Below are 121,660 nucleotides of genomic sequence, written 5' to 3'. Positions count from 1 at the left end.
GGCGGGGCGCCAGGCTGGCTCAGTCCGCAGAGCATGCGACTCTTGATCTTGGGGTCGTGACTTCAAGCCCCACGTTGTGCATAGAGCTTACTTAAAAGAAAGAAAGAAAATAGGAGGCGCTCCTGCCTGGCTTGGGAGACTGCAGGGGGCGGGGAACTTGAAGAGAAGGGTAGTAAGTTAACATTTTGCATTTCTTTGCACACTGGGCAACAAAGACCTGCTCCTTCTAGTCTTGGTGCTAAAAATACCAAGCTTTCTTTGGACCGCTTGCTGAGATTTGTTACTAAGTTCTGTCCCGGGGAGATGGCTGAGAGCAGTCTTGAGGAAGGAGGCCGACTCCAGGGATGAATTGCAGGGGGGTGGTACTAGAAAGGCTGCCCTCCATGGTCTCCTCCCACCTCTCTGAAATGAGGCACAGGCAAGCTAGTGATTCTTAAAGTCATCCAAATGGAAGAGGGCTAGGTGGGCAACAGGAAAGTCACATCTCTCAAAACTGGGCCAGGGAACTAGGTAAACCACATTTTAGTACAAGCAAATCAACAGGTTGAGTCCTATTTAGGGAGGAGATCTTGCAACGGAGATGGTTCAGTCCATTCCAGGTTTTTTTATCAAGGGGGAGACAAGCCTGCTTGTGACATCCCAGGCAGCTCAGGGACATCTTTGGGGAATCTGTCCATTCAGTCACCTTTAAGCAGATAGTGAGTGCCTAATCGAGTACCTGTGCAGGCCCTATTTTGATGCTGAGGGTACAGCAGTAAAGAGACAGCTGAGGCCTCCTGCTCCATAAAGCTTACTTTTAGTGGGAAGGACAATTGCAAGTTGAGATAAATGCTGAAACAAAAGCAAGGAGCTGGGATAGAGAATAGGAGTAACTTTGTGTCCTTGAGGAAGAGTTGTTGAAGTCAAACGAGCGAGGGGACAGCCTGGGGAAAAGCCAGGCTGACACATTCCAGGTTGAGAGCAGTATGTACTGAGGCCCTGAAAAAGGTAAACTGTGGACAAAAGTAAGCTCTGGACATGTGAAGGAACGGACAGAAAACCATATGGCCAGAATAGCAAGCCTGGGAAGGAGGATAGGAAATCCTCCTTCCCAGGCTTGCTATTCTGGCCATATGGTTTTCTTTCTCCCCCAAGTCGGGAGGTGGGCAGGGCATGTGAGGCTGTGTCTAGGGATGGAGGCCTTTTATTAAACCATTGAAGGGTTTTATGCGGAAGACTAACACGGTCTGATTTACAGCTGCATGAAGAATACATTGGGTGGGTGGCAGGCAGAATAAAAGCGCGGAGACAATGAGACTGTTGTGGCAGCCCAGGCCAAAGATAATGGTGGTTTGGACCGAATTGTGGCCACACTAAGATGAGTAGTTGAGAGAAGCTATTTTGGACGTGGACTCAACAGGATACGTTGGTAGGACTGATGGGGGCCGGGGGCAGGGGAGGAAAGGGAGAAACCAAAGATGACTTTTAAGTTTATGGCTGGAGTAAGCCAGTGGACAGTGTCTCATTGATTTGGAGGTAGCCTGAAGGAAAGGACTACGGCTCAGGGAGAAGCATCAAGAATTCTGTTTTAGCCATGCTGGGTTTGAGATGCTGGTCAGAGATCAATTCACTGGTCAAGTCATTCAGAGGGAGGCCTGGGCCGGAGGTGGGGTTTGGGAGGCATCATCTTAAAGTGGATAAAGGCTGTGGGATCTGAGGAAATCACCTAGAGTGAACAGGTAGTTGCAGAAGAGAGGGTTCAAGAGGCACCCAGAAGAGTCGAAAGAGCCAGAGCAGGAAAGAAGACAAAGAGAGGCTGAGGAGGCCAGAGGAGAACCAGGAGACTGCTACAGCCCAGAGACGAAGAAAGGAAAGAGTTTCTAGAACAGACTGGTCAGCTATGTTAGACGATACTTAGAACTCAGATAAGATGAGGACAGGGAAGGATCCATTGACTCTGGCAACACAAAGGTTATTGGTAAATGTGATAAGGAGAGTGTTCATGGAATGGTGGGATGGGAGCCAAACCACTATCATGTTTGGGCAGCTTGTCTAACAGGGAACCAGAGACCTGGGAGGGGTCTCGAAACGGGTGTGGAATCACAGGAAGCTTTGGCAGAGATTGCTAATGACCCTAAGAGCCATTCTCCCCCTGGCTACGTGGCTCCACCGAAATAAAATCAAGTTTTTCGGACTCCTTTGCAGCTAGGTATGGTCACATGACTTAGTTCCGGCCCACAGTCAGTGAGTGGAGGCATCCCTATGCAACACCTGAGAACCGGCTTTAAAAGGAAGTCGTGCTCCCTCCTCAGCCCTTGTTCTTTCCTGCTCAGTGGAATATCTAAATATCCCGCTGGAGCTCAAGGAACCATGCCAGACTTTGGAGTGGAAGGCACGTGTTGAGGATGTTAGTGCAACAAGATAGAATAAATCTGGGTTCCTCATGTTTATGGAGCCACCCTATTTTCTCTGGAATACCTGCCTCTTGACTTTGTCTATCAAAGAAAGAAATTTCTGTCCTGCTTAATCCTGTGTTTCCGGATGCTTGTAGCCATGTCTGGTTTTAACTTTTATTAGAATACAGAGGGTTTTGTTGAAATGTAGAAGTTACCAGAGCACATTTACAGAGGGATAGGAGTGATCCAGGACAGAAGGCAGGCGCAAGGATTCTGAAGAAAGGGAGATGGGATGTGGGACTGATGGAGAGGACACCCCTGATGGAGGGATACCTCCACCATTACTGAGTGGGGGCTGGAGGCAGAGATGTTTCCAGTAAAGTTGGTATTGGAAAGATAGTCATTCACACTGATGACACCTGCCGAGTTCTGGACGGGAAGGAGGCGTGAGCTTAGAACGAGGAGAAGGGGAGGCCAAAGCTACCATTATGTACCACGGACTGGTGGGGGTCCTGCCAGCCCAAGCAGCCTCCGGGAGACTGCTCTCTTGTGGACCAGTTGGTCACACTGCAGCAGGGTATGTATGAAGAAGGTGAAGGACATGTCCACAGAGCCACCGTGGCCTCCACCAACCCCCACTGGGCCTCGCTTGACAGTTACGTATGCCATTCCCAGCTGCCATGTGAAACCCACCAAGCTTTACCTGACTCATTTTTATAGCAATATGGGTAGCTTCAGCGCATCAGGGATACTCAAACCAGAGCAGGCCCATTTTATCGTCCTTTTTTAAAAAATAAAAAGAAGGGGCGCCTGGGTGGCGCAGTCGGTTAAGCGTCCGACTTCAGCCAGGTCACGATCTCACGGTCCGGGAGTTCGAGCCCCGCGTCAGGCTCTGGGCTGATGGCTCAGAGCCTGGAGCCTGTTTCCGATTCTGTGTCTCCCTCTCTCTCTGCCCCTCCCCCGTTCATGTTCTGTCTCTGTCCCAAAAATAAATAAACGTTGAAAAAAAAAATTTTTTTTTAAAATAAAAAATAAAAAGAAAGGGGCGCCTGGGTGGCGCAGTCGGTTAAGCGTCCGACTTCAGCCAGGTCACGATCTCGCGGTCCGTGAGTTCGAGCCCCGCGTCGGGCTCTGGGCTGATGGCTCAGAGCCTGGAGCTTGTTTCAGATTCTGTGTCTCCCTCTCTCTCTGCCCCTCCCCCGTTCATGCTCTGTCTCTCTCTGTCCCAAAAATAAAAATAGACGTTGAAAAAAAAAATTCTAAAAAAAATAAATAAATAAAATAAAAAATAAAAAGAAGGGGCACTTGGGTGGTTCAGTCGGTTGAACGTCTGGCTTCAGCTCAGGTCTTGATCTCACGGTTCATGAGTTCGAGCCCCTCATCGGACTTTTCTGCTGTCAGCACAGAGCCCGCTTCGGATCCTCTGCCCCCTCTCTCTCTGCCCCTCCCCCACTTGCATTCTGCCGCTCAAAAATAAACATTTTTTAAAAATCTTTTAAAAAATAAAACAAAATAAAAAATAAAGAGATGGACAGCCCCAACTCGTAAAAGGACTGGCTGTATTGTAGCCAGCGACTTCGTTTCCAGGCCAATCCCTGCAGCTGTAATTACCAAGTATACAGCTGAATTATAGTGCAGACTGCAAGCCTGGGGTATGGATTATGGGAACAAAAACCAGTACGGGGCAAAGGGGGTGGTTAGAAAAAGAAGCTGAGAGTTTCTTCCCCTTTTCCTGGAGCTGTAGTTGGCTGTAAGTAAAATTTTCAATGGCAGAGCGTGGTCTCTATTGTCCTCTGATGTCTTCCTTACCCTTCTGTTTGGTCCAGTTCCGATTTCGATCCCAGTGCTATGTTTGCTCATCCTGGGCTCCACGCTGCCATACCTCTGTGTACGGGCCAAAGGGTGGGTAATAGGGAGGAAGGAGCTCGAATAGAAGAGGGACTCGGTGGGGCATCTGGATGGCTCAGTTGGTTAAAGGTCTGGCTTTGGCTCAGGTGATGAGCCACGGTTTGTTGGTTTGAGCCCCACGTCAGGCTCTGAGCTGACAGCCTGGAGCCTGCTTCAGATTCTGTGTCTTCCTCTCTCTCTCTGCCCCTCCCCTACGTAAGCTCACTCTCACACTCTCGCTCTTTCTCTCTCTCTCTCAAAAATAAATAAACATTTAAACATTTTTTAAAACTTTAAAAAAAGAAGGGCTTGGTGTTTGAGCTCTCCCTATTCTCAGCCTCTTGATGTTGAGCAAAATGCATCTCCAAACCTTAGATTTCTTTTTTGTAAAGTCAAGAGAATTGTAAAACCCACCTCATCAGCTTATAGTAAGAATCAAGTGAAATAATGTTTATAAAGCATCTGTAGGCTGTAAGGAACTCTGTTAGCTGAAAATGATGTGTTATTAAGGCCAGACTACTGAGAATCTTCACGTTAGCATGTTTTTGATGGAAAGAAGAAAATCCCACTCAAACTAGCTTAGGCGTAAGGAGGAGAGATTACTGGAAGGATACTCAGGTCGCTCACAGAATCAAAAACAGAACTTGAAACCAGAGTGACTCTGGAAACTGGAGGCTGATCCTGTGGGTTGTGCAGACTGGGAGCCCCTCCAACCCAGTCTGTTTCTCCTAGTGCTCAGTTTATATGTCTCCAACACGACTCTACACCTAGAGGTTGGTATGAACTAATCCCAAGAAACTTTAACTAGTCCAGTTCTGGTCATATGCCCACTCCTGGACCCATCAGTGTAGTGAAGGAGGGAAGATTCCATACTTGGACCAGGTCTGGGTCAAATGCACATCCCTGTGGTCCGTGAAGCAACATCTCTATGCCAAAGAAAAGATGGTGTGTGTGAGACGTACCTCACACAATGCCTGGCGGAGTTTTGTGTGGCTGGTATTCCTTAGGCCATAAGCAGTCCCCCCAGGTTTTATGCAGAATAGTAACATTGTTACATCTGAGTTTTAGGAGGGTCCCTCCGAAGGTAGGTGTTGGAAGAATGCATTGGAGAGAGCAAGATTGGAGCAAAGAACAGACAGGAAGGACACTATTACAGTGGTTCAGGAAGCTGACAATGTGGTAATGGGAAGAGGTGACCAGGTTGAAAGTACATGCAGGAGGTAGGACTGAGGGGTGACTGGATGGGAAGATGAGAAACAGACATCGTCTTCTGGCTTCATAGATAGGCATGCTGTTCACTGAGAAGGAATCTGGGTGACCCCGCGTGTGTGTGGTGACAGGTGACGACCTGGACGTCTTCCCTTGAAGTGTCCCAGGACGGAGGCAAGAGGTCCAATTTGCTGTTTAGGGTTTAGGAGAGACATCTAAGCAGAAGCTATAAATGTGGGCACTGTTTTGGGGTGTTTTTTAACACTTTTTTTTTATCGTTTATTTATTTTGAGAGAGAGAGAGAGAGAGCACACAAGCAGGAGAGGGGCAGAGAGAGAGAATCCCAAGCAGGCTTTGTGCCGTTAGTACAGAGCCCGATGCAGGGCTTGAACTCACGGACCACGGCTGATCTTATGACATGGGTCATGAGATCACGACCTGAGCTAAAAACCAAGAGCAGGACGCTCAACTGACTGAGCCACCCGGGCACCCTTGGGCACTGTTTTAATTAGAGCCTGTGTTCAGCTCCTATGACAGCAACCCAATTACATTGCTTTAACTGAGTGGGTTTTGTTGATGTTTGGTGCTGTACTTGTTGAAAAACGTAATGAAAAGTCTAAAGGTAAGCAGGGCGAGGCCGTTCAGAGTTCCACAGTGCCTTCAGGTCCCAGGTCCTCTCTGTAGGTCTGCTCTAGCTCGCCTTCCTGAGGAAGCCATCATCCGCAGCTTGTGGTCACACATTGGCTGTTCCAGCTCTACTCCCCACATGCATTCCAGACAGGCAGAAGTTACAGCACCTTGTTAGAAAAGCAAAACTTTCCCAGAAATCCCCACAGACCCCTGCTGATGTGATGGCTCCTTGACCGAGTCTGGTCACGTGGCAAGCCTTAGCTCCAAGGGAGGCGGAGAAATGTAATTTTTAAAAATTAGGTTCCCCAGCCTGTTTGAAAGAAAGGAGAGGAGAATGGGTAGTGACAAAGCAGCACAGGGATGGTGGCTAAAATGGAAATTATCCTGGGACTGGGAGATGAGAAGGGAAAAGACCAAGGCAGAATCCCCATGAACACAAACTTGGGAGAGATTAAGAGGAAGAGGACAGGGATCAAGGAGACTGAAAGAGCGGCTGGTGGGGTAAGAGCAGTGTCAGAAGGGTGGTGTGTGTATGGGGCGCCTGGGTGGCTCAGTCGGTTAAGTGCCAGACTTCAGCTCAGGTCATGATCTTACCATCTCAGAGTCTGAGCCCCACATCCAGCTCTGTGCCGACAGCTCAGAGCCTGGAGCCTGCTTCGGGTTCTGTGTCTCCCTCTCTCTCTGCCCCTCCCCTGCTTGCACTCTGTCTGTTTCTCTCAAAAATAAATAAACATTAAAAAATTAAAAAAAAAAAAACAAGAAGGGGTGGTGTGTGGAAGTCAAGGGAAACGAATGTTTCAGGAAGGAAGGAGGGATCCCCAGTTTCGAGTGGTTGGCCTGTCACCCAATGCCTGCTGTGTTGGTTCCAGAACAATCTATTTTAAAGAATCTGCAAACTTTCAAGGACCTCTTGCTTCTATTTGCATCTGCAGCCTCAGCCATGGGCCCCCTACCCTCCGATTGTGTCTCCTACAAGATTGTCGAGATTTGTGGTAGGAACTCACGTGTGAACATGAGGGTCTGACTTGTGTGGTGGAGCACACTTTAATGATTGAGGCTGAGGCCATGTTATCTGTGCTGGTGATTGGCTTTCTCACCTCGTTCATCCATCCATAAACTGAGGGTAGGAGGGAGGGGAAGGTTGTTCAGTAGATGACCTCCCAGTGCCCTTCCAGCCCTGCCTGTGTGCCACCCATACTGTAATTGCTTCAGATGGGAGAAGATAATTTTGCCAAAGAGGAAGTCCCCAGATGTGGCCAGATGAGACATCGGCGGGGGTCGGGGGTGGGGGGGGACAGATCCGAGAGGTTAAGACAAGGACCCGTAAGACTGCCTTGGCTCAACCCACAGCTCTGTCCCTGAAAGCATGGAAATAAGGGATAGACATAGAAGTGAAAGTCACCTGACGGTGTAGAAGCATTCCTTCTGGAATAATCTCATGTGAACTGGTCTTCATGAAGGTACGCATTTATAAAACGAATGTGCAAAGTAGTCTCAGGGAGTCACTTCAGCCTGTAAGTGGTCGAACCAGAACCATTGGCTTTATGTCCAATCTTCCACTCAAGACTGTTCCCCTGGAGAGTCATAAACATGGGGATTTGGGGGGGCTGTGCTCAGGCCCTGCCCACCCTGCTCCCCACAGAGGACAGGGAGAGAGAGGCACCCACACACACACACCTGCAGCAAAGCAGAGCATAGGTGGATGCAGCAGGCATCATGGGTGCCTCTCCTGGTCCCTCTCACAGCCCTGGTGGGCTTCTGCTGGTCCCATGGGAGACCCTTGCTGTCCCTGGGGAGTTTTGCTGGGCAGCTCCTGCTATGTGCGTACACTGCCATCTAGGGGCAGCCGGCTGAACTCAGTTTACCAAGCCACTGCTGTGTTGGGGGAGGAAAGGAGAGCTTTTCGGTCTGTGATGTCACCTTCCTCCCTGGAGCTTTCGTTCTCTTAGCTCTCCAATTTACCCACCCAGGAAAGACCATGTATTGCACTATTGCACACCCAACTCCTTGGAGTATCCTGATCTCCCCGCCCTATAAGTGTCGCGGCTCTCCCCAGACTCTACGCTAAGCTCCGCCCCCCCCCCCTTACCTCCCCAGGCTCTGTGAGGTCCTAGCCACTCCTGTGTCTTTAGACATCTTCTGTGCACTGGCCACACTTCATGTTTCTCATCAGTCTTGCTCTCTCTCCTGAGCTCCCACAGCAATCTAAAATGAAAATCTGATCCTGTCAGCTCTCTCCCCTAAACCATGAGAGGTTCTTTTCACTGAATGTTCTACAGAGGCTGGCCAGATCTGGTCATTGACCAGACCACATCTCAGACCACAGGCCAACCTCACGCTCATTGACCAGCCTGCCACCTCTAGTATAATGGTGGCCACACAGGCCACCCTTCAGGATCAGGTGTTGAAATCTGAGAGCTCAGGAAGGAATTGCCCCTGGCACAAGGAAGCTGCCTCACACGGGGATCTAGGACCCAAGGCTCTCCAAAGTCCCCTTGCCTCATTTCCGGACAACTGAGGAGTGACTCCAGCCCCTGCCTCCCCATGGGGTCCGTTGAGGCCTCCCTTGGAATGGCCTCACGGTTCGTTTTCTCCCGGCACCCCATCCTGCTTCCCCTCACTTTCTGCACACAAATCTCTGGATCCACTTTTGTGTCCTGTGTGCTTGGCCTCCACACATGCCATCACGTCAGCTCAGGAGATCTTCCGCCCATTCCCTTCACCTGTGTGAAGAACATGTGGGGGGGGGGGCGGGGGTGGGGGTGGGGGGAGGAGAAGGCCACTCGGGCCAGTCCCCTAGCCAGGTTCTTCAGGACAGGCCTGCGGGTGTATCCACATCACCGACTCCCAGAGCATCATTCCCACTCTGACACTGCTGTCCCACCTTGTTTCCACTGCTGCAGCTGCTTCTGGCCAGCTGGTCCCCAACTTGCTCAGGGCTCCTGCCCGGCTTTTGCCCTCTGCCTCCTCTGTGAGTCTTTGGTGTTTGCCCCCACATTCGGGTGCCCCGGCGCGTTGCTGATCGCTTGGCTCAGATGCCACCACCCACAACCTTCCTTGGGCAGAACTTTTGTGCCAGTCTTGTAGATATGCCTGGCCGGCCCGTGAGGTCCTGACTTAGAGTCTGGGACCCACCCCAGGTCCAGTCAGTGTGCCCAGGATGGACGGTTTGTGGCACAGAGATGTGGCGAGGCGCCTCCCTCGGGAGGGTAGCATGCCAGCTCTCTGAGATGCCCAGGAGAGGGCAGTGATGGGTGGCACACAGGATGTCTACTCCGTCTGCTGCTGGGAGTGCTGACTACAGATAATAAAGTAAAACAAATTTAGATCCGTGCATTAGCATTTTGTAACCAGTCTTAGTATGAGTATGCAGATCCGGTTTTTGTGACTGCTGTTATCCTTACTCGTTGATATTTAAAGGCAGTTGAAACATTTATGAGACTCTGAATCGTTAGAATTAGGAAGGGTATATAATTGATTACATGCAATGTTTAAGTGTTCGGGGAAATCTATCTTGTTGAAGTGATAAAAATTCAGCGTATTAATTGTAGGGAGAATACAGACATACCTCGGCTCGGGCTTTGCTCTGTGATGTTTTGTAGATGTCGCACTTTTTACAGACTGAAGGTTTGCATCAGCCCTGCACCGAGCAAGTCTGTCACTGCCATTTTCCGACAGTCTTTGTGCCCTCGGGTCTCTGTGTTACATTTGGTGATTCTCACAGTATTTCAGACTTTTCCATTATTATCCTATTTGTTATACGGATCTGTGATCAGCGATCTTCGATATCCCAACGTAATTGTGTGGGGCGCCACGAAGCAAGCCCATACACGACCACGAAATCAGTTGATACATGTTGTGTGGCTTCTAACTGCTCCACTGACTGGACGTCCCCCAGTCCCTCTCCCTCTCCTCAGGTCTCCCTGTTCCCTGAGACACAACAATACTGAAATTAGGCCAATTAATAACCCTACAGTGGCCCCTACCTGTTCAAATGAAAGGAAGGGTTTGTCGATGCAACAAATTGCTTTGTTGTCTTATTTTAAGAAATTGCCACAGGGGCACCTGGGTGGCTCAGTCAGTTAAGGGACTGACTTCGGCTCAGGTCATGATCTCACAGTTGGTGAGTTTGAGCCCTGCATCGGGCTCTGTCCTGAGAGTTCAGAGTCTGGAGCCTGCTTCGGATTCTGTCTCTGGCTCTCTCTGCTCCTCCCCTACTCTCTCTCTCTCTCTCTCTCTCTCTCTCTCAAATATAAATAAACATTAAAAAAAAAAAAGATTGGGGCAAAAAAAAAAAAAAAAAGAAAGAAATCGCCATCGCCCCGGGCTTCAGCAACCACCACCCTAATCAGCTGAGCCATTGAGCCATTAACACAGAGGCGGCCCTCAACCAGCAAGAAGATTACAACTAGCTGAAAGCTCAAATGATAATAGTTTTTTTTAAATAATTGTCTTAATTCTCTCTTTTTTTTTTTTTTTTTTTAATTTTTTTTTTCAACGTTTATTTATTTTTGGGACAGAGAGAGAGCATGAACGGGGGAGGGGCAGAGAGAGAGGGAGACACAGAATCGGAAACAGGCTCCAGGCTCTGAGCCATCAGCCCAGAGCCTGACGCGGGGCTCGAACTCCCGGACCGCGAGATCGTGACCTGGCTGAAGTCGGACGCTCAACCGACTGCGCCACCCAGGCGCCCCTAATTGTCTTAATTCTCAATAAAATGAGGATCTTTTCAATTCCATGCATTCTTTGTTTTTATGTTTATTTATTTATTTTGAGAGAGAGAGAGAGAGAGAGAGAGTGCAAGTCGAAGAGGGACAGAGAGAGAGGAGAGAGAGAGAATCCCAAGCAGACTCCACCCTGCCAGTGCAGAGCCCAACGTGGGGCTTGAACCCACAAAGCTGTGAGATCATGACCCGAACTGAAATGAAGAGTCAGAAGCTTAACTGACTGAGCCACCCAGGCACGCCATAAAGTATTTTTTGATTAAAGTACATACATTGTTTTTTTTAGACGTAATGTTATTACACCCTTAATAGACTTAAGTAATAGACTATAGTGTAAACGTAACTTTTATCTGGGAAACCAAAAAATTCTTTTGACTTGCTTTGTTGTGACGTTTTTACTGCAGTAGTATGGAACCAAACCCACAGCATCTCCGAGCTGAGCCTACATGTGAGCATTTAAAGAAACGCTGTTGCAATTTTCCTACATTGCACATTAGACAGGTGTAGAGTTAGACATGTTTCTCTTTATGCACAGAGCCCCTTGGGCATTAAAGAACGCCGCAGGGGGTGCTGGGACCCAGTCAAGGGAGCCAGACCTGCACTGTCTGTGCACCAGGGGATGGGAGGGTGTCTGTCCTGTGCTGTGCCACCTGGTCCAGCTGGGGCCAGTGGGAGGGGGTGGCCCCACGCACTTGGTGGAGGGGTTGACCACCCCTGCAGCCCTCACCCCATGCAAGCCTGAAGTTTGCTCCAATGTTCTCTTGAGTCATGAAGGCTGAGGGGGAGATGAGAGCCAGATAAAGGCAGCTGAGACCTGTGCCTGGCAGAAGGTTCAAAAGCTCCTTGCTTCAAAGGGCAAGTGGCCCCGCCTACCCTAGAAGCTGGCTGTGTCTCTGGGCCCAGCTCCCCAACCCCTCCAGTTCAAAGGGTGCTGGTCTCCTCCTCCTTCTGTGTAAGAGCAGCTCTGGGGAAGAGCTTGGCAGCAGAATTGGCCTTCTCTCCCCCAAGCAAGCCTAGCACCATCATAAGGAAGGCTTGATGCCAACTGGGTCTGCTCGTTCCAAAAGAGCAGCTCTCACACGTGTTTATCTGAATTTGCATTCCTCCCCAGGCCTCTGCCCATGCAAACCAGTGGGCTTCCCCTGCTCCTCAAACCATACGAATTCTGTACAGTTTGATGTGGCCCGAGTTTCACACCACATCTAGAACCCTCTCTGAGTGGGTGAGGGTGAGGGTGCAAAAACTTCTGGTCACTGAACCAGCTGTTGAGATTTACCAAGTACATAGGGTAGTGCTGTTTTGACTACTTTGTTTAAAATGTTTACATGCATTTACATGGAACAAATCAGCGTTTAAAGGGGATATTTTCCTGCCATCTGTATCCCCAACCACCAGTACCCTGTTCCTAGAGAAATACTCTTACCAGTTTTCCAAGTCTTTTCCTGTCAATATGTTATGGCAGATACTGCTAGTTAAACCCTCAAATCCATTACATTTTCTTTTTTTAGAGATAGAATCACCAATGTTTAACAGGGTATAAAGCCATCCATGAGAAAGGCTACATTTCCCAGCCACCCTTGTAGTTATGTGTGGCCCTAAGACCTGGCCAATGGGATATAAGCAAAAGTGATGTGCACCTCTCTCAGGTTATATCTTTTTTTTCTCTAAGTTTTATGTATTTAAGTAATCTCTGAACCCAACATGGGGCTCGAACTCATGACCCCAAGATTGAGATTTGCATGTTCTTCTGAATGAGCCAGCCAGGCGCCCCCTTCCAGATTATATCTTATTGGAAAGAAGTATGTTTAGCATTTGACAAAATTCAACATTCCTTCATGATAAAAACTCTCAACAAATTAGGTTTAGAAGGACTGTTCCTCAACGTAATAAAGGCCGTATATGACAAGCTTACAGCTAACGTCATACTCAATGGTGTAAAGTTAAAGGCCTTTCCTCTAAGATCAGGAACAAGACAAGGATGCCACTCTCACCATTTCTATTCAGCATAGTACTGGAAGCCCTAGCCATAGCAATTAGGTAAGAAAAAGAAATAAAACACATCCAAATCAGAAAGGAAGAAGTAAAATTATCTTTGCAGATGACGTGATATAAAAAAACATAAAGACTCCACCAAAAACTACAAGGACTAATGAATTTAGTAACACCGCAGATACAATATCATGCAGAAAAGGGAAAAAAAACCACTCAGATTATTAGAATCATGAATAAAATAAGAGCCATTATTATAAACTTTTCAGACATAAAAGGATGATAATAGAAAAAAGAAAGCAATCCCATTTATAGTGGCATCAAAAAACAATAAAATATTTAAGAATAAACTTAACCAAGGAGGCAAAAGACCTGTACACTGAAAACTATAAGACACTGATGAAAGATTGAAGACACAAGTAAATGGAAAGGTATCCCATGTTCTTATATTGGGAGAATAAATATTGTGAAAATGTCCATGCTACCCAAAGCGATCTACAGGTTCACTGAAATCCCTACCAAAACTCCAATGATGTTTTTCACAGATATAGATAAAACTATCCTAAAACGTGTATGAAACCACAAAAGACCCTGAATAGCCAAAGCCATCCTAAGGAAAAAGAACAAAGCTGGAGGCATCACACTTCTTGATTTCAAGCTATATTACAAAGATATAGTGATCAAAATAGGATAGTACTGACATGAAAAACAGGCATATAGACAAGTATAACAGAATGGAGAGCATATGACATGCTGATCTATTTGGGAGTTTTTTTTTAATAGATTTTTTTTTTTCTGTCAAATTGAGGAAGTTCCCTTCTATGACTATTTACTGAGGGTTTTTATCATGAGTGGGTTTTGGATTTTGTCGAGTGCCTTTTCTCTATCTATTGATATGATTATGTAACTTTTTTTCTTTAACCTGTTGTGATGGATTACATGAACTGATTTTTGAATGTTGAACCACCTTACATACCCAGGATAAATCCCACTTGTCTGTGGTGTATACTTCTTTGTATACATTGTTGGACTGAATTTGCTCATTTTTAAGCATTTTTGCATTTATGTTCATGAGAGATATTCATTTATCCTTTTCTTTTATTTATTTATTTATTTATTTATTTATTTATTTATTTAACGTTTATTTATTTTTGAGACAGAGAGAGACAGAGCATGAATGGGGGAGGGTCAGACAGAGAGGGAGACACAGAAACTGAAACAGGCTCCAGGCTCTGAGCGGTCAGCACAGAGCCTGACGCGGGGCTCGAACTCACGGACCGCGAGACCATGACCTGAGCCAAAGTCGGATGCTTAACCGACTGAGCCACCCAGGCGCCCCCATTTATCCTTTTCTTGTACTGTATTTATCTGGTTTTGGTATTAGGATAATGCTGGCCTCATAGAACGAGTTAGGAAGTATTCACTCTGTTTCTATCTTCTGAAAGAGATTTTAAAGTTAGTATATTTCTTTTTTTTTTTTTTTTAATATTTTTATTTATTTTTGAGACAGAGCATAAGCAGGGGAGGGGCAGAGAGAGAGAGAGACACAGAATCTGAGGCAGGCTCCAGGCTCCGAGCTGTCAGCACAGAGCCTGATGCGGGGCTTGAACTCACAGACCGTGAGATCATGACCTGAGCTGAAGTTGGACGCTCAACCGACTGAGCCACCCAGGCGCCCCAGTATATTTCTTCTTTAAATGTTTGGTAAAAATCACCAGTGAACCCATCTGAACCTTGTGTGTTTTAGAAGACTGTTAACTATCAAATCAGTTTCTGTAATAGACATAGGCCTATTTAAATGGTCTATTTTTTTCTCGTGTGTCTCTTATGGAAATTGTTCATTTTGTGTAGGTTATCACATTTGTAGGTACAGAGTTGTTCACAGTATTCCCTTATTATCCTCTTCACGTCTGAGGGGCCAGTATTGATGTCCAGTCTTTCATTTCTGATGTTACTAATTTGTGTCCTCTCTCTTTTCTTCTTAGTTAGCCTGACTAGAAGCTTCCCAGCTTTAGTGATCTTTTCAAAGAATCACCTTGTTGGTTTAGTTGATTTTCTCTATTCATTTTCTGTTTTCAATTTCCTGATTTACACTCTAATTTTCATTTCTTTTCTTCTGCTTACTTTGGATTTAATTTGTTCTTCTTTTTCTAGTTTCCTAAAATAGAAGCTTAGATTATTGATTTTAGATCTTTCTTCTTTTCTAATATATGCATTCAATGCTAGAAATTTCCTCTAATCACTGCCTTCACTGCATCCCACTAATTTTGCTCAGTTTTGTTTTCACTTTCACTTAACTAAAAATATTTTCATATTTCTCCTGAGATTTCTTCGTTGACCCATATGTTAATTAGAAAAGCACTGTTTAATCTCCAAACATTGTGGGATTTCCAGCTTTGTGTTGTTGATTTCTAGTTTAATTCCACTATGGTCTGAGGGCAGACATTGTATAATCTCTATTCTTTTAAATTTGTGAAGTTGTGTTTTATGCCCTTGGCTGTTTGCCTTGGTGACTGCTCTGTGTGAGCTGGGGGGGAATGCGTATTTGCTGCTGTTGGATGAAGCAGTCTATAGATGTCCATTGTATCCAGTTGATGGATCTCTGATAACTTTCCTTGCTCTGAGGTTGGCTCTGTCTGAAAGTAACACAGCTACTTTTGTTTTCTTTGGATTCATGTTAGCCTGGTATAGCTTTCTCCACCTATTTACTTTTAATGTATACATGTCTTTATATATAAAGTGGGTGTCTTGTAGATAACATATGGTTGGGTCTTGCCTTTTAATCCACTGTGACAATACCTGTTTAATTGTTTAATGTTTATTTATTTTTGAGAAAGACAGAGACAGAGAGCGAGCTGGGGAGGGGCAGAGAGAGAGGGAGACACAGAATCAGAAGCAGGTTCCAGGCTCTGAGCTGTCAGCACAGAGCCCAACGTGGAGCTCAAACCCACAAACTGTGAGATCATGACCTGAGCCAAAGTTGGACGCCCAACCAACCGAGCGACCCAGGCGCCCCTGTGACAATATCTTTTCTTGGCGTATTTTGACCATTGCATTTAAAGTGGCTATTGATATGGTTGGATTAGTATCTATTATATTTGTTGCCTTTTTTGTTATTGTTCTTATTTTTGTCTTCCACTTGTTTTTGTCTTTTGTGGTTTTAACTGAGCATTTTATGATTCCATTTTCTCTTTCTTAGTAGATGAGTTATCCTTCCTTTTTTACTTTTTTTTTTTTTATTTTTTTAACGTTTATTTATTTTTGAGACAGAGAAAGAGCATGAACGGGGGAGGGGCAGAGAGAGAGGGAGACACAGAATCAGAAGCAGGCTCCAGGCTCTGAGCCATCAGCCCAGAGCCCGACACGGGGCTCAAACTCACGGACTGCGAGATCGTGACCCGAGCCGAAGTCGGACGCCCAACCGACTGAGCCACCCAGGCGCCCCCCTTTTTTACTTTTTTTAATGATTGTCTTAGAGTTTGAAGTATACATTTGCAACTAATACAAGTCCGGTTTCAAATAATTCTTTACTACTTCATGAGCAGCGTGAGTTCCTTATAATAACAAAATAATCCTAATTCTTCCCTCCCATCTACTACATCATTGGGGTCATTCATTTTACTTATACATAAGCATATATAACTGAATGTAATGTTACCATTTTTTTGAACAAACCTATCTATTAGACCAATTAAGAATAAGAAAAATGTTTTTATTTTAACTTCACTTATTCCTTTGATGTTCTTCCTTTCTTCGTATAAATCTGAGTTTCTGATCTATATCATTTTCCTTCTCTCTAGAGCAGATATACTTGCGAAAAGTCCCTCAATTTATGTTTGTCTTAGAAAATCTTCATTTCTCCTTCATTTTTGAAGGATAATTCACAGGATCCAGAATTTTATGCTGGTGGTGGTTTTCTCCCCCCCAACACTTGAAAAACTATACTCCACTCTCTTGTTGCATGGTTTCTGAGGAGAAGTCAGGTGTAATTCTTATCTTTGGTCTTTGATAGGTAAGGTATTTTTCCTGTGATGTACCAAGATTTTTTTCTTTACTTTTCCCTTTCTGCAATTTTAATATGATATACCCAGGTGTAGGGTTTTTATTGTTGTTGTTTTGTTGTGTGTGGTTTATGTTTGTTTTTGTTTTCCATTTATCCTGCATGGTGTTCCCTGGGTTTCCTAGTTCTGTGGTTTGGTGCCTGACATTAATCTGGGGGAATTTCTCAGTCATTAGAGTTTCAAATATTTAGCTTGTTTCTTTCTTCTCCTTGTATTCGCATTATGCCTATGTTATACCTCATTTTTTGTGGTCACACAGTTCGTGGATCTTCTGTTCCATTATTTTCAGTCTCTTTTCTTTGCTTTTCAGTTTGGAAAGTTTCTCCTGAGGAATCTTCACGCTCAGAGGTTCTTTCCCCGGCTGTGTCCAGTCTCCCAGTGAGCTCATCAGAAGCAGTCTCCATTTCCATTACAATGTTTTTTCTCTCCAGTTTTCCTTTTTTATACTTTCCTAGAGTTTCTATTTCTCTGCTTCCATTGTCTGTCTGTTCTTGCATGCAGTCTACTTTATCCATTAGGGTCCTTAGCATATCAATCGTCGTCGTTTTAAATTCCCAATCTGATAATTCCAACATCCCTACCATATCTGAGTCTGATCCTGATGCTCATTTTGTCTCTTCAAACTTGGACTTTTCCCATTTAGCAGACCTTGTCATTCTTTCCTGATGGCTGGACATGATGTACTGGGTAAAAGGAATTGCTGTAACAGTCCTTTAGTAATATGGTGGTAGTAAAATTCAGTAATGTGTGTGTGTTGGCAGGGGACAGTGTTCTATAGTCCTATGATTAAGTATGATTCTTTTATTGAGCCTGTGCCTCTGGACTGTGGACTTCACAAGTGCTTCTTAGCACATCCCAACCCTCCCCGACCCCCGTAGGTGGCACAGGATGGCGACAGTGGGTCGCAGTGAGGCATTTCCCTTCTCCCACATGGAAACTTAGAGCCTGCTGGAGTTAGGTAAGGTAGTCCCTCCTTTTTGGCAGGAGATATGTTCCAAGACCCCTGGTGGATACCTGAAACCATGGATAATACTGAACTCTATATATACTGTGTTTTTTCCAACACATACATACTTATGATAAAGTCTAATTTATAAATTAGGCACTGTAAGAGATGAACAATAATGACTAATAACAAAATAGGATGATTATAACACCATACTGTAATAAAAATGCTGTGAATGTGGTCTCTTTCTTTCAAAATATCTTACTGCCCTGTACTCACCCTTCTGCTTGTGATGACGTAGGATGATAAAATACCTATGATGGGATGAAGTGAGGTCAGTGACGTAGCGTGAGGTTTTCTCTTGACTATCTGATGACATTTCAGGAGGATCATCCGCTCCTGGATTGTGGTTGACCATTGGTAAATGAAACTGCAGAAAGCAAAACCACAGATAAGGGGGACTACTGTATTTCTCTTCTCCTGTGTCAGTTAGGCTCTGATAAAACTGCATCAGGTTAGGCTCTGGCTAAATGGTTTTTTCCTCAGTAGTTTGTTGGTCTTTTTTTTTTTTAATTTTTTTTTGTAACGTTTATTTATTTTTGAGAGAGAGAGAGACAGAGCATGAATGGGGGAGGGTCAGAGAGAGAGGGAGACACAGAATCTGAAACAGGCTCCAGGGTCTGAGCCATCAGCACAGAGCCTGATGTGGGGCTTGAACTCACGAACCGTGAGATCATAACCTGAGCCGAAGTCGGACGCTTAACTGACTGAGCCACCCAGGCACCCCAGTTTGTTGGTCTTTTAACTTTGCTTACAGTTGTCATGCCACCCAAGGTCTATTATTTTTTTTTAATTTTTAAAAAAATATTTATTTTTGAGAGAGACAGAGTGTGAAATGGGGAAGAACAGAGAGAGAGAGGGAGACACAGAAGCCAAAGCAGGCTCTGAGATGTCAGCACAGAGCCTGACATGGGGTTCGAACTCATGAACCATGAGTTTGTGACCTGAGCCGAAGTCAGATGTTCAACCGACTGACCCACCCAGGTGCCCCAAGGTCTATTATTTTTGAGTGCCAGGCATTGTCCTAGCTGCTGAGGAAACCAGAGTGAATGAGACCAACATTTCTCTGCTTTCCTGGAATGTGCAATTCATTGATCCGATGGAGGATGGAATAACAATACAGAGATCTGGGCAGTGGGTTTGGTCCTGATGATGGAGCTCTAGGGCCTGTGGCTACCGAGTCTAGAATAGTCCCTACATGGTACAGTTGGAGAAACAGGCCCACAGAAGGAAGAGACCCGCCCAAGGTTTCGTGGCAAAGTAGTGGTCCAGCTCTGGAGGCTTACTTAGAGCCCTTTTCTGTCAGAAAGCTGCCCCTGACCAGTGTTGAGTCTTGTATTACAATCTCCCAAGAACTCTGGTTTCCTCCTATAAAGTGAGGTGTAGGATCAAGAATTTAACTGATTTGATCTGTGCTAACGAGCATTTGGAGTAGGAAGCAGAACCAGGACACCTTGCTGGATGAAGAGTGTGGGTAGAAGCATCGTGTGCTGGGGACAAAGCTCTGCAGACAGCTGTCCTACAGACACATCCAGAGAGGCCTTTCCAGGGACTTGGTCTCTCCCACTCCCATTCTAATTAGGGCTGGAGTACCCTGAGCGAGTACTTCCATAACGAGAAACGTTTCTCATCAAAGCTTTGGTTACTTTTTTTTTTTTTTAATTTTTTCTTAATGTTTATTTTGGAGAGAGAGAGAGAGAGAGAGAGAGAGAGAGAGAGAGAGTGTGTGTGAGTGGTGAAGAGGCAGAAAGAGAGGGAGACACGACACAGAATCCAAAGCAGGCGTCAGGCTCCCAGCTGTCAGCACACAGCCCAGCGCAGGGCTCGAACTCACAAACTGTGAGGTCATGACCTGAGCTGAAGTCAGACGCTCAACCGACTGAGCCACCCAGGCACCCCTAAACTTTTATAAAATAAAATAAAATAAAATAAAAAAATAAAATAAAATAAAATAAACCAGATACTCTGTCCAAGGCTTAGGCATAAAAAAAGAAATTCCTTGTGCTTCTCAGATTTCACAATTGTTGCTCAGTTTAAGGCAGTGGTTTTCCACCTTACCACCATAGCGGAATCCCCAGGGAGCTTAAAAAAAAAAAAAAGATGCCCTGGGTCCATCCCCAGAGATTCTGGTTTAACTGGCCAAGGATTGGTCCCGAGCAATAGGATTTTTTAAAGGGTAAAGCAACCAGATGGTGCTCAACCCTGACTGCACACTCTTTAATCATTCCATGTGTGTTTTCACACTTTACTACATATGTATGGAGCTCAAAACAATGCTGTTGAACATGTCTTAAAAATTTATGAAACTTGCATCCTTTTGAGTGTACCATTTGGAAGCCTGGTTTTCACCCTAGCGTTGTTTTGATGCATCCCGAGTTGATTTATACCTCTGGTTCATTCACTGTAACTGTTGTAGCACATGAAAGCCTTTCCTCTACCCCATCATTTTCTGTCCCCTCTACTGCAAAATTCACATGCAGTTAGTTGTTCAGGCCCCACATCGTGGAGTCATCTTTGACTGTCTCTTTCATCCCACATCCAGTTGTTCCCGAAATCCTCTTAGCTCTGCCTTCAAATATATCTGATGTGTGGCAATTTCTCACCCCTCTACGGCTACCACCTGGCTCTACCCACCATTATCTCGCCTGGATTTTTGTGATAGCATCCCAGTCTCCCCGGTGGAACCTTGGGTCTTCTGCAACCTATTGTCTCAAAGCAGTCAGGACAATATAAATCAGATCATGTTACTCCACTTCTCAAAACCCTCCAATGGATTCCCATCTCTCTTGGTAGAATTCACAAATTCTCATTGTGACCTGCCAGAACGGACGTGGCGTGCATTTCTATCATCTCTCCGCCTACCTCTCCTCACTTACTCGTGTTGCTCTAGCCACACCTGCTTTCTTATTGTCCCTTGAACATAACAATCTCATCCCCACTGCTGGGCCTTTGTATGTAGTTGCTGTTTCCTCTGCCTGGAATGTCCTTCCTCCAATATTCATAAGACTGTGAAAATTAATAAAAGGAAACCTAAGTAGAGTTAGCAGGCTAGAAGGAGGGGCGGACCGCTCAACATCAATTACAGGAAAAATGGTCAATTACAGACTCGCAACAGAATCCACAAGAGGAAAGAATCATCAATTTCAGTCCCCAACAGGAAAAGATGTATACTGCATCTCCTACAAGAAATTGACTACTTCTTGCAACTCAGCCAATGAGAAACATGGTCACTCTGAGCCCTTGCTTTTCTCCAGGGGACTTTACTTCAGAACAACCCCTCCTAACTTCCTCCTTCTTCTCCATAAAATAACATTCCTTTCTCCTGTTTGTTGGGCTTGCCTATGGCTTTGCCACCGCTTGTGTGTCATGAGTTGCAAGTCTCTACTATTCCCGAATAAATCCATTTTTGCTGATAAAAACTTATTTTAAAGGTTAACAAGGCCTACTTTCTTACTTCTCCCAGGTGTCTGCCCAGATGTCACTTTATGAAAGAGGCCCTTCTGGCCAGCTGTCCCCAGTACTGCACCCACCCCACCACTCCTTGCGCTCTTATTGAATTATGAGAAGAACTGACTCATACTTTCAAGGAGTTTGTTGGGTTGCCCTGGACCATCATTACATAACCCAGGTATACCAGGGATAAAGCATGACCTTGAAAGGATTCCACCACCCCCCCCCCCCAAATCCAAGGATCCCTCCCACGATCATCCTTTATGGTCATTGCTTTAAATACAGACTAACCTCAAAAGAGACCCTTCTCATTTAAACCTAGAAAAGGATTTGAGGGATCAAACCAGAACAAGACAGGGGCACCTGGGTGGCTCAGTCAGTTAAACATCCGATTTCAGCTCATGTCATGATCTCACAGTTCATAAGTTTGAACCCTGCATCGGGCTCTGTGCTGACGGCTTAGACCCTGGAGCCTGCTTCGGATTCTGTGTCTCCTTCTCTCTACCTCTCCCCTGCTTCCACTCTGTCTCTCTGTCTCAAAAATAAACATTAAAAAAAAAAAAATCACACAGAACAAGACAACTTATCCTTCCCCTCCCCTCCCAAACATAAACTCACAAATATATACCTGCCTGCTTGCCCCATGGGACATAAGCAAATGAAAATGGAGGGAAGGTAGCCAGGGCTGAGGAGTGCTGTTCAGTCTGGACTTTCTGATTCAATCTACGCACTACACACACAACCCCCTACAGCCTTTTCCTTGCAGCTCACCTTCCCTACCAGCCCCTCGAGCCCTCCATCACCCCAGGTATGCCTGGTTCTGGGAAAACAGGCACTGCTTTCCACGCGCCCCTCAACCCCCAGTGAAATAGTTTAATTTTAAAATAGTCATCCATGTAAAAAGAGCAGTGCTTTTGAGAAATCAGCGTATTGGGCAAGAAGACATTGAATCAGGTGAGCAAAACAGATCAGAAGCCTCCCTGTCCTCCCACACCTACTATATTCACCTTTCCTCTGGTTACATCTTGTTCAGGGGCTTGATCCTCCCTGAAATGACCTCTTTATCCAAATTTCCACCTTGTGTGTGGGGGGAGCCAGAACCTCCCACATCCACGGCCAAAGAGTCCCTGATCCTTGCCACCTGAAGTCTACTTTCCGAACTCATCAGAGATTATCAAGAGCAGCCTAGTTCTGGGAAGTTCTCCTAAAGGTGTGAGTGCCGGTCTTTCAAACTTGACACTGAGCTCTTTGGGGATGGTTCTCAACCTTGACTACCGTTTGGAATTGTAGCCGGATTCTCGCACAGAGAGTCGTGACACCGAGGCTTTTCTTTCCAGGAAGCAACTTTATTCCTGCCGGCACCACTCAGTTGGGTTCGTACCCAAAGAACTGAGCCCCAAACACCACGTGGCGTAGTTTTTTATATATATTTTCGACTTTGTCTCCCATATATGGTAATACACAAACATGTAGTCTGATTAAGTGGTCTCATGTTACAAGATCGTGAGGGATGTTGTCACTTATAGCCAGGTTGCCGTGAGTTTTTGTTTTCCTTTCCTTAGGGAGGGGACCCTACCACAGAATCATCCTGTACCTTTAAGAAATATTGTTGCCTGGGGGCGCCTGGGTGGCTTAGTCGGTTGGGCATCAGACTTCGGCTCAGGTCATGATCTCACAGCTTGTGAGTATGAGCCCCGCATCGGGCTCTATGCTGGCAGCCCGGAGCCCAGAGCCCGGTGCCCGGAACCTACTTTGGATTCTGTCTCCCATTCTCTCTCTGCCCCTCCCTTGCTCACGCTCTGTCCCCCTCCTTCAAAAATAAATAAACATTAAAAAAAACCAAAAAGAAATATTGTTGCCTGGGTCCTAGCACAGAGATTCTGATGTAATGGACCTGGGGGGTGTGAACAGGCATCAGACTTTTTTTAAACCTCCCCAAGTGGCTTTACTGTGTATCCATATTGAGAACTATCAGCTTTCTAGCTGGGTAGATTTGGATTCTCTTGGGTAGTTTCTTGGATTCTCTTGGGTAGTTTGATTATGGACTGTCAATTCCTTTTTAAATAATGGAAAGGGAACTTGCTAATTAACGCTTGCCAAAGGCTGCTGAAGCTTCAAAGCCCAAAGCCCTGGATATTAATAACCTTTGATTTGTAGGGATTTTTAGATTCTTGCTTCTCAGAGTGTGAGCCATGGACTCAGAGAACACCAAAACCATCAGGAGCTTGTTAGAAATGCAGAAACTCCAGGGGCACCTGGGTGGCGCACTCGGTTAAGCGTCCAATTCTTGATCTCAGCTCAGGTCATGATCTCATGGTTAGCGAGTTCAAGCCCCCCATCAGGCTCTGCACTGATGTGGCTGTGCCTGCTCTGGATTCTGTCTCTCCTTCTCGCTGACCCTCCCCAACTTGTGCGCGCATGCGCTCGCTCTGTCCCTCTCTCTCAAAATAAACTTTAAAAGAAAAAGAAAGAAATACAGGAACTCCAGCCTCAGCCCAGTCTTGAGAACTGTAAAATTTAGAGCACAAACGATTTTGTCCACCCGCCGCCCCCACTAGGAGACTTGAACAAACACTAGCGTAGTTTCTAGCAGCAGAAGACTGTTTCCCTGGGACAACCCAGCCCTCCCTTGAGTCCCTGCCTAGAAATGTTGAAGGCTGACAAAAGAATATACCATTTGTTTCAGCCAAACACCTGACCATAGCCCTCTGCCCTCCCTTTTCTTAAAACCTTCACTTAAAAAATTTACAACTGTAAATCCTTTCTCTGTCGCTTTGAGATGTCTGTGCATCTCCTGAAACCCAGGAGTGTCTGTTTCAAGGACCCGAGCGTCATCTCTTTGAAACATAACCATCAACACAGATAAGGCTCTGTCTCCCAGTCTCTGTGGGAGAGCAGAAGTCTAACTTGACGATAAGCTAGCCAGTCAGCAGACACAGATAGCCTAATCACATTGACCAATCCCCACCACCCACTTTCAGTAGCTTTCCACTTCTCTGACTCTGCTCAAGCCATTGTTTGTCTCCTGCCTCGCCCCCCGCCACTACATCCCCCTTTAAAATTCCAGTCTCGGGGTGCCTGGGTGGCTCAGTTGGTTAAGCATCTGACTGAGGCTCAGGTCACGATCTCGTGGATTGTGAGTTCGAGCCCCACGTCAGGCTCTGCACTGACAGCTCAGAGCCCAGAGCCTCCTTCAGATTCCGTGTCTCCCTCTCTCTTTGCCCCTCCCTTGCTTGTGCTCTCTCTCAAAAATAAATGTTAAAAAAAATTTTTTTTTAATAATAAAATAAAATAAAATTCCGGTCTCTGCTCCACCTCTGCACAGAGCCCAGTGGAGCTCAGTCCTACATGGAGGCCTCTCCCCTACTGCAGTGGCCACTGAATAAACCCGTCTTTCCTGCCTTTAACTAGCATCCGGCTTTTCTTTGTCTTCATTCTAACAAGACTCTTAGGTGATCTCCGTGTACATTAGAGTTGGAGAAGCATCGTTTTGCACACATCATCCCCTCAATGACTTCTAGGAACAGCCCTGAATGGCAGGCAGGAGACATGATGCCCACTGCACTAGTGAGGGGACCAAAGGTCAGAGCTCTTCTCAGTCACCAAGGTCAAGCAGAATGGGAGCCGACTTCGTGACTCAGTCATAAAGCTGCGCCGGTTCGAGAGAAGAGCACACTGTACAGGAACACCCGGCAGCGAACAGTTGGGTGAAGGAGTAAGGTTTGTCCTCGTGCACCCATCCCCGCCGTGTCCTTGCGGGTTCTACTCTTCTTCAGTTGCAAGAGAACTGTGTCGGAATCCTGTGTTTTCTAGACACCGGGGAATTCTCGTCTAAGTGACAGTCTATGGCTGGGGTCCCAGGGAGCACGGCTTCTGGGGGCTGAGTCACTATGCGGACCCTGGTCAAGTACTAAAGGTGTTATCTCGAAGTCTGCAGGAGCCCAGCCCTTTGCAGGCTGTGTGCACACCGTGCTGCCGCTGCTGCGTGAAGTCGGACCCAGGCACGGCCTCAGTCTCAAACCCACTACCTACTCTGCACTCACTGCTGATGCCCTTCTACTTCCCAGCCGCATCTCCGACCCTGTCTCCGTTCTTGCTCTCCTGGGTAACACTGACTCCCCTCCTCCTGGCCGGTCTGCTCCCTGGTCCCTTCTTCTCTGGATTCCCATCCCCACCTTCCTACTCCAGGGCAGACTTGGTGCCTTGAGCAGCCACCCAGGGCAGAGCCCCCCTCCGGGCTTTTGCTGACCTCATACTTACGTAACAAAGTAATGAATTAAATTATATTTCGGGGCGCCTGGGTGGCTCAGTCGGTTGAGTGTCCAACTTCAGCTCAGGTCATGATCTCACACTCCATGAGTTCCAGCCCCGCACCGGGCTCTGTGCTGACAGCTCGGAGCCTGGAGCCTGTTTCGGATTCTGTGTCTCCCTCTCTCTCTGCCCCTCCCCCGCTCATGCTCTGTCTCTCTCCGTCTCAAAAATAAATACAAACATTAAAAATAAAATAAAATAGGGGCGCCTGGGTGGCGCAGTCGGTTAAGCGTCCGACTTCAGCCAGGTCACGATCTCGCGGTCCGTGAGTTCGAGCCCCGCGTCGGGCTCTGGGCTGATGGCTCAGAGCCTGGAGCCTGTTTCCGATTCTGTGTCTCCCTCTCTCTCTCTGCCCCTCCCCCGTTCATGCTCCGTCTCTCTCTGTCTCAAAAATAAATAAACGTTAAAAAAAAAAAAAAATTAAAAAATTAAAAAAAAAAATAAATAAATAAAATAAAATTAATTAGATTTCATCCTCTCTGGCCCTTCTCCTCTTCATTCACCAAATTAGGCTGAAAGACTATCAGTAGGAAAGCAGCTACCAATTTGAAATACCAAAGTCATTCCCCGAAGGACAGCAAAATCACTAACACGAAGGATAGAATGAATTTCTCTGGTGGTCTGCAAACCTCTTAAGAGCACCAGAACTAGAGGAGCTCCCCCCCCCACCACCTTTACCCCCATATACATGGAGAATGCTGATTTTTCATGTTCCATGTACCATTTGGCACCAGTAATTTAAATTCAGCCATCATGACAGTGAATAATTTTATTGTTAGGTTTATCAGAAAGACTTATATTACAGGCAATTTCTGATAGGTAATTTTATTAGAGCCAGAGATGATCATTTCTTCTAGAAAAACAAACCTCTGAGGTTAGAACGGAAGACAATGAAAAACATAGATTTCACTTTATAATTTGCTTTTATCAAGCCACCCAGAGCACTTCAATTCCTTTATATGAGTATTACTTTAATGGCGTATAACAGGTCATTAATGGAGAACACACAAGCCCGAAGCCTTTATATCCTGAATCTTTCAATCAACTTTTCTTAGAATTTTGAAGACATGAAGATAAAAACCACTGTAAATAACAGCACTCACATGCCAGGTACATTTGTAAGGAGGGGCAGCAGTCACAGTAAGCCTCATATTTTCCAGGTTTCAGCTGAAGTAACTCTCACTGGTTTCTTGGATTTTTATCAATCCTGTTTGGGGGCTGTTTTGCCTTTTTGGGCCTAAACGGAGCACAATAGTAAGATACATTAATGATCTCTACTGAGAACATGGCATGAGTGGGTTTCTAACTCTCTAGGGACGTGAGTAGAGCCATAACACATCCCATGACACAGGTGAGTGCCCCTAGTTATCCCTGAGCTGGGCAATTTCATACAATCACTTTGTCTCTGAGGCCGAAGTCTGTGGTTGGATCTTCCTAGCAGCTTCCAGAACAGAAGCCAGGTTTACTTTGTCCCCAAATTCTTTTTCTCGGTGCTCAAGAAGAAGGCCCTGAAAAGAAACAAGAGGAAACATCAGTCCTCACTGTGAGTCACTCGTTCATGACACAGACAATGAGCGGCAGCTTGGGCGGCAGGGACTAGAGATCCAAATCAGGCCTGGCTCTGTTCTTGAAGGGTTCCATTTTGGGGGCGAAGACAGACCAGGGAAGGCTACCTCACAACGGCTGGACTGTACAAGCAACACAGTCAGGAGTGAAGGAGGGAGTCAGGAGTGATTAAACAGAGTGGGGTGACCAGGGAAGGCTCTACAGATAGAAGTGAAGTAAACGAACATGCCGGGAAAAGAGAGTTTCCACAGGATGAGCTTCCAGAGAAACAAAAAACCCAAGGTGTGGAGGTGGAGCTCTGAGGTCAGGCTTTGGCAGGGGTTGAATGAGCATCTGAGAAGGGAGACAGACCCTCTTTTCAGTTTTCCTAAGAAACCAGAGGCCGCTCCTGATACTGTGAAGCAAAATGCTCTGAGACAGAGTATACCAAGGTACCCTAAAGTGGTAAAAAACATAAAACAGCGTGTTTGAGATCAGTATCGAGCAATCCTTGTTAACAAGTCCTTTGACCCGTGACATCAGGGAACTCAACCAAAACAATAAATAAATAAACAAACAAATATGTTTGCTGTACCATTATTCATACAAACTTTTTATTTTATTAAAAAAATTTTTTTAACGTTTATTTATTTTTGAGAGAAAGAGACAGAGCATGAGGGGGAGAGGGGCAGAGAGAGAGGGAGACACAGAATCTGAAGCAGGCTCCAGGCTCTGAGCTGTCAGCACAGAGCCCGACGTGAGGCTCAAACTCACAAACCGTGAGATCGTGACCCGGGCTGAAGTCGGATGCTCAACCGACTGAGCCACCCAGGCGCCCTGGTACAGACTTTTTAAAAAAACAGAAAGTCCCACCACCCTGTGGTGACCACAGGAAAACAGATCAGGAAGCTCTATTTACATGTTTAATAAAGCGGTATATGCAGACACTACAAATACTGAGGAAGAATATGTGATGACGTGGAAAATGTTCATGATACACCATTAAATGAAAAAAAGAGTACCTCGTTTAGTAAGACACCATTTTCTAAACTAAACGGAATAAAAGGCCTCTCAGCTCAGCTCTGTGCTGTTCTAATGGGTTGTGCATGGTGGCTGAGCTGACAGAATGGCTCTCCTCACTTTCTGTGGGGTTTTCAAATTTGCTATGTTGAAAACACATTACTTCTTTAAAGTAAGTGTGCTTTAAAGATTATTATTCCAAAGGAAATCCCCACTGAGTGGCTGCTGGCTCAGTGGGACCGCAAAAACTCTGCCCTCAAGAAACACAGAGGTAGGGGCGCCCGGGTGGCTCAGTCAGTTAAGTGTCTGACTCTTGATCTCAGCTCAGGTCTTGATCTCAGGGTCGTGAGTTCAAGCCCCGCATTGGGCTCCGTGCTGGGCGTGAAGCCTACTTGAACAAAAAAGAAAAAGAAGGAAGAAGAAAGAAACACGGAGGCCAGTCCTGAAGCTCCGCCCGCCCAGGCCACCTTCCACCAGGAAGGAAGAAGGCAGGGCCTCGGGAAGCACCAACAAAGTCAAACAACACACCTAGCAACACAGGGAATGTGCCGGCCAGGCTTGGGGAGCCTGTGAGCACCAGATGAGTCACTGCCAGGCAAGAGAAGGCTTCCAGGTGACCTAAGCCCTGCCCTGCAGGGAGGAGGCAAGGTAGAGGCAAGGTAGAGGCAAGGAGGAGGAAAGAATCCCAGAGCGCCAGAGCTGGAAGAAGCTGAGCGACTGAGCCTCTCAGCAAGTGGCCTGAGTGCAAGGGCATCTGGAAGGGGTCTTTGGAGCCACCTGTGAAGAGAGGCTATGGGCAGAGGACCAGTGGGGTCTCTGGAGCAGGACGTATCTGAGTTCCCGAGTTCCATTTCCATTGTACCACTAAGCAGCTGTGTAGCTCTCGGCTGAGTTATTTCAGATCATTCATATTTCACTTCCTTTCGTGTAGATGGGAATAAAAATACTTAACATCCCAGACTGCTTGTGAGGAAGATATGAGATCACGTATACGAGGACCCAGAACTAGGAGGCACTTGCTGGCAGCCATGATCACTAAGACACTTTAATATATTTACCAGAAAGGAAGCAAATAGGTTCATGTTAAATCAGACATCAACCCATGCTAGATTCTAATACAGACAAGCAATAGCAGTTACCAAGGTTTAAAAGAAAGAGATTAGAAGTAAAGCTTAAAAATTAAGGATTTCTATTCCCACTAGCTTTTATTCCTCCCATATTGAGAAAAATAAGAAATTATTAAAAAAACATTTTTTTAATGTTTATTTGGGGGGGGGGAGCGCGTGCAACTGGGAGAGGGACAGAGAGAGGGAGACACAGAATCTGAAGCAGGCTCCAGGCTCACAGCTCGATGCAGGGCTCGAACTCACCAACTGTGAGGTCATGACCTGAGTCAAAGTCAAAAGTTCGACTGACTGAGCCACCCAGGTGCCCAGAAATTATTTCTTATTTTTCTTTAAGTTTATTTATTTATTTGAGAGGCACAGAGAGACAAAGAGGGAGAGAGAGACTCTCAAGCAGGCTCCACACCATCAGGGGAGACCCTGACGCGGGGCTCAAACTCTCAAACTGTGAGATCATGACCTGAGCCGAAACCAAGAGCTGGAGGCTAAACCAACTGAGCCACCCGGCTGCCCTGAGGGGTACGCAATTATTAATGTTAGTAGTGAGATTCACCAATGCAGACAATGCCATCTTTTTACAGATGAGGCCAAGTGTTAATGTCATGCCCAAAGTTGGCAGAGACAGGACTTGAGGTCGGGCCACCAGTCAGGGCCCTGAAACTGCACTCACCTCACCCCACCCCTGCTCTGCATCTGGCAGGCACCTGCTGGCACTGCCTCCCAGCACAGGGGGTCACCAGAGCTCGAGGCTGCCCGTAGTCACTGCGGAGCACCCAACCACCTGACTCCTGGGTGCACAGGGTCCCCGTGCTGCCTCTGGATCCTCGGAGCCAGGGCCCAGAGCAGCCTGTCTGCAGAGAAGCCTGTTACGTCTCCAGGGCGGCGCCCCACAGGGAAAAGTGCTGTCGCCTCCCACATTTTGCTACTCCCCCTAATTAGGCCGGTTTCTATTCCTTCTCTTCTCTTACTTTTCTCTACTGTCCATCCCCGATGGCCTGGGAAAACTGCAAGCTAATACATTCTTGACAGAATAAAAACTCTACTTCTGTTCAAGTGCAGACGATAGAACTTGACATCAGAAAAGCCGGGTACAGGCCCTGGCAGTGCTGATGAGCTGTGCTCCTGCGGGTGCTCACCCGCCCCTCTCAGGCCAAGTTACTTGCCTGCGAAAGTTCCGGACCATCTCAGGAAATCACTGTGATGAGTGAGGAGATTCGAGGGTGAGGTGACTCAAGAACAGATGGGTGACAAATGCTAATTCCCCTCCCTCTCCCCTCCCATGCTCCCTGGTTTTCTGGACGGAAAACCACAAGATTCCAAGTACAGGAAGTCACCACCCCCATCAGGGTCTGGTTCCCACAGACACAGACACCCACAGATCCACACGTGAACACAAGGAGTTTACCTGCTTTCCTGGCCCCACCACAAAAACTCCCCCAAGGATGAAGCCTTCGCCTTCCAGGTTTCCAGAGAAGCCTCCGTTCCAGGCCCGGAAGAAGTTGTACCAGACACCCAGACGGACAAATCCCATGAACACCATCTTCCGCTTTTGGGGACCGTAGAACTTTTTCTGCAAGAGCGAGAAAGACAGAGCCCCTGTGAGCAGCCCGTATGCCTGCCGCCCCCCAGGAGAAAAGCTTCCCGACAGGACGTTCTCAAAGGCGCAAAGTCTGCTGCTTCACGTCCCCTCCCCGACCCTAACACACACGCGGCTCCTGCCCGGCTGCCCAGGGAAAGACAACCCTGCCAGGGCCAGCTTCCAGCCGTGGGGTAGACCCACACTCGACAAACTCGAGCCCGCTCTGACTCTGACCCCTTGCTAGACATGTGGAGGGCTCTTGTGTCCATAGGGTGGGAACAGTCCGACATCCTGCATAGGTGAGAGCAGAGAGGGGGGGAAACACGGCTGCAGTGAATTAAGGGGCTCGTGCCGGCCCTCACCTGCATGGTGCGAGAGCCCAGCAGGGCTGCCGCGATCTCCTAGGCTTCCATGCCCAGGTTACAATTCAGGAAGGGTTCAAGTATCACCCGAGAGGACACCCGTCAAGTGTCCCATCATGCTCTGCCCAGAGAGCTGGGTGAGCCTCTCTGAGTTCAGGGTGGCCGGAAGGGAGGCCAGCCTCCAGCTCCAGGCCAGACATACCCTGGGCCGATGAACTCCCCACACCTGAGCACAAGCCCCACCAGTCCGTGTCCACAGACCCACAGCACACGGACCTTTTCGTCCAGGAAGATTTCTCCTTTGAAGTAAGGCTGGAAGTCCTTCACTTCAGTCCTGATCTGCTCCTTCACCACTGCGTACAGGGGGACTCCCAGCTCGTCCAACTTGGGCTTCAGGGAGGACAGGTCAGCAGCCTCCTGCAGAAGACAGGGAACGTCAGGGGCACAAATTCAGGTGGCTCTGCAGCCAACCGACACACACTTCCCTACAGGCCCAGAGCGTGGCTGGCACTGAATGCAGAAGAACAAAAGCAACAATGCCCAAAACAATTGCGGCCTGTGTAGCCCAGCGTAAGCCTGTCTCAGCTGGGCACGAGGCCTCCGTTGTAGGGTGTTAGGTCCCCTCCTCAGCCCAAGCTTCTGGTTTTCTCCACGGTGGGAAGGAGAGGCAAGCCTCCTGTTACAGGCATCTAACCATGGCCTGGGGAGCAGCCGATAGCTAAGAGATTGCACCCAGACACGGTCCTCCGCTTGTAGCAGCGATGCTTCTCCCCCACCTCATCTCCCAGCCCCTCCCCTACACTAGACCAAACTAGCGCAGGGGCCTGACAGAAACTCCCCTCCGTCCGGGGGAACAGCTGTCTCTGTACCGTCGCTCAACGGGCTCCCCCGACTGCAACACCCTTCCTTTTTCTCCTGCTCCAATCACCACCCCCAGAAAGCCGTCCCTGCACTGAAAGTTCTCCCTGGCTAGTGGAGCCTGGACTAGAGCCCCAGCTCTCTGTGGGTACCCAATCTCTCCTGCTTGCGGACTTCTTCAGAACTGAGTCTGTGTATACACCACCAAGTTGGGCACTGTCACTTAAGTTCCTCACTGTGTCTCATAGTTAGAAACTACATCTTCCATTTCTTGTAGCCGTCCGTGCCCAGCACATGGCTGAAGACACGGAAGGTACTAGGAACCAGGTGGAAAGATCCGGTAGGGAAGGCGGATGGTGGGAGAACACAGCTGAACTGGTTAAGTACAGACATCCTGATTCTCACGAATTACATGCTGGATGAAGAAAGGAAACCACGTGCATCATGGAAAATCTTCACTGTTAACAACAAATCCTTCCCATTTGGTGTCAGAATTAAAGAACTAGCAGCCCACTTGCCTCCAATACAAATGCGGTGCCGTATGGTGGCAACTACCTTTAATCTTTTGTTTTCTAGAACACACGCGCACGCACACACACACACACACACACACACACACAGATAGCTAATGAAGCAGAATTCACCATGATTTATCAAGAGCTTCAGTGAGTATTTTCTGCAAACCTTGCCCTACAGTAGAGAGGACTACAGGTCTGCTGTGGTCAAAGACCACCTGTGTGTGAGACGCAAGGGTTTACTCCTTCTTCCTGGGCCCTTTACTCCGGCGTGTCACTGCATGGAGCCAGGATGTGGAAACTCAGTCACACACCTTCCACACCTCCGCTCTGGGCCACTCAAAAGAACCCAGGCTGCCACCCACCACATGTTTTCCACAAAGTGCTCTGCCAGGCAGAGACCGGGGCACAGGCAAGCAGGTGCTAATTAGGGAGGGCACTGGCTCTTGGCATCTTTTGGGTTTAACTTGCCTTGGGAAATCAAGTCACAACAGGTCTCCATGTTGGTATCTGAAGGCGTCACAGATTTTGAACCAAAAGCCCTGACTTTGGGTTTCACTTCCCATGGTAGGAGGAATAATACCCTCTCAGGATGTCCACATCCTAATCTCAGGAAACTGTAAATCTGTTTTGTGACGTGGCCAGGGGGGGTTAGGGCAGCAGATGGTTGCTAACCAGCTGATCTTAAAGGAGACGATCCTGTGTTTTCTGGGTGGCCCCAACCAGTCCTTAAACGTGTTAGAGGAAAGCAGAGGTCAGTGTCACGGTGTCGCAATGCGAGAAAGCCTGGTTGAGTCATCACTGGCTATAAAACGGAGGAAGGGGCCGGGAGCCAAGGAATGTAGATGGCCACTAGAAGCTGGAAAAGGAAAGGAAATGACTTCTCCCCTAGAGCCTCCAGAAGGAATGCAGCCCTGCTGCTGACACCTTCATTTTGGCCCAAGGAGACCAATTTCAGAATTCTGACCTCTAGAAGGGTGAGCTAATAGATTTGTGTTGTTTAAAGCCACCAAGTCTGTGATAATTTGTTACGGCAGCAACAGGAAATGGACACGCCTCACGCAGCAGCGTGACTTTGTCACAACCTCTGTCCCTCACTTTCTTCCTCTGGGAAACAAGCTGTATTTTCCAGGGATACCTGGAGGACACACTGAAGTGCCCCGAATGGGAGGAGATTCTCTGTCAGCCCAGCCACACGAGCAGGACAGAGATCGCAAGGCTGAAAGGAAAGCCTCAGGCTCGGGGAGAACAACTGGATGGAGGATGGCGACGTGGACAGGGCCACGGCCACCACGTGAGAAGCGATGCTGTCTCATTCCCAGTTCTCCCCCAGGCAGGGCCGGCCTCAGAACCTGGGTCTTCTATCACTGTGTGACCAGGACAGGTCACCAAAGCACTCTGGCCCTTGGTTTACCTACCTGTGAAGTGACAAAGCTGGGCCCTACCTCCCCACATCAAGCTTCCTCACTTGCTGAGCGGGTTGACGATGGCCTCCCTGTGAAGGGCCAGCCTGGAGACCACCCGCTCCGTGAGACCCAAATTTCACCAAACTCAGGCCAACTGCACCCACACCGTCGGCATCACCGAAATCCCGCTGGGCTCCCCATCCAGTGCCACGAGCACACAGTGAGGCGGCACAGGAGCCATGGCTCTCAGCCGTCCACCGGGCACTCCACGTGGGCTTCCCAAGGAGAGGGGGATGGGTGGGTCCCTTCTAAAGGTGCGACCTTGGGCTTCCCACTGCAGGTGAGGGCTGACCGTGCCCGTACCAGTGACAGTCCAGACACCGCATTTCAATAAGCAAGTCCTGTGCTGAGCACTGGAAACACACAACTGGACCCGGTCCCCATCCCTGATTAAATGAGAAGATGGCCCCGGACACAGATTGTCCACAAAGGCTTGAGAGAGACAAAAGAGACTCAAGTGTGTTTGCCAACCCCAAGATATGGTGAATTTTCAAATGAACACAAACAGGGAATAAGTCAAAAGAAATACCTAGAGCAAATAACAGTGCTGATCGAAGGTCAGAGTGGGCCTACTGGCCCTTGGTGCTGTCTGGGAATGTGCTGGTCCCGCTGGCTAGGGTCCTTTTCTCCGCACAGGGCCTCCGTGTACTCACCTCTCGACAGAGGAAGCAGCCTGGCCTGCGTACAGCCATAATCACCGCTCCGTTCTTTTCCCAGAGCTCCTTTGCTTTGAAAGTCCTTGGTTCTGAGGAGAAGAAAAGGGGCTTCAGCACCATCTCCTCCCAGCCCGGCCCCAACCGGAGGCCAGCTCATAAATGGTACCAGCCCAGCAGATGACTTGGAAATACCAAACAGGAAATGGAGGAAATACTCACCCTTCAGAGGAAAATTAATACAGTGTAAGGGTCCTACTATAGCCCCAAAAGGGCCCTCCCTCATAAAAATCTGTTTGCACACTTGAACATTCCAGACAGGAACATTTCTGGAAAACTGGCAAATTCCTTTGCTGGTATCAGTAGACGCTGTCATGATCCTTTAGGACAGACACATGAACAAAACCTGAAAGAAATCTTGCACTTTGATCGAAAAAACCCTAACTCTTTAAAAAAAAAAAAAAAAAAAAAAAAGTATTCAAAGGGATTACGTCGACAGAAATTTCTACAAGAAAAAACATTTTTTTTTTTTTTTTTTAACGAAAAAACTGTTTGACCTAAATATGTTAACTGCAGTATTATTCACAGGACAGGGCAGAAGATGATCAATGAGGAAACGCCCCAGGGCAGTACGGTTCTGCGGCTCTGGCTGGTCCGTGGTCAGACAGGGCCTGCATCTGGCCGTGTGGCCTCAGGCACGAACCAGCTCCTCCCGAAACCCCGTCTCCTCATAAGTGTGGACACCTAGCAGCTCCACGGAGGCTGCAGGGGGCATCAGAAGGTGGGTAGAAAAGTGCCCACCATGGTGTCTGCTGACAGCGTTAGTGAGGGCTCAGCGAGCAGGAGCCCCTGTTGCAGGGGCTCCGAGAAACCTCAGAGGAAACCACGTGCCTCTGGGATGTTATGTGAGGAAAAGGAGCGGGGTGGTTCTGCAGTCAAGTGAGACTGGGAAGCCTTGAGATGAACGCAGCAAACGGGTGTCCCTCTGCAGGGCTTCTCAGCCCTCCTCCGAGGCGATCCCTGTGGTAAGCTTACACTCACAGCTCCTGCCTCCCCGCGACAAGCTTCCTCACTTGCTGAGCGGGTTGACGATGGCCTCCCTGTGAAGGGCCAGCCTGGAGACCACCCGCTCCGTGAGATCCAAATTTCACCAAACTCAGGCCAACTGCACCCACACCGTCGGCATCACCGAAATCCCGCTGGGCTCCCCATCCAGGGCCACGAGCACACGGTGAGGCGGCACAGGAGCCATGGCTCTCAGCCGTCCACCGGGCACTCCACGTGGGCTTCCCAAGGAGAGGGGGATGGGTGGGTCCCTTCTAAAGGTGCGACCTTGGGCTTCCCACCCCTCCATGTACGTCTGCACCGCAGGTGAGGGCTGACCGTGCCCGTACCAGTGACAGTCCAGACGCCGCATTTCAATAAGCAAGTCCTGTGCTGAGCATCAGAACAAGGAACTGCATACACAGTGTTTTTCAAATGTATTTGACCCAGGAACTCCTTTTTTTGTGAAGCTCCAAGAGACTACAAGAGAAAGCGAAAAACACTCTTGATAAGAAAAAGCTAAAACGTAAAATATCATGTCGAACAAGATCACAACGGCATACTGTGTACACAGGGGAAGGGATGTGCAAAAGTAAAAATGATTACTGTGTGGGGGCAATGGGATTATCGGTAAATTTTAAAATGCTTTAGAATGCTTTAGATTTTTCCTAATGTTGTTATAGTGCCTTTTCAATTAAAACAAACAAACAAAAAAAGTGAGAGAGCGCCAGGGCCCTTTTAGGAGAAAAAAATGAGGAAGCCTGCATCCCAGCACCTTGGAAAAGTACTGAGGCCAGTGGGGTCAGGGCTCACCCTTCTCCAGCGTTTTCAGGTCTATGTCCTCCAGATACTCCAGCGTCGCTCTCCGGGACTTGGGCAGAAACACGTCCGTGTTGGCCAGGAGCAGTGCCAAGGCAGCCGCCCCCAGGGCCCCGGCGCCAATGGACCACATCCCCATGGTGAAGAAGCTCGGATCCTGGAGAAAAGACATTTCTGGAGATTGAGAGGAAGGAGATGTTACTGCTCTCACGTCGAGAGAGAGCTGGAACCTGCTTTCCGGACAACCCCCCCCCCCCCCACCTCCGGGCAGCCCACCAGGAGGCCTGAAGCAGGGAGGCCTGAAGCAGGGAGAGGGGTGCGGCCGTGTCAGAGTCGGGACCAGACCAGGGCTGCGGGGCACCTGCTGGCGCAAGAGCTTGGGGATACAAGGGACACACGGAGGTCCCTGCCGCAGGGAGCTGGCTGGTGGGTCAGGCACGAGAACAGAGACAGAGATAGGACAGCCCTCTAAGATGCCTCTCTGGCTGTTGCTCCTCCCAGGCCCAAGGCTGCAGCCTCCCGACTGTGTGGTGTGTCCGTGCTGGGTCCCCTGGCAGCAGCCTCCTTCCTCATTCCCCTCTGTGTCGGTGCCTGCTTTTCCCTCACAGTCTGGGAATCTGGGCTCCTATCTCCCTGGGGAGGGGCAGCCTTCTCTTCCTTGATCAAAGGATACTCAGTACACCAATCACACTGTTTTGTTATCTTATCCTTCTTCCCCTTTGGTTTGTGACTCCCTCAGAAACAGAGACCATACTATTCCTCCAGCCAGACAGTGCCCAGCAGGGCCTCACTCCTGGTAGGCAGGCGATCTCAGTGCATTTCTCTCAACAGCAAACAGCTTTATATTTCCTCCATTAAACAGATAAAACAGGCTCACGGTGAAAATAAAACAGAAATCAAAAAAGAATACATAAAACCATAGTCGGCAGCAAAGTAAATATCCCCTGAATATCTACCAGCTATGAAACGACACAGTTCAACGGAGAGGGCCACTGCTGGACACCAGTGTCCAGCCTGACGTTCTCCACCCTGTGAACAGACCTACACAGATGTCTGCTGAAGGAAGGGGAGTGGACCGAGAGAGCGGGCGTCGTGTAAGAAAGGGCATGGTGCCGGGCGTCTGCTTCAGAGGGGCTGCCAAAAGATGTCTGCGTGGGGCACGGGGCTCTGCGACTGAAATGGGAGTTCCGCTCGGGTCCCGTAGAACCCAGCCTTGTTCCCAGCTCAGTCCCGGGTGCCTCCCTACGGCTTCCTCTGGTTGGGGAGCCCTGTGCTTCTGTGCGGGAGCCCCTGGAAGCAGCACACCCCTTGGGTAGCAGGTACCCCAGCTGGCCTCCCTTCTCCTGACAACTGCTTAAAACACGTGTTCTCATGGTCCTCCTGCCAACCCAGGGTCTTATACTGGGGCCTTCCTCCCAAAGTGCCCCCATGATGTGTGCCGAGATCACCGGGTATAGACCGGTGGTGTGCGTGCAGCCCACCTAACCAAAGACTTGCGTCTCCCCTACAGTGCTTGGCTGGGGAGGAGATTTCTCCAAAGGACTGAGCGGAGTCCCAGAAATCCACATGCCACCGCCCAGGGGCAGGCTCTGAGGGGTCCACTGCCATGAGGTGGGGTTGGGAGTCATTTGGTGGTGATGACTGGGAAGACAGGGTAGGCCAGGCTTGTGTTAGGCCAATGTGAAAAGTTCAGATTTGAGTTAAAAAACAAAAGGGAACTTCCAGGCAGGGGGTGGGGGTGGAGGGTGGCGAGGAGGAATGACCAAATGAAAACAGCATTTCCGAAAGAGGAATTTGGAAGGGGAAAAAGAAGGGGAGGCTGGTGTGTGTGCTGGGGGAGGGGGGCTGCTGAGGCACCTCTCTCACGAGGGACAGGAGCCCAGAGAGAGGAGTTTCTTCCCGCTTCACCACTCACTGTGGCCCCCTGGCTGGCAGCACTGGCGTCACACTGCAATGCAGACCTTACCCCTTAGTTCAGAACTAAGGAGTCATCAAGCGCATTTTCATCAGACCAGGCAGTGTTCACATGCACACGAAAGTTTGAGGAGCACTGTCTCAGAGCAAAGAATTCATGGTTTTGCACTTGGTTGGCAGGAAGCCACGGAATAAAGAACAGTGACAAGGGCAGGCTGGCTTGGGAGAGCTGCGCCCTCTGGTCTCTCAGCTCACTGTGGGGGACAGAGGGGCTCACCGGTGAGCACAAGTCCATGCCTCTGCCTGGAATGTCCTCCCTCATCTGTTCTGCCCCTCAGGACTTGGACGCCTCCTCAAGAAGGCTTCCTGGATGCTCTGCCTACCCTGGCTGCCACCTGCAAGAGATGCTCGGTCCCCCTCACCTCGCCTCTGTGACACTTCCGATGTGCTCCACCCAAGATGTGGACCTATGTACCTTTGACTCTGTCCCTCAGCTTGTGTCTGAAATGCCATGCCCAGCACGGTGCCTGCTTGGTACACAGCGAGCTCTCCATAATTGTGCGCTCGGATGAACTCAACGGAACCGAATGATGACGACAGCGACTTATGGAAAACCCAAGTTCTTGGGCCAAGCAGGAAAGAACCTTCCACAGGCCGGCTTCCAATTCTTTTATGAAGCAAAGTTACACATTACTCGATTATAATTCGCAGAACAATTGGGGGAATTCACGGAACAACCACAGCTCTCGCCTGCCTGCTGTAAACAGGAGACTCCCCAGAGCCTGGAACAATTTCTTCATCTTTACGTGCGTCCCAAAAAACATCCCTGGATTTCTGACATATGTGGATGACTCAGGAGCATATGGCATGGTTTCTGATCACAGATCTGATACCAGTTCTGAACAGTTCACAACCACCAGCTTACATCCCCCCTACAAGGGACTCGCTTCAACTCTTGAAACACTTCAGTGCACTGCAGGAAGTCCAGGGATCCTTACATTCAGCTCTACCTCCCCCCAACACACCCCTGCTGCTCTTAGAGGCCAACGGGCTCCATCTTCCCACCCACAGCCAGTCAGCCTGTTTGCTTGCGACTGCAAGGGAACAGGACTCAATGAGACTCAACATCTATTTCCAAACATTTATTCAGCACCGACCTGTTTGATAAATGGCAATTTGGGAGGACACACAACTAGAAGATACCCAGTCCTCGAGGACACACAGGCCTAGCACACAGATAACAGAAATTCAAGCGGCAAGGTGAGGCAGATTGGGCAAGGTGTGAACATGAAGCGATGGGGAATGAAAGCCAGCTCCATCTGATCTGGGAAGCCAGAGAAGCACCCAGAAGGAAGTGGCTTTGGAGCTGGCATAGGACTCGGGGCGGGGGCGGGGGGGGGGCAGGATGGAAGGGCTGGGCCCCGTCTGGGCTGAATAAGCCTGGGAGAGACCAGGCAGGCTAGCGGTGGATATCAGTGCTCAAGGCACACCAAGAAGGCAAACTTCCATGAACCAAAGGCCCCCGACCCCCCTACCTCCAGTTCAAGAGCTGGAATACAAGATGTGGGATTCAAAACCCCCAGGAGTATGGTTTACCACCCCACCCCCACCTCAGGCCCCCACCCAGGAAGTCTGAGCAGAGAACCGTCCCTTTGAGGAGCATAGACCTCACTCTCAGGCCTTCCAGCACTAAGATGTGAGAGCAGCAGTAACTCCAGAGGGGAGTCGGGCCTCTCCATGAACATCCGCCCCCAGTGGGCCTCTGGCAGCAGGCTCTTCTATGAGGGGGGGTGGGCGGTGTGGGTGGGGTTGTGCTGGAGGAAGGGGTGAAAATTGGCTCCTGGAAACACCTAGAGAATGTGCAGGCCCAGCCCCTCGGCCAAGCCCCCTGAGCTACAAAGCAATCCCCATCCCGGCACGTCTTGGAGCAGGTAGCACTCCAACTCTCTGCTGAGCGAGACTGACTGGGAATCCTGAACCACAGCGATTCCCACGACAAAAAGAGGGGAGGGGGCGGGGGACCTTACTCTCCAAACAGAACAAAGCATTTTCACATGGGCCTCTAAGGCCAGTGTGAGAGATGGGAAAGCCCGTAAACCAGCCTTTATTTAGTGTCACTTGACACTCATGGCCTAATTCCACTCACTCAACAGTCTTATGATGCAGACATTACCCTGTTTTATGGCTGACAACACTGAATTCAGAGAAGCTCAGGACACTCTGCAGTGTCACAGAGCCGGCAGGCAGCAGTACTGGGACCTGGACCCAGACCGCTGGGTCTCTCGAGCTGCGTACGCTGCCTCCCCACACATTCATTTGTGGGTTTCTGAGGGTCAAGGGGCAGGATCCCCTTTGTCTTAAGGAGCATTAAAAAAGATGGACTTTTTTGTTTCAGTCCTCAAATGCAGCCAAACCATTAAAGGAAATTTACCACATGACAGATGTCCCTTCTCTATCCTCCCCGTCCTACCCCCATCCATTAAGGGAAAGGTCAGTTTCCCTAAGAGGTAATAGCAAGGTTGTTTACAGAAGCCAGCCCCAACCTGCCCCAGCCCCCACCTGCCCCGGCTTCAGTACTCCTCTCCCACTGTGGGACTTATCTCGTCCAGTCCTCTCCCAAAGAAGAAGGTGAAGAGTGATAAGCCCACAGACAAACAACAGCTGTAGCAGCCCAGAGCAGCAGCTCTGGTGAGGGAAAGAGCACGGAGGTCAGGGGACAAGACCCAGCTGGGCTCCCGAGGCCAAACTGGGGCGATCCCTCCCTTGGCCCCATTTTCCTTATCCCAAAATGAGGTGGGGGGTGGTTTGCCAAGGTGGGTGCTGAGGCTCCTTAAAGCACTCCAGTGCCATCATGTGGGTCTATCAAAAACAGCTCACTTTGGAGTCTGCACATATCTTGGGTCTGTATCAGAACTCTATCCCCTGCTCCCCCATTTCAGCTTCTAGAGTGTTTCTTCCCCGCAGCCCAGGACTCCACAAGCCACTCCCTGCCCATGGCCCCTTCTCCCCAGCCTCCGTAGTGCAAACCTGGGAGCGGGGCACTCACCATCTGCAGCTTGCACACTCCAGGCTCCTGCCGACAAAGAGGCTGACCCAGCAGGAGCAGGCAGGCATCAGGCTGCAGGGGAGGGCCGGAGGCGGGGCTCTGGAGTCCCGCCTATGGCCCCAAGCTCGCTCACTCACAGGACAGGCAGGACCAGGCCACCCAGAAACCCTGGGGCTCCTTCAGCTGTTAATACTCAATCTCCAGAAAACATCATGGAGAGCTGCCAAGGCCCCCAGCCCTTCAAACAGCTGAACAAACTTTGAGTCACTTGCAGTCATGCAGACCGTAACATTTATCAAGTGCCAGCAGACCCTCCCTACTATCCGGTGCAGACTAAGGAGGTGAAGCCCTCAAAGCGGCCCATGCCTCACACTAACTGAAATCCAAGGGAGACGTCCCCTTTTCCACTCGCCCCGTTCTTCACCCTACACCCAGGCGGTCAGCCGGCACCACTGAGGCCCCTCACTAGCTATCTGTCCTCTAGGCCTCCTAGACTTCCCTTCTTGTTCCTCTGCGTAGGTGACTCCTCTCACCCCCACCTGTTCCCGGGCGACCTCACCTACTCCCAGCGCTTCACCCCCACCCCTTGGTATTGACTTCCAGGTTCCTATTGCTGTTCCCGACTTAAAGTTTGCACTTGGGGGTTCCGTAGGTCATCTCTGTTATACCACGTCCAAAACTGACATCCACTACAGTCCGTTTTTCTTCTGGAGTTCCCTAGCTCAGTGAATGACAGGCACCCAGCCGACTGCTCAAGCCAAAAGCTGAGAGCCACACTCATTCTCCCTTGTCACCCGCATCTAATCTGGCCTGTGCAACGTGTCTGACACTCATCCTCTCCTCAGCCTCTCTGTGCTCAGGACCCTGTTACCCTGTGCTGGCCTCCCTCAGTAACCACAGCACAGAACAGGCTTGGCTCGAGCTAGGTTCCCTACCGCTTCTCTCCATGCTGCAACCAGAGTGACTGTAAAACACCTTGACCTGCTCGCATCCCTGCCTTGCTTCTGGGCCCTCACAACTCCTCGGCACAGCTGACGGGACCCTTCACAGCTTAGCTGCGGTCCACCATGCTGACCACTCCCTGTGCAAGAACGATAACATGTCTTGTTAGGCCTCCAAACTGTGGCTCGTGTTGTTTCCTTTGCCCAGAATGACCCTCCCCCGCCCCGTGCCAACTATGTAAAGGCCCAGCACAAATAACACTCTGTGCCAAAGCGTCTTCATGAATGCCCCAACAATCAACTGTTCCCTCACCTCTGACTATATAGCATGCATGCTCGTGGAGACACATACAGACCTTTGCACACTGCACAAGCAAACGGACTTAGTGTATTTTAGCTATTGGCATGTCTGTTTACACAATATGCTGGAGCATCTGAGGGCAGGGCTGTTGTCTCGTTCACTCCCACATCCCCGACATTTAACACAATTCCTGGTAATCAGTAGGTATTCAATGTCTAACGAAATTATCTGAGCGCTATTTTTTAAACTCCATGTTGGAACTGATTTGGAGTCACCCAATTTCAGCTCCGTACCAGAAAGTAATTTTGGACAGGGCTGGCTTGACCTTAAATAAAACACTCAAGCCTGGGGTTTAGGTGATCTTAGGTTGGGTCATAGTTCTGCCGCTCAACGGCAAGGCGATCTGATGTAAGCTATAAAGACTCTGTGTACAGACAGAGGAAGGAACTAGCAAATCTATGCGGTTGCCCCAGTTCGGATGTCCGAAGACGCTAAAGTAACCGCACAGTTGCAACTCCAGAGCTCTGATGTCCAGAAAGCCATGGAGGCACCTGCTGCTACCGCTCTCCTGCTGGGCGTGCACACTCTCACTCTCTGCTTCCCCAGGCCTAATTCCTGCCTGTTCAAGGAGCCGCCTCTGGGCAGGAACTGATAAAGTCTTCATAAAACAAAGTATCAGCATTGAGTGGGATAATTCATGCCTGAAACAAGTAGAGACAACATATTCTATATGGAGAGGGTATACCTGCCCAGCCCAGCCCCACCCAGGGAATCCTTCCTCCCCAGAATGAGCTGGTCTGAGATAGGCCAGAAGGAAGAAAGGGCTGCTGAGGAAGACAAAGGAAACTAAGAGTGCACATGGGTCTCTTTGCCTCCAGCCCTCAGTGAACGAGGCTGGAAAGGATGCTTCATCTTCCTTCTTTGCTCTCCCGTCCCCTCTCCTTCCCTTAGAGCTCTGGTTCAGCCCCTCCTTCACTGAGCAAATGAGGAAACTAAGGCCCAGAGAAGGGGCTAGCTAGTCCGAGGTCACATGGGGGAGGGCTAGTCAGTGGCTGTGCTGGGTCTGGGTCTTCCAACTCCCAATCCATGATTATTTATCCTCCATTGGACACCCCTGCAAAGCTGGAACAGTGGAGTGTGGGGAGGCGGGTCAGGGTTCAGGAAGGCAGGGGAGCGGTAAGGTTCCTGAATCTGCTTGCTGGCCTGAAGAAGGCTGAAAGCCAAATTGCAACTGAACAGGGCCCGGGAAATCTGTGGCCAGAGAGTATACCTATCTTTCCCAGGCCCAGTGCTTTGCAAGCAGCTTATAACCCAAAGCCAAATGTTTCTGTAAGGGTCACACGGCTCATTCTCAGCTGAGTGGCCACTGTGCAACTCTCCTCCCCACAGTAACAAGGTCCTGTCAATTCTGGATGACACAGGCACAGGCTTGAAAATACCAGTTTAGCAGCCTGGTGACATGGGTACCGCAGGGCCCCATGAGCAGTAGGGGATGTGCTCCCACCCACCCTTGTCATCAAGGACCACGGACCTAGCCACCTGCAGTGAGCTCTCGCCTACCTGCCTCAGTCTCCAACTTCCCGCTGGGCTCCTCGGGGTGACTGTCCGCCCAGCTGTGGCCCAGGCGTCCTCGCAGGTGCCAGAGTCAGGAAGTTCTGAATAGATGCTGAAAGCAGAAGAAGAGGATAAAATCAGTTACTGGGAAACTTTGAGACAAAGACAAATCCTCTAATCAGTGACTGAAGCTACAGAGGTGCCCCCAAACGTGTGGCCCTTCTGCCCCTTGCTTGCACGGCCTCCTAACTGGGCTCAGGACACTAGCTCTATCAAGTCATATGGGGGTGGCTGGGAGGGCAAGGACGATACCACAAAAGACCCTGGGCTTTTGGACAAAAATCCTGGGTTTTCATTCTTTGAGAGGTCACCTTGTCCCTCAGCATCTCTTTCCTAAACAAGGGAACTTTTAAAGAGTTATCAGGAAGAATACACACACACACACACACACACACACATCTACACAATAAAGTACCGCAGAATTTAAGGTATTATCTTTCTCTTCTTTGCAAGGCTCAGATTCACTTGGGTCTGAGGGCAGATCATTTGAAGAACACAAAACACTGAAGGACTTCTCCAGCTGTGCTCCCCCAGCTGTGTCAGTACAGACCTGCCTCCGGGGCAAAGTTCTAGGTCTGGAGGGAAACCTGGTGTGTCTCAGGCCCCTTTGGCCTAACTGCCCACTCTACAGTGCTGTGCCCCTCCTGCAGCCTGTCTGCACTAACAGCACCAGAGAAGGCAAAGGGCACTGTCCATGTGTTACTGTCCTGTGCCAGAGGCCACTGAAATCAGAGATGAGGCTGGGTCCCTCAGCCTCTGGACAGTTATTGCCACACAAGCCTCAGCAGAGCGAGACCTGGAGTGTCTCAGCTCAACATTTCACAATGAGACAAGAACTCAGCTTGCAGTTTCAAGAGCCAGAATTCTAGTCCTAACCAAATTTTCTGAGAACCAATTAAAGGACACAAGCTGATAAGACAATCATCAGAAATGTCTTCTGTACCCCTAGGGAACAATGCATAAGATCTCAACGAAAGGGCATACCCTTAAACAGGCAGGGGATATGGGAAGAGCCACACCAAGAGGAACTGAAATCTAAATCAAACTCCTACAGGTTGGAGAACCTGAACAAGGCATTGTTTTCACAACAATAAAACGGGAATGATTCCCGAATTACCTTCTACAGGGTTGTAAGAATCCAAAGATTAAATGTCCGGATGGCGCTTTGTAAGCTATCTTACAAAGAGTGACATACATATGATGTATAACTCTTACTCATTTCTAGATTAGTCAATCATCGCCCCAAAAATGTCGTTTGTACATGAACGAAATGGAGGGCTTCCGATGACTGGGTATGTTCCAAGGAGTCAGGTTTTGCACTCTACATCCCCATTCTCGGGCTCCAGGACTGGGCTGGAGCAGAAGCATGCAAACTAGCATCCAAGCTGGCTCCTGGACAATACTTTTCAAAATAAATCCTAAGCGATTCTTTTCTTTCTTTCTTTTTTAAAATCATCTGCCAAGCTCAAAGGAAAATAGGTTAAAATAAACAAAACTGAAGTCTAGGTAAGAGCTGCAGAAACATCATTCATAAGGAAAAAAGGCCCAGAGTCCGCTGGGTCTGAACCCCAATCCAGCTTCTGGACTCCCGGGGGGTGGTCCCTCCCCAGAGCCCTTGTCAGGCTGGACCTTAACCATCTTTTCTCCATCTGCTTCACCTCTCCACCCCTGCAACAATCTCGAGACTGTCAGATCGCTGCCTTGTTGGTCTTTTCATTCCTAGACTTCAGCACAGGGATCTTAAATGTACACTTTGGACTCTTTCCAACTCTGTCAGGAGTGTGTAACCTTTAGGGGAAGGAGAGAGCAGGTGTCTCTGAGATTCCGAAGAAAACCGTGGCCCCATAAAACACACGACCCTATGAAAGCACACACCCTAAGGCAAGGGCAGAGCCGGGGTCGCTCACCTGCAGCTGTTCCGCCCCCTACTCCCGGACAGCCCCCAGGTCCGCCCCCCGCGGGGCAAGAGCGCCAGGGCAGAGTCCTTTTTTTCAGGTCTCTGTCCCAAAAATTCAGGCAGGTCGGTGTCATCAGCCTTACTCCAAGCCAGGGGCTGGGAAGGGGGTGGGGAAGTCTGCCAGTCAGACCAGCGCCAGTCCTGGCCCCAAGTCTTCGGACCTCCAACACGCGGTTTTTCCGCTGACCGCTGAAACCGGGCCGGGCGGGAAGAGCATCCGTCGCGGGAGCGGGTGGGGGTGGGGGCTGCCTCGTCCCGGCAGGTGCGGCTGCGCTCGGCCGGCTCTGCGGGAGCTTCCCGCGGACTCTGGGGCCGCCCGAGGGGCAGGCCTAATACAGCCGGTGTCTGATCCACCCGCGCGCCGCCGACCGAGCCTCCCTTCCCCGGCCCTGCCTCAGTTTCCTCACCTGCGCCGTGGCGGGGACTGCCCCTGCGGATGTCACGTGCGCTAGTGCAGCTCGCACCACATTCCCCCGCCCACCTGCTCCCAGGCCCGACGCCTGGAGGCTGGCGGGCCAAGCCCTCCCCCGCCCAGGCGTCCGAGCGTTGGCCCCCGCGCCTGCGCTCCTCGGCGCCTGCGCCGCCTCCCTCTCCCACGTGACCAGCCCTGCTCCTCAGGGAGGAGCACGGGCTCCGCCTCTCCTACGGAGCCCCGCCCCCTGTGGGCGGAGCCCCAGCAATGCTGTGGTCCCATCTCTTAAGGCTCTGGCGCTGCCCCCCCCCCCCGCGCGGAGCTCACCTTTGACCCTGTGCGGCTTTCAGGCCGCTCCTTCTCGGTCCCTTGTCACTGCGCTAGCCTAGTTCAATTCTTCGCGAGTGGTGACCCTTGACGCCCGACTCGTTAGGGGCACTGCCTGGAGCAAAGGGAGGCTCTGGACTGCCTTAGTTGGATCTGAAAGCACCTGCCCTGTAGCCGAGGACCGAGGACACCTTTCAGCTCAGCGAGTTTTTGAGCAGTTTTTTAAATGAACTTTTTGTTTCCCTTTTGGTATAGGGTTGAGCAATCTCTACGATTTACAATGCGTGTCCCTTCACGCTTTAGGACAAATTCAGCACTGCTAGCCTCTGACCCCGCGGGGCACACATTCTCTTTCACCTCACAATCCCAGCCATTGGACAGAGGATAGCGAGGGGTGGAGTGTGGCCTGCGCACTGGCTCCTGGGATGTTGCCCGGCTCCTCACGGAGTCTGAGTCACATGGTCTAGTTGGGCCCACACTTACTCATCCATTCATTCACTCATTCTTTTACTCATATATTGTGTCCACGCTGTTTTATGAAAGTGTGGTTAGGAGAACACGTTTTTAGAGACAGGAAGAACTGACTCACAATACACTTAAAATACCACCGGGACAAAGGGGTGATGGGTCACAGGGCAGTGTGCAATGGAGCCGCAAAGCAGGTCTGCCACGCCCACCTGTCAGAGGTGGCCATCTGCCTGCAGTAACCACCCCAGGTCACCTGGGAACCATCTATCGGGGTACAAAGTCCAAAGGCTTTCCTGATTTACCTCCCTGATCTCGCACTGTCTCCAGGTTCTTTGTAAACTTATGGACCTATAGAGTCTATTCAAGAGGTCTCTCCTTAACCAGACTGTGAGTTCTTTTACTCAACCATGGGACCCAGAGTCTGGCCCAGGGCCGGCACCAAGACATGCCTGGGAAGCGTTTTGAAAAAGAGGATGTTTCTAGATTGGGGGTGAGAAGGATCAGTTTGCGTGATCATGCAGGCTTCTTGCAGGAGTAGGCAGGTATTTGATCTGATTTGAAGGCCCAGAAATACTTGGTATAATTTGTTACAATATGGGTAGAGTCATAAGAAGGCAGTTTACCACCCCCCCCCCCCCAACCCCAGAGGAACTTTCTCACTCCTGCCTCATTCCTCCTTACCCTACGGGGAGGGGAGGAGAAGGAGGCTCATTTTCTCCATCCTGAAATTGGATGTTTGATTAACAGGAAGGCTGCAAGAAAGAAGGGCCACTTAAACAAAACAGGAAGCCATTTCCTTTGGGTATGGGTCCCCAGAGACTGGCCATTAATGACAGAACCATTCAGGGGTCAGGGGTCACAGAATCCTGAGGTGGGAGGCTCCCTGAGGTCTCAGCTGAGATATAGTTACCAAATGCAAAAAACCATGATTGTATTTACACTTCTGTAACATTCCAAAGCTCTGAACTTCAAAAGTCGGGCTAGATCTGATAGCTAATTAACACACTCCTCACACTCCCAATTTGTCCAAGAAAGCACAGGCTGAACTCATTAAAAAGCAGTCATCAGACCAGAAGAATAAGCTATGGGCAAGTAGGCACAGGAAAGAAAAACTTATAAAGCTCAAGGATTAAAAACAAAAACATGAATCTGCCAAGTTTTAAGGAGAAAAGTAACTCTAGCTTTGTAAAGACCATGAAATAACCTAGATTTTGAATTGAAGGAGGTAGAAATTAAGGTTGACTAGGAGCTTTGTGATACCTTCTGTAACTTATGTATGTTATCCTCTTGACAGGGGCTAGGAAAGTGTTTTCTCCTTCCTGATCTCATAGGCCAGGCAGAAAACATTGCTAGCAGGAGGCAGATGTGGATAAAGACTTGGGATTCTTACAGCATCACAACTACTTCTACATTCAGCTAGCTTCATCTGTTCTCTCAGCAGTGATCCATGCTTGCGGTATAACACAATTTTTAAAGTTGATTGGTCCTGCAGTGTGTCTGGGCTCAGTGAGAACAGCTTGCGAAGCAGGTAGCATTAAAGTGAAAATAAAGCAAAAATGGGTGCTTGACTTCATTGACTTTCTCAGGCCTAAATTCCCATTCTGTGAATACGTGAAAGTCTGATCAAGATCTGGAAATGTATGAACCACGTAAATGTGCACGTATCAGCTACAAATATCTTTTTACTTGCCAATATCCCTGAATTCCACTCTTCCTCATTTCGAAAAAGTATCTAAAGATGCCCTACTTCCCCAGTGTGCTGCACAGCAAAGCCTTTAGGATCTTCTACATGAAGTCCTCAAGAGACATAAACAATGGCTTAACAGGTGAATTGGTGACTGACTAGGGGCTGAATGGTGGGATCGTTCCATTCCCAGGTTGGGGAAGTAAGACTGCCTCACACATCATCATTCGGTCTATCCTTTGACATTTAATGAGACTTCATTTGACTAGGCAACTTTAGTTTGCAAGAAACAGAAAACTCAAGGGTGCCTGGGTGGCTCAATCGGTTAAGCATCTGATTTTGGCTCAGGTCATGATCTCACAGTTCATGAGTTCGAGCCCCATGTTGGGCTCTGTGCTGACAGCTTGGAGCCTGGAGCTTGCTTCACGTTCTGTGTCTCCCTCTCTCTCTGCCCCTACCCGGCTCTCTCTCTCTGTCTCCCCGCCCCTCAAAAGTAAATAAACATTAAAAAAAAAAAAAAAAAAAAGAAAATCCAACTCAAACTGACTTGAGGTGATCTTGGGTTCCATAATGACACCAATGATTCAGATTCTTTTGCTTCTCTGCTTTGTTATCCATGTGTTGGCTTCATGTTAAGGCTGGTTCCTCTTGTGGTCATTGGATGCCCACAAGATCCAGCACGGAGAGAGGGCAGTTAGACCCAGGAGTGAACAAAGCCCAGAGCCTCAATCTGGTTGGCCAATCACTGTGGCCAGGGTACTCCTGCACTCTGATTGGTCTAAGTCTGGGTTAGTTTCTATCTCGTAAATGATTGTGGGCACACTTAACAGGGAAAATAGAAGTGAAATAAAGGTATTAAGGTGTTCCTAAGACAGCATCATATACAAAGTCTTACTCTTCTGTATCATTTTTGGACTCAGAATCACTGATGTTTGCGTTTGTCCCACAATATTATCATTTGGCTGTTAGGAACACTGGTGATGGGACGTTTCTTTTTTTTCTTTTCTTTTTTTTAAACGTTTATTTATTTTTGAGACAGAGAGAGACAGAGCATGAACAGGGGAGGGGCAGAGAGAGAGGGAGACACAGAATCTGAAACAGGCTCCAGGCTCTGAGCTGTCAGGACAGAGCCCGACGCGGGGCTCAAACTCACGGACCCAGAGATCATGACCTGAGCCGAAGTCGGACGCTTAACCGACCAAGCCACCCAGGCGCCCCGATGGGACGTTTCTAAAAGAGTGCTCCACTATTGTCTTCTGCTCAAAGTCGGCAAGAAGTTTTGATTAATAGATGTTTGACATCTTAATGATAGTCTTTCAAAACACATGAATTGATGACACCACCTCTCATTGCTTTGGAATTTATCTATTTCAAAAGATTTGGCAAATTTTCCATTGCATTACAATCCTTTTGCACGTATCTTGGTAGCAAAACATAATAGATTTTTACTTGTGTGTGTGTGTGGGGGGGGTGGGGACAGCTTTCTTTCTTAGTTTTATAAACCTCTTCATTGTTGCTTTGCAAGAAAATCGGAAATGAAGTGGTTTCTCTGATGACAAATTTCCTTTACTAATATCGAATTTATGTTCTACTGCTGTTCATATGAATTTCTGCATTCACAATAACTTTTTCATTTCAGTGCCAAATCATAATGTAATCTTTTAGAAGATTTTTATACAACAATTAAATTCAACTCATGGGGCATAAACAATGTGCATTTGTAACTGAATGCAACTTTGCTAATACAGAATTCAAATTTTGTAAGGAAACATAAGTGTCTGAGAGCAGTTATGAAAGATAGAAAGAACAATGAGGCAAAATTTGCCTTACCAAATATCAAAATATACCGTAAAGTCACTGTAATTCAAATTAATATGGTTTTGTCTAAAAACTCTGCTTTATCTATAGTTATAGCCAATTTCTCAATCCTGGTATGAATTTCCTTCTCCCTTTTTTTGCTGGAATTTAAAAATTGGTAGAACCAGATAGTAACAAGGGGATTTAGGGTAGGGAGACTGAGATTTGTCACATGGGCAGCCAATCAAGTTCACATGATTGAGTCCCAACAAAGAGTCTGAACACCAACGCCAGTGGGGGGGGAGCTACTTCGGTTGCCAATACTCTGCGTATATTGTCACCCATCACCCAGTAACACTGTTCATGACTCCACAGTGGGCATCTGGAAGGTCCAAGTCTGATACTTTCTTAAACTCTGCCCTCTGAATCTCTTTCTTAGGCTAATTTTACTGTGTATCCTTTCCTGGTTAAAGACTATAACCATGAACATAAAAGCTTCCAATGAGTTATGTGAGTTCCTCTAGTGAATTACCAAACCCAAGTGTGGTCTCAGGGGCTCTGAACTTGCAGTTGGTGTCAGAAGTCAAGGTCACTTGTGGATTGTGCTCTCTCAAACTCACCGTCCTTGATAGGTTTGGGGGCATCTGGGTTACGCTGGCATGGTAAAACCAGTCAAGAACTTTTCTATTGATTCTGTTTATTAAATTATATTTTTCTGAAACATTGCTCATTTCAACTAAGTGTTTTTTAAGTTTATTTATGTTGAGAGAGAGAGAGAGAGAGCGAGAAAGAGTGAGAGCAGGGGAGGGGCAGAGAAAGAGGGAGAATCTCAAGCAGGCTCCACCATGTCAGCACAGAGCCCACATGGGGCTCGAACTCACAAACCCGTGAGATCATGACATGAGCCAAAATCAGGAGTTGGACGTTCAACCGACTGAGTCACCCAGGCACCCCATCAACTAAGTTTTTTTTTTTTAATTTTTTAAATGTTTATTCATTTTTGAGAGGCAGAGCATAAGGGAAGGGCATGAGAGAGGGAGACACAGGATCTGAAGCAGGCTCCAGGCTCCGAGCTGTCAGCGCAGAGCCCGATGCGGGTGGGGCTCAAACCCGCAAACCACGACATCATGACCTGAGTCGAAGTCAGACATTTAACTGACTGAGCCACCCAGGCGCCCCAACTAAATTTTAAGATATGCTTATTTAAAGTTTTCCCTAATAATTTTCTGAAAACTCTGCCTTGTATAGTTACATCCTGTTTCTCAATCCTGGTATCAGTTTTCTTATCACTTTTGTTTTCTTGAATTAAAAAATTATTTTCAGCTTTAGTAAAATACAAATTTTTATCAAGCTATAGTGGAGGTAAACCGAGTTTTAAGTGTTCAATTTGAAGAGTTGTGACAAACATATACAGTCATGTACCATCAGCACCTCAGTCATCATAAAGAACATTTCTATCTCCCCCTATAGTTCTCTTATGTCCCTTGGTAGCCAATCCCCTTCCCCAGACCCACTTATCCGCTTTCCACACTTCAGTTTTGCTTTTTTGTAGAATCTCATACAAATGGAATCAGGCAGTATGTAGTATTTCGCATGTGGGTTCTTTCACTTAGAAAAATGTTTCTGAGATTCAGCTATGTTGCCGTGTGCCTCAGTACGTTGTTCTTTTTTGTCACTAAGAAGTATTCCGTTGCACAGATAGGCCAACATTTATTTATCTCTTCACCAGTTGATGGATGTATTTGGGTTGTTTCAAGGGTTTTTGGCAGTTGTGAATAAAGCTGTTGTGAACATTTGTGTACAACCTTTGCTTGGACGTATGCTGTCATTTCTCTTAGACTGATATGTAGCAATAGTCAAATGCTAAATGTACGCTCGACTTTATAAGACCCTCTCAAACCGTGTTCCAAAGTGGCTCTACAATTCTCATTCCCACCAGAAACATGTAAGAGTTCCGTCTGCTTCACACCCTCCCCAATATTTGGTATTGTCAGTTGTCTGTGGTTTCCTCCACGGACAGTACACTTGACTTTAGACTCTTAAAGCCACTCTCAGTGCTTTAGTGCATAGGGTCCAATCTCTATGAACATCCTGCAGGAATCCAGAGACTGAGAGAACTTAGAGCCTCCATCATGTTGGGTGTCTCTAATCCCATCTGTTCTGTTAGTCTTAGAAATTTCAACATCCCTATGCATCGGGCTTCTCCAGCCTTTCGTACTGGCTTGTATCTTCTTCCCAAGGTGGTGCTCCAGTAGGTGAGTACGGTCCCCTCGGTTGTCTGGAAATGGACAACTTTTACTCCTCACTCTCTGTTCCCAAGATCCTACGTCCTCAAATTCCCTGTCCAGGGTGAACAGGAAGGAATCACTGACATCAGAGAAGGGTTTCTATCCGTGTCTCTATCCCTGTGAGAAGGATCGTGCAGATAATATTTGAGCTGGGTATTGAAGGCCCAGCCGGGCCTACCTCTCATTTAATTATTAGTTATTATTTTATTTTATTTTATTAAAAAAATTTTTTTCGGGGCGCCTGGGTGGCGCAGTCAGTTAAGCGTCCGACTTCAGCTCAGGTCACGATCTCGCGGTCCGTGAGTTCGAGCCCCGCGTCGGGCTCTGGGCTGACGGCTCAGAGCCTGGAGCCTGTTTCCGATTCTGTGTCTCCTTCTCTCTCTGCCCCTCCCCCGTTCATGCTCTGTCTCTCTCTGTCTCAAAAATAAATAAACGTTAAAAAAAAAAAAATTAAAAAAAAATTTTTTTTTCTTAACGCTTATTTACTTTTGAGACAGAGAGAAACAAAGCATGAACGGGGGAGGGTCAGAGAGAGAGGAAGACACAGAATCCGAAGCGGGCTCCAGGCTCTGAGCCGTCAGCACAGAGCCCGACGCGGGGCTCGAACTCACGGACCGCGAGATCGTGACCTGAGCTGAAGTCAGACGCTCAACCGACTGAGCCACCCAGGCGCCCCTAATTATTAGTTATTATTTTAAAAATCATCTCTATTTTCACTGTGGATGGGGAGGCACTCAGAGATCCCAGGCACAGAGAGACCGACCTATCTAGGGAGACAGGTGGCTCCATTTATTGGGGGGCTTCCCAAGACAGTTTCGGTTTCATTATAAAAATGTTTAGAGGGAAGAGCATCCCAGAGAGAGTCTAGGTTTGCCTAACACAGTCCAGATTTGTGTCTCTTTTCGTAGTGTCCTCTTCAGTATAGTATGTGTCTCAGACAGAAGAACTGTGTTTGGGACGAACAAAAGGCATTGTGTCCCAAACCACAGGTAACCCTCTTTGGACAATAAAATGGTGCCACTAGCCAGTCAGTCCTTCTGAGAGAAAATGAAAGTCTCCTCCCTGCCTCCGGTTACCTGGCCGTACGGACTCTTGCTACTCTCTCAACGTATCAAGAGCATCCTCTCACTGGCACACTGTCAGGACACCCAGGGACCTATTTGGATGCTGTTTCCGCATCCTAGGGATGTTGGTGAGCTTCCAGTCAGTGGCAGGAATGACCACGGCTACTGCCTGAAGGAGCAAGGCAGGGGGCATTCTCCACACTCACCTCAGCCTCGCCCAAGGAAACATCAGCTCAAAGCTTTTGCCTCGCACTGGTAATTCAGTGTCTCCTGTCTGCAGATTGCCATCACAGTGGTGCCTGTGTCACCCTTGAGGCAATACCTATTCTCTGTCCTTGGCCCTAGACACTCAGGCCCCCAGCGAAAGCCGTGGCTGCTCTCTGGTCAGACGCTGGGGCACCCAGGGGGCCAGGAACGGGACTGGCTCTGCACAGGGCTCCTGACAGGGGTCCCTGCGGGTACTGTGGCCCTGTTGCGGAGTGCCCACACTTCATTAAGAGGACTTCACATGTCTTAACCTCACGTGCCGTGTGTTATTCAGCCATACTTCCATTCTTACATGTTTCCAAACGTGAGGAGATCTTTGCACCCATGCTGTTCCCCCAGCCTAGACTGCCCTTCCTCGTGGTTTTCTGCTGCAATACTTCTCTTCATCCTTCAATGCCCCGCTCAAGTATTATCTGCACGATCCTTCTCACAGTCTGCCGGAGTTAGTTCCGCTCTTCTGGGCTCCCATGCTTGGTTCCCTCTTCTGCTAGCACAGTCCCCACCCCACCCCCTTCCACCACCACCCGCCCCCCCCCCCCCCCACCGAATCTGTCTGCCTTCCCCACTGGACCAGCATATGCTGATTATGGAAATGAACTCCGCGAGGAAAAGTTCAGTGGATCAGCCGAGTTTCATTACAGTTTTCTCTAAAGAGGATTCTGTGATTAGTGATTGAAGTTACTTCTGCACCACTGCCAGCAGGCACACCTTTGCTAAAAAATTAATCATCTAACAAACACCCACCACCCCACTGAGTCACGGTGCTGGAGGGGCAGCTTCCAATATTTAGGAACATTCCTGCAAGCCTGATCCTTGGCCAGACCTTTCAACCAGGCTGCTCAGGAGAGAGAAGCAAACTTTTCTTTCAAAGGAAAATGTGTGGATTCGAAATGTTTTTCCCTGGGGGTACGGTATACATGACTGAATTTGAAGGATGTTTTTTCTGGCATAAAATCTTCCATATTTTCCAACAAGTCAATGCATGGCTCATCCAACAAGTGATTTATATTAATAGATACCCATGATCTGCTGAAAGGGTTTCCTGGATAATGTTGTGACTGAAGTTCATATAATTACGCGACAGAATGCCAGGACTCTCTCTGCAAGGCCCACATTTAGCACTGTTCGCGTTCTTTCCAGTGGCCCAGCTTTAGGAATTTGTCGAATGTCAAAATATTAGTTTGGAGTGTCCAAATATCCTAAAATAAACATCGCTCTGCGTATATGAAGTGTTAATTTCCATTTGTTTACTCTTCAAGAGGCTCCGTGTTTTTTGTTTTTGTTCTTTGGGTTTGTTTTTTTTGTTTGTTTGTTTTTTTAAATAAAGCAGTCATAAAACATGCAACCAAACTCATTGCATCTTAAACCTGTGAGTCAAGCAGGGTCTCAGAAAAGATATTTGCACAGCCACATTTATAGGAGCATTATTCGCAATAGCTTAGAGGAAGGAGCAACCCAATGTCCACCAACGAGTGACCGGGTAAACAAAATGTGGTATACATACATACACGGGAATGTTACTTGGTCTTAAAATGGAAGGGAATCTGGTCACAGGCTACAACATACGGATGAACCTTGGGGACCCTGTGCTAAGTGACATAAGGCAGTCACAGAAAGACAAATATTGTACGATCCCACTTCTATGAGGTATGCAAAGCAGTCAAACTCCTAGAAACCAAAAGTAAAATGGTGGTTACCAGTGGGGCAGGGGAGGGGCAGACATGGGGAGTTGTTTAATGGGTATGGAGTTTCGTTTCTGCAAGATGAAAAAGTTCTGGAGATCAGTTGTACAATGGTGTGAGTATACTTGATGTACTGAACTATAAACTTCAAGATGGTTAAGGTGGTAACATGTTTTGCAATTTTTTTTTTTTACCACAATAAAAAATGGAACGACAACAACAACAAATCAATCTCTGAAGGCTCTTCAGGATCACCTGGTCTGTCCTACTGTTTTACAGATGGTACACACATTTGCCCAAGCTCTTCATCCATTTGTTCAAGGTGACCTGACTCACAGCTGGCTACTTCCCGTGCTCTAGTAGCCTGCTTTTCCAGCAGGTCTGTTGAGTTTCCTTCCTCCTCCATTGGGGAAAGGAAGAACCCAAAGCCCTGGGGTGCTCCCAGGGTAGTGAGGAGAGGGCCTGTGAGGCCCTAAATTCTCATCAGTACCACCCTATCTTTTCTCGTACAATCAGCCTCCCAGTGGCCCATTTTTATTGGGCCTAAGTGTACATAACTATGGAAACCAGTCAAGTTTCCTGGTCCTGAAGTCAAGTTATGGGTCCTGAAGATGACACAGCCCAGAGTGTTGCCAAAGAATGGCAGAGGGAGCATGCCCAGTACCGGGGAAGCCTTTTCCCGTGCCCTGGATCTGGAGTCACAGGCCCAGCAGTCACCACCCTATCTCAAATCAGAGATTTTCTGGCCTTGCATTCTGGTTGTTCGTTGGCTTGAGTCTGCATGCACCTTCCTACTCAGGCTTAAGGAGACCACCAGAACCTTCCAGACCTCCAAAATGGTCTCACCACAGAGATTTAGCGTCAATGAACACGATACTCTGCTAGGTATTCGAGGCCATCTCTGACCTGACCTTAATGTACTTTTCCAGTCATATCTCACTGAAAGCTAACATTGCATAATGACTTTTGCTAGAAATTGGGGTCAGGGTCGCATTCCAGTTTTAACAGCCTTTCTCTCTGAAACCGTAGTCACTTATCTCCCTGAAACTGTCTTAACGAAGAACGGAGGTGATAGTATCTAGTGTGTAAAATTATGACGAGATAAGGCATTCCAAACCTTGGCCCAGACTCCTGCACAATGTCAGCAGCTCTGGAAGCACCTGGAACTGGAGACCTTGTCGGTGGCACAGGGGTCCTCTGCTCCGGCAGAACTGGCTCCTTTACCAGATCCAGACACGGTCCGTGCATTCCAACCTCTGCCTCTGTCTTCCTTTGCTCTTCGTTTCTAGAACTTCTTCCCCGGATCCCACCAAGGCCCAGGTCAATGTCACCCCCTTCTTGAATTCTTCCCTGACCTTCCCAGCAGGAAAGTACCTGTACTGGTGGTTGGCTTGTGTAGCTCTGGGCTATAATTAGCCATAAGGAAACTGGGTTGCCCTGTGTTACAGGGTCTTGCTAAATGTGTCCCCAGGGGTGGTGGAATGCAGGAGGCTCCAGGACCTGAGATAAGTGCTTCATCTTCCTCCAGGCACTTTGGAAAGTTCTCTGAACAAACGCCACAGTTCCCCTCTTCCCAGGGAGGTACCTTTGTGACTCAGTTTGTCAGCTATGGCAAGCCTTAGAGAAGAAAGAGCCTTTCCGGGGGATGTTGCATGGACCTTTCTAGCGGGCTGCAGGCTGTGTTCTCATTTATCCAATAAATGGCACCATGGGTGGTGGGCTTGGCTTCTCTCTGCACCAACTTGGGTACATGGGCCTGACCTCTGCCCCTCCATCCCCTGCCTGTGTTTACATCCAAAAGTCTCGGTTAATTTCCCTTTCCTACCTCCTCTGCAACTTCTCTTGCTTTGGATTCTCTCGAGACCTGCGGTTCCTCTCCTGATACGTGTTTCCAATCAGCTTTGAGTAATTATTATTTGCTGTATGATTTGCTCCGTGACTGGATTAGAAGTTCCCTGGAGACAAGGATTATGTTGGACTAATTTCTCTGTGTGCAGAGCCAAGCATGGTATGGACCCGTGCCAGGTATTGGATGGTTTTGTGTTATCTGTTACCACAGTGGCGACAGTAACTACCAATCGCCGTACACTCATGACCTGTCTGGCCAGCTGCCGCATTTTACATACACCGTCTCAGGAATCCTCACCTCAGCTCTGTCAAGAAAGCTTTACGGGGGTGCCTGGGGGGCTCAGTCAGTTAAGAGTTCGACTCTTGGGGCGCCTGGGTGGCACAGTCAGTTAAGCGTCCGACTTCAGCCAGGTCACGATCTCGTGGTCGGTGAGTTCGAGCCCCGCGTCGGGCTCTGGGCTGATGGCTCAGAGCCTGGAGCCTGTTTCTGGTTCTGTGTCTCCCTCTCTCTCTGCCCCTCCCCCGTTCATGCTCTGTCTCTCTCTCTGTCCCAAAAATAAATAAACGTTGAAAAAAAAAATTAAAAAAAAAAAAAAAGAGTTTGACTCTTGATTTTTGGCTCAGGTCTTTGTCTCAACGGTTTCCAGATCGGTCCCGTGGTGGGGGGCTTGCGCTGATAGCTCAGAGCCTGCTTGGGATTCTCTCTCCCTCTGTCCTCCCCCCTCCCCTGCTTGCATGCTTACTCTCTCTTTCTCAAAATAAATAAACTTCAGGAAAAACAAAAGAAGGCATTACTATCCTCTTTATTTTCAAAGGGTTTTTTTTTTTACATGTTTATTTATTTTTGAGAGAGAGAGAGAGAGAGAGACAGAGCATGAGCAGGGGAGAGGCAGAAAGAGACAGACAGAGAATCTGAAGCAGGCTCCAGGCTCTGAGCTGTCAGCACAGAGCCCGGCATGGGGCTTGAACTCGTGAACCGTGAGATTGTGACCTGAGCCGAGGTCAGATCTTAACCAACTGAGCCACCCAGGTGCCCCAAGCATTGCTATCATCTTAGAGAGGTTAAGTGATCTGGTTAAGGTCATAGTGCAAGGAAAACATAGAGATAGGGTTATAATTCCTCTGGAATTCATGGATAGGTGCACGGATGGCCAAATTAAACACACTCACAGACACATCATGGCTTTTGCAAAATTTCCGTCTCATGCCTGAAATCAGCCACGCAGCCTGAGGACAACTGGCCTCTGCCAGACGACCTGGCCTAGCATCCTGACATGGTCTGCCTGTGTGGGGTTTGCCATGGGTCCAGATCCAGGCTGGGGCTAATAATTTCATAAGCTACTGCCCTGTACAAGACGATCTGCACAGTGGCTTCGGTGCCTTCTCCAGCTTCATCTTCATGGTTGGCCTCAGTTTACTCTATAAACTCCAGGAGAGCAAGGGCTTTCCCTCCTAGGACAGTGCCTGCACCTGGGAGGTGTTCAATATATAGCCACTCTTATTTACAAGTTGCCCCTTCTATAGTAAGGTCTGCTCATAATTTCTTAAAAACATTTTGTTAATGTTTATTTATTCTTAAGAGAGAGAGAGAGAGAGAAAGCGTGAGCAGGGGAGGAGCAGAGAGAGAGGGAGACACAGAACTGAAGCAGACTCCAGGCTCTGAGCTGTCAGCACAGAGCCCAATGCGGGGCTCAAACTCATGAACTGAGAGACCATGACCTGAGCTAAAGTCGGACACTTAACTGACTGAGCCGCCCAGGCGCCCCTCTACTTATCATTTATTTTTTTATTTTTTTAGCGTTTATTTATTTTTGAGAGAGAGAGACAGGGCACAAGTGGGGGAGGGCAGAGGAAAAGGGAGACACAGAATCCGAAGCAGGTTCCAGGCTCTGAGCTGTCAGCACAGAGCCCCAAGCGGGGCTCGAACCCGCGAACCGTGAGATCACGACCTGAGCAGAAGTCGGACACTTAACCGACTGAGACACCCAGGGGCACCTACTTAATAATTTCTTAATGAGAAATACAGAGGCTAAAGCAGGGACATTTTACGCAAAATTAAGTGGTAAAGAAACCTCCATGGAAATAAATACAAAAAGGAAACCGGTCTGCAATCCATCAAAGATCTGTTCATCTAGGCCTGGTTCTTTGTATAAGCAGACACGTGGGCCAGATCAGAATCCCCGCTGAAAGACCTTTTAGAAGAAAGTTTGTGAAGTGCTTCTGACACCCCATGGCTGTGGGAGGAAACACAGGCTGGGGCTTTTGTCAGCACAAAGGGGAGAATGGTGAGGGCGTGGCAGCGACAGTAATATCACAACTACGGGTTTATTCATTTATTATTTATTTATTTATTTATGATTTGTCTTTAGATCTTATTTTTGTAATGTTTATTAATTTTTTAGAGAAAGCTCACATCAGCAGGGGAGGGGCAGAGAGAGAGAGAGAGAGAGAGGGAGAAAGAGAGAGAGACAGTGCATCTGAAGCGGGCTCTGTGTGGACAGCAGTGAGCCCGAGGGGGAGCTCGAACTCACAGAACCCTGAGATCATGACCTGAGCCAACGTCAGAAGCTCAACCACCCAGGCGCCCCACAACTACAGGTCTAAAATTACCTGAGTTTAGCATAACAACAACAACAACAGTAAGGGCAACAGCAGCTGATATATTATGCAGGAGTTCTTATGTGCCAGGCACACTACTCTGTGTGCTATATGTGAATTAACTCATTTCAGTGTCACTGGGGCCAGTGGAAGCCAGAGGTGGATGTTCGCAGGTCGAATAACCAGAGACTGACTTCTTGACAATGAGACCTCTGAAGGGACTATGACTTGTAGGAAAGAGAAGCTTTAGTTAATGGTGGTTACATTAGTGACCACAACGGTAGCCATGGGCAATGGATAATGGCCATTGCAGAGGCCGTTATAATAATTCAAAGGGCAGCGTTATGACAAGAGAACAGTTTCAGGGGGTCATCCCTGTATTTCAGTGGAGTAACAGTTCACTCCTGATTACGTTCAGAGGAATAGGTAACCAGCTAAACTGAAGAATGGGGTAATCTCCGTCCATAGAGACGGACGTTCCCCAAAGTTGCAGGTTGAGAAGCTGAAACAGAGAGGAGGAAGGCCTGCTGAGCCTCTGACATGTACCAACAGGTTCACAAGACCACGGGGGAGGACACCAAACAGTGTGACATTGGATGGATTCAGTCTCCCCAGGAGAGAAATGTGACACCACAACGAGCAGGCACATGAAAATCTCAATAACCAGAGAGGTCAGTTCTCCACCCAGAGAAAGGACTGGTAGAGAAAGTAGCCAGAAAAATTACCGTCCCATTCTGGAGGCTGGTGCAGAAGAATCCTGTGGCAACACAAAGACTGGAGAACGGAGCATCCCATCAAACAGTCATGGAGAAGGCTAAGGTTATAAATGCATGTTTCAGGGATGCCTGGGTGGCTCAGTCAGTTAAGTGTCCGACTTCCGCTTAGGTCATGATCTTGCAGTTTGTGAGTTCAAGCCCCACATCAGGTTCTGTGCTGACAGCTCAGAGCTTGGAGACTGTTTGGGATTCTCTAAATCTCTGGCCTCCCCCAGCCTCTCCCCCTGCTCTCTCTCTCACTCTCTTCTCTGTCTCTGTCTCTCTCTCACACACACTCACTCTCTCTCAAAAATAAAATAAAAACATTCAAAAAAAAATAATGTATATTTCAGACCTCTAAAAGTAAAGAAATTGAACTGCTTAGATTCATATGGATAAATTTTACTTTTTAAAAAAAATAAATTTTATTTTCCCAGTGGAAATATTGCCTTATTTCTTTTTAATTTTATAAAGCATTCATAAAGAAGTTTAAGTGATACAGAAAAGTACTCAAAACATAAAAATTCAGCAGCGATCCTATCGCTCAAATGAGCGTCTTTCTATATAGTTCTCCCTGCGCAGACACATAAACATATGCCCTGAGATAATACATTTGCTATGTCATGACATATGTTTCTACATAATTGCTTTTAATGGCTGAATTAGAGTCATAGCGGAATGTTTTCGTGATGAATTCGGTAATGCGACTTGTTCTTTCTATCTACTTATTTGAAATACACAAGATATTAAACACCAAAACAAAGCCCTCTTTTTGTGATCCTCTCTTAAAATTGTCAGTCTATGTTTCTATGTGTTCTCTTTTGTTCTGTGAAGTTATTCAGGAAATGTTCCTATCTTTGTTTTACGAAAAAGTTGCATGCTAAGCATAGTGGAACCTGGGACACAATACCGCGTTCTGCCAGTCACCTAAAACAAAACCCTTAGAGGGGAAAGGTGGGCAGGCAGGGCTTGGAAGAGTTCCCTAAACCTGGAGCCCCTCCCCTGCACCTCTGTCCCGTCCCCATCCTCTGATACTGCCCCCTGGTGGTGCAGATGGGCAGTCAAACTTGTGCCTGGCAACGTCTAGTCTGTCTTTTCCTCCTTTTTCCCTTCACTTGGGTACTAGAAGGACACTAATCAGACAGGAGCAAGAAATACTAAAAGAGAGAGAAGCTTTATTTGTAGTTATGTAGATTCTGAGCCTTATTTCATGAGTTTTGGAATAAGGTAGAAGAACCCGATCCTTTTATAGCATCTTTTCAAACCCCACATCTTTCTCTCCCCCCACCCCATCTCTGTCTCTCTCACGCTCACACACACACACACACACACACACACACACACACACACCCCATATGAGCATTTAACCATGCTACCTCATTCCCCCTATTGGTGGGCATTCTCATTGCTTTAGGTTTTTCATTATTATAAACACATTTTGCTGTACAACTTTGTACCTACATCTTTACACATCTTGATAAATTAACAAGCTCTTTCTCATGCCTCACTTCCTTTGTAGGAGCAGAGGGACTGCCGGAGGCATAAAGTGACAAGAAGTTCTTTTCTCTACTGCTACCAGAACTCCCCAAAGGCTCAGAGCTCTGCCTTGGGATTCTGGTGAAGTTTCAGCCCTTGGAGGTGGCCGTGGAGGTGGAAGGGAGGAATGGTTGGTGGCAGGTTCCTTCAAACCATTCTTTAGAGAGCAGAGGGAGCAAATTCACTGAGCAGGAGAGATACTACATGGCATCGTATGTGTGCTGACATATCACTAGGGATGACAAAAATAATCTAGGGAAGGGTCTGAACTAATCAGTGGAATAAGCGAGACCACTAAAATATGGGTAATCACTTTTAATTAGTAGTTTTTAGAGGCCATATTGAGCTGGAGAAACGTGGCCCATAGGTACTGTTTATTGAGCACTTATGTATGTTGCCTCATGGAAACCCCAAAAGGACTTTACCTGGGAAAGCTTACAAGCATCCTAATTCCAGGGGAGTCAGGCATCTGGGGCACAGAGAGATTAAGTAACTTGTTCACGGCCATGTAGCTAGTAAATGCGTGCCAGGGCTTGGATTTATACCCAGTCTTGCTGAACCTAAAATTCTGACCCTTGATCATTATGTTATGCTTCTTTCCATTAAAAAAAAATTCCTTGAGGAGAAAATCAAGTAGAAATGGACCGATCTCATTATCAATTCTCTGTTGTTGTTGTTGTTTCCAATCTTCATTGAGATAAGGGACTATACGCCGCTCATTTCCTTATTAGGTACCCATATAGTTAATTACTTTTTCCTTGAAAAATTTTTTTTACCTTTTATTTAATTTTGAGAGACAGAGAGAGAGAGAGCACGAGCTGGGGAGGGGCAGAGAGAGAGACACACACAGGGAATCTGAAGCAGGCTCCAGGCTCTGAGCTGTCAGCACAGGGCCCGACACGGGGCTCGAACCCACAAACCATGAGATCATAACCTGAGCCAAAGTTGGAAGCTTAACCCACTGAGCTACCCAGGCAGGTGCCCAGTCACTTACTTTTTCTTCTGGAGTTTCTGAAGTATTTGATGCACCTTTAGACTTGATGTTTTGTTACATTTTTTGTTGATAACCTAGGGAGAAACAGTTTCTTAGATGATGTCACCATCATTCTTCATGTCTAAGGAGTATCACTTAACCACAGTGGAAAAGTGATGGTTGCCTATAAAATAACCGCTTTTGAGAAGGAATTTGAATCAGAGTGGGGGGGATATGACGAGCAGTCCAGTTTTCATGAACAGCCTCCAGGGAACGTAGCTCTTGTTATGGAAACTCCTGGTGAAGTGTGGCTGGATTTTTCTATCTCTTCTCGCTGATGCCTTTTACCTCCGACACCCACCTCTCCTGAGAGGCAATTTGGTAACATCCCCTCTCAGCTCCCGACTTGTTTCTGAAGGCAGAAACGTTTTGGGAACTTCATCCCTTTTTAAAGGGAAGTCTTTTAGAATCATTCTTTCAGTGCTGCCTCCTGATTGACCTTGTTCTTTGACGCTGACTTTCATTTTTGTTGGCTGAGAGGTATCGTCTTGGTTGATCTTAGTCTGGAGTTGTCTCTCGTGAAAACCTTTTTTTGAAAGTTTTTATTTAAATTCCAGTTAGTTAACATATAGTATAATGTTAGTTTGGGATGTACAATATAGTGATTCAACATGGCCGTGCAACACCCTGCACTCATCATGACCAGTGCGCTCCTTAATCCCCATCACCTCTTTCACCCCCCCCCCCCACCTCCCCTCTGGTAACCATCAGTTTGTTCTCCATAGGTGAGGGTGTTTCTTGGGTTGCCTCTTTTTTCCCTCTTTGCCCATTTGTGTTGTTTCTTAAACTCCACATACGAGTGAAATCATATGGTATTTGTCTTTCTCTGACTGACTTATTTTGCATAGCACTCTACTCCCTAGCCCCATCCATGTCCTAGCAAACAGCAAGATTTCATTCTTTCTTTATGGCTGAGTAATGTTCCACTGTGGGTATACACCACATTTTCTTTATCCATTCACCAGTCGCTGGACCCTTGGACCGTTGCCATAATTTGGCTGTTGTAGATCTTGTGAGAACTTTCAAAAAGACTATTTTTGAAGTACTAAAGGCAAGCGGATTAACCTTGAAGTGGCGGAAGTTCTTCATGCCTTCATGGCTCTGTAGAAAAGGGTCATAGAAAACTGAAGGAAGAGCTCCCTCTACAGCTTTAGCTTGGGTAACACTCTACAGAGTTTGCACTTCAAGATGACATCTGTGGGAATATGTGGTCTGGACTTCTTTTACCTTGGTTACCTGATTTTCCTGAAAAAAGATTAATTGAGATCATGGAACTTTTTTTTTTTATGTTTATTTATTTATTTTGAGAGAGACAGGGAGGGGCAGAGAGAGAGAAGGAGAGAGAGAGAGAGAGTATCCCAAGCAGGCTCTGCACTGTTAGCGAAGAGCCTGATGTGGGGCTCAAACTCACAAACCACAAGATCATGAGCTGAGTCCAAATCAAGAGTTGGATGCCGAGCTGACTGAGCCACCAAGCACCCGTCATGGAATTTTCGTAGGAGAGGCAATTTGCTGAGCACTTTCTCCTGAAGGGTTTCAGGCAGACAGCATTGTGAGCTCAGTGTCAGCTCAGACTTACTTCAAACTATTCCCTATTCCTAAGACATTTGATCCTGGCTATCTTTCTCTAAAGATTTTTTTCCCTTTGGTTAATGTTTTCCAGGGAACTTCGCTGAGTTGGATCCTCTCCATAGATTTTCTGACAACATATGCTGGGGAGAATTGTCCTGGCTCAAAATATTCATTACTTGTTCCTCTTCTAAAGAATTACTTGAAAGATTTTTATCCTGACTAATCTTATACTTGAAACTTTTAATCTCCAGATGGCATTATTTGACCAGACTTATCCACTAATATTTGTGGTGACATTTGCTGAAGAACTTGTTCTTTATTTAGGATTTTTTATTTAGTAGTTTGACCCATGACAATGATAATTCTTTTGATATTTTGTTCCAAAGGGATATAGAGATGAATAGTAACATGTCTGAATTCATGTCAGGATATTGTGCTACAGAACCTGTAAACTTGTTACTCCTGAAGAGTAATCCCAAGACACTTTGCCCTTATACATTGGTTTAATTCCTCCTGATGTCCGGATTTGCTTAGTTTTATCATTTCTCAGTGATTCAACAAACCATCTTTCAAGCAAGCCTCTTTTGAGGTTTTGTTCTAAACATCTTGATGGTTGGGTGTTATTTTTCTGTATGAACTTTCTGAATATCTTCTTTTCTGGACAATCCTATGCCATTTTCTCTGTAATTACGTCCTGAATGGGACACTGGGAATGCTTCTTCCAGACCAGAATTTGGGGGAGGGAAGTGGATTTCTTTCTGGATTTCTATTAATTGGATTCAGCTGCTCCTGAATAGACTTGTAAGAGATCATGTCTTTGTCACGGTCTTTTCTACGTGATTGCCTCCCTGAAGAAGCTGCTGGGGGAACTGGGTCTCAATCACATTTGCCCTCTGATGAGATGTCCACTGATGTCACTTGAAGGATGTGCCCCAATCATCTCTTTTTAAATTTTTTTAATTTTTAAAAATGTTTTTATTTATTTTTGAGACAGAGTGCGAGTAGGGGAGGGGAAGAGAGACAGGGGGAGAGAGGACTCAAAGTGGGCTCTGTGCTGACAGGAGCAAGCCCGATGCGGGGCTCGAATCCACGAACCATGAGATCGTGACCTGAGCTGAAGTCAGACACTCAGCCAACTGAGCCACCCAGCTGCCCTCAATCATCTCTTTTTTAAAAAATATGAACTATACACACACACACACACACACACACACACTCTACTTTTTTATTTTAAGTAGGCTCCACATCCAATATGGGGCTTGAACTCATTACCCGAGATCAAGAGTCACATGCTGTACCCACTGAGTCAGCCAGGTGCCTCCCCCCACCTAAACACTCCTTTTTGAAGAGGCTTGTCTTGAATATCTTTATCCAAGGATCTCAGGCCTCCAAGGGTCCCTCCTGGGCTACTTATTTGGTGGCTAATTTTATTCATGGAATCTCTTTATTCAGCAACTGATTTTTGAGGAGTCTCATAAACACTGATTTTATGCACTGATTGTGACAGTGATGAATATTGAGGAATTTTTCCCTGGCTAACTTTTCTCATAAAGTTGCTTTCTTTTGGTCATTATTCATGAAGGTTTTTTCCCTTGGTCAGGCTCATCTGTAGAATTTATCTCCCCTGGTGATAATTCTTGCAAAGTCTCTTCTCAGCTATTTGCATCCATGTAGTTTCAAATGATCTGAAGATATTTTATTCTGGCCCATTATGGTTCTGGAATATGTCCCCAGCGGTGACTTTTTCAGAGAAGGGTGGGGAACGATTGTGGTCTGGCTGAAAATAGCCATGGGTTTTACCATTAGAGGCCATGATTTGTCATCAATTTCTCCCTTCTTGGCATTATGTGTGGATTTTTCTTTTCTGGTGCCTCTTATGGAGCAAATTTTGTGCCAACAACCCTTATCTCTGAACTGTACTCTCTTTGATTGTTCCAATTCACTTTGCCTAAACTTATCTGCAAGTGTGGTATTTCTGGACAATGATATCTTTGGATCCTGTTTTATTCCTGAAAGTTGCCTTTTTGGACAATGGCAACCAAAGAATTGTTTTCTTTTCTAACCATTTCTTTGGAAGGGGGTATCTTTTGACCATGACTCTAGAGAAGACTCAAGAAACCCCATCTGGTGCCAGCATGACTTTTGACCATGGCATCCAAAGGTCTAATTTCTGGGAACACTAACTGAGATTCTCTTCTTTCGGTGACATTCAGACTTGCCTTTTGCTGAAAGGCCTCAGAAGTTTCTTCTTGACAAACAGAACTCAAACATGAAAGCAGAAAGACCTGAAGGACTTTCCCTCTACTCATATGACTCAGCTGTAAGCTATCCCTGAGGAGCTGTTGGCTCAAGTATTAAACAGTCTTCATACAAATCATAAATTTTAATCCTATTATGAAAACCACTCACCGGTGTTTCTTTGTTGACAAGCATCTTCTTCTAGCTACATTGTTAGTTAAAACTTATATTAACTTATATTAATACTTATATTTTCATTTTCATGTTCCAACCATATCTAGTTGTGACATCATAGCTTTTGTGTTTGTTCTCCAAAAGCCATTCTTCTCATTCTCTTTCCAAAGAGAGAAGAGGGGTGTTTATTTCCCCCATAGGATATTATTCCACCTTTTGAAAAATATTTACAATCTATGGAAAAATATAAGAATGATATCACTAAGTACGAGTTACTCAAAAGAATGTTTTCACTGGAAGATGTTACTCTATCATTGGGAAAAGCTTTAACTTATGGACCTTATCACTTTCATGGTTATAAGTGGCTTTAAAGGATCTAACCTGGATTTTTGAAGTATCCTGTTTGGGATTACAAATGCTTAGAGCGTTGGTTAATTTTGGGTGATAATCAAGACAATAAAATATACATGAGTGAGCTTAAATGCTTCTGGATAACAATGATCATTTGAAAGCTTTTTGAAGGTTTCATTTCATCTACGAGGTAAGAAAAAGACTGTAATTGACTTGGAGCAAAAGGTCCACGGACAGGGGATTAAACTTCCTTTATCAGTAGGTGTGAGGCAGCACAGCCTGGCAGTCAAGTGTGTGAGCTCCTGATAGACAGACCCGAATGCCACCTCCTGGCTGTCTGACCTTGAGTCAACCACTAATCTCTGAGCCTTAGTTGTTTCCTCAGCCATAACATGGAGATTATTAAAGCGCCCAACTCGGGGAGGGGGTTCCTGAGAGTGTTGAATGAGATAATGTAATCAAGCCCTTAGCATAGGGTCTGGCACATATTAAATATCCAGCATAAGTCAGATAGTATTCTTGAGAACCAAGATAATGCTTTTTAAAGTATGTTTCTTTCTTTAAACACAGGTGAAGGAATAAACTTAAGGGGTAAGTGGAAATTCGCATATTCCCTTTAGAAAGTATAGAAAGTCTGAGTGAGATCATATGGCATTTGTCTTTCTCTATTTTTGCTTAACATTTTCTTCTGGTTCCATCCATGTTGCAAGTGGCCGGATCTCATTCTTTTTTTTATAGCTGAATAATATTCCATTGCATATATCTATACCCCATCTTCTTTATCCATTCATCTCCTCATATATGGAATTTAAGAAACAAAACAGGGGCGCGTGGGTGGCGCAGTCGGTTAAGCGTCCGACTTCAGCCAGGTCACGATCTCGAGGTCTGTGAGTTCGAGCCCCGCGTCAGGCTCTGGGCTGATGGCTCGGAGCCTGGAGCCTGTTTCCGATTCTGTGTCTCCCTCTCTCTCTGCCCCTCCCCCATTCATTCTCTGTCTCTGTCTGTCCCAAAAATAAATAAAACGTTGAAAAAAAAAATAAAAAAAAAATAAAAAAATTTTTTCTTTTCTTTCTTTTTTTTTTTTTTAAATGTTTTATTTTTATTTTTGAGACAGGGGGAGACAGAGCATGAACTGGGAAGGGTCAGAGAGAGAAGCAGATACAGAACCTGAAACAGGCTCCAGGCTACAAGCTGTCAGCACAGAGCCCAACGCGGGGCTCGAACTCATGGACCGCGAAGTCATGACCCGAGCCGAGGTCGGACGCTTAACCGACTGAGCCACCCAGGTGCCCCTTAAAAAATTTTTTTAATGTTTATTTATTTTTGAAAGAGAGAGGCAGAGTGTGAGTGGGGGAGGAGCAAAGAGAGAGGGACACAGAATCCAAAGCAGGGTCCAGGCACAGAGCCCAACACGGGGCTCAAACCCACAAACCCTAAGATCATGACCTGAGCCGAAGTCCGATGCTTAACCAACCGAGCCACCCAGGCTCCCTGGGAATGGTTCTGATTTCAAAGTCACTTCAAAATCAAACATTACGGGGTGCTTGGGTGGTTTAGTCAGTTAAGCAACTGACTTGGGCTCAGGTCATGATCTCGCGGTTCGAGAGTTCGAGCCCCGTGTCAGGCTCGCTGTTGCCAGCACAGAGCCCACTTCGGATCCTCTGTCTCTCTCTCTCTCTGCCCTTCCCCCACTTGTGTGCCCTCCCCCCGCCCCCATATCTCAAAAATAAATAAACATAAAAAAAATTTTTTTTTAATCAAGCGTTGTTTTGGAGCAAATTTACTCAGCCCCTTAATTTCTTAATTTCTCCCTAAGCAAATAAAAGCTGGGGTCCATTCTAGACTTCTTCCCACTCACTGTGGATACCTCCTCCCCAGCATCTCTCAAATCCAGCCCTTTTCCTGCACCTGAGCCCCTCCAGCAGTTTCTCCACACAAACCCTGCTGATGCTCTAGTGAGTACTCACTCCTGCCCCTGTGCCTTTGCACGTGCCCTTCTCCCAATCTCCATGTCTTTCACCTACTGTCATTTCTGCCACCATCTCTCCCTGCACTGGGCTTACTGTCTGTGGTCATTGAACGCCTCCTCTGCCTGAATTACTGCTGCTGCCGGCCATAGCTGCCCTAAGAGGGCGACAGGACAGGTGAAGAGAGGTGCCAACCACAAGAACTAGGAGGCAAGGAAGTCACGGCTGCCTCTCTTCAGGTTAGTCTTCAGTTGCTCCCTAAAAGCAAAGCCAGCTTGGTCAGAGGTGGGATACATAATGTCACCTTAGTGAGAGAGGCGAGAAAGACCATACACCCAGTGAAGGCATCGAGCTTCCTCTAGAGAATGTGTCCATCAGAGAGAGGCAGCACAAGCATTGGCAGTGACCTCCAGGCACTGCCCTGGGGAGAGGGAAGGGACTTGGCCATTTTATTTTGCCACTCAGTCCCTGGGCAAAACAAGCTTTTGGTAAAGCCTGTGAGACTCTGGTCACCTGTCTTGACTTTGTCCTGGGCTGTGGACTAGGGCCATCTCTGTTGGGAGAGGGATAAGTCAGGTTGCAAGCCCGTTCCCTTAACCAGTTGATTTCCAAGGCTGCTTTTTTTTTTTTTTTAATGCCATGTTTATTTATTTTTGAGACAGAGAGATAGCGAGGAAGCAGCAGAGAAAGAGAGAGAGAGAATCCCAAAGAGGATCCATGCTGTCAGCACAGAGCCTGACACAGGACTCAAACCTGTGAACCATGAGATCATGACCTGAGCCAAGATCAAGAGTTAGACACTTAACCGACTGAGCCACTGAGGGGCCGCTCTGAGGCTACTCTTCTGAGGGCGGTGTTGATGAGTGAGGTCGGGCCCTCACTCTGGAACCAAACCGTTGGGGGGGTTTGAACACTGGCTCTCCCACTTCTAGCCACATGGACTCAGGCAGGCTACCTGTCTCTGTGCTTCCGTTTCTTTGTTGGTAAAATGGGGATAATAATGGTGTGTATTTGCAAAACACGTATCTGATTAGGGGTCAGTATCCGGAATATCTATACAGAACTCTACTGTTTTTCACATATCAGATGGACAGAAAATTAAACTAAAATAACCAGCTCAGTGTGGCAAGAGTATGAAGAAATGGCCGCTTTGAAAAAACATTTTTTTAATGTTTATTTATTTTTGGGAAAGAAAGAGCATGAGTAGTGGAGGGGCAGAGAGAGAGGGACACAGAACCTGAAGCAGGCTCCAGGCTCCGAGCTGCCAGCACAGAGCCCGACGCGGGCCTCGAACTCATGAACTGCAAGATCATGCATGACCTGAGCCAAACAAAGTCAGCCCCTTAACCGACCAAGTACCCAGGTGCCCCAAGAAATGGCCACTTTGAAATGGGAGTGTATGTTCGTCTAGCTTCCTAGGTGGCAATTAGGCAAAACTGATTGCAATTCAACATAAAAGATAACGTTTTCTTTTTAAAATAAATAAAAACCAAAGTACATTATTGGGATAATTTAGGACATTTGAAAATGGAGCGTAGGTGAGAAGTGTATCAACTATTAAAAAATTTGGGGCGCCTGGGTGGCGCAGTCGGTGAAGCATCCGACTTCAGCCAGGTCACGATCTCGCGGTCCGTGAGTTCGAGCCCCGTGTCGGGCTCTGGGCTGATGGCTCAGAGCCTGGAGCCTGTTTCCGATTCTGTGTCTCCCTCTCTCTCTGCCCCTCCCCCGTTCATGCTCTGTCTCTCTCTGTCCCCAAAATAAATAAACGTTGAAAAAAAATTTTTTTTAATTAAATGGTTTATTTTGAGATACTTAGAGATGTGCATGCAGTTGAATGAAATAATATAGAGATCCATGGATTCTTTACCTAGTTTCCCCAAATAGTAACATCTTGCAAAACTATTGAGCCATGCTATCGACACTGATACAACCAACCAATCAGATTCAAGATTTCTCCAGTTGACTTGTACTTGCCTGTAGGTGTGTTTAATTCCAAGCGATTTTTTTTCAGATGTGCAGGTTTGCGGACCTACTACCGCAATCAAAATACGAAACAGCTCCATCAGCACAAAAACCCCTCTTGTTGTTTTTTTATAACGACATCATCCCTCCCAAACCCCTGCCCTAAGCCATGGCAACTGCTAATCTAGCCTCCACCTTTGTGGGGTTATTTATAAATGAACCATAGAGGCTGCTACCTTTTGGGATTAGACATAATTTCCTACAAGCTTTTGTACTCGGCATGATTTCTCTTCAGATTCGTCCAAGTTGTTCGGGTATCACTAGTTCGCTCCTTTTTAATTTTTTTTTTTAAGGTTTATTTTTGAGAGAGACAGAGACAGAATGAGAGTGGGTTGGGGCAGAGAGAGAGGGAGGCACAGAATCCGAGGCAGGCTCCGGGCTCTGAGCTGTCAGCACAGAACCCGACGCGGGGCTTCAACCCACGAACCTCGAGATTGTGACTTGAGCCGAAGCCGGAGACTGAACCGACTGAGCCACCCACGCGCCCCAGTTCATTCCTTTTTATTGCTGAGTAGTATTCTGAGATACGGATGGACTACGGTTTAACTGTTGACCCATTGAAAAACATCTGGGTTATTTCCAGGTTTTGTCTACTGTGAATAAAGCTTTTATAAACATTCACATACAGGTTTCTCTATGAATATAAGTTTTTGTTCCTCTGGGACAAGTGTCCAAGAGTACAAATGCTGGCTTATGTAGCAACTGTACGTTGAGTTTTTTTTTTTTTTTTTTTTAATTTTTTTTTTTCAACGTTTATTTATTTTCGGGACAGAGAGAGACAGAGCATGAACGGGGGAGGGTCAGAGAGAGAGGGAAGCACAGAATCGGAAACAGGCTCCAGGCTCTGAGCCATCAGCCCAGAGCCCGACTCGGGGCTCGAACTCACGGACCGCGAGATCGTGACCTGGCTGAAGTCGGACGCTTAACCGACTGCGCCACCCAGGCGCCCCAACTGTATGTTGAGTTTTATTAAAGACTGCTACACTGTCTTCCAGAGTAATTGTACCACTTTACATTTCCAGGAGCAAAGTATGAGTGAGTTGGGTTTTCCTCATCCTCACTAGTATTCAGTGTTGTCACTATTTTTTAACTCTAGGTATCCTGACAAATGTGAGGTGGTGCATCACTGATTTTTTTTAAATTTATTTATTTATTTTTGAGAGAGAGAGAGAGAGAGAGAGCAAGTGGGGGAGGGGCAGAGAGAGAGGGAGACAGAATCTGAAGCAGGCTCCAGGCTCTGTCAGCACGAAGCCCGATGAGGGGCTCGAATTCACTAACCGTGAGATCATGACCTGAGCCAAAGTTGGACGCTTAACTGACAGAGCCACCCAGGCGCCCCCAAGTATCTTTCAGTTTAGCAATCTATAAATCTATCAGCAGAGATGTTCTAAGATATGTGTATGGGAAAGTTCATTGTAACAATTTTCTGGTAACAAAATGACAACAACAAAAAAAGCCAAACTTGGAAACAGTGCAAAAAAAGATTAGTAGGGATTGATTACACTTTCATGGGCCAGGAACGTGATCACATACTGGGGCTAAATAACGGTCAAAGGCAAAAGTATGGAATCCCTTAAAGCAGACAAAAGTTACAACTCACCTCACATGGGCTGTGATGTCCAAGGGACAACCACTCCCAGGCAGAGGACTTCACCTTCCCACTGGGGAGCTGCAGATCCCATCCCATCCACCGAGGATTCCACTGCGTCCTCTACAAAGCTCTCTTTGCTTCTGTGTGTGGGTTTTTGGATCCTCTGGCTTTTTCCCAGCTACTCTGGAAAGTGTGGCTGCATGTCTACCCACCAGGTGCAAATTTGAAGTAATGACCTCACCACCTGCTTTACTCAAAGACTGAGTGGGTCAAGGCCACTCCCAAGTTTCCCAGGTCTGCCCTCTGTGATAAAGTCTGACTCCACTTTTTGGTGTCTGACTGCCGACAGCTTTTAGGTTTCAACTCTTCCCCTTCCCCACTGTGCCCCACATCTGGGCAAACTGATAAACTCAGGTGCCCCCAACTTTGGCACAGCGGGAGTTTCAAGCCACACAAGCCTCTCCCTGAGGGCGGAACTCCTACATGGGTCCACCCCTAACTACACTATAAACCCCAAGCCAGTCTCCCCTTGTTGTCTCAAGCCATTTTCAAGCGAGCATGGGAAGCCTGTCCTCTTCTTCCCCAAAAGCCTCATCGTGGAAGTGGGCACACCGAGCTCTACTGTCATTGGAGCTGTTTTAAAATACCTGTTGTCAGTGACATGGGTATGCTCTAGGACACGTGTAAACACTCGGGGACCTGACTGCAAAATTCATCTAAAGTCAAGACACGGGGCTCCTGCATGGCGCAGTTGGTTAAGTGTCCAACTTTGGCTCAGGTCATGATCTCACAGCTCGGTTCACGCCCCGCATCGGGCTCTATGCTGACAGCTCAGAGCCTGGAGCCTGCTTTGGATTCTGTGCTCCCTCTCTCTCTGCCCCTACCCTGCTCGTACTCTCTTTCTCTCAAAAATAAAATAAACATAAAAAAAAATTTTAAGTCAAGACACGAACACACAAAATGGATGTTTTTACTGTCTAATCTAAAAAAAAAAAAAAGATAAATCAAGGGAAAAAAGTCTTTTGGTTACTTATTTGAAATCCTCATGAGTTTATTTTATCCTGTCAGTAGTTGAAATGTTTACATGATTAAGGGGTTTTCATGGCTATCAGAACAGAACTTTGGCTGGAGAGTCCCTGCAGACACCCCCCTCCACAGTCCCTCAAATTTTGGTTTAATTCACACAGTTACCATCTTCTGGTCAGAGCCCTAGCTGGCCCCTTTCTGAGCTTGTAGCTTTGAGAGAAGCATCATGAGAATCAGCCACCTTTTGATACCTTAAGGAGATTTGGAGCCAGGATGCATTCTGGGAGCAATTTTATGCCGAAAAGCCTAGGAATTTATCTCTTGTGGAGTTTCAACACTGCAGTCAGCCTGGCCAGATGTCTCTCAAGAAGGAATCTATTGAGGCATTCCGGGAACCATATTGGAAGTACCTGGCAAAGATTCTTGCCTCAAGCCATCCTTCTCAACGGGTTTTGTGTTCTCTTGTATGAATACAGTCTTCATTGTGGAGTTAGCTACAGATACCAGTGGCTAAACAAAACAAAAAAGGAAAAGAGTTCATTAGCAGAGATTAAAACACACTCAATATGCCAAGAACACAACACTGCCATTTTCATGTCCAAGACTAATAACAAAATTAAACAGATCTGCTCTCACAAAGTATAAAACAAATCAGATAGGATCGGGATGATTCACCAATAATTTCACTGCCTGCCAGAACAAAACTCAACACCATTTAAAGGAAAACTACATAATCTAGGCTCCCTACTAAGTATCATCTACAATGTTCAGCACATAAGTAATAATTACTAGACATACATATCATAATCTAGGGAAAAAGTACGTAATAGAAAGAGCCCTTAAAATGACAAAGGGCTTAAAACACTTATCACAAATATTGTCAAGATTGAAAAAATAAATTCAGTCTCAGTGACCTATGACACAGTATCAAACCGTCTGGCATCTATTGACTGCCGTCCCATGAGATTGAAAAGATCCTTCCAACTTCAAAGTGCTATGCGTCTACACAGCAAATCTATGTTTTTTTGTTTTTTGTCTTTAAAGACAGAAAACATGGGGTGGGGAGAGGAGCAGAGGGAGGGAGAAGAATCATCTTTTTTTTTTTTTTTTAATGTTTATTTATTTTGAGAGAGAGAGGGGTACGAGCAGGGGAGGGGCAGAGAGAGAGGGAAAAAGGATTCCAAGCAGCGCACAGCCCAACACCGGGCTCCATCCCGCAAACCCTGAGATCATGACCTGAGCCGAAATCAAGAATCAGGCTCAACCGACTGAGCCACCCAGGCGCCTTGCAAATCTATGTATTGATTCCATAAAAATGTAATTATAAAACATTTGTATGGCCACATCTCTATATACAAAGGGATTGTTTTCCAACATAGAAACAGAATTATGGTTTACTTACTTAAAACTACCTCAGCTTAATAAGGAGAAATACAAGGGCAACTTTTGCTAGCTTTCCTTTAGGCCTGACTCAAATACTACCTTCTCTTGTCACCTCTTCTTGATGGCTATAATTGGCTATGATCTCTACCACACGCAGTGCTGTCTGTACTCCTCTTTTTGACGCATCGACTGGACCGGGAATATTCAATCTGGGGCACTCAAAGGCTTTCTAAGGTATATGCAAGCGATCATGGTTTTAAGATAGTAAGGTAAGTTTAGCAAAGCTTTGAGTACGTGCACAAAAGCCCCATCGGCAGGCCTGCTGAAATCTTATTCCACTCCTCCTGGGCCTATTTGAGACCAGATTTCAGAGTACTAGTGACTCAAAATCTGAAAATGATCAGTAGCCAGGAATAGCCTGCCATTTGCCTTGAGCCGGTGAGAAACAAGAACTTAGAATTTCATCTTATTTGAGGTATCTCCACTTCTTTGCCCTCTCTACCCAGCTCCTTCAATTCATACTCTGAGAGCAACTTGCTTGTGGATGATGTGGCTCTTCAAGGGAAGCGTTGTTTCCCGATCATCACTGGGTCTCTCTACTTCCTTCTAACAAAGGGCATCACTTTCCATGATCATGATTTGCACACGCATTCTTCCTTGAAACTGAAAACTTGGCACTTAGTCCTGGCATCATGCTGACTCCCCCGCCCATCTTCCCTCACAATCACCTTTGTCTCACACTTGGCAAAAGAACAGCATACCTTTTACTCATCTAAATCTTGCAAAGGAATATTGCTACAGGGTGTCATAGCTCCTGCACACAACACAATGGGATGATTCAAAATATTCATGTGAGCAAAGTGTTCTTTAATAAAGGCATCCTAAAACCAGGGTGGAGTTTTGGAAGTCTTTCCCTGCCTTATATATTCATATTTCTATTAACAGGGAAGCGTGATGTTAGAAAAGGATGAGGAGGGCGGTAAGGGGATGACAGCTCCGGCTTCACAACCTCCCCACTACCATCTCCCAGCAACTGCTCAAAGAATGAAATGTTCCCCGGGGCATCTGGGTGGCTCAGTCAGTCAAGTGTCGGCTATTGACTTGGGCTCAGATCATGATCTCGCAGTTTGTGAGTTCGAGCCCCATATCGGGCTCTGTGCTGACTGCACGCAAAGCCTGCTTGGGGATTCTCTCTCTCTCTCTTTCTCTGCTCTTCCCTACTCGTGTGCTCTGTTCTCTGTCAAAATAAATAAATAAGCTTTAAAAAGTTAAAAAAAAAAAAAAAGAAAAAGAAAAAGAATGAAATGTTCCTGAGTGAGAGTTCCTTTGGACTATTGACAAACAGGAGTATGAACCTACCTTTCTTTTGACTTGATTTACCTTTAAAACATCCAGACTTAAAAAAATAAACCTATTAATGATGAGGAGAGCTGAGCATATTAGCCTAAGTGTATGTAAGCTAAATAGTTTCATGTCTCTTCATCAAAGGTGGCTTTGGAAACCAGCAAAAGCTAGTGGATTGTACAAAACTGCACTAAAGATTTTAACACACAGGATACGGTGAGAGGTGGAAAGACGTCAGATATCAAGCCCAGTAAGTCAATTTCCTATCCAGCTGTCACGCACTTTGAAGAAAGCGCAAAACAGGCACAAGATGTTTTTCAGAAGATTATGGCAAAAATCTCGGGAGATAAAAGATAAGCTTGGCAGACTAATGAACATACAGCTGTTTCCAGCTACAAGAAGGTAACAATTTATGACCAGTATTAAAGCATCACAGAGAAGGCATCTGTGGTTTGATACATAAATAGGTAGTTCAGAGCAAATAAAATACTTAAGTAAATAGTACATAATGAATACAATAGTGTACTTGAAGTATATACTGATAACCATATTTGGTTTCTGGAATGCTGAATAATACTTGAAAAGGGTTCAAAGGATCCTGTAAGGAAACATATTTGTTCTAAGTGAGAGCAGATTTGTTTTTAAATCTGATTTTTTAAAACCAGTAACATCTAAGGTATTTCCTGAAATCTAAAATGGAATTGCCTTTAAACACTTTCTTTTTTCGTTGACAAGGATTGCCAATAAGACGGGTTTATATATAAACATATGAATAAGGAGGGAAAGGTAGGCTTACAGGAGCCGTGATGCACTTTGCACTGGGGCCTAGAGGACTTACAGATTTCCAGAAATCCATCACTGGGATGCATACACCCCCGCTGCTGAGCTCCTTCTCCCTGCCTGGTGACACTTATCATAATTCTGTTGAATCTCACACTCTTCTTGCTTCAGCATTTCTGTCATCTCGGTTTCTTTGAGGCTATTATCATATTCTTCCTTCTGCCGGATCTTCTCTCGGCTATCCTGGGGTGATACGAGAGCTCAATCAGGTCAGTCCCTGGGAAGCCTGTTCGAATAGGCCTGCCCTCGCTGGGATAGACCACAGACTCGGGTCCTGTAGGCCTCTGAAACTCGCTCCTGTAACTAGCTTTTGCCTGCTGGTACCTCCAAATCTACCAATTCCACAACCCCTCTGAGTTGGATTCCTTCTTCAGCCCCCAGACGCCCCAGACTTCAAGAATATCTGGGCCCAAGCGATCTCCCAGGTTGAATAAACCAAGAAGCCTTTTGGGCTAGCTCTGGAGTCCTGCTTTGGATTTCAAATTTCCGTGAGAAAGCTGAGAAGCCGTCCCCAAGACGACTCAGTGCACACACACACCTCTTCTTTTGCTCTAGAGGTATTCCTGTAATGATAAAGCCAGTGAGCCAGGTACTCTATGGGGTCACTGGGCCGAACCTTCGCCACCTCTGCCAGTGCCTGGCCCAGGCAGGTTCCAAAGCACCTCTTCAGGTAGTCCGTTTCCATCCTTGTGGGCCTGGGAAACATCAAAGCAGAGTCACGCTACTTTGTGAATTTGATCTGATTTTAAAGATAGACACGTTCTAATCAATTCGGATTCATTTCGGGATAACCCTGAGATTCTTTGGGATGCCACCCCTCCCAAAAGAGCCAATAAATACATATTTGCCTATCGTTCTTATATTCAAATGGACTTTAAAAGCTCTCCAGCTGTCTTAAGTCAGATAATAATAGATCCTGGGGGTCATCAGGCCCGAGAGGAGCTTGCTTTATTGGTGATTAGGGGAGGCTAAGGTCTCCATTTACCCCCATGTCTCTACCCTTGAGTAGGGAGGAAATAACTGAGCAGGCAGGCAGGAGGCCCCAAGAGCGGCTCTAAGGACCCAGCAAGCTGTGCTATTGAGAGCTTGGAAGCTACAGTCATCTGTGACACAGATAAGACAGACTTATTTATTTCACAAGGGACCACTGAGAAGCCCTGGGGAGGAGAGGAAGGGAACAAGGCAGGTGCCACAGCTACCCATAGTCAGGGCCCTGCCAGCACTTAATACAATATTCTGCTGTCTAGTGCTCAAGCAAGAAACTGCATGAGCTTGAGTTAATGCCCCGGTATTTGCTATTAGTCAGATTTCAAGAGCTGGGGGCCGTGTAGGCTGAGTCCGATCATAAGTTAGGGATGGCAGTGTAGTGTAGCAGTCTGAACACAGGCTTCGGGAACAGACAGACCAAGTTCCGGTCCTGGTGCCGCTATTTATTAGCTGTGTGATCTTCAACAATTCACCCGGTCTCTCTGAGCCTCAATTTTCTCATCTGTAGAACAGAATAATAAACGTATGTGCCTCATAATTGTGGGGATTAAAAGAGATAATAAGTACATGTAAAGCACTTAGCTTGGCACACAGGAAGTGTTTAATAAATAGTAGCTATTACAGTGGAAGACTATAACATAAAAGTAGATAGACTGACACCTGGCCTATTTCGGACCAACTCTGTATTTCTGAAGTTTACATATCTTATGTCCCAAAGAGCAAATAATAAAGTGAATAATATTTTTATCTTATTTTTTTAATGTTTTATTTATTTTTGAGAGAGAGAGAGAGACAGAGTACGAGCAGGGGAAGGGCAGAGAGGGGGAGACACAGAATCCGAAGCAGGCTCCAGGCTCTGAGCTGTCAGCACAGAGCCCGATATAGGGCTTGAACTCGTGAACCACGAGACATGACCTGAGCCAAAGTTGGATGCTTAACCAACTGAGCCACCCAGGTGCCCTGAGATAGGGCAAGTTCTAAAAGTAGAATGTCAACTAATAAACATAGAAGGAATAATGGAGTATTTAAAAAATCAACATTTGGGGCGCCTGGGTGGCGCAGTCGGTTAAGCGTCCGACTTCAGCCAGGTCACGATCTCGCGGTCCATGAGTTCGAGCCCCGCGTCGGGCTCTGGGCTGATGGCTCAGAGCCTGGAGCCTGTTTCCGATTCTGTGTCTCCCTCTCTCTCTGCCCCTCCCCCGTTCATGCTCTGTCTCTCTCTGTCCCAAAAATAAATAAACATTGAAAAAAAAAATTAAAAAAAAAAAAATCAACATTTTGGGGGCACCTGGGTGACTCGGTCGGTTAAGCGTCTGATTTCGCCTCAGGTCATGATCTCATGGTTTGTGGGGTCGAACCCTGAGTCAGGTTCTGTGTTGACAGCTCAGGGCCTGGAGCCTGCTTCGGATTCTGTGTCTCCCTCTCTCTCTGCCCCTCCTCCACTTGCACTCTGTCTCTCAAAAATGAATAAACGTTAAAAAAAATCAACATTTTGTACCCATCACAGTATAACTTCATCAAGCCGAAACATCAGTGAGTGCTAAAATTCAGTGAATATTTGATAAACAGAATATTCATATAGTCTCAAAGTTACTCCTCACAATTTGTGTATTAATTCCAAAAGGAAATACAAGAACTTTACAGTGACGAGACCTGCCCAATACAACTTTAATCAAGCGATCTAAGTAAACATCACTAGTAAAGGGATAAAGTGACATCATGTGTCTCCTGATGCGATGCACTTCTTAGTGGGATAAAATACATTTCTGTGGATCCTGCCCAAAATGCAAACCTCAAATCTAATTGAGGAAATAACAAACAAAGCCAAGTTGAGAGACAGTCTGCAACTGGCCTTTACTCTTATAAATGTCAAGATCTTGAAAGACAAAGAAAAGAGGAGGGACCATTCCAGAGCAAAGAGGCCTACACAGACCTAACAACCGCACCGAACACATGATTCTGGATTGAATCTGAACCAAAAAAAAAAAAAAAAAGAATTTCATAATTCTTTTGAATTATGTTGTTGGGGAAACTAGATAGGAATTGGACGTTGCATAATAGAAGTGTATCAAGGTTAAATTTCCCGGTTTTGGCCATTGAGATGTGAGTAAGAAAATGCGCTTTTTCTTAGGAACTACACAGTGTAGTAGGTCTGAATAACGGCTCCCCAAAGCGCCTAAGTCCTAATACCAGAACCTATGGAAGAGGTTACCTTCTGTGGCAAAAGGGGCTGTGCGGGTGTGATGAAGTTAAAGATTTTGATTTGGGAAGACGATACTGGATTATCCAGATAGGCACACTGTAATCCCAAGGGTCTTTATAACAGGAACACGCTAAGGTCAGACAGGGAACATGGTGTGATGGCAGAAGTTGAGGGCAAAAATGTGATGTCATTCAGGAGCCAAGGAGTGTGGGTAGCCTGTGAAGCTGGAAAAGGCAAGGAAACGGATTCTCCCCTGGGGCTGCAGAAGGAGCCAGCCCTGCGGACGTGTGGGTTTTAGCCCTCTTAAGACTCATTTTGGATTCTGGCTTCAAAAACTCTAAGAGAATAAATGTGTGTTTAAAGCTACTAAGTTTGGGATAACAGTGGAAGGTGGGGGTGGGGGTACGAGGTGTTCTACCTCTGTTAATGTGCGGCCCACCTGAACCAATGCACCTGGATAAACTATCTTCTACACCCTTTACTCAAAGTTCGGTCCGTGATCTGCAGGACTGCATCCCCTGGAGGCTTGCTGGATCGCAGATTCTCAGGTCCCACCCCCTACCTCCATAGTCAGAGTCTGCATTTTAGCAAAATCCCCAGGTGATTCTGTTACAGCCCTCCTTTGCTTTCACCACTGGAGAGCTGCCAGAATCACCAACTCTGCATTCCGGGACCAGTCTCTCCGCAGGAAAGGAGGGGCAAACCCTTTCTGGAGTGAGCATCTGCTGGACACTGCACCTTTTCAACAATGGTCTCAATGAAATAGGAGACCTGACAGTTACAAGGACTTGCTGCAAAGGCAGTAGAGCCAGAAAAACAGAACCACCGTGTGAGCCCTAGGGAGGGAGAGGCCAAAGGGACGCCTTTCGCAGCCCTCTGTCCACAAACTCAGGGCACACTTATCAAGGGGGAGGGGCTCTTTTTCCCAGAGCTCCTCTGAGGGTCTGCTTACACTGCTCGTCCTTGCTCACGGCCTTGCAACTCAGTCGGCATAGAGACGGTCTTTGTTGACACTCTTCCCAGTGCTAAGCACACAGTAGGTGCTCAGGAAATATTTCTTGACTTAATCAGTGAGGGCCCTGGCGCGTGCTAGCTTAGGCAAGAGCCCAAGCTCCTGTCCATCTGTCAGTGCCCCGTCTGCTACTTACTGCCTCAACCAACGTTTGGTGAGGCTTCCCCTGCCCAGCACTGCCCAACATAAATTAAAACAGAACCTGGGAGACGCTAGCAGAGCGCTGTGCCCAAACCACTAGGCCTGGGAAGACTGCAATGGCTCCGCAATGGCGTAGGTCGGAAGGCTTCCCGGAGGTGGGAGCGCCTGAGCTGGTTCTGATAGGAACCAAGCAGAGGTCACCGGCACTCGCAAAGGTGCGAAGCTGTGAAAACATCGGGGCCGTCGAGCTACCGCGATTGTCTCCTCTGGCTGGGGGCTGTAGGGGTTTCCCGCCCTTGGGAGACAGGTCTCTCCCAGGGAGCGCGGGCCCGTCCGCCGCTCCACTCCTCTTCTCGGCCTCCCGTTCCTCCCAGCCTGCAGGTTGCAAAGTATAGGCTCACCTACGGCGGCGCTCCCCCCTCTGCGTGGCGCCCCCGCCACACCCCGCGCGCGCCTTCTGCGCCCCAGTCTCGCGCACGCTCCTCTCCGCCGCGAGCTCGCTCCCCCGCCCACCAGCCCGCTGGCGCCCGGACTCACCCATCCCGGGAGCCCCCGCGCACTGCCGCGCGTGCCCCGCGCCCCGCGCCCCGCGCCCCGCGCCGGGGTCCCTTCCCCGCTGCAGCGCGCCTTCTCGCGTCCCGAGGCGCGCGCTCGTTGCCTAGCGACGGGAGATGCCTAGCGACTTTGAGCGCGCGGGCGCCGCCCAGGCCTATTGCTGGCGCTTGGCTGGGGTCCCGCGCGCGCGGTGGTTCGGGCCGTTGGACCTTGTGAGTAGTGTGGGGCTCAGGCGACGCCTGGGCTCCCCGAGCAGAGCGAGGTTAGTGCAGCGCCTGGGGGCGGCCGCCGTTGCTACCGCCTCCTCCTCCGCCTCTTACTTTCCCTCCCCTCCCCCTCAACCCCGCTGGCTGCACTGCGCCGCCGGGTGGAGAGAACTGGAAACTCTACCCGGGACCCTCCTTTCTCACTAGGCTGGCCGGCTTTGTCCTAAGCATGGGCAAAAGGACTTCTTTGTACTTCTTGTGACAACTTCTACGGGCTTGAGGTAGCTGTTTCTGTGGGAAAGAGCTTTCTTCTATTGCGCCGATGCGCCCGTTGGTGTATATGATAAGTAACATTCCTTGCAAGAACCTGTGTATGGGTATTGTCATTTCATGGACAGGAAACATGCCAAGCGAGGTAGCAGATGTTACCTGGGTTCTGCTAAGCCATGCCCATAGATCCGAGACTGACCCTCCATTGGGAGCCGCTCTTAGGCCAGAGGTTTCTTCCTTGGGGACATGGTTCCTTTCCCATGTATTTTCAGGAATCTGTTGCCTGTTTTGTGTTACTCCACTTCAGATGACATTGACCTGTCAATGTAGTTATTTTTGTCTTTAGAGTATATCCCACGGAAGAAGCACAGTGAAGATACCGTGTCTCAAACTCATCTGTAATACTGTCATTCTCTCTGTATGGTTAAGACACCCATGCCAGCTCGATAGGGAATTAGGCTCATTTGTGCCAGTTTTTAGAGTTTAAGTTTTTATGGCTGCACTTATGTACACATATACACATTCCTTTCTCCACTGCTGTTGTTAATGCAAAACATACTATATACAGTTTTTGCACCTTGCTTTTTTTTTTTCTCCCAGTGTCCTGGAGGTCACTCCCTATTTTAGAGACCTTCCTCATGTCTTTTATATGCACAGTAATTCATTGTGTTGCTGTATTTCGTCAGTCCCTTAATGAAGAAGTTTTGGATACGGTTGCAGTTTGACTATTCGAAATAACGGTGCAAAATAACTATGTGTATGTATCATCACTCCATATTTTTGCAAGATAGGATCCCCAGAAGTGAGACTGATAGTTCAAAGGGTAAATATCTGTTTAATTCTCTAGATATTGCTAAATTCCTCTCCATGGGGACTATACCATTTTGTACCCTCACCACCATCAAATGAGAGAGAAGAGGTGGGGCTTATGGATGAACCTCAGGAGGTTGTTGTTTCTGAAATTTTATGCGGAATATTAGGTGCATCTGTCCAGGGACAGGACCAGACATGCTGGCATTCTCTGCTCTATAATTGCTCGTGTCTGACATATAGGCACACGGTATATAAATATATACAATGTTTATATATTGACATATAGGCACACGGTGTATAAATATATACAATGTTTATATATTGACATATAGGCACACGGTATATAAATATATACAATGATTATATCTCATTAGATTCTCAGAAGAGACTGGACGCCGTGAGGGTAATTTGAGGGTGATTAGTTTTTTCAAAGCACCTGAGATGCAGTTGTTGCTACATTTCTTTCCTTCCCTTGTTCCCTCCTCCCTTCCTTCCTTCCTTCCTTCCTTCCTCCTTCGTTCCTTCTCTCTCTTTCTCTCTCTCTCTTCTCTCTTTTAAATCTGGTCTAAGATTGGGGCACCTGGGTGGCTCAGTCGGTTATGCATCTGACTTCGGCTCAGGTCATGATCTCACAGTTCGTGGGTTCAAGCCCCGCGTCGGGCTCTGTACTTAGAGCTCAGAGCCTGGAGCCTGCTTCCAATTCGGTGTCTCCCTCTCTCCCTCCCCTGCTCATGCTCTGTCTCTCTCTCAAAAAAAATTAAATCTGGTCTAAGATTATTCCTGTCCATCTTCATAAACTGAATAGACTGGGACATTATTGAGAGAATGGAGAAACTCGTTCACTTGCCTCCATGGGAAACCAGCGTGTCTGCCCTGTGATTAAAACACACTCCTTGAGGAGCTGGAGGAGTTTGTCTTCTAGAGGGAGGACGGACATGCACGTACACAGATGATTCTCAGGTTGTATGACAGGTGCTGTGTGAGTTGCTTGGAGAAGAATTTCTTTACGGTGCTTGGGAAGGCTCAGGGAATGAGAGATGACCTACATATTGCGGGTGAGGAGAGACATTTCCCAGCCTGGGAGATGGTGAGGAATCATTATGCACAACAGTCCTGGAGACTGAAGTGTGCAAGGTGTGACTGGCAGCATGGCAGAATGTTCAGTATAGTTAGAGCCCAGGATGTGCTGGTGGCAGAGGAGATGTCTGGAGGCGAGCGGGCGAAGAAATTGGGGCCAAAGCATGAGGAGCCTCTTATGCTATCCTTTGAAGGTTGAATTCTTTTTATTCTTTGTCCTTAGAGATTCATGGACTTCTGTGGTCTCTTGAGGTGGAGTATTGTGATGTTTTCTAAAACGGACCCCCATGGCTTGGGAGGAACATCTTAGTCATGAAGGTAATGGCTCTGGAATCAAGATTTGGGTATGAATCCCATCTCCACCATATGGACTTACACTCCTTGTGTCTGGGCTTCCTCATCCACACAGTGGGGATAAATAATACCGATTTTTTACCCATGTTGTGAGGATTAAGTGACACATGCATTGCTTGGCGTGTAGTCAGCTCCCAACGACAGTAACCCTTTTTCTTTTTTTGTCGTTGTTTGGTTGTTGTTGTTTAGTTTCTGTATCATTTATTTCTGCTTTAATCTTTATTATTTCCTTCCTTTTGCTGGTTGGGGGTTTTGTTTGTTGCTCTTCTCTGACTCCTGGACTCGAAAGCCCTTCAGGATTTTGAAAGCACATCTTAGTGTTAGTTGTAGTGACATCTGTGGAGGCTTTTTGGAAACTGTGAGAAGTTTCCCCAGAGCCAGCTTTTTTGTGTCATCCCTGACGGGGGGGAGGGGGGCGCCCATGACTGGTGACAGGATGTAACGCTTTGTTGGCCTCGCCGGACTCTACTTTTATTGTGCCTTACTGAACATTTCCTGCATTAATGCAAAAACATTTACCTTTTAGAGGTTAGGGGTGAGAAATGGAGTCGACATATCTTCAAAAGTGCCTCGGGACTTGTCTAACTCAAGGTCTTGCAGAAGTGGCGAGAATTCGCCCAGTGGATCCAGTAGAATATTTAGCATTGTGGATTTACAAATATAAGGAAAATGTGACCATGGAGCAGCTGGTAAGTGGGGACCTTCTTGGAGAAAATTAGAAGAGTGAGGGAGGCCCCAGTTGGTTGAGCGTCCGACTAGGTCACGATCTCCTGATTCCTGAGATCTAGCCCTGAGTCTGGTGGGCTCTGAGCTGACAGCGTGGAGCCTGCTTGGGATTCTCTCTCTCCCTCTCTCTCTCTGCCCCTCTCCTGCTCCTGCTCACATGCAGGAGCTGTGAGCTGTCTCTCAAAATAAGTAAATAAGCATTAAAAAAAAGTAGAAGAGTCAAATAATTGGTCCGATTTGCTTTTTTAAAAAGTTCAAGTGTTCTTCCTTTCTGTTTATAAATATAGCATGTTTATTATAGAACAACTTGGACAATATCAAAAACATAAAAAAATACCCAGAGAAGACCTCTTTCTTCTAGTCTTTTTTCTATACATTTTCTATACATTTGTAGTTTTTACATAATCGTGAACATACCCACTGTATAATTTTAATTTTATGCTCTTTGTTCAAATAAAACACACATCTCCCCAAATTGTTACACATTTTCCACACGGGTGAAGTAAAATTTGCTTACCCTTTCCCCATTGTTGGTGATTAACATGCCTTCAAGATTGTTTTCACAAATTGTTTTATCTCCACTTAGTCACTTGATATTGTTTTTGAACACTGCCAGAGACAGAAGGAAATGGCCAGCCTGGAGCGTGAGAGAGAACTGGCTTTGATAGAGCAGGAAATGATGGAGAGGCTCAAAGCAGAGGAGCTCCTGATTCAGCAGGTGAGACAAGCGTGGGGGTTCAGGGGTGACTGGAATTAGTGGGGTCAGCCTCAGTGTGGTGCGACCCAAATGGCGAAAAACTCCCCATCGCTAGTCAGTTAGGAATGGCTTTCTTCTATCTTCATGTTTCTGTGTTTCTGTATCTACGCCTTCTTTGCTAGAGAAGCAGCAGCAGCTGGGGTAGGAGGAAACCCAGGGAGTGTGTTCTCATGGAAGCCAAGGGGAGAGAGCGTCTCAGTGAGACCCGAGGAGTCGGTTGCTGGTTGAGTGAGAGCAAGACTGTGAAGTGCTCATTCAAGGCCACTGGTGACCTTGATAGGAGCAGTGTGTTGGGGAGGGGGGAGGATAACGGGGGAGACGGTGAGTGAAGGTAATGCTTTCAAGGAGATTTTCAAGGAGGGAGGCTGGGTTTATTTAGGAGCAGCAGGGAAGAGAGTGGTTGACGTTAAGAAATGGGGAGAGGATAGTCTGGGTACACGTGGGTGTATAGGTTTTGTGGCACAAAGTTGAAAGCAGTTTCTGAATGACTCTTTCTTTTTTTTTTTTTTTATTTTTAAAAATTTTTTTTTTTCCAACGTTTATTTATTTTTTTGGGACAGAGAGAGACAGAGCATGAACGGGGGAGGGGCAGAGAGAGAGGGAGACACAGAATCGGAAACAGGCTCCAGGCTCCGAGCCATCAGCCCAGAGCCTGACGCGGGGCTCGAACCCACGGACCGCGAGATCGTGACCTGGCTGAAGTCGGACGCTTAACCGACTGCGCCACCCAGGCGCCCCAGACTCTTTCTTCTTTATGAAGTAGAGACCATGATCATCTTCCAAGAATGGGGAGGTGAAGTGGGAGGTGTGGGAAGAGCGGCGAGGGTTTGAAATGGTGGCTTTGGAGGATGTTAGAGTTGATCAGGAAACTTAGCATTGCTTGGTGGCATGGAGTACCCTGTTAGAGTTAGAGACCAGGCGTTTACAATGTTGCCAGTTGGTTTGGTTTTATGATTATGGGTTTTCTCCACTTAGGCCAGATATTTGAGTGAAGATGTGGAAGGGGCAGACCCCTTGACTGAAGTAGGTTTGGGGTAACGGGATTAGGGAGCTGAAGATGTTGGTAAGAGAACGGTTTAAGGGATGAGTCCTGGAGTGTAAACAAGATAGGGAAACTTCCAGAGTGGCTTCTGGACCAATTTAATTTATGAGGAGCCTCTGAACTAAATTTAGGTTATCCCTACCATTCTACCACGTAGTACTTGACTCTAGAGTCTCAAGTCACAGCTACACATTTGCGAAAGGGAAAGAAGCCCGTGATTTGGGTGTGTGGATAAGAAGGAGAGTATAGACATGGCAAATAGTTTCTCTGCCTAAACTCTCATACCTGATACTTGGGTAGAACATTCTAGGCACCTTAGACAGATATGGCTATTGAAAACTTCACTGCTTCCGAATCTTCTTTTTATCTAATCATTTGGCTAATTCCTATCAGGAGGTGGCAAAGCATTGAGTTGGATGTCAAACGATCATCCAAATGGGTGAGTGTCTGCTGTAGTTGCCCCAACTTTTGAGAAGCTGCCCTTGTTCTTCAGCTTCTACAACCAGTGTCTGCCCCCTTCTATCAGAATAAGGAGAACCTCTCAGCAGTTCTCCTTCCCCAAGGCAGTTACGTCACAAATGTAGAGGCACTTAACGTTCTTTGACTCATCCACTTTGTCTTACTTAGATCCAAGTTGGCAATACTAGAAATCAAGCACTCCTCTCGCGGTATCCTGTTGACCAGCGTGAAGTGATCCGCTGTGCATTGAACCCTGAGCATTGTATGGGGAATGGAAGATAACAGTAATAGTCTCCAGAAGATTTTATGACCAGTTAAAGAAATAGCTTGGTGGGCAGAAATAGATGAGACGAGGAAAGGGGGCACGTGGGTCGGGAGGAGGGAGCACCAGAGAAGAGGTTGGGAGAGAGTGAGACCGAGATGCAAAGAAACATAGAGGCGCTCGGAGTCCATTGGATCAAGTGAGGGACTCTGGTCACTTCCCTGCTCTCACAATTAGTGCTACTGATTTTTAAGCACTCTCCAGTAAACCCCGGGCCCTTGTGAACTGGGAAGTATTTTTACTGCCATTTTCTACTTAAGAGCTTACTGAGGAGGTATAAAAGTGGTCTGTCTCTTTGTTTGTTTTGTTTTTTGAATACCTTTTCTAATGGTTTTACTCATGTGTGAAGAAGGGAATTAGGTTTTGAAATTTTCCCGAAAATGTTACACTGGTTCTGATGACCAATGTGGTTGGTATTTGCCAAGTACATTTTGCATTGTTGTTGAGAGATTAGTTATCTCACTTCCTCTGCGAATATCTGCAAGTGGATTGAGTGATGTGTTCTTGCACTTCGGCTACCTACCCCATCACTTTTATCCTAGTGTGCATGATACAAAATTACCAAGAAATTCCCTTCAACGACCTTTCGTAAATAAATATTAACTCCTGTTTATTATCTCTTTATTTGTCAAAATGTATTATTTTTAAAAGATGTGTTTTAAAAGCATAGCTTTAAAGTGCTCTTGGGGCGCCTGGGTGGCTCATTCGGTTAGGCGTCTGACTTCGGCTGAAGTCATGATCTCGCGGTCCGTGAGTTCGAGCCCCGCATCGGGCTCTGTGCTGACAGCTCAGGGCCTGGAGCCTGTTTCAGATTCTGTGTCTCCCTCTCTCTCTGACCCTCTCCCGTTCATGCTCTGTCTCTGTCTCAAAAATAAATAAATGTTAAAAAGAATTTTAAAGTGCTCTTAATGGGATATGTATGTATTATGGAGTATTATGTAGACATAGCAAGAGAGAACAAATTTCCACAAATGTTGTGTCAATGAAATAAAATAAAAAAAAAAATTGAATGCAAAATATAACTTTCTTTTTGGAATCCGGCTTACTACTTGGAAGACTTAAATTATTTTTTAAAGATAATATTTCACTTAGTTGGAGTTCAGAGTTAATGTTCCTTATCATCAAAATTGATTGAAAATATTTATCTGTGAATGCTGATCTGTAATGAGATTTTAGTATTCCATCTTTGAAAATAGCTTAGAGATGCTTCCTGCCAAATACTGATTATCAGTCCATGTGCATATATTTTTGACCATATTTATCTCCTGGAATGCATTTGTAGAATTCTGTTAGATTTTTATCTTGTTTTGCCTTTTGGCATGTTATTACCTTGTAGATTAATCACTTCCAATTGAAGGTTGGTAAAAGCTTCTCAATCACACAGTTAAATGGATTTGGGGATATGGAAATTTAATTTGCACTTAAATCAAGGCCAAAAAAAAAAAAAAAACCCAACAAAACTCTGGATCTATAGTTTGAGATTGGGAAATATACCTGCTGCAGATTTGTGTGGGGATGGGGGTCTAGTTTCTTGTTTTAGATTTGGCCTGCATGGGAAGTGAATGAGGCAGCTTGACATGGTGATTCAAACATTAGGTGTTGTTGAAATGTCTGTCCTACAGGGCTAAATTTTTACATGTTAGTGCTGTCTCACCTTGTATGTTTAGTTTGAATCGATTTAAAAACATTATTAGGTCTGTAGCAAAAGCTTATTTCCAAAGCCATTTACAGTTTGATAATAGTGACTGAACATGATTCTTCTCATTCAGAAAAATTTCAATCTTGGTCCTGAGCCCCCAAATTCACACTAAACTGTTACCGTGTTTTCATTTCATGATACATGGCCAGTATAGAAAATTCAAATTTCGGCTTCACGGTGAAGCCGTGGAACTGCTGTGTGGTAGGGCAAGCCTAGATTTATTTGGTTTCCGTTCCTGACACAAATTCACAGAACTGATGATGGGCACGCTCGTAAGGGTGAAGGAAAGGTGCTGCTGGTCCCGCTGGCTCAAGAGCACGTGACGCTTCCTGCAGAGCACCTGCTGGTGGGCAATACGGCCACGACTCATAGGCTCTCCACGCTGTGTTTTCACAAGCTTGGTAAACGTGTCCAACTGAGCCTCTTTCCGTTCACCATTGGTCGTAACACATCTTAGCAAGTTTCGCTGCTGGTTGTACTGAATTAGTGTTTCTCGACTTCTTTGAAAATATTCTTGCCTGTAGTTGTCCCATGGAGACTGTTCATAGAGGCTGATCTTTCAGTCACTTCAGACTCAGGCCTGGGGCCCCTGGGTGGCTCAGTCGGTTGAGCGTCTTACTCTTGGTTCCAGCTCGGGTCGTGATCCCAGGGTCGTGGGATCAAGCCCGAGTGAGGCTCTGCGCTGAGCATGGAGCCTGCTGAAGATTCTCTCTCTCTCTCTCTCTCTCTCTCCCTCTCCCCTGTCTCTCTCTCCAAAAAACAAAACAAAACAAAAACCCTCAGCCTTGATTCCAGTAAACAGTAACCCCTGAGCAGTGTTGGGAACATTAGTCTACCCGTCAGGAGCCAAGGAAAATCGCTCAAAATAATTCGCCTTGTTTTTAATTGCCTGTTGATGTTGCTCTCAAAGCCATCAACTCTTTGAGCAACTGTTTCACCAAAATCTTAATGTAAGTCCCCCCCCACACCCCACCCCCTGCCCCCAGGACACTGAAATCAAAACACGTCATTAAATCATCATTGATAAGTGAGCGTCTTTGCTTTGCTAACAAAGGAACCACTTGGGAACTTGCTTCCATTGCAGTCTCATTTCTATTTTTAATTTTTTGTGAAGAAATCCTGTGATGAAGTAATTCTGCTTAAATTTTCTAATACTTCTGACCTTTGTTTTCATGTGGGCTGAGAATATTGTGATGACACGTGCTCAGTCTGGTAGTATTGCATTCTTTTTTTTTTTTTTTTTTTACAAAATGTGCCCTTTTATTTTACTCTTTAAAATTTACATCCAAATTAGTTAGCATATAGTGCAACAATGACTTCAGGAGTAGATTCCTTAGTGCCCCTTACGCATTTAGCCCATCCCCCCCTCCCACACACCTTCCAGTAACCCTCTGTTTGTTCTCCATATTTATGAGTCTCTTATGCTTTGTCCCCTCCCTGCTTTTATATTATTTTTGCTTCCCTTCCCTTATGTTCATCTGTTCTGTCTCTTGAAGTCCTCATATGAGTGAAGTCATACGATATTTGTCTTTCTCTGACTGACTAATTTCACTTAGCATGATACCCTCCAGTTCCATCCACGTAGTCGCAGATGGCAAGATTTCATTCTTTTTGATTGCCGAGTAATATTCCATTCTATAGATATACCACATCTTCTTTATCCATTCATTCATTGATGGACATTTGGGCTCCTTCTGTACTTTGGCTATTGTTGACAGTGCTGCTATAAACATGGGGGTGTGTGCGTCCCTTCGAAACAGCACACCTGTATCCCTTGGATAAATGCCTAGTAGTGTAATTGCTGGGTCGTAGGGTAGTTCTATTTTTAGTTTTTTGAGGAACCTCCATACTGTTTTCCAGAGTGGCTGCACCAGCTTGCATTCCTAGTATTGCATTCTTTTAATAAAGTATCATTGCTTCGTAAACACCATACTTTGCCATTTAATTTGATAATAAAATACTCCACTCTCCACTGTATCTTCAAAGAGCAACATTCCAAATCCACATCTTTTCTTGTTTTGACATGATGGGTGTGCACTGTTTTAAAAAATGTCATGGTGTGGTGATACCATGCCACTCCAAGAACTGTTGAGATAAAATGGCATGACCGTGATTTGTAGTGTGCTGAGCAGAGCAGAAAATGATGAGAGTACCACCTATGGTCCCTGTTGCAACTACCCAACCGCCGTTCTGCAAAACCAGTCACAGACAATAAGCAAGCAAATGAACCTGGCAGTGTTTCAACAAAACTTTTGTTTATAGGCACCGAAATTTGAATTTTCTGTAATTTCCATGTGTTGCGAAATATTATTCTTTCAGTATTTTTCAGCCATTTAAAACTGTAAAACCTTTCTTAGCTCATGGACTGTACAATACAGGACTGGGTTCACATGTGGCCCACAGAATTTAGTTTGCTGACCCTATTCTAGTGTGGCATGTCTGTTGAGTTGGAACCAAATATGCTGTTGATTATCTGTGGTTTCAGATAATATACTTAAGGTTTTCTCATCCACTCTTCTGTAACCAAGGTTTGGCTATTTGAAGACCTATCTATGGATGAAGAGATTTTATCTGAAAAAAAGTACGACAATCTCATTTGTTGCTCTAAGAAGAACAGAGAAAATAACATGATTTTGTGCAGATTGTTCTTTTCTGCAAATTAGCAATTAAGGAAGCTTCCTTTTTTATGTTAGACTTCAGGAAATATTTGTAAAAGCTAAAGTATTAGGCGGCTGTGATCATTTATTCTCGTAAGCGTCTGAAATTTACGTAGGTATAAACTTAATTATCCTGGGACATTTCAGAGTGATTAGAGTTAATTCCTGGCAATTGATCTGACTTTAACATGACTTATTTATTTCTGAATATTCAGCAACAGCTGGCATTCCAGCTGGAGTTGGAAATGCAAGAAAAAGAGAGACAAAGAGTAGAAGAACTACACAGAGCTCAGGAACAATTAGAGAAGGTAATTTGAAGTTTTATACCTGCCCGCTTTATTTAAAACCTCTTAGAACCCTCAAACTGTTTCTTCCAGCTGTTATAACGTGGGATTCATAGACGTGCTACACATTAGCTGTGTGACTGACACAAGTCTTATAACCTTGTTAGTCTCCTTTTGCCTTTTTGAAAAATAAGAATAACAGGATATCACTAGCAGTATCTTACTGGTTTGTCATGAGAATCAGCAAGACTGTATATGTGAAACTGCTTTGTGAGCAGTAGAGTTCTCTCTTGGGGATGTTAGCAACATTTTAGTCAAGGCACAGTTGTCCTTGACTATGGTAGCTGATGTTGAAGGTTAAGTTCTTTGTAACGTTGAGGGCGTTCTGATCTCTGAGTCGCATATTTCTTCCTCGTGTTAGATGTGTTATCAACAATATTTTTACGTTTCAAAATATTTTTATATGGCTGTTTCATGTCTTTCATTCAATTACGCAGGGACTTATGTTAAAAAGTCTGTTTCGGGGCGCCTGGGTGGCTCAGTTGGTTGGGCGTCTGACTTCAGCTCAGGTCATGATCTCACAGTTCGTGAGTTCCAGCCCCGTGTCGGGCTCTGTGCTTACAGCTCGGAACCTGGAGCCTGCTTGGGATTCTGTGTCTCCCTCTCTCTCTGCCCCTCCCCTGCTCATGCTCTGTCTCTGTCTCAAAAATAAATAAAAAACATTAAAAAAATAATTAAAAAAAAAAGTCTGTTTCCATTGACTGTCTGTATAATGTCAGACCTCTAATTTGGCCAATGTTCCCTGGGATCCAAAATGTGTGTGTCACATAGACCAAACTTCTGAAGGACTGAGTTATACCTTTCAACTGGATATTTTATATTCTATGTTTATAACCAGGCTCGATTTACTCCACAATTAAAATGAAAAATAGAAGTAGGTTTCATTGAATATGCCTATTCATGGCTTAGATGAGAGCATCATTATTTAGAGCACTTTTTTGAAAGGTGTAAGAATGGATTGAAATCAAAAATGAGATTCTTAAAAAGATAAATTAAGGGGACCTGGTGGCTTAGTCAGTTAAGTGTCAGGCACTTGATCTCAGCTCTCAGGGCTGTGAGTTCAAGCTCCTCATTGGGCTACGTGTTGGGCATGGAGCCTACTTAAAAAAATAAAATACTAAGATAAAACACAAACAAAAAAGATAAACTCAAAACCCTATACATAGTCTGAAAACACACGTAGTTAACAAAAACACAGACGCTGATGTTATCTCAGTCTGAATGTTGGAGGGCACGTGGTTATACATGCATGTGCACACACACACATAAATACATGGGGACGTTGGGGCGCCTGGGTGGCTCAGTCGGTTGAGCGGCCGACTTCGGTTCAGGTCATGATCTCGCTGTCCGTGAGTTCAAGCCCCGCGTCGGGCTCTGTGCTGACAGCTCAGAGCCTGGAGCCTGTTTCCCCTCCCCCGTTCGTGCTCTGTCTCTCTCTGTCTCAAAAATAAATAAACGTTAAAAAAAATTTTTTAAATACATGGGGACGTATATCCCCTTTCTCTCTGGTGAGGATTCAGTGATGTCAAATGGAAGGAAAGTTTTTGTTTTGTCACTTGTCACCCTGACTAATAATTTGGCTTTCAGTTTAATGTCTCAGATCATTTCATTTTTTAAAGAGTCGTGTTCAATTATAAATAAAACATGGTTTTCTATTAGTGTCAAGTGTTAAATGAGACTGTGAGCTGCAGTTTTGTACTAAATGTATTCAGGTCACCCTTTTAAAAGTGATGACATGTTTGCTGTTAAACTGATCATAGAACTATGTAAAAATAAACCTTCTTGAACATTAAACATGGAATCAAAATGGAAAGTATATTCAAATATTTTTCTTCATTTTTATATGTTGTAGGAGATGGGAATGAATATAGAAAACATACCTACGAGTGAAGATAGTTCACATTCAGAGGTGAGAAGGAAACATTATTCTGTGTCACGTGAAATGAATGAGTGTCCTGGGGGGCAAAGCTTAACTTTGATGCATTAGGAGCTAAACTTTTTAATAAGGAAATTATCAAACTTGATAGTCCAAGTATGTGTTCTAGTAACAACAGTTCACAAGTACAGTGTTCTTTAGAGCAAAATCTCAAAATGGATAAAAATTGGACTTTTGGTTTGCGTTTGTATTTATTTTTTTTAAATCTAATTTATTGTCAAATTGGCTAACATACAGTGTGTGCAGTGTGCTTTTGGTTTTGGGGGTAGATTCCCATGATTTATGTCTTACATACAACACCCAGTGCTCATCCCAACAAGTGCCCTCCTCAATGCCCATCACCCATTTTTAAAAACCAGAATGTCATGAGATATTTATTGACCATATGTTTACTTCCAATGATACATGTTAATTTTCTGTATTAAATTAAATTTCTTAAATTTAAGTAAGTTTTAGCATTTATCTCTAGAATTCTCTCTCCATTAACAGGTGTTGGTTCATTCCATTAATTAATGACACTGAATTTGGATGTTGTAATTCAGAAATCTCCTACCAAAATCAAAGAAAATTAACATATTCACTTTGAACTCATCTAATATTAGAAATGAATTTTAATGATTGTAGGCTATAACACCAGACTCAGGCAAAACGCTAGCTGAAATTAGCGATCGATACGGGGCACCTAACCTGAGCAGAGTGGAAGAACTTGATGAGCCAATGCTATCTGATGTAAGTATCCTTAAGAAAGTGTTTTGTGAAAAACAGTTCTGTTTGTTTGTTTTGTTTTACTCTGGGAAAGCCTAGTGCCTGTGAGGCCTGGATTGGATAGCAAATGGGCCCTTACTGTCATAGAAAGAAACCAGTTCCCCGAGTGCTGACCATATTCCCAATTGGCCTTCTGCCCTTTCGTGGACCTGTGCTGCTGGCCACCAGGGGCAGGCTGGGTGCAGGTCTGGCTCCTTGCAAATGTGTCAGCACTGATGGGAAAGTAGCTGGAAGCTGGAGCTGAGGTCATGGTGTGCCATATGCAGAGGGTGATGTATATATATTTTGGAGTTAGGCTTTGAAAATCTCAAAATCTCTTCAAGATATATATTTAAAATCATTTGGTGAAATACATAATCTTTAAGTTAAATGTTGGGGGCCAGCTTATTGTTTCTCAGGAGCAAACACTAGAAGGAAATAAATATCCTAATGAAAGTGCATGCTTTTACAGTATATAAGTACCCATGCTTGTTTAATAAACACATGGTGTTTTCTAGGTACCAGGCATTGTGCCTGATGTTGTTGTGAATAAAACAGTTTTTGTTTTTTGTTTTTTTTTTTTTTACCTTGTCTAGGGGGGAAATAGGCGATTGGATAAGCAATTGATAGTCATTGTTAGATGGAACAAGTGGTTTATTGCCCAGAGCAACAGGCTTTGAGAATGAACAAGGGAGCTATTAATCTAAGCCAGACCTGCGGGTATAGACCAGGACTGTCCTGGCAGAGGATGTATTTAGTGACCTAACCATGTGCACTGACAAAATGGGACAGCCAGCCCAGCGGAGGAGCCCTGTCAGGGAAGGCTTCCTGAAGGAAGTTGGTGACTGATTGCTGGGGGTGCGAGGGGGAGGATGTGAGAGTACAAGACAGCTAGAGACCTGACAGGGGAGAGTTGGGGGTGTGAGGCAGGGAGGAGGAGAGACCACGCAGGGGAGGGAACAGGAACCAGGCTGTGAAAGGCCTGGTAATTTGTGCCCAGATGCCGTAGATTTTATCCTAAAGGCAATGGAGGCTGATGCTATCAGCACTGCATTTTAGAAAAGCTCTCTGGCAGCAGCATGGAGGGGAGGATGGAGAGAGAGAGGTGAGGACACCCATTAGGAGGCTAATGCAGTAATCGAGAGAGAGATGGCATTGGTGGCCTATTCACAAGGGGGAACCGGAAGGGCTTGGTGCTAATCAGTTAGTAGAGATGTTCCATTAATTGTCTGCTGTGTTTTGGGACCACGCAGGGAGGTAGCGAAGACAAATGCACAGAACAGATGGGGCTCCTGCCCTCAGGGCGGGGGTGGGGGGTGCAGCGTGGGCCAAGGGCACCTAAGAGGACAGACCTAGCCTGGATGAGTCTTCCTGAGGAAATGAAACTTAAGGGGTTAGTCTGAGCTCAGCCCAGCAGACAGGGAGAGCAAGACACTCCCACAGAACGGAATGGCCCAGCTCAGACGCTGGCTGGGTTGTGCGGAGCTTGGAGATGGTGCAACTCCAAGCTGGAGAAGTGGCTAATGGCCACATCACACTGTGCTCTGTATGGCAAGTGCAGTGGGATTCACTGAAAGGGTTTATGTGAGGACTGGAGCTGTGGCTTTAGAGGGGAGAGAGAGGATTTGAGTGGGTACGCGTGGAAAAGAGAGACCACTTAGGAGGTTTTATAATTATCCAGATGCAGGATGACCAGGGCTAGGATCAGGGTGTAGACAGCAGAGATGGGGAGAACCCAGTGGATTTGATATTGGCTGGGAGGATAAGGGACAGAAGAAAGTCAAGGTGATGCCCAGGTTTCTGCCATGGGCAACCAACCGGACTTAGAGCTTAGCCATTTGTTGAGGTGAGGAACGTAAAGAGGAAGTAGGTTTTGTGAAAACGATGGCTTCCGTTGTGGACATGTTGAGTCTCAGGTGACCCTGAGATACGCAGATGTAAGTGGCCAAAGACCAGTTGATGTGCGGCACAGGTTCAGAGGACAAGAGAGATGTCCAGGCAGGAGATAGGAACGTAGCAGTCATCGGCATATGAGCTAGGTGAAGCTAGGAGAGGGAGTCGGGTACCTAGGAGAATGTGCAGAATGTGCAGGACGGGGCTCAGGCACATCCATTACACGTTCCATCATTTAAGGGGTGGGCACAGGAGGAGGACCCCTACAAGAATGATAGGGATAACAGTAAGAAAGGGGGGAGGGGAGCAAGAGAAGGAGAAGAAAGGATGGGTTGATAAACACTGTGCTTGAGAACACCGTTGTTATCATGCTGAGTTTGGATCTTACTTGAACTAATTCGAAAACTATCGAAAAGCTTCATTTACATAGTCACATAGAATTGACCCCACCTCTGATTTCTTTGGCTTGTACCTTTTCACAATTCTGATTGTATTAAAGTATATTTACTTTTATTCTGCTTTTAGGTTGCATTAAACATTGATCAAGATTTGTAAGATCAACCAACCAAAGAGCAATACATTTTTCTGCTTGTTTCAAGTTTCAAAACATGAGGTTCCCAACTGTATTTTTTTCCTCCAAACCTGAACTCTGCTTTTTTTTTTTTTTTCTCTAAAGACAGCTTTATAAATGGGCTTTCAAGGGTAGCCTTAACAGGTTGTTTTGGATTCTCCGATGCAACTGGTTGTTTGTAGGATTCCTCAGAGAGCAAGAGAGTTTGCCCAAGCAACCGGAAGGCGCAAATGGGAGATGAGCTGAAAAGACTGTGTGCGTGTGTGTGTGTGTGTGTGTGTGTGTGTGTGTGCGAGCGCGCGCGTGTGAGAACAAGATTGCCCGAGGTGAAGGTTACGGTCTGTGAAGAGTGAAAGGGGCTGCCACTGTGCAGGACTTGGGAGTGTTCGACATGCCTTAGATCTGAGCTCCCCACTGGAAGTGGACTGTGAGGATTTCTCCAGTTTGCTCGGTAGCGATACTTTGTAGGACCATTAATCCACGCTTACTGATAGGGCTGGATGGGGAAGGATGCCAAGTTCTGGGGTACCAAGACCCCAGATTTGGGGTACCAAGATTTCTTCTGGATCAACCAGTGTGGGCAGACATCCGGGTGATGCTGTTGGAGAGACGCTCTCGCTGGACACAGGCCATGCAGGGGGCTTCCTTGGGTGGGCGCTGGGTGGTCCATGGGCCCTGACTGCTCTCCTGGCCCCTTGGAAGTTTCACACCCAACCTTGAACTTTAGGGAGAACTTTGCTTCTTTTTTAAAATTCTTCCAAATCTAAGTCTTTATTCTGAATCCTTTCTGTTATTTAAGGAAGGGTATAGGCATGGAAACATAAATGCCAGGAAGAGGATTCTTAAGTAAAATTTTAGGGGCTCCCTGGTGGCTCAGTAAGTTAAGCATCCGACTTTAGCTCAGGTCATGATCTCGTGGTTTGTGAGTTCAAGCCCCAGTGTTGGACTCTGTGCAGACAGCTCAGAGCCTGGAGCCTGCTTCAGCCTCTCTCTGCCTGCCCCCCCCCCCTTGCACTCTGTCTCTCTCTCTCAAATATAAATAAACATTAAAACAATTATATAAAAAATAAATTAATTAAAAATTTAAAAGATCTGCTTTTGGTCATCATATATCTTTCCTGAGGCAATGAGAACAGAACAGCCTAGTTGCTTAAATGGGAAGAGAGAAAGGGGGGGAAATAATGGGGAAAGCACTGGTTTCATTAAAAAGAAATGTTATCTCGTATCAGTTCTGTATATTCTTTAGAAAGAAGTCCCAGGTACCCTGGAGAGATGGTTTCCGGGTCAGTTGGGCCACCAGGCACTGTGTCCCCAGCATGGATGACCTGTCTCAGTCTGCCAGGCAGGTGTCTAAGGCAGCGAGGGAGCACGTGTCCCCCCGCCCCCCAGCCTGGGCCTGTGAGGGCACCCTCGTGGAGGGCTGGGGGTGGAAGGGCGGGCTCAGGGGGCCCTTGGGCTCAGCGCAGCCCAGGCAGTCTGGTGCTGGGGCTTGACAGCAAGAGTCTGTGAGTGCCCGCTAGTCGCGGGGTGAATCACTGTGGCTCTGGGACACAGGGTAGCCCTCTTGGAAGCATCCCCAGCCAGATCTGGGCATAAGAGGGAGGAGGTAGAACGGGGTGAAAAAGGAGATGACGCTTTTTCTCTCAACCTTCTTCTACGCTGAGTAATTTTGGATGAGATGTGAATTCTATCTTCTTGGGTGTTGGATATTTTTATCCCTGTAAATATTTGTGAGCTTTGTTTCTGGATGCCATTAAGGTACTCGGGAATAATTTGATCCTTTCTGGTCTTGCTTTCAAGAAGCTTTGTTAGGTGGGACCAGAGAAGAGTTGAGTCTAGGGCAAGTTTTCTCCCACCATTAAGGCCACACACTCTAGGGACACTGCCCCATGTTGAGTGAATTATGAGAACTGTCACTTTGGCTGTGGAAAGAGACACTATCTTCATTGTATTTTTAGACCACTTTACTGAGGTATGGTTGACAGAAAGGTAACTTATTCCCAGCTCTCTTTGAGAGAGCTCGTGTGCCCTCCAGTCATCTGAGAGTTTCTTTCCTTGGCTTCTTATCACTTCTTCCTCCCCATGCATTTATTACTCAGCTGAAGACTCAGGGGGACCCTCTGGAGGTACCCCTGGACTCCGGGCTCGGAGACCACTGGGCTTCACCCACAAGGCAGAGCGCTGATGCGGTTGCAGGGAACACTGTTTCCCGTTCCTCAGAGGTCTTTGTCCTCTGTTGCCTCAGGTTCACTGTCCCAACAGCTGTTGTTTCGCACCGAACGGTGCTGGTTTTTCGTCACTTCACAGGTGAGGGCAAGGCCTGTCTCTGTCAGTCCACCTTCGCCTGAAACCAGAGTTCAGATGCCACAGACTTTTTCTCATGAAAACCCCTGGTCCTTTGCTTCTTCAACTTGCCTACTTTGGCGAAATTTAATGTGGTTACTTTCTGAGAAGAATTTAGGGGGTTTGGGAAGTATCGAATGACTTGTGTCTCTTAACCTGCTTGGAACCAGGCCGAAAGGGCCAAGCGGGAATCAAGGAATCAACTTTACAGATGCTAAAAGGCCACCAGAGAGTGCAGGACACCAGGCCAAAGCTGAGTATCCTGTTCCTCCTGGCTAGTTTGAAGAGAAGCCGCTGGAGAATGATAGTTCTCTCTGTGTCAGCTGAAGAGCCCGCCCGATCTGCTTCTCACGTGGAGGACCGAAGCACGGTGGGGCTGTGGCCGGTCCTGATCCCCGAGGCCTTCAGGAGCGAGAGCTCGAGAGGCCAGGTTGAGCGTGGGGCCTTTACCCAGACCCATTCACCCATCTCCGGAAAGAAGGAAGAGAAGAGGGTGCAGAAATTGCCTGGCTCCCTGTTCTGCCACACGCTTCTCTCCTGGGAAATGACACTTCTCAGTATTATTTTGCCTGACGTAAGTGACCAAAAACCCTGACTTGGAAACAGGCTGACACCCTTGATGCAAGTGGCTTAATGGATCAAATGATCTCTTGTCTCCCACGAGAAGTCCAGAGAATGGGCAGGCCGCAGACGCGATGGGTCAGGGCTCCAGCACCCTCTCTCTTGGCTCTGCCTTTCTGGTCTCCACCGGTCTCATCCTTGGGCTCTTCCCAGTGTGGCTGCCGTCAATAATTCCAGGTGCTATATTCAGCCATGACAGCATCTCATGGAAGAAGAGGGGAGAGTCCTCCTGGTGTTTTTATGTATATTCCTAGAAACTCCCCGGCAGACTTGCCTTTCTGTCTCACTGATTATGATTGCATTCTACATTTACTCTCTCCAATTTCATTCACAAGGAAGATAAGGAATCATTACACTGTCGTCTTACTGATTCATTGGTTTATAGATTCATTTATTTTCAATCTATGTCAAAGGGTCGTAAGTAGTCACCAGGGTGGCATAAGTGTGGCCCCTAGAGAACCAAATCTAAGTGCCATCTCTGCAGTTAACATGAACCTGAGAATGAGCGCCTCTAAAATTTTGCTATGGGGGAACTCTGATTGCCTTGCCCTCCTCCTGGCCCTGCCATTTACTATGGGGAATAAGAATAGGGCATGACCTCTGCCCTACAGCACTTTTGGGTCAAGTACAGCTTGTGTGCACATATAATAGGAACTAAGTACCTGGTGCAAATAGAAGCTAAGAATTTAGGGGAGTGAGATTGGAGCAAGCTTCATGAAAGAGAGGACATTTCCAAAGGAACCTTAAAGGAGAGGTAAGTTTTCAGTGGGTGAAATTCATGGCAATGTGAAGGAAACTGGGCCAAAGACAGATGGGCAGGAACCTGACCGGGGAGGGTCTGAACAGCAGCCTCCAAAGTCTGCACTTGACAGCAGGGAGGGATGTGTGGAAAGACCCAGGATGGCCTTTGAGGACTTTCCACAGTTTCCTTTCAGGATGTGGAAGTGAAATTCGGATCGGGTGGCTAAGGGCACGGATATTGGTAAGGAAAGGAAAAAGACTGAGGTGATCTTCTGGAGAAGTTTGGTGACGAAGAGAGAGCGACTGGAGAATGTAGCAGGATTGAGCAGGGATGCTCTCCTTGGAAATGAGGCTTTGCTTGTACTCTGGCAATAGGAAACGGGAAAGTTGGTGAGCCCAGAAGTAGAGACTGAAGGTGTGGCTCAGGAGGGTAGGAGCAGGGATCCAGGAGTACTAAGTGTGGGTCAAAACTGACAAGAGGGAGGAGAGCACTTCTGAAATTATGTTTTCCCTCCAGGAGGGGGAAAATGTAGACAGAGACATTTTAAGTGAAGGGGATGAACATTTGAGGGTAGTGGAGCAGCACACACAGTCTAGGATTCTCTACTTCTGATCCTTTTGGTAAAGAAGGAGAGAAGGGCAGAGGCTGGTCAGGTACATGAGTGAGGATGCATTTAAAACATGTGCTGGGCGGGGGGGGGGGGGGCGCCTGGGTGGCTCAGTCGGTTAAGCATCCAACTTCAGCTCAGGTCATGATCTCGCGGTCCGTGGGTTCGAGCCCCGCGTCGGGCTCTGTGCTGACAGCTCAGAGCCTGGAGCCTGTTTCAGATTCTGTGTCTCCCTCTTTCTCTGACCCTCCCCTGTTCATGCTCTCTCTCTGTCTCAAAAATAAATAAATGTTAAAAAAAATTAAAAAAAAAAAACGTGCTGGGGACTATCGACAATAGCCAAATTGTGGAAACAGCCCAAATGTCCATCAACTGATGAATGGATAAAGATGTGGTGTGTGTGTATATATATATATAAAGGAATATTACTCAGCTATCAAAAAAAGTGACATCTTGCCATTTGCAACAACATGGATGGAACTAGAGTGTATTTAATGCTAAGCAAAATAAGTCAGAGAAATATAAATATCGTATGATTTCATTCATATGGGGAATTAAGAAACAAAGCAGGTGAACATAGGGGAAGGGAAGCAAAAATAAGATAAAAACAGAGAGGGAGACAAACCATAAGAGACTTAAATACAGAGAACAAACTGAGGGTTGCTGGTGGGGTGTTGGGTGGAGAGATGGATGATGGGCATTAAGGAGGGCACTTGGGGGATGAGCACTGGATGTTATATGTAAGTGATGAATCACTACATTGTATTCCTGAAATCATTATAACCCTATATGTTAACTAACTTGGATTTCAATTTAAGTAAAAAGGAAGAAAGAGAAATGAATAAACAGCATGAAGTGAGGAAGTGGGTACAGATTTATGAAAAAGATTCTCTAATGTGCGTTAAAATCATTTGGATGGAGTGGTGAAGCTATTAAAATATAAACATTTCTGGGTCTCAGTCTTAGAAGTTCTAACTTAGTTTTAGCAAAAACCAGAAATGTGCATTTTAAAGAGCATCCCAGTTTTAATAAAGGCTGGACTATATTTAAAAAATTGGCAATGAAAAAGAGGAAAGGTAATGGAGGAGAAGCCTTTTGGCTGGGGGGTGGGGGGCAAACACCTTGTAATTTTAAACTTGCTTCCCCTAGAAAGCTTCTTCCCTGTGGCAATAACGTGTCACCCAGCCAATACAAAGACCAGCCTACTTCATAGTTGTGCTTTTCGTTGTAAATTGTATAATTGCCTTTTGGTATCATTGCCTTTTGGGCGTCTTGACCTAATATATCCTAGGGCCTGATGACCCTTGGATAAACTGAAAGTTGATATTTTAGCCTTTAATGAGTATCTATTGTTTAATGCTTAAAAAAAAAATAAATTAAAAAAAATAATAAATACATAAAACATCTGCCGGGGGAATGGACCACAGAATGATTGTTGGACAACTCTTTGGGCCCAATGGAAGTTCATTCAGTCAAAAAACACTTGATAGGGGCGCCTGGGGGGCTCAGTCAGCTAAGCGTCTGACTTTGGCTCAACTCATGATCTCGCGGTCCGTGTGTTCGAGCCCCGTGTCGGCCTCTGTGCCGAGAGCTCAGAGCCTGGAGCCTGCTTTGGATTCTGTGTCTCCCAATCTCTTTCTGCCCCTCCGCCCCTCTCAAAAATAAATAAACATTAAAAAAATAAATAAAAAAGCACTCAATAGATGCTTACTCTCTGCCTCAGTTTCCGCGTCTGGGTAATAAGTAATAGTGCCTGCCTCTTAGTATTGCTCTGAAGATGAAGTGACTCAATTCATGTGAAGTTTTCATAGGGGTGCCTAGCCCTTAGTAAGCACTCAACAGGTAGTGAAGTTGCTGCTGCTGCTGTCTTACCTGCCAGGTACTGTGCTAGGTAAGTGGAGTCTGCATTAGAGCTCTTCAGTCCTATTCCCCAGTGCCCCATAAGAAACTCAATGGTAGAACAGCATCCATGGGTAATGGAGGCACACTAGAATTGAGGATTGGCAGACTGTCACAAGACCGGCGGGATCTGAAGTCAAGTGCGAGCAGCAGTGGAGTGTGTGGCTACCATGTTCACCATTAGCTGGGTGTCAGCACTTGGCTCTAGGCCAGAGGTAAGTGGCATTGTTCAAAGCAGATTCCCAGCCAGGGAATGGTGGTGATGGGGGGGGGGGGGGGGCGGTGCTCAAGGTAGGCGAGGAGACAAGAAGGGGCATAACTCATGGGAAGCTTCTGCAAGAGTTTGGCCCAGCCAAGCAGTCAGGGTTTAGGAAGGCTGTGGCCCTTACAAAGAACTTGACCATAAATTAGGAACAGGGTCAATGCCCATTGTCCAGCTTTGATCCCAACTGGAAGGACTGGGGCAAGACAGAAGGGGGCTTGTGACTGGGTGGGAAGGCTTGAAATTGGTGGAGAGGGGAGAGGACTAACAGGGAGCACTTCTTAATGCCAGAGGCTCTATCAGGAGTTCGTGGGACTGTGGGTATGAGCTTGTGTTTGAATGTGTGGAGGAATGAAGTTTCAGAAAGTAACTACGCAGAGTTGTTCACTAATGAGCCTTGGAGCTGGCCTTGCTGCCCCATGCGGTTTGACAGAACTACTGAATGTGTGTGGGATACTAAGAGCGTTAGAAAATAGCCTTGTCTAAAATAGAGTTGACTCTAGTTTCTTAGTAGCTTTTTCCCTTCCTCACTTCTTCAGCACTAGGTAGCTTTGTTACCAACCAAGTGCCCAATCTAGAAGGTGGGAGTCATCCTTGACCCTCCGTGCTTCTTATACTTCGAGCCCAATACAGGGAGCCTGATACCGACTCCTTTTTCTCTCATGTTCCACAGCCACAGGTGATCGGTGTCTTAGCCAAAATATAAGAGATCAGCTTGTATAACACATTGTTCAGAGTCCTGTGCCAGCTACCTCCAGATTAAAGATTGTAAGGGCTTATCCCAATTGCAATCAATGGCCATTCACCCTTTATCTAATTCTTCTCATTTCCACAGATCCCTCTGAGCTGGCTTCCCTCTGAGGACTGTGCTAGTTTCTGAGAACACAAACCAGTGTGAGAGGCGGTCAGTACCATTGAAACGCACTTTTCCAGATGGCGGGCAAAGGCACAAGCAAGCATATAAATCAGGACACAAGCTCCAAAGGGCCAGTTTGGTAGGTAGTGCCATTAACTTTTTACATGGAGAGACGCCACCTAGAGCTGCATGGAAGTGAAAGACTCAGAGCAAATGACACCCACACAAGAACAAAGGTGCAGAATTGATGGTGGGTGGGCAGGAGGAACATGTGAGCAGAGCAGTGAAGATGGGAATACCCTCAGGAAGCTTGAAGAATACTAGGTCTGGGCAGGGGTCTGGGGGAGGGAGGTTGAGCAACGTCAGGTCTGGACCAGGTTGTGAAGCACATTACATCCCAAGCTAAGAAGTTTAAACCGTGTCTGCTGACAACGGGAGTGGAAATGAGATCTGCACGTGGACAAACTTCACTGGGAATGAGGGATGAGGATGTGGCCCTCTGTCACAGGGAGAAGTTTTAAGAGGTTTTAAAGGATGGTATTTAGGCTGCTGTTGTCCTAGTCTAGGCCTGAGGTAATGAGGGTCTGAGCCTGGGTCGTGGCAGTGGAAATCTACTCCATGAACATTTGTCTTGGGTTGACCACGCACGCGCCAAGAACTGAACTAGGTTCTTATGGGGAACATGAATGTGAGCGATTGATGGTCCCTCCTCCCGTCCCTCACAGGGAGAAAGTGAGTGATGGGTCTGACACATTCCAGAGGTGGACTTGGAAGCTGATTGAATGGACGTGGAGGGCACAGGAAAAACCTGGGTCTGGAACCTCGACAGGGCCATTGAGGGCTCGGGGAGATGAGGCGGGGGCACTGGTGTGAGGTAGGGATGGACACCTGGCCAGCTGGGTGTGTAGCTTGGAGCTCCTCTCTGCTGCTCTCCCTGACCCAGGGAGTGGGGTGGCAGGGCAGGGTGGGGGCGGGGGGGGGGGGCTTGTGTGGGAGACACCGGAAGTGACATAATTGACGTTTTTTTAGGAGACCAGAGTCTGAGCCCCATGAGTAATGTATATAAGACAATACCATATTCCAAAGTGTCATTAAAGATACTCAGGGGCACCTGGGTGGCTCAGTCAGTTAAGCGTCCGACTTTGGCTCAGGTCATGATCTCACGGTTGTTGAGTTTGAGCCCCGTGTTGGGCTCTGTGCTGACAGCTCAAGAGTCTGGAGCCTGCTTCGGATTCTGTGTCTCCCTTTCTCTCTGTTGCTCGCTCGCTCTCTCTCTCTCTCAAAAATAAAGATTAAAAAAAAATTTTTTTTTAATATTCAAATGTGGTCCACTAAGAACACAAATCAAAAGAAACAGCACAAGCTTTAAAAATTTTGTGAAAGGTTAATTAAACCAAGAATTCAGGTATCTGTGGTATGTTGAATCCAGTTTGTTTCTAAACGTGTATTAGATTGTAACCTTCTGCTGCCACTAGGTGTCACAAAGATTCAGTTTTTAAAAGCTCTACCTCTTGAGGCTGAGGCTTTACAAGATTTCTCTTTGTACAGAGATAAGGTTTTCTAGTATTCACAAATATAATGAACTTCAAATCTTAAAATCAGTATGATGAGATACTTTGAATATGCACAAGAGCACACACATTAATATAAGCCATATGTTTTACCCCAACTCAGGTTTAACAAATATTAACCCTCCACCCTATTTGACAGCTTAAAAAAAAAATCTTACAGTTGATGTTCTGTTTGTCCTCCTGTATCCCATCCCTCTCGTATCTTGCCCACAGATAACCACTATCGTAATAAGATCAGCAGGCGTACTTTCCAGACATACATCCCTGATGTCTTCATACAAGGGTTTGTGTATTTCTCAAAAGACAATGTAGATTTTTGGGTGAGATTTTAACTTAGTGTTATGTGGTGTCCTGCTGTAGGTGCCATTCTGCAACTTGTTTTTTCTCGTTCAGCATTATATTTTCAAGATTTATCCCTGCTGATTCATGTAGATCTCATTAATTTTAACTGCTCTATAATGTCCCATAGTACCTACTCTTCTTTTTTTTTTTTTTAATTTTTTTTTTCAACGTTTATTTATTTTTGGGACAGAGAGAGACAGAGCATGAACGGCGGAGGGGCAGAGAGAGAGGGAGACACAGAATCGGAAACAGGCTCCAGGCTCTGAGCCATCAGCCCAGAGCCTGACGCGGGGCTCGAACTCACGGACCGCGAGATCGTGACCTGGCTGAAGTCGGACGCTCAACCGACTGCGCCACCCAGGCGCCCCTAGTACCTACTCTTCTATTGGCCACTGTTTACACTGTTTTAAATGCTTCATTTTTTATACGTTCATCCTTGTACACATCTCTTTGTGCAAACGTGTACATTTGAGGAAACCTGGATTGCCTTCACAGTGTCCCTTAACTTTCAATGACACTCTGTCCCAGTAAGGCCAAGATCTGTCAGACCACCTTTGTAGACGATATATCCAGAACCATGACCCCAGTATTCTAGCAATGTCCTGTTGAAACATGTGGGAGCTGAGGTGTGAGTTTCTCTGGGGCAGCGGTTCTGAACTTGGGCATGGGCCGCAATGTGCTGGAGGGCTTGCTTCTTAAAATGCACCCCCAGGAAGGAAGGCAGTCTTGGGCTGGGACTAGGGAATTCCATTTTTCTTTCTTTCTTTCTTTCTTTCTTTCTTTCTTTCTTTCTTTCTTTCTTTCTTTCTCTTTCTCTCTTTCTTTCTTCCTGTTTTGTTTTTTATTATTTTATTATTTTATTTTTTAATTTTAATTTTATTTTTTAAATTTACATCCAAATTGGTTAGCATATAATGCAACACTGATTTCAGGAGTAGATTCCTTAGTGCCCCTTACCCATTTAGCCCATCCCTCCTCCCACAACCCCTCCAGTAACCCTCAGTTTGTTCTCCATATTTATGCGTCTCTTCTGTTTTGTCCCCCTCCCTGTTTTTATATTATTTTTTTTCCGTTCCCTTATGTTCATCTGTTTTTTTCTCTTAAAGTCCTCATATGAGCAAAGTCATATGATTTTTGTCTTTCTCTGACTAATTTCACTTCGCATAATACCCTCCAGTTCCATCCACGTAGTTGTAAATGGCAAGATTTCATTCTTTTTGATTGCCGAGTAATACTCCATTGTAGATATATGCCACATCTTCTTTATCCATTCATCCATTGGTGGACATTTGGGCTCTTTCCATACTTTGGCTATTGTGGATAATGGTGCTGCTATAAACACGGGGGTGCATGTGTCCCTTCGAAACAGCACACCTGTATCCCTTGGATAAATGCCTAGTAGTGCAATTGCTGGGTCGTAGGCTAGTTCTATTTCTAGTTTTTTGAGGAACCTCCATACTGTTGTCCAGAGTGGCTGCACCAGCTTGTGTTCCCATAGAGAATTCCATTTCTAACCAGCTCCCCAGCAGTGCAGCTGCCAGCAATCATACATTGGAAAACATGCTCTGACGTAGCCACGGCCAGCCTGTGCTCTGCCCGGCACCCACTTTCCAGCCACTAGACAAAGCTAGATTGCTTTCCAAAGGGGTCACGTGGGTTTCCTAGGTCCTCCTATTGGCAGGGCACAGGCGTTCCTAGTGTGCCATTTCCTTTCCAGTAGTGGGTAATGTTGCACTGGATATTTTTGCCCATCACAGATGTCTAATGCGGTGGCTTCTTGGAGGGTTAATTTGCATTTCCCCTGATTAGTAGCGAAGTTACAAATCTTTTTGTGTGCCTTGGACAATGGGTTTGCTCTTCTGGGAATTGTGTGTTTGTGTTATTTGCTTACATTTGCTATCGATTTGCTTGTCTCCTTTCTTATTGACTTTCTTTGTCCATTATATGTGTTGGGAAATCTCCCAGGTGGTGGGTTGTCTTTTAACTTGGTTTATGGTGTTTATTGTTGGGCAAAAATGTTAAGTTTTGTTTCAGTTAAATGTACCCTTTTTTTTTCCCATTTACGCCTTGTGCTTTTTAAAACTGTCTTAACGAATTCATGAAACGTTATTAGTTGTCAGTCTGATTTAAAGATTATCTTTATAACAATGATTTCACGTCTTTTAGAGTTCTCAAATTAATTGCTTTCAAGTATAGTCAATAATCAAACTGACAATTTAAACATCAGGTAAAGCATGGGGTCCCTGGCTGGTCCAGTCAGTGGAGTGTATGACTCAGTCTCAGGATTGTGTGTTGGAGCCCCACGTCAGGTGTGTAGAGATTAGCTAAAAATAAAATCTTAAAAAAAAAACCCAGGTGGTGCCTGGGTGGCTTAGTCAGTTAAAAGCCCAACTTTGGCTCCAGGTTATGATCTCGGGGTTTGTGGGTTTGAGCCCTGCTGTGCTGACAGCTCAGAGCCTGGAGCCTGCTTTGGTTTCTGTCTCCCTCTCTCTGCCCCTCCCCAACTCATGCCTCTGTCTCTGTCTCTGTCTCTGTCTGTCTCTCTCTCTCAAAAGTAAACCAACATTTGGGGTGCCTGGGTGGCTCAGTCGGTTAAGCGCCCGGTTATGATCTCACGGTTTGTGGGTTCAAGCCCCGCGTCGGGCTCTGTGGTGACAGCTCAGAGCCCGGAGCTTGCTTCGGATTCTGTGTCTCCCTCTCTCTGCCCCTCCCCTGCTCACGCTCTGTCTCTCTCTGTCTCTCAAAAATAAATAAAAATGTTCTAAAAAATTAAAAAAACCAAACTTTAAAAAATCAGGTAAAGCATAAATAATCAGTTAGAATAATAAAAACAATTCTAGTTCATTGCTTGTACATCAGCGATAATGCCGGAATGATTTTTTAAGTGCTAAAAATGAATCTATTGCAGTCTAAACATCACAACCTATTTTTCCCCCCAGTTAATATTTTTGGCCTTTTAATTGAATGATTAACACTTTCTTCAAGGACACAGGAAGAAGAGCTTTTGGTCAGAAGTCTCCAAAGTTTAAGTTAGTGCAGGAGAAGTAAAAGGGGGAAAGGTACACAGGGAATGACTTCCAGCGTAGCTAGGCTGATGGTGGTCCGCAGATGCGATTTTACGAGTCACGAGAAATGCTGACCCGTTTCAGGTTATCTCCCTGTGCTCACCCCGGCTGGGGCAACACCAGCTAGACATTTATTTGCATCAACACTATTTTGGAATTCAGTTAACTGTGACGTTATGGTTTATTTGTTCAAAAGGAAGAGACAGCACTTACCATGTGCCCTGCGTGGTATGCAAAAAATGCTTTGCACTACCTCTAATCCCTTTGTAAGGCAGATATTATCCCCATTTTACAGAAGCAGAAATGGAAGTTCAGAGAGCTATTTAAGCTTCTGAGATTCTCCAAGCTGATCATTGAGAGAGCTGATATGCAAACACAGATTTTTCTGGCTTTAAAATTTTCTTGTTACCACTGTGTTCTCTCAGGAACATTTCTCCAGAGCCTACTCTTTGTAAGTATTATTAGTTACTCATATTTTAGTGTAAAGTAGCCTAAGCTGTTTTGATAAACCATAAAACTAGTTGAATTGGATGTACGAGGGGAACAGCTGAGCAGGTGGGCTGGTGCTGGAGGGTTTGAACTTGGCCTTAACACCTTCTGAGAGCCTAAAGAACTGGTACCTGCAGACGGCACGGGGGGAGGGGGTGGGCAACCAGACAAGAGGAAGTTGTTTTGCCCTTTTTCCTAGGGTGGTGCTTCCAAATTTTAGTTTCCCATAAGTTACTGGAGACTTTTGTTAAAGTATAGATTCTAATTCTCAGGTCTATGGTGGACCCCCAATTCCTGGGTCTAGGGTGGACCCCCAGATTCTGCATTTCTTTTTAAAAAAAATTTTTTTTAACGTTTATTTATTTTTGAGACAGAGAGAGACAGAGCATGAACAGGGGAGGGTCAGAGAGAGAGGGAGACACAGAATCTGAAACAAGGTCTAGGCTCTGAGCGGTCGGCACAGAGCCTGACGCGGGGCTCGAGCTCACGGACCGCGAGATCATGACCTGAGCCGAAGTCGGCTGCTTAACCGACTGAGCCACCCAGGCGCCGCCCCCCAGATTCTGCATTTCTTTTTTTTTAATTTTTTTTTTTAACGATTTATTTTTGAGACAGAGAGAGACAGAGCATGAACGGGAGAGGGGCAGAGAGAGAGTGAGACACAGAATCGGAAGCAGGCTCCAGGCTCTGAGCCATCAGCCCAGAGCCCGACGCGGGGCTCGAACTCACGGACCGTGAGATCGTGACCTGAGCCGAAGTCGGCCGCTTAACCGACTGAGCCACCCAGGCGCCCCAAGATTCTGCATTTCTAACAAGCAGGCAGGTGAGGCTGAGGCTGCTAGTTAGGGGACCACACTGAATACCAAGGGCCCGTATGGTGGAGAATGTGCTGGACGGCGGCGGGGAAGGAAAAGTGTTTAGACCCTTGGGTGGCTGGAGGAGTTTGAGGACAGCAGCTGTGCAGCAGTTCTAAGGAAGGTGTCTCCCATCTAAGGATGGGAGGGTCTGTTTGGCCCCTGGGTGGTGGTGGCGGGGGGTGGGTGGTGGGCACAGTGCTGGCAGTGCCTTTGGCTCACGCTGTAGATTCCGAGCACAGGCAAAAAAGTGAGCAGCGTCACTTTCTCCTTTATGGCATCTGACGATTCACTGGGCGCAGAGCTGCAGGAGACAATCCCTCATGGCTCCAGAGCCAGCGGAAGCAGATCGCACCGAACAGTAGAATTAGGGATGTGTTTGCCTCACCCTCTAAGGACCCTTTGGGTATAGTTCTGGAGCATTCAATATCAAGCTTTCTGCAAATGAAGCTAGGAAAAGCTTCTTCTAAGCTCTGGTAGCAGGAAGCATTAGAGCGGCTGGCACCAGATAAATAAGTAACCACAATTGTTGGTAATTTTCGTTATTTTGAATTAGGAAAACATTGAAGCAGATTTAATAGGCATCTTAGTGTGGGAAAAGGAGAGGATCCTTGGAAGAGCCAAGTTTGAGTGTGGTGTCGCTTAGCACTTATGACCCGAAATAAATCATTGAATCTCTCTGGGCCTCAGCTTCCTCCTCTGTTAAATGGCGACAGTACCCTGCCTGAGTCATCGTGAGAGCTGAATGACATTTGTAGAGGAGTGCTTTGTAAATGGCGAGATTGTCTATACGTGTTTATCAACATGGAAAATTGGTATCGGAGACAGAGTAGGGATGGAAGGCAGCCCCTACATGGGTTTTTATTTAATGTTTAAAAATTTTTTTTTATTTTTTAATAGAGAGAGGGTACAAGCAGGGGAGAGGCAGAGAGAGGAAGACAGAGGATCTAACGTGGGCTCTGTGCTGACTGACAGCAGTGAGCCTGATGCGGGTCTCAAACTAACGAATCAGGAGATCATGACCTCAGCCAAAGTCAGACGTTCACCCGACTGAGCCACCCAGGTGCCCCTATGTAGGCTCCAACCCCCAAATGAGACAATGTTATAGACACTTCCAAACGTGAAACACTTCTGGTTAAATTTTATTTTTGAATGGGAGGGTCTGTTTGGCCCAAATGACCTAAATAATTATTTTAGTTTCTTATTTCACTTAAAATATTTAGACCCCACTAACATCATTCGTGTGAAAATATTTTTCTAGGGCCAATAAGGGAAGGCAAAATATCAAGAGAAAACTAAAGCCAGCTTATTTTATGACTCTAGTTTTCTTTCTCTACGATTTTTGCCTCTAAAATGTTCTGCCTCCAGTTTACTTGTTTGGGACAGAGATTTGTTTAGTGAAGAAATTGTATTCTGGGGAAAAGACAACCTGACTTCTGTCTCTACCATAGCCTTTGTCTGTATTGTGAAACCTCAGGTCCGTGATTTAACCCCACTAAGTAAAGTGTGGACTGACGTCACACGGCTCTCTGTCAATCCCAAATCCCAGATTTCCTGCCTGTGCTGTTGAATTGATGACGATGTTGAATTGATGTGAATTTAACAAAGTCGATTGAGATCACCTTCAGTTTTTTTTTTTTTTTAATTTTTTTTTTTCAACGTTTTATTTTTTATTTTTGGGACAGAGAGAGACAGAGCATGAACGGGGGAGGGGCAGAGAGAGAGGGAGACACAGAATCGGAAACAGGCTCCAGGCTCTTAGCCATCAGCCCAGAGCCCGACGCGGGGCTCGAACTCACGGACCGCGAGATCGTGACCTGGCTGAAGTCGGACGCTTAACCGACTGTGCCACCCAGGCGCCCCAAGATCACCTTCAGTTTTTAAAATAAAACTGATTCACACGGACTGGCTAAGGCCATTATGATGTCATTTCACAGTGGAAAGTGTGTGTGTACATGTAGTCTTTAGGGGTGCTGACAAATGTCAAAGTGCATCCTAACCATGGTCTAAGTTTAGAGTTGAGGGGTGATGGATTCCTTGAAGCCCTATATGCTATATTTGACATTCATGTTGTTGGCTACGAGTTGCCTCATATATTTGATTCAGTATCTTTCTACTTTAAAAATACTAAAAGTCATTGTACAGCAAAGCTCTTACCAGCCAAGTAGAGGATTCCGTAGTACTCACAGGTGGTGATTTCCCACCTAAGGACAACTGGGTTTGTGTAATCCACCCCTGCCTTCCCTGCCACCGGGGTTATCCTGCGTTGGGAGACCAACTGGCCAATCACACGCTGCCCTCCCATCCCACCCAACTTCCTGCTTTGTCCTCTGAGATTACTGGCTAATTTGAAACACACCCGTGTTGGCTCCATTTTTACTTCAGTTGGATATTTACCTTGGTGAGTGTGTTTGCTTATGTAAACTAAGTGCTGTTTACTTGGTGACGACAACCGTCAGAATATTGCATATATAACATAGAATCCCGTATGTATAGAAACCCTTACAGAACTTGCCGTCTTTATCAGGGTATGGGATCCCTTTCATGTTTCTATATCTATACGAATGTTTACTTTAAACTTCTTGGATGCTCATTGAATCCATCCTGACCTGTTGAGCAAGACGTTTACTTGGAAGAAGGCCTGGGGGTGCACGTTTTAAAAGGCAGCACTAGTATTTGCTGGGTGGGGGACCAGAGTTCTCCCGAGGGCGCTGGCACCCACTCAGTTAGACTCAGCGTCTAACACACCCTGGGAACACACAGTGTTTGTGTTCCTTGTCATCATTACTCTACCCTGGCATCTCGAGTATTCACCCGGGGCCAGAAACGTAGACGTCACCTGGGAGTCCTCCCACTGCTCTCTTCCTACATCCAGTGAGGTCTCAGGTCCCGCCTCCACCTTCTGACTGTGTCGTGTACTCCGGGACTCCAGGGTGGATCTATCTAGTCCGGTCTCCACACGACAGCAGTACCTTGCAAAATGGTTTCGGTAAAAGTCTACATCTGATCACATGTCCCATCTGTGCACATCATTTGCTTTTGAAACTCTTCCTTGGCTTCCCTTTGCCATTAGCAAAAAGTCTAAACTCCTCGCAGGACCCTCCGAGCCCTTCGTGATCTGGCCTCGGCCATCACCTCCAGTCTTCCCTCTTGCCGTCCTTCCACCCAGGCTCCATGCCCCAGCCTCACTAACAACTTAGAGTGTCATGAAGCGGGCCCCTGGGTGGCTCAGTCGATTAAGTGTCTGACTTCAGCTCAGGTCACGATCTCACTGTTCGTGGGTTCAAGCCCTGCGTCGGGCTCTGTGCTATCCGCTCAGAGCCCAGAGCCTGCTTCAGATTCTGTGTCTCCTTCTCTCTCTACCCTTCCCCTGCTTGCGCTCTGTCTCTCTTTCAAAAATACATAAACATTATAAAAAAATTAAAGTGTCATAAAGGCTTCATGCCCTTGCTAGCTCGTGGGCCTCGGTAAATGTTCTTTCGGTTGCCTGGAACATTTTCTCCCCATATCGCCTGGCATATTTGTTTTTGTCAACACTGCAGAGGGCCTTCCCTGTTCTCGGCCTACAGTAGGTGTTTAATTCGTGTCCAGAGAATGAACGAGTGGAATCTGAGGATGGGAGCGTGGGTGGATGTGTGGAGCCCTGTGTGAGTGGGATACAGCCTGTCCTACCTGTGCGGCTACCGCTGAGATAGCACCCAGCAGGGCACAGTGCTTTCTAGTCACATCTCTCTCCCGGCACCGCTCTGCCTTCCGGGGAGCCGACAGGTAACCTGGCTCTGTGGCATAAGCCTAGACTCAGGGTAGATATTCTTGCTCCCGCCAGGAAGCCGGGTCTCCTGCTAGGGATTGGCCTTATTTGGCTCCAGAGCCAAGCCTTTTGCCCCTCCTTGGATACCCTGCTCCTTGGTTGTCGAATTGCCAGACTGTATAGTCTTCAGCTCAGGTTTTTAACTTCTCAAAGACTGTTCTTCTATAATGAAGATTCGAGAAGATAATTTTTAACTTTGAAAATAGAGACTTCTTCCTTCAAGCCCTTAATGTTGTTGTTTCATTTTCCACTGCACTGTAAGCTCCTTGACGGCAAGAAGCCTGGTGGGTTTTGTTTGCTGTTTTTATTTCCAGAGACTAGAGCAGGGCCTGGGACATAGTAGGTGCTCAGTCCATAGTTCAGTGAGTTACATGAATGAATACAGGAATGAATGAGCCAAGGCAAATATTTCATTTTTTAAAAGAAAAAATTTAGGGGTGCCTGGGTGGCTCAGCCGGTTGAGTGTCTGACTTCAACTAAGGTCATGATCTCATGTTCTTCTAGAAATTCATTCCATCTAGGTTATCTAATTGGCCTGCATTTGTTCATCGTATAATCCTTTTTATTTCTGTAAGGTCTGTAGTAATGCCATCACCTCTATTTCTGATTTTAATAGTTTAGTCTTCTTTCTTAATTCCCTGGTATCCATGGTAGCTTAAAAGAAGATCCTGTACTTTCCCCATGTATCTCTTTTCCAACCTCTTTCTTTCCAGGCTTTTTGGTCTTTTTATTACTTGTCCATGTATTATCCATTGCCTCAGTCGGTTGTGGCCAACACTTTTGCCTTGAAATGCTTTCTGCAGATGACAGCTGGGAAGCTGCCCCTCGCTTGGGAATGTTCTGGGTTGGAACAAAACAAAAGCCAGCCCTTATACCAGTCCTTTAGGGAGCTGCTAGACAGGTAAAAAGGCAAACAAACAGAAAACACAACCTCAGTTATTTGAGAATAAGGTTTGTTTTGCTCCCTTTGTACTAGCAGCCTGCATTGGGGGTATGGGTTACCATCTTCATGGATACCATCAATCTGGGGAGTGAGGGACAAGGTGGGAAATTTAAAATATAACAGCATTCTCTTAACTACAGTGTGACAATACAAAGAACCACAGTAAGTGTGACAGCCTCTTTCTTTAGTAAGCTTCCTATAAATTCTTGACTGGATTCCAGAGTTTTGCAAAAGTTGATTCAAACAGTTTTTTCCCCCACATTATTAGTTGATCTTTGTGGCAGGATGGAAGCTTTGGGTTCTCTTCGCCACCATTTTCAGTGATATCACTTCCTGCTTTTCCTTTTTGAATCCTTTATTGAACCTTTACCTAGTCCTAAAAAGTAAATGTTACAAACCTTGTTTTATTTTTATTAAAAGGGATATTGTATATTCTCTTTTGGCCCCTGCTTCACTGGATATTATTTCAATTCATCCATATTTTTGCAGGTGACATCGTGGTTAATGTTTTGACAGCTGAGTGGTATCCTAGCATAGGAGTATTTCTGGGAGATTGTCTAGCTCTTCTTGTGTAAATATTTTGTTTGCACAGCTTAACTGAGGTGAGGTAGTGTACGAGCCTGCTCATTTTTTCTAGGTACCAATTGGCAGGCTGCTTTAAGGCACCTACTATGTGTAGTATGGTACCACCACTGAAGGGTATGTTGGTACGGGAGGGTGGGCCCAGCTGGTGCCTAACTCAAATGTGAGATGTCAACAATGGGCGTAGAGGTGACTGTTTGTGGACATGAAAATGGAAGGGGAGAATTCCAAAAACACCACTGAGAAAGAATCGTTGGCAAGCTTTGTGGGAAATTGGATACAGATGATAAACGATCGGAAATTGAAATAAGCTGTCAGGATCACAAGTCTCAGAAGCTGGGGTGTATGTGTTTGGGGGAAGGGATGATTCCAGTTAGAAAAGCAACAGGGTTTTGAACAATGACAATGCATAGCAAGATTCACATTATATGAATATCTGAGCATTTGTTCCTCTTTAGTTTACTCCTGGGTCCAGGCAGGAGTTTTACCTCTTCTCTCTGATCTTGGAATCCTTTTCCTCTATAATCTAGCTTTCATTCCTGTCAGATAGAAACTCCCGTTCTCTTGCCTCTCTGCATGGCTACTTCCTGCCCTGAACCCCAGCTCCTGGCTTTCCCAGCCCTCCCCTTCCCTGCCCAGTTACCCCACACCCCCCAGGTAAAGTTGGGGCAATGCCCCGCTGCACCAGCTCTAACCCACACTGTGGCTTCTTGGCTGGTAAAACCCCCAGGTCCTTACTGCCTCCCTGCTGCCTTGGGGTCCAGGTCAAGTTCTGCTTTTTCCACGAAACCTTTCTACATTTCTTTCTTCCTTTTCAGAAGAGCTGTTGTATATGGAGTGCATATGTGGATTTTTTACTGAACCAAAGTCATATAGTGTTGAAATTACCTAAAATTAAAAAAATATATATACAGTCTGAATCTATTTATCTCTCTTTCATAAATAAGTTATTCACGTTCCAGATGATGTATGTGGGAAGACTTTGTGTTTAAATTAATGAGGGCAAAATAGTAAATCCTTTGAAAATATCCCATGTGGTTATTATGTCATTGATGTTTAAGGGAGTTTCTCACCAAGGTTCAGAAATGTTTGCACTTGGGTGGTTCAGTCGGTTAAGTGTCCGAGTCTTGACTTTGGCTCAGGTCATGATCGCACAGTTCGTGGGATCGAGCCCTGCATCAGGCTCCGCACTGTGGCATAGCCATCAGGCATGACTGTAGGAGCTGGCCAAAGGCACTATCAGACCAGGTGCTCTCCACTAGTTACCTGGGGGTCGGGTGCCCTCCAAGCCCCTTCATGAAACTGGTCAGTGTGGCTTACACAGACTGCTCGTTGGAAACACAGCCGTTTGCTTGGTATTTTATATTCATTTGGTATTTTATATTTTAGTATCAGGGGTAAATCTGACCAAAACGTTATTTGTTTTCAAAGCCAAGTTTCTTCACAGGCTTGTCAGCAAAGCTTCAGAGTTGAAGGTTGCTGCGTAGAGGTGAAATCAACTGTGGGCCTTTGACACCTTGAATTGGACTTAGGTAATCAGTGGGGGTGGGGGGACATTAGGACAACTCATGCGTAAGGGAGAGTGGGACAGCCTGTGCGCCAGGAGGGTTTTAATTTGAGTTTATGATGGCAAATTAGGCATACAAAGTCCCCATAGATTCAGTTTTCTAAGTATTAGATCTTGGCCAAGGTCTGCCAGTTCTCTCTAAAGGGAGCAGATTGAAACCACTCTATTAACTCTCGGTTCAAGTGCTATTTCTTTTAGTACATTTAGTACAAAATCAGGTAACATGTAGTACAAAAGGGATATCTTTCGACTGATTCAGCACTATTAGGGCCTTGCATTTTATCTTTTTACATAAGAAGATCATATATTGGGTCGCCTGGGTGGCTCAGTCAGTTAAGCGTCCGACTTTGGCTCAGGTCATGATCTCACGGTTTGTGGGTTTGAGCCCCACGTTGGGCTGTGTGCTGACGATTCAGAGCCTAAAGCCTGCTTCGGATTCTGTATCTCTGTCTCTCTCTCTCTCTCTCTCTGCCCCTCCCCCATTCACCCTCTGTCTCTGTCTCTCTCAAAATAATAAACATTAAAATTAAAAAAAAAAGAAGAGCATGTCTTACGTACATGGAAGGTGCTTAAGGAATATTTTATCGAAGTCTTATCGTGCACCAGCTCTGTGCTCAATACTCATCCTACCGCAATGGCCACATCTGTTTCTCACAATGATGCTTACTTAACCTGCTTTACAGATGAGGGAGGTTAGGAAGCCTGCCCCACGGTGGACAGTGGGTTAGAGGTCACACAGGACTCCAGCCCTGAAGCCCACACTCTCATCCACGGTGTTCTGTGTGCTGCTTGTTAACTAACCTCTGTCTGCTGAAAGAATATAAGGTGGCCTAGATTTCGTGGGGATGTCATACGAGACTCACACATAAGACGGGGACTGAACTCCGTGCTTCCAGATCCTTCCCTCACTCTGAGTTTGTGTCCAGGCTACAGAAGCCTCCTGCATATGTTTCTGGAAACACCACTTCTCTGTGTAGGACATGCCCCTCCACTCCATGCTTTGAGTCATTCTGGAATTCAGAGGGCAGTTGGGCTTTGCTCTCTGACTTACTGCCAGCTCTAGGGCCCTGTTGAGTACTTGCTACTTAAACCCCATCTTGCTCTTAAAGCAGAGTTAGAACGTAATGGCTATAGTTCTAGCTGCCAGGCTAACCTAGGTCTACAGTTCACATTAAACATTAGCTCATATTGCCTCCAGGTTTGAAACCAGTGTACCCAGAAGAAATTTACAAAGGGACAGCGATGTTGAAATATTTTAAGTGCAAACAGGAGGACGCCTGTGTGCTGACAAGGACAAGGCTATGTTGTCTAAAGTCCTTGTTTGATCCTCATGTTTCCATCCTTTCCCAGTGGCTTTTTCTCTTCGAACCTTCAGCAGTCTTGTGCCTGAGCGGTCCAGCTCGCTGTTTGTTAAATGATGAAATATGTGTATGTAAAACCTCTTACTTTATCCCGTGAGGAGGTCACTTTAATATAGTTTAAATTCCCTGGATAGTTGGTGCTCCTGCTACTGACCAGGTGGCAAAACTCAAAGTTTAGAGCAGCAGGAAGAGAACTGTAATGCTCACATTCTAAGTAGAGAGGGGATTTGGGGCCACCGCATCCTACCTTTTGCTTCCCACGGTCCAATATTTTTGATGCATGAGCTTTTGGCTGCTTACATTTTATTGC

At 46.4% G+C, this 121,660-nt stretch overlaps 3 protein-coding genes and 1 long non-coding RNA gene across 12 annotated transcripts; 1 reads left to right on the top strand and 3 right to left on the bottom strand.

Annotated features, from left to right (window-relative positions):
- Positions 1-7,547: 7,547 nt before the first annotated feature.
- Positions 7,548-10,170, bottom strand: LOC123577499. Its single transcript, XR_006701881.1, has 2 exons — positions 7,779-10,170; positions 7,548-7,675 (listed from the first exon to the last, which is right to left on the bottom strand). It is a non-coding gene; the product is annotated as an uncharacterized LOC123577499 (long non-coding RNA).
- A 16,226-nt stretch (positions 10,171-26,396) lies between these two features.
- PRXL2A (peroxiredoxin like 2A) lies at positions 26,397-74,181 on the bottom strand. 5 transcript variants are annotated; one of them, XM_045437849.1, is made up of 7 exons: positions 74,084-74,181; positions 44,390-44,495; positions 36,622-36,801; positions 34,765-34,856; positions 31,549-31,689; positions 30,737-30,901; positions 26,397-27,150 (listed from the first exon to the last, which is right to left on the bottom strand). In XM_045437849.1, exons 3-7 carry the CDS (start codon positions 36,797-36,799, stop codon positions 27,037-27,039), a joined length of 690 nt encoding a protein of 229 aa, XP_045293805.1. In that variant the 5' UTR covers positions 36,800-36,801; positions 44,390-44,495; positions 74,084-74,181; the 3' UTR covers positions 26,397-27,036. The 5 variants fall into 5 exon arrangements, with proteins under 5 accessions (XP_045293805.1, XP_045293803.1, XP_045293807.1 ...); XM_045437847.1 differs by lacking the exon at positions 74,084-74,181 and adding an exon at positions 46,808-46,948; XM_045437851.1 differs by lacking the exon at positions 74,084-74,181 and adding an exon at positions 46,808-46,948 and having other exon boundaries at positions 36,622-36,784.
- A 919-nt stretch (positions 74,182-75,100) lies between these two features.
- Positions 75,101-83,573, bottom strand: DYDC2 (DPY30 domain containing 2). Its single transcript, XM_045437840.1, has 4 exons — positions 83,412-83,573; positions 79,206-79,362; positions 78,728-78,850; positions 75,101-75,610 (listed from the first exon to the last, which is right to left on the bottom strand). Exons 1-4 carry the CDS (start codon positions 83,549-83,551, stop codon positions 75,476-75,478), a joined length of 555 nt encoding a protein of 184 aa, XP_045293796.1. The 5' UTR covers positions 83,552-83,573; the 3' UTR covers positions 75,101-75,475.
- A 119-nt stretch (positions 83,574-83,692) lies between these two features.
- Positions 83,693-107,676, top strand: DYDC1 (DPY30 domain containing 1). 5 transcript variants are annotated; one of them, XM_045437842.1, is made up of 9 exons: positions 83,693-83,827; positions 83,979-84,052; positions 86,155-86,249; positions 86,812-86,974; positions 87,628-87,729; positions 94,163-94,255; positions 96,144-96,200; positions 96,852-96,956; positions 106,745-107,675. In XM_045437842.1, exons 4-9 carry the CDS (start codon positions 86,828-86,830, stop codon positions 106,787-106,789), a joined length of 549 nt encoding a protein of 182 aa, XP_045293798.1. In that variant the 5' UTR covers positions 83,693-83,827; positions 83,979-84,052; positions 86,155-86,249; positions 86,812-86,827; the 3' UTR covers positions 106,790-107,675. The 5 variants fall into 5 exon arrangements, with proteins under 5 accessions (XP_045293798.1, XP_045293802.1, XP_045293800.1 ...); XM_045437846.1 differs by lacking the exon at positions 106,745-107,675 and adding an exon at positions 99,390-99,490; XM_045437844.1 differs by lacking the exon at positions 83,979-84,052.
- The last annotated feature ends 13,984 nt before the right edge of the window (positions 107,677-121,660 follow it).

The sequence above is a fragment of the Leopardus geoffroyi genome, chromosome D2, assembly GCF_018350155.1.
Source record: "Leopardus geoffroyi isolate Oge1 chromosome D2, O.geoffroyi_Oge1_pat1.0, whole genome shotgun sequence".
Classification (NCBI taxonomy): domain Eukaryota; kingdom Metazoa; phylum Chordata; class Mammalia; order Carnivora; family Felidae; genus Leopardus; species Leopardus geoffroyi.
This window is presented reverse-complemented; position numbering and strand designations above follow the sequence as displayed.

Coding starts and splice junctions, on each gene's coding strand:
- DYDC2 (XM_045437840.1), bottom strand. CDS start 83,551: ATGGGTGAGTCCGGGCGCCAGCGGGCTGGTGGGCGGGGGAGCGAGCTC. Junction 78,851..79,205: donor CCTCTAGAGCAAAAGAAGAG/GTGTGTGTGTGC, acceptor GTATCACCCCAG/GATAGCCGAGAGAAGATCCG. Junction 75,611..78,727: donor ATTATGATAAGTGTCACCAG/GCAGGGAGAAGG, acceptor TGTTTTGTTTAG/CCACTGGTATCTGTAGCTAA.
- DYDC1 (XM_045437845.1), top strand. CDS start 86,828: ATGGAGTCGACATATCTTCAAAAGTGCCTCGGGACTTGTCTAACTCAA. Junction 94,256..96,143: donor CTCAGGAACAATTAGAGAAG/GTAATTTGAAGT, acceptor TATATGTTGTAG/GAGATGGGAATGAATATAGA. Junction 96,957..106,744: donor ATGAGCCAATGCTATCTGAT/GTAAGTATCCTT, acceptor TCATTTCCACAG/ATCCCTCTGAGCTGGCTTCC.
- PRXL2A (XM_045437849.1), bottom strand. CDS start 36,799: ATGTCTTTTCTCCAGGATCCGAGCTTCTTCACCATGGGGATGTGGTCC. Junction 30,902..31,548: donor AAATCTTCCTGGACGAAAAG/GTCCGTGTGCTG, acceptor TCGCTCTTGCAG/AAAAAGTTCTACGGTCCCCA. Junction 27,151..30,736: donor TGGTGGGGCCAGGAAAGCAG/GTAAACTCCTTG, acceptor GTTTCTTTTCAG/GGCCTTCTTCTTGAGCACCG.